A 144,179-nucleotide genomic window follows, 5' to 3' on the forward strand; every position below is an offset into this window, starting at 1 on the left:
CTTGAGAGCTCACTGCTGTGGTTCATAATGCTGTTTTCCCATCCCCCTACCCCCCAGTCTGCCTCGAGTAAGCAGTCCATAGCCAGGGTACTTAAGAATCTCATCTTTTGGTTATGTAGGTAAGGAAGAAAAAAATAGAAAAGGCACCAATGTCCATGCCCCTGCTTCAGCCCCTTCCCTTCTCCTGAACCTCTGGTGGAACCCGTCCATGGGAGCAGGCAGCATAGGTCTCTTCCAGCTGATGGGGCTTACTGCAAATAGATGGTATTGGCTCTTCCAGGACCAAAGATCATCAGCTTGGGACTCTCTCATTTCTGGGGAGAGCAAAAGGAGAGGTTGGGATCTCGAGACTATTAACTCAGGAATCAAACCTCCTAGGCCCAAATCCCAGCCCAGCCACTTGCTGGTTATACACCTTCAACAAGTTACCTGCCTCATTGTACCTCATTTTTCTGGTCTGCAAATTGGGGATAAATAGAGCATCTAAGTCACAGGGTTTTAAGCATTCAATGAGTAAATATATTTGAAGGGTGTAGAACAGTGCCTGGCTCCGAGTTTTAAAGTCTCAATATCGTCCTAATGGGCAGGGAGGAGCAGGAGAAATACCACAAATCTCAGCAGTCCTGTGCTCAGAACGTTCATTGTGCCTCTCCTAATTTCTGCTCATTAGAGCAGAGCTTGCTTCTCACTGATTCTTTTCCCCTAAGGCAATTACATCAGAAGCATGGTGCTTCTCTCTCTGGTGGTTTTTTTCTAAGACCCAAGCAGAAGAGAGGAATCAAATGACTATTCATTCAACTGCTTTATCTTCCTCAGGGTAAAAAGTTTAATAAATTAGAACATTCTTCTAGCTGGTTCCTGTGGAGAGTACAAAGTTACCTTTCGAATTATGATATATTTGGAACTAAGTATTTCTGTTAAATGCTGAACATTTCCATAGCCTAGTGTCTTCCTTTGGTTGTTTGCTATCTTGTTTTTATAATGGAGCAAAAACCATTTGTAGAAAATAATTCTCTTATATGGATAGAAACTGTTTCATTATTTTAATCCCGACCTCAAATTCAGCTAAGCACAAACAAAACTTCATGACACAGACTCCACAGTGCCTAGAAACATGTGCATGAATGTTCTGGGCCAGCAACTCAATAAGGGTCATTCATCTCACTTCCCTAACTTGGATTTTATGCTCACCAAGCAGCCTTCTGATTATAATTTGGCTTACAGTAATTTGTCTTCAGACAGAGAAAGTATTGAGCAGTGAACTTAAGTCTTTGGAAGAACTTAGTAGTTTTATTTCTCACTGTAAATTAATGAACTGACATGTTGGTTGTACATCAGTCCCTTGTGAGTTAAATGTATACAAAACAGCCCCTAAAAGACTGGTTAGCACTGATGGTCCCTGTAAAGTAGAGTTCCTCATTCTCTGAAGCCTCTAGAATGCTGTGGCCACCCTCAATTTTGATTGCCGTTTTGTAAGCACTCATGGGAACCGTCCTGGTTTACCTTTATAACATCTTCAGTCAGTCCTTTTCCTGCAGCAACTACTTAGCTGCATCTCCTACTAGGACCTCTCTCTGTCTCTGCCCAGCGCGCCCTAACTGAATCCCATAGGCATTTCAGGGTCAGCATTTCTAAGACATAATGTATAGTCCTGCCCTGCAAGCCCGTTCTTCCTACTCTAAGGGTGTTGGGAGATCATGGAAGAGCTTTAAGCAGAGAAGTGACATGATTCGGTTTACATTTCTATAAAAGTTCTCTACCTGGTGTAGAGAGTATGTTGTTAGAGGGCAGGCGTGGGTACAGGAGTGCCAGTCAGGAGGCTGTTGCTGTCACCTACATTAACAACCATGCTGGGCTGGACTGAGTTCTTCCTATTGGAGATGAAAAGACGGGGACAATTCAAGAGACACTTACAAGGTGTACTCATGATAATCAGATGTGAAATGTGGGACAGATGGCGGAACCAAAGAGAACTCCCTGGTTTCTGGTAGACAGTGGGATCATATACTAAGAAATATGGAGGAAAAACAGCAGGTGTGGGGAAAAAGATCATAATTTTTGTTTTGGACGTGTTGCATTTGACACATCTCTGAGACATCCAAAAAAGAATACCATGGAGGGAATTGAACTTAAGGTTGGAGCTCAGCTGGGAGAAACGGGTCAAAGATGCAAGTTTAAAAGTCATCATCATACTGATAGTGCTTGTGTTGGTGAGCATGCCATAGGATCAAGGAAATGAGTGGAGAATGAGAAGAGAGAGCGACATTAGAAGAGAGTTGTACTCTTCCAATTGTATTCTAATTGTATTCTTCCAAAAGAGGAAGTCAGACTGATCTGTAGGACTTGGCAAAGGAGTGTGAGAAGCAACATCAAGAGATTTGGGAAGAGAACCAACAGGGGTGATACAAGCAAAGGGAGTGCTCTAGGGAGGAGGGCGTGGCTGTCTGTGTGGGCTGCGGCTCAGAGGCCAAATGGAAGTTTCTACAATCTTTCTGTTGGGAAAAATTCTATCATAGAATTGGAAAACACTTATTAAAAAAAAAAAAACACCTCTCTGGATAGCCATATATAATGTTTGGAAATGCAATGTAAATCCTAGTTACATATAATAAAGCGACTTTTCAAAAATGATGTATGCAGCACCAAAATAAGGAATTAAAAAGAAAATCCACATAATTGTTCATCCAGAAAGTTTATCATTGCAATGTTAGGCATTTCAATGTTTCCAAATATCTCAGTGTTTGGCATCATATAAACCAAATGGGCAGATGTTTGACAGTCTTTTTTTTTCTCATGAATCATCTTGATATTTAGCATCATGGGTAAAACAACCTAAAACTTTCCACAGCACACTGACCCACATTTCCTTCTTTTTTAAAAAATATTTTTTTTTCTTTTGAGAGAAGGAGAGAGAGAGCACAGCAGGGGGGGAAAGCAGAGGGAGAGGGAGAAGCAGACTCCCCACTGAGCTGGGAGCCAATGTGGGGCTTGATCCCAGGACCCGGAGATCATGACCTGAGCAGGAGGCAGATGCTTAACCATCTGAGCCACCCAGGCGCCCCACATTCCCTTCTTCTTAGCATAAAACCAAGGGTTCCACCTTGATCCTTTTGGTTTGTGCACTATTGGTTTCTTAAATCACTTAGAACACCATTTGTCAGTGTTCCCAGACTCACAGATAAAATATCACATGTGTTTCTTCCCACCATGAAGCCAAATCCAGATAAATTTGGAGTCAGTAGCATAAGCCCTCTAAGATCGCCATCTCAGGCCCTGCGTGTTTCCAAGGTGATAAAGCTGTGCAGCTAGTTACTATTCCAAAGCGCACAGCTAGATTCCCATCACTATGATATATTCCGTTTTCTATTCAATTTCATCCCCTGGAGAAAACTCAGGGGTTATATGGAATTGTACATTTAGACTTGCCCTTCTGTCAAACATTAATAGGATCATGGAATCAGAATGCAGAGGGAGACCTGGGGAACTCATGGGATCAATCCACTCCCCTTCAGCAGGAGAACATTTAACCTAACCCCGAGGAACTAAGGAATCCTCGTATTTAAAAGAGCTCCTTTCCTTCCAGAAGAGAAGATTCCTCAACCTCTGGCAAACAGGTCTCAGTGCTTAGCAACCTCTACCCTGTGAGAATCCTGGGTGACATGTCAAACTGTCACAGTAAAAGATTGCTAGTCAAAGATAGAATGGGAAGAGAACGACCTAATTTACCTTGTGATGACTCGATATAATACTTTGAATTCTGGAAAATATTATGGAAAAGTGAAAGCATCAAAGCATAGCCAGTTCATAATGTAATGTTTTCCACATTGTATTACTCACGCCTGGAAGAGTCCAGAGGTCACTTGGGTCAACTCTTGAGAGGTTGTGAGAATTAACCAGTGTCACTCATTATACCCTTTTCCCCTGCTTCTTCCAGTAAGTAAATCTCCCAGTGGGATAAAACTTAATTATTTGAACCATGTCTGCTCTGTTACATATTCTGCCTTGCCCATGATGAATGCTTTAATAAGACCGTAAGTCTTTTTTTTTTTTTAAGGTGAACATCTTTGAGAATTTTCTGGTTTCCTCCAAGAGCTTAGAACATTCACAGCCCATGCGTTTAGTCACCCTTTCAGCAACATTTGCAGAATGCCTACTATGTGCCAGACTCAGGATTAGATGCTGGGCATAGAAGTGTCTGTTGTAATAACACTCACCACGTGTAAACCCTATGTTAAACACTGAAGGTACAGTGGTGAGCAGAACAGTCTTGTCTTCACGGAGCTTATAATTTACAGATGGAAAAAAGGAACAATCAAAGAACCATACAAACAAATATAAGATGACCTCTTTGTTAAGAGCTTCTAAATACTTAAATAGGGGGATCCATCTAGTCAGGGAGGAAATAATTATTGAGAGATGATCTGATGACCAAGTAGATTCAGATGGGCCAGGAAGAGTATTCCAGATAAAGAAACCAGCATAAGCAAATGCTCTATGCTTGGAGATGAAGCACAGTGATCATTTGAGGAGCTGAAGAAGGCCAGTGTAGTCGAAGCACAGAGAATGCAGAGAGAATGGGGTGGGGGAGGGGCTGTGATGACACATGGCTAGAGATTTGGTACAGTTCTGGTCTCTGTCCTAAGAGCAATGGAAAACTATCACAATCCTTTAGGCTGTGGAGATGACACAGACTTGTCTTTTGGAGGGTATGGTGTCTGGATGGGAGAGGTGGGAGAGGATGTGCAGAGCCATTTGGAGACTAGCACAACAGGCTAGCTTAGAGAGGGGGGAAGAGTGGACTAACATGATGGCAGTGAAGTTGGAGACAAGACAAAGATTTCGGGGCACGGCTAGCAAGCAGAAGTGACAGGACTTGGTGATGCATCGGTAAGTGGTTAAGGGAGAGACAGTGTTCAAGGATGACACCTGGATCTCTGGCTTGCGACTAGGACACATGATGGTAACATTCACTCAGAGGAGGGTTGGGAGAGGAGAATTATGGCAGGGGTGAAGGTGGGAGGGTGGAAAGGGTGGGGGTGGTGATCATGAGCTCAGTTTGATATAACTTTAATTGGAAGTGCCTTTGAAACATCCCAAGAAAGATGCCAAAGAGATAGTAGAGTGGACAGGCCCGAGGCACAGAGCTGGAGATTCGTGTTGGGAGTCCTGTGTGCAGCAGCCAAAATCATAGGCCAAGGGAGAGAATGCAAAGAAAGAGGAGGAGGGGGCCTAGGGACAGCCTTGAGGACTCTTGTCCATGAAGACCATAGGGGAAGCTACATGGGAGACAGAGCAGATGTGAACAGAGAGGTGGCAAGAAAACCCGGGCGTGTGATACCATGGAAGCGAAAGGAAGAGCCTGTGCCGAGAAGAAGGGAGAAGTTACCAGTGTGAAGGACAACAGAAACCTCCCTGGAATGGAAAGGAGACAGGGATTACAAACACAGACAATACTTTCAGAAAATGTGCTGTGTGAAGGAGTGGCAGATACTGATAAAGAACATACGGTTAAAAAGGTGGCTTTTTTTTTTCTTTTTTTTTTTTTTTAAGATTTTATTTATTTATTCGACAGAGATAGAGACAGCCAGCGAGAGAGGGAACACAAGCAGGGGGAGTGGGAGAGGAAGAAGCAGGCTCATAGTGGAGGAGCCTGACGTGGGGCTCGATCCCAGAACGCCGGGATCACGCCCTGAGCCGAAGGCAGACGCTTAACCGCTGTGCCACCCAGGTGCCCCAAAAGGTGGCTTTTTTTCATTTTCAACATGAGAGAGATGAGTGTATTTCAATGTCAATGGGGAGACCTGTGAGAGGTTGAAGATGCAGCAGATGGAAGGGGCAAGCAATAGGGGAAAAGTCCTGAGAAGGCTGGAGGGGATAGGAGCCTTAGGTGGAGAGGTTTTATTTTTGAAGGTAGTCATTGTGCGTGTTGACAAGGTCAGGTTCTTAAACTATAAAAAACCAACAACCACATTACCAGAGCAAGTATCCCAAAGACATTGTCGCTGGTTCTTCCCATAGCCATCCTGACAGCTGGTCTAGTCAGGGCGCCACCTACTGGTCCACCTGAGGCTTTGCTCGACACCCCCAGCCTGCCCTCCCAATAGGGCAACTTTCTTGTTCCGTGGCTCATGATACTGGTAAACCTACTTCACAGAAAGAAGTCTCCAGAAGCCCAGACATAGTTTTGGAAAAAAAAAACAAAAACAGATGTTAACATAAAAGGTCCGGGAGTTTACAGAGGTAAGGAGAACCCCCTCCACCTGACTTTGGGTTTGAGAAAAGTTACCACCAGTTTCCAAACTCTAGGTACTTTCTGACTCTGGGATCCAGCTGGCAGCTGCTTATTAAAGGCAGGGATTACACCTGATGTGTGTCCACAGCGCCCAGTGCTGTCCCCGATCCCGAGCAGTTGATGGACCAGGAAGGACCCATCACAGAGAGTAGAAAGAAGGGAGAGAGAGAAATGAGGCTGGAAAGCTAAGTGCTGTGTGGAGGTGTTTGCCTGAATTCTGCGAGTAGGTGGTAGTGATGAAAGTCCGTAAGCTGGACGGCCGGGCAATAGCAACAGACCTATCCCGACACACTTTAGGGTGGCTCCACTCGAAGATTGGGTCACTGAAGGAAAGTGTCAGAATATGAAAAGGACAGAGAGCTCACCTGTCCAAGTCTAGACCATCAGTGTGATGACAAGTGGGTAACCCGGACACAATTCTCAGAAGGCTCGGCTATCATCAGTGTCCTGAGTCTAAGGTTTCATTGTATTCTTAAATTTCCACAGCACTTTTCCAGAGGTCTTTCCTATTCCCCTCTCGCTTTTCGCCACCCCAGCTGTTGGAGGGGTAACCGTGGGCATACCGTGGGGTGTCTGGTCTTGGACTCCAGATCTCACGCCAGGAACCATAGGCTCAGAGTCTTGGGAAGCCTTCCAGCCAGGACCACTATCCCTGCTTCCCCTTATCCAAGCCAAGTCATTCATACTTTAATGAGATTATTTTCCAACTCAACCATTTATCTTTAGTTTCATTTATCCCTTTGCCATCTGGTCCCCTTATGCTTGCATGTAAGGCTAGTGGCTTTCTTTGTCTAAGTAGATTTGTCAATAGTTTATAATTTTTCTTGTCATGATCATAATATTTATTTTTCACACCAAACAAACTCTTCTGGAGACTTGGAAGAAAGAGACTCCCCCCCTTCCCTGCCCCCTTATCTCTCTTTAACCTGAATTTTTGTTTCTGGGACACATGGTTTTTAAAATAAAGTTTTAAAAGTGAATGAGCAAAACTTCCCAAACGAACATATCTTCCCATTCTATTTGCTTCTGCATACCCTAAACTAGTATTTCATTTAAAGAGCTATCTTAGATTGGACTGGCCTCACAGCAAATGGTCCAGAAGGTCTGCACTCACGCAAGGTGTGGCCCAGCTTCCCTCCAAACTGAATCTCAAACCCGGGCCAATCCCGTGCCCAGGAGATTTTAACTTCTATCTTTCTCAATCTCCAGTGCTTCAAGTTCTTAGTCTTCAAGCTACTTATCTTCTAGTTGTTCAAAACCCTCAGCTGCTCCCAAGTACTTATGACCTTCTTAATGACTAATCTAGCTCTTTCATCAGTAAAATTGATGCTCTTTACTTACCATCACATTATTTTGAGGTTTTTCTTTTCTTTTTCTTTCCTTTAGTAAAGGACTCTGCTATTCCAGTCCTATTCTAATGGACCACAGCACACTGTGCACCTGTCAGGAGCTTTGAGGAGCCGTCGAAGGAAGCCAAGGCTTGGCGGGAAAGCCAGCCCTGCCCTTGGGGCCTGGAACATGATAAACTGTCCTCTCCTGACCTCAACAGCTCCATCAGGCCAGCCACTGCCTCTGGCTCGTTCCCCATTGTGTCCCTGGCACCCAGCCACTTCCTGGCACACAGTGAGTGCTCAATAAGTAAGTGGATGAATGACCTTATTTTCTAATACACCGACACATGCAACAACAGCAACGGAGACTGGAACAGGCACGATAGGTGAAACACAACACGAGAATGTTCAGTGCGTCTGAGGAAAAGTGATTAAAGAATCAGTGACATCTTGTGTTGGTAAGCTTCCTAGTTTCTGGAGGGCTTCAAGTCTCCTGTGAGATTTGTATCAACAAGCCTATTTTAAGGACAAAGGAAGCCTCACCAGGTTTCGGTGAGGTTTCAAGAGATCATGTGTGTAAAGCTGCTACCACAATGCCCGAAAGGCAGGAAGAGCTTTAGAAACAGTTGAGAGGCACCCGTCTTTGCTACTGCCATGACGGATTCAGGTCCAGAACCCAGGGTGTGCATTTCCTGGCCTATGACTGCATCCTCAGTGTTCTTCCCATGCTGTCCTCAGACTGATGGGAACATCTTGAAGGCAACAGGCACGGCACCTTAAGACCACTGATACTCCTCTGCCCCCATCTTGCAGGGGAAAGGGAGGGGGGGCATTGCACCCCGTGATTACGGTGATCAGCGCTAAATAGCTGGAAGTCAAGCCTGGAACCATGCAAACGTTATGGGCAATGTATCTTCTGGGGGTTGCCGCGAGGTCCTCATGCTGCTTACCTGCTGGCAGCTCTTTCACCAAAGAAATAACAAATAAAGTGAGGTTCCTAAGCTCCAAGGACTGAAGCGGGAGCCCTTGTATAACCGAGATCCGTTGCTCGGAGGGACCATGTTTACCGTTCAAACTTCTCTTCCCAATAACAAATGCATCGCTGAGTTGCCATCAGACGTTGCGCCGGTGATAAATATAATACTCGTGCCCCCTGTGGTTGAGGGGGCCTGAATCCATGCATCATTTTGAGGTGCGGTCCAGGGTTTTTTGTCTGGCCTAATCTTTTTCGGGATTTTTGAGAAAAACTGAAATAAATTAAGTAGCATCCATTTTCCCTGGCCCTCCCTCCAAGGGCCGTACTTAGTTGACCGTTTTTTCTCTGCCCTTTTTCTTGTGCCGTCCTCGTGAGGATGTGACTGGCCCAACATTAGCCTCCCAGTAGGTGAGAGAGATTCCACGCACGCTAAATGGGCCTCCGGGCTCCTCGGCTGGGGCAAGGCGCTTGGACTCACTGAGGTTCAGTTACCTCCACTGTAAAATGAAAAGGTAAACCTAGTTCACCGACCTTTCCTGAGGACTCAGTGAGGTGACAAATATGATCATCCCTACCCAGAACTGACAGAGTAGGTTTCCTCATGGCGGTAAGGACACTAACATGGCAGAATGTTTGTTACGCTTTATCAGTTTCTTCCATCTGGTTGCACCGACATTATTTGTCCTTTTACTCTCCAAATAGGCTCTAGCGGTCGATTCATTTCCCAGAGATGTCACGTTTATGTAGAAATGCCTTGCTATCTTGGCCATTTTGTGTTCTTCTCATGACCCAGCCTTCTTCCGCTCCAGCTGAATGCTTAGTGCCCTATCCTGCCTCACGTTCCCTGGTCTCTCTACCTGGAAAGCTCTCTGCACCCCTGCCTCCACCCTGGGGCTGCTTCCCTTTCATTCATAAACACACACTCATTGCTCCAGGTGTTGGGGATATCGCAGTGAACCAAACAGTCCCTGCTGTCAGGGAGCTGGCGTTCTACAGGTAGGCATGGGGAGGGAAGAGCAGGTAATGAGTAAATAAATCTCTCATATGCCAGGGGCTGGTAGAGGTACAACAAAGAGTAGAGCAGGGTAAGGGGACACTGGGATTTAGGTTTAGTTGGGAAGGGTTGTCTGAGGAAAGGACTGTCTGAACATAGTCCTGAAGGACATGTGGCAGGAATCTCACAGGAAGTCTGGGAGAAAGTATTACGGGAAGAAGGGACAGCACATGCAAAGGCCCTGAGGCAGAGTAAGGGCTAAAATATCCCTTCCCGAGAGAGCATTCCTTGACACCCCAATTTAAATTATGTTGTCTTTCTCAGGGCACACCATTCTTTTTGGAGTGTTTAATCTCCATTTATGTTTTATATATTAATGTATGTAATTTAATTACTCTCCCCCTCTGGATTATAAGCTCCATCAAGGCAGGCATCCTATCTGTTCCCATTTTCCCTTATTTGTGTATCCAGAATTCACCTTCCTGTCTGGTATTTAAATAGTTATGGAATGAATCAATCAATTTTAAATGGTCATTAATGGCAATGTGCAGTAATTTTGCCTCATGTGAGAATTTTCTTTTACAAATCAGTACATAGGGTGGGGTGAGGGGAGTCTCCCCTAAAGAACTGACACACTTCTTTCTTTCAGCTAATGAGCACAAATTGAGTATAATACATCCATTTCTGTTTTGCATGCAAGGAATTTTATGCTCAGTAAGGATAATTCAGTTAAGATTTGGGGTCAGAACATTCACCAACATTCACCTGTTTTTTTCTTAATGACGAGATTGTGCTTGTATTCTTCTTTTATTAATTGGATTTCTCTTTTTGTGTAATTTAATTAAGATATGAATAAAGTAGTGATAATTAGGTAGGTAAAGAAGGAAGAATAGAAGAAGGGGGAGAAGGAGAGAGAAAAGAAAATATATTCCTCTTAAAGATATAGCTTGTCACTACTTTGCAAGTCGAAATTGGAAACATAACTAGCTCAGGCTTTAATGTTATGACAGCTGCCTGTGACTAGTACTTGACATTATCAGGACCCATGCTAAGTATTTTTACTTGCGTGTTCTCATTAAATTCACAACAGGCTATAGAGTAGATATCAATAGCCCCATCTTACAGATAAGTAAATTAAGGCTCATAGAAGTTAAATAACTTGGCCTGAGAACAGAAGAAAGTAGAACTGAGTGCCTTCCAATGGCTTGGACAGGGCTGTCAGAATTAAATGCGAATTGTTTTGATTGATCCCGCCTCCCCTCCAGCTCCCATTCAGCCTCACCCTACTAAGGAGAGGTGCCCCCCTCCAACAGTGATCATAACCTCAAAGGCGCTGACGGGGGGTGGGGTGGGGGTCCTTTACAAACATCCGTTATCCCCTTACTGCAACAACACCTGAATGCTGGTACATCAAATGCTCCTTATTTCTAAAGGCATTTTTTTTTTAATAGCAAAGGAATGCATGACACCGATTGTAAACTGGCAAGTTGGGTGCTGGGAAGCCACTCAGACCTGCGCTAAGAAAGGTGATAACGAATTCGGTGTTGCCAATTCCGAGGGAACTCTAAGAAAACACCTAGTGGTTCCAATTGGTCCCAGTAGTGAACCAGAACCCTCCTTGCTTTCGCGATGCAGTCACGTATTTCTCGGTGCCGCTCCCAGCTCTGAGGCTCAGGAACCCCTCGGGGCAATCCCTGGGACGCAGAATTCTGGCGCTGCGGGCCCAGGGGAGAGGGGCGGCTCCTATGCACACACACGTTCACTCACGCACCACACGTGGTCACAAAGCACAGACGGGCACAGACGCTCAGCACCCACACAGAAGCGCGCACCTACAAACATCCACCTACCGTCCACCTACATCACCACCACAACACAGGCGCACGCGACCTCGCGCACCTCGCCCACTCGTGCACTCAAACCACACACCGGCGCGCTACACACGAGCTAGCACATGCTCGCGCACAGCTCACTCCCCTCGCATACACACCCTCTTGCGCGCCACCATGCCCCTGCTCACCGGCACGCGCGCGCGCGCACCCGCTCACGCCCCGTGCACACACCCTCTTGCGCGCGCCCATGCCCCTGCTCACAGGCACACGCGCGCGCGCACACGCCCTGGCTCACGGGCGCACCCCGCGCGCACACGCACACGCACACGCTCACACCGCCGAGCGGCGAGGGGCGGGGCGGGGCGGGAGCGGCAGCCAGTGCCCGGCCGGGCGCGGCCAGGAGAGGGCGCGGCGCGGCGCGGGGGTGCGCGGCCGGCGCCCGGGCAGCGAGACGCTCCGAGGGAGCCCAGCCAGCTCGGGAGGGGCTGGGCTGGGCGGGGCGGCCCTGAGGGAGCACGCCCCGGGTCACGCCAGCGCCCGCGAACTGAGCGCGGCAGGGAGCGCACCATGGACCCCAAAAAGGGCGGTGGCGAGGAGGATGACTGCGTGGACTCGGGCGCAGAGACCGGAGGGTGAGCCGCGGCGGGCCGGGCCGTGGGCGGGGGGCGCTCTCGGAGTTGCGCTGCGGCTGCTCCCCGGCCGGGACCTTCCTGGACCCCGCGGCGGAGCCGGAGCCGCTGTGGCCGGATGGGGCCGCGGGGGCTCCCCCTCCTGCCGGGTACCCGGTGGAGGCAGAGGGGCTGTGGCGGACCGGCTCCCTCCTGGGCCGGCCCCGAGGGCAGAGCAGCGTGGCCCGTAGCTGCCCCGGGTGGGGCGGGCCCCATCCCGGGGGGGAGGAAAGTGGAAGGACTCAAGGTTCGGAGTAAACCCCGCACACCACCACACACCCCTTCTTACCACCCCCCCCCCGTTATCACTGAGATGATGTGGAGTACCAGGTGAATGCAGTGTCCCCCTGAGGTCATCGCTAGAGAGACAAGAGATGCTCTTGCACTTGTTTCAACCTTACGCGAGGACTTTGTTCTTCTAGCCCCGCGGCTCCCTGGAGTCCCGGATGAGGGGTTGGGGATGAGAAGAGGATAGGACACCTGGCACCTAAAAGTCTTTCAGAAATCAGATAAGAGGATGACATTTTTTCATTTCATGCCTTTATTGTGCTTACTGAGACCCCCTCCTCAACTCCTATTTCTCCACCAAACTTCTCTGCGCACCTGTCCTTGGGTACAGGTGGGATGAAGTTGGTGCTATGATCTAGCCCAGCTGAAAGAAATGTCCTCATCGCTTCAACGGACTCAAACAATTAGCCCAAACCTTTACCCCTGGAGACTAATTAGCCTTCTCCCAGCGACACCATTTTCCTGAGTGGGACAAAAAATGGAGTATCTTGTAGAAGATGAATGTCATTGTAAATGCTTCCACCCAACTCCTATCTCTAGAGGATTTTCCTGTGCAGAGTCAGCACACGTTCAGGATGCGGGTACTGATTCAGGAGGAAAGGGTGTCCTTTCCTCTCTGGAGAACCCTGGGGAGAGTCTGGAGCTTCCGAGATTACAGAAAGCCTCATTCCTGGAAAGTTGGGGAGATTTAGACTAATCTCTTGGCAGCCTTGTGAGGACAGGATGGGCGTCCAAGGCCAGAATGGGTGCACGGGTCTGCCCTGGAGGAAAGCTCCCTACACAGTCACTTCTGCCCTCCCAACCCCACCCTTCCTTGCAGCCTCCACGCATTCCTAGCCCGAATCTTGGACTTTACACCCTACGGCATGTTCTCTGCAATGGGCTTTCCCTGTTTTCCAAACTTGTGATCATTTATGGTTCACTGTAGAACCCAGTTACGTTCTGGAGAGGTAGCCTGATTTCCAAATACAGAACTCTTGTTTTTTTCCCCACACTTGGTGTACGTGGCATTTATCAACTGTAATTGAAGATCCTTGACTTTTTTTTTCCTGACTCTTGTTAGCTAGGCCATGAATAGAAGAAACAAAGCAAAATTAACCAGCTCATTTCAGCTGCAGTAAATAAGGCACCGACTGGTCCATTCATTTTCAATTTGCAGAGCTCACCTAAAACAGGTATTTTTTTCCAAGGGTTCTGTCTTGGAGAAGTGGAGGGGAAGCCCTGACCAAGGAGCGATAGTACCCTGGGATCCCAACAAAAAGCATGACAGCTGCCAGCGTTGCTGGTAAGGGCTTGCTGAACACTCTGACACCAGAGCCGCTATTCACCGCCTTTGTCACTAAAGTGTGTAGTTGTGACAGAATAGAATTGTTTAAAGAATTCTTAGTGCCTCAGTAGCATCCTTAAGCTAAAGATGAAGGTAAAATGGCATGCACTTAAAGAGTTTCAGTGTATAGTTACTAATCTCGTATTTACCACATAGTCTCCTGAAGTTTGGTTTGGTTATCAAAAAGCTGTGCATAGTTTACTTGCTTTTCCAGAACTCACCCCCGGCTTCCATATAGCTATCTGTGGAGACTTAATACGTGTTTGCTATCATTATTATTTTTAAAATATAAATCTGATCATGTCTGTCTCCCAAACATTTAGTGGTTCTGTCATCACTAACATACGAAGAGCTTGGAGTGGCCTACAAGTCCCAGTGTTCTAAGGTCCCCTCTGTCTCTCTGCCTTTGTTTCTCAGCACGTCCACCCTTGCACCCTGCATCAGGCCACATCAGCAAGGTGTTTCCGATTCTTCGCCTTTGTCGAGCTGCCCTTTTCGCCAGCTCTGCCCTTCTCCACCTGGCATGCCTGTCCACCAGGTGAAACTCTATCTTCTTTCAAGATTCATCTCAGGTGACACGTGCTAGGGCAAGGAGCCTCAGTTTGAGGTCCATGAATGGCTTGAAGTCATCTGCAAAATGACGTTCTTTGTGAATTTTTGTCAGAAGAGACTTATTTTTCATCAGATTCTTGAAGTAGCCTGTGATTCCCCTCCCAAGCAAGTCTGGGCAGGGTAGGAGAAGTTTCGTTTTCAACATGTTGTGTCCGAAGTATTGGGAGACAGCCAAGGAAGGATGAGGAGCCAGCGGTTGAGTCTGTCTGTCTAGAGGGAAGGTCAGAGAGGAGGTCGGCGTGATGACACTGCATTTGGGAACGGTCAGCCTAAAAATGGCAGTTGCAGCCCTAGGAGTAGATTAAATCAACCAAAGGCGATAAATAGCAAACACCTAGCATTTTACTCTGTGCCAGGACTGCCCTGAGCCTTTATGTATTTCGTTAACTCATTTCATCCTTCAGCTGTGAAGCAGGTACTGTTTAAGACCAGGCTTGAGAAATGACAACACTTAAATGCCAGGTGAAGGCGGAGGAGCTGATTAAGGGGCCTGAGGAAAATGAAACACGGCTACCAAGAGGAGGAATGTGGTGTTCCAGAAGCCAAGGCGAAGAAGGGAAAGGCACAGGCTCACCACTGGGAAACTCACTAAGATGAAGGAATGTGAAGTGCCCTTTTTTTCAAGTGGAGATAATGAAGGAAAGGGGGAGCTGTGGGCAGTGGCGGGGTGGAGGCAGAAGCCAGGTCCCCGTGGCTCCAGGAGGGAGTGGACGGTGTGGAAGAGGAGGTAGCTAGAGCCCTTTGTCTGAGAAAGAGAGGGGTGAGGGGAGGCAATAGCTGGAGGGGAAAGGGGGTGCAGGAAGGAGTCCCAAAACCTAGGCGATAATTAGGCTCCTATAAAGAGGTGCTTATAGAAGAGACTCTATAAAAAGGGAAAGGATAAACTGATGGTTTGTAATGTCCGCTTTCTGAGAAGGCGGAGGCAGATGGACTTCAGACCTCACAGTTCGATGGGCTTTGGATAGAAGGAGGGACATCTCTCTTCTTACACCTTAGCAGGGAAGATGGGTTTCGGTTCTGGGCAAATGCAGCCCCCTCCCCCAGGAAAATGGAGATTTGAAGTAGTTGCTTGGGCCATGTTGAGTGAGGATCCAACTGAGATTAGTGATTGTAAATGTACGAAGGTCCCAGTCTAGCTGGCTAGCTGTTTTCCTGCAGCAGTCCTCAGCGACCTTAGGGGCAGGCAGAGGGAGATGGCGAGGTGAGTGGTTGAGACCACCAGGGTTTGGGGGAGAGGGACTATTGCCAGGCAGGTGTGAACAAAATGTAGGAGCAAGGGATTTGTGGGTATGGGTGGAGCTATGATCCTTTCTCGGCAGTGTGATCAAAGAGAAGGTTCCAAGAACTTTTGGGTCCCACTGCCAGTGGGCAGATGGTGCTGATCGCTTTGAAAGTGACAGTCAGGAGAGTCAGGCTGTGGGGTTCACTCTGTGCCCTGACTTTTCTGTAACATGGGATGCCAATCATAGTACCCACCTCACAGGGTGGTTGTGAGAATTAGTCTATACATTGAAAGCCTCTAGAATAGTGCCTGGCATAAGTGAACCCTCAGTACATTATTTCTCATCATACTATTAATATTGTTATGAAGAACACTCAAAATGATAAACTTAGAGTTTTGTGTAATAAAAATGTATATTTCCAGTTGCACTCAAGATCCTGTGTTCCTTATACTCATCATAGTAGATGCTCTGATGTTTTTAAATGCCCTAAGCAATTTGATCATCTTTCAGAACATCTGCGAGACGATAGGACTCGCCTCAATATTATTATTCTACAGATGAGGACATGGAAGTTCAGAGGTTGTACGACTAGTTAGTGGCCTAAATTGAAGCCTGAGCCTCCAGGGTCTTCCCGCCTAGCAAAGTTGCCTCTCAAAGAGCCATTAATTGGCAATTAATTCTTGATTCCTGCTCAAACATTTTCTTTTGCTTGAAGCGCCATCTTTGCTGTCTGACCCACCCAGTACAGGCCAAGCCAAAGCAAACTAGTATTCTTCTGTGGCAACCGATGTCATTTTGAAGCTCCCCTTTTCCAAATGCACTTGAAGGCAAGCTTCGTGCTTCTGCGTATTTTTCATTAGAAAAAAACTGGCAAGCCAGCTACTGACCATGGTAAACTATCTTAAACAGAATTCCTTAACAGAGGGACAGGCAGTGTTTTTGCAAACTAAAATAAAATGAATGCTTTTTAATGGGTGTTTCATTAGTGTTGTTTCCTAGATATGGCGTCTGAGCCGCTCTTTCAAATATGACCGTATCTGATGCATTATTTTAATTCAAAAGTTTGGCACTAATGAACCTCCACCCCCCTGTCAGCTGTCACTGAGCTTCTGAAAACAGTCATACCAGACCCTTTGGGTGACCTCCAATTGATACTTCACTGTGATTTAGAGATAGCAAACAATTCACAGGGCTAGAGTTTATAAGCAGGTGAGTGGGAAAGAATGGGAATAAATTTGAAGATGGGACAGGTTTAGAGAACAGTAGAAGGGGAAATCTTGCAGAGAAGACAGGGTGGTCTGTTAGGTACTCTATTATCTTTGGGTTCAAGGTGGAGCTAGTTAGCTCTAAATTACCTGGCATCTAATTCAATGGACTGAGAGTTAACAGATGAGGTCCATGATGCATTGAGCTGATGTTTTACAGAAACGTCAAGATCAATATTACCGAAATGCCAAGATCAATTCTTATGCCAAGATTTTCCCGGAAAAGAGAATTTAAGAAGGTATCCTATGTTTATATACAGGCAAGTAGGCTGCTGACAGTGATAAACTGTCTTAAGTGCAGACCCCTTTACACTTAACCCCTGTATGTATAATTGTAATTAAAATACAGTCAAGGGACTGCATCTTTCTGGTCATTATTGGAAGAGATACCAAATACATGTAATATTTGTAAATGTGTCTGCTATATGTGTCAGGTGTGTGAAAATACATAATCCTTGCATCATTCTGCTTCTCTGTATCATGTGCCCATACATTTTTCTTCCTAAAATTCATGGATTCACCTCTCATGCTTCATTCTCGCAGAGTTGAATGTCTTGTTCAGAGCTAGGTGGGTAGATTCTTAGGATGTAAGACGAATAAACAGGATTTACAAGACAGGCACCCCATTGCTGTTGCCTCCTATCCTAAAAAAGCTGGGGATAATGTACCCCTCCAGAGAACTATAGTCAATATCTGAAATCGTTTGAACCTGTTTAAGTACAAAATTGTTTTAAGCTTTACAGTTTGTCTTTCGCCAGTAATATTTCCAGTAAATAATCTTTTGGAGTTATTTAGAATGTATCTTATGGGCTATAAAAGTGTTTGTACCTGACTCAGTTCCTGTTTCCCCTCATGATCATTTTTCTAAGGAAAAGAAAGTAAATATCAAGCCAGATATATATATATATATATATATATATATATATATATATATATATATATATATATATATATATCATCACTGTGTGGTTTGCAAAAGAGAAGAATCAGAAACAATCATATAGCAAACAAAAGGCAAATGGTTGAATAAATTGTAGTACTTCCCTTTATCTAAAATTATAATTTCAGGAACTATGTAGCAGCATGTTGTGATGGTGTGTAGTGAAAAGAGTAGCTTAAAATTGTATCTCCATCATTATGGCAACTGTTACAAATTACATAAACAGGATCAGAGGCTGGAAAGCAATGTGAGGTTTTAGGAAACTTTTCTTCCTATTTGATTTCTGTTTTGTTGGTGGACAGGGATGGAAGTTGGGGTGATGGATGAGACTGCAGAGACCATCATTCACGAAAAGAGGGGTTTATGTCGTGCTTGAACTTCATCCAGAGAGTGACATGATCAGATCTGTGCTTTGCAAAGATTGGCTGTTGTTTGGGGAAGGAACTGGAGTGGAGCAAGAGTGACAGTCAGGAGACTGACCAGCTGGCAGGCTTGACCCAGGCAGTGCCTTTAGTCACAAGAAATACATATGCAGAGATGCATGGCAGGGACATTCGCTTTGCTAGCACCTGTCCTAAAATACTACCGTTATACCTTAAGATTCTCAAAATAGGTTTCATGTGTAAATTTCATTCTACATTCATCTCCATCTGTATGCAGATCTTTAAAATATATGCGTTTGTGAAACCCATCTGCCTCATCGTAGCTGAAAATACTGACGGATTTCTAATAAAATGAATAGGGGCACCTGGGTGGCTCAGTCGGTTAAGCGTCTGCCTTTGGCTCAGGTCATGATCTCAGGGTCCTGGGATCGAGCCCCACATTGGGCTCCCTGCTCAGCAGAGAGTCTGCTTCTCCCTCACCCTCTCCCTGCCTCTCCCCCTCCCTGCCTGCCCCCTGCTTGTGCTTGCTCGCTCTCTGTCAAATAACTAAAATCTTTTTTTAAAAAAATGAATACTCCAATCACACATTCCCAGCGAACATTTTATTTGAATTGTCATGAAATTTCTTTAAAGCCTGACCATCTTAAGATGATCGTATTGGAATGGGGTTGTTTTGTCATTGTTTCTACCACAGTGGGTGTTCGTTGAGCATTTGTTGCATTCACACACAGTTACATTTCTAAGTTTCTTCCTAAAGTTAATTTACATCCTTCCTGGTTCCAGAGAGAATCGAATGCACCAACGCTGGGGGTGACTGATCCTGGCCATCCTCTCTTGCGTCTTCCTTAGCCAGCATGTCGCCATGCTCTAGGCAGTTCTCCCCTCCAGCTCCAGCCTTGCCATCACCCTGCACTCCTACTTCAGGTCCACTGTTCACCTCCTGGGCTCCTCACCAATAGTTTCCCTTTAGTTTCCTAACCAATACCATGAAAAAGCAGATTAGATATAGGCGGATGCAGTTTGTAATACATAAAGGGATATGCAAATGTTAATAGTTACTATTCTCTCCAGCCTTAAGATTCAGTGATTCTGTAACTACTAAAGCGTTTCATTTGAAAAGAGAAAACTGCATGCTGTTTTTCTTCCATTTTGTTCCCCTGCCAATAAATCAGCGCATCATTTTGCGGGAGCGATGTAGGTTATTTTAACTAGTCAGAGGTGTGCTTTTTATGATTTTTTTTTTGAAGTTTTGTATATACTTTTTTGGTGTGGTAACAAAGTCAATGGAGTGAAAATTGGGTGATTTAAGGAAGGCAACATGAGGCTAAGTAAATAAGAGGAGTGTATATGTGGGAAATTAAACATAATTAACTACTTTCTTTGCGTAACCGTGTCCCCTGACTACCACCTTGCAGAATAAATCCCTACCTGCCTGAGAGATGACTTCCCTACTGAGAATGACTTTGGGACAGTGCGGGGAGAAAACCAAGAGCTTCTATAACCAAATATGTTGCCAGAGACGGGAGGCTTCCCAGCCACACAAGTAGAGCAGAAACTTAGAAGACATTAAGCAGGCAGATCCTTGGCCAGGTGCCCATTCTCACAGGGGCTGCATGCCAGCAGCTGGTTTTTCAGCCTAGAAACTGATGGGTAATTTCACCCTGGCCCTAACCCTGCCTTTTCCCTTTCCCTATCACAGCCCACATCCTGTTACTGTAATGTGCAGCAGGATTTCTTCTCAGCTGGAACTGAAATCAGTCAAACAACATTGTGCCTTTGTGTTTCCTGATGGCCAGGCAGACCCCGCATGTGGAGGCAAGCCCTCACAAGCCAGGGTCCCCTCACACTGCCACCAAGGTCCATCAGCACTCTGCTTATGTCAGCAAAGAGACATTTGCCCACGATGCAGTGCTAACTCGAAGGGTGCTCATTTGCAGTGATTTCACCTTTGGGGGATATCATGAACCCCTTTGAGAATCTGTTGAAAACTTCAAGCCTTCTCCCCAGAAGAATTAGCTTCCATTCAAGAATTTGCCAATGAATTTAGGTGGTTCGGGACCCAGCTGGTTTCCCATCTTGGAGATTCACAGAGCCCATGTGAAGGACCCCCGATTTCTAAAGTGCCTTGAACGTGTTGCCTTCAGATTCAGACGTAACTTTATTTTGCACAAAAGCCCTCAGCACAACGGTTTTTAATTTGTGGCATGTCCTTACCATGTAAATGCTACTTACCGCTGTTTTTAAGATTTTAGCTTGAAGAACTCATTTGGATACAGAAAAATAGTGTCTAATCCTACTAATACTAAGGTTTTGTGTTTCAGGTCTGACTACAGCCACATGTCCTCCACCAGCAGTAAGTATGGTTTAAATGTCCTTCAGCCCTGGCTGCTCAGTCCCGTCTATGCGTAGAGCCCCTGCTTTAACGGAAGAATCACCCAAGGGATACTTGCCAAAGTGTGTGATACAGGATCCTCTGACCCTGAAAGTTGGGGCTTTTCCTGGAGAATTTAACTGTCCTTTGATTTCAGAACTAGCTATGCCACTACTTTCCCTTTGGAAATTGAACCTAGAGGATCTAGCCCGGGCTTTGTTAGGACAGAGGCTTCTAAAGCAGCTTCTCCAAATAATCGGAGGCAACTCATTCATTCACCAAACATTTATCAAATACCTGCTGCCCGAAGTCTGACAGCTCAGAGCACATTCCTTAGACCCCCGGGAGGCTCCGATTCATCTGTTGGGCCAATGTCCTCCCTTGTATTTCTGCATCGGTAGGCAGATATCACAGGCGATTATCAGATACAGTTAAAAAAAGGTGATCAGGAATATGTTTATATACATACTGTAAGCACAGAAAAAGATGTCTGTATTAAAAACTAATTGACAAGTAAATCTGTGCATGGGAAATTAGGCCTTATATCTCGAAACAATGCAGCGATTAAGATCGCTAGGTAGATGACCAAAGCCATTCAGGTTAAACACCTATTTTAAAATAACAAGTTGTCTTACAATGAAAGCGCTGATTATGTGAATAAGCAAATACTGAATTGTTGTTTCTATCTTCCCGGTTAAACTGTCAATTCTAAATAGTACCCAAACGGAAAGACACTTAATTGGATTATTCTATTTATTGATGTTCTGGTTTAGTTTTCCTCTGCAGTAAGAGACTATGCAGAAAGCTGTATTTCTGGAATTGTAATTTAGTGTCGAATTATATGCAGTTATTAGTGTAACTGCAACGAGTAATCTCTGATCATTTCAGCCACCTGGAGACCCAACATTGCCCCTTAGTTATTAAGAACCATTAGTAATAATGAGAATAATGCTCCAGTGATTTGCATTCCCTCCCTGAAGCTTCTGCATTCCTAAAAATCAGGGAAAGCTCTCTTGAACTCTCTCTCTATGCTGCCATTTTCATCCTACTCAGTTTTGCCCAGAAGCTATATTTCTTTAAGAATGATTTTTATGAAATACTTGCCCAAAGCCTTTGCTCAATTTGTAGCTCTCAAATCAGTCCTCTGGGTCACAACAAAGCACCTCTCTTGTCAGCGAAACTGGTAATTTGGTTTGGGAGGCTTTCCTCTCCATTATTTTAATTGCGATCTCAGAGTTGGTATTTCTCTTAGTGCAACTGGGATCAATAGCCTTTTATTGCTCTTCCTTTTTAAATATTTTGTGATTCCTGCATCAGTCTTCAGTGTTGGGACCTCTTGGTGAGGATGCATATGTGTTTCATATTTGAGTTAGGAAATGTATTTGGCTGTAAATAATAGAGGAAAAAATAATGATTTAAGTTGGCGTTTGTTTTCCTCTAACATTAAAAAAAAAAAAAAAACTCAGAGAAGGCCATGCACGTCTGATGTGGAAGCTCCTTTCATCTTCTGCTTGGCTTTTGGCTTCTGTCCTTAGAGTTGCCTCAGAGTTACAAAATGGCTGCCTCGACCACAGGCATCACGTCCTTGTTCTGGGCGGGGGGAAGGGGTGAGTGGGTACTGCTGGGCCCCTGGCTGTCTTTGCCTAGTGTTTACCTGGCCTGCCTCTCCTCCCAACCAGGAGCATAAACCCTGACCACACCCAGATGCAGGAGAAGGCCCCTGTAGCAGTCAGTAAAGGTAACAGAGTGGACCCTTTCTGAAAAAGAAAAAAAAAAAAAAACTTAAGTCTGAAGTCTTAAACCTATCCTTTAAAACAAAGGTTTGACAGTGCTACAGTCATAAAAAGTATTTTCCCAGTAGATTTTAGAAACAGCATTTCCCCACAAACTAGACAATCATACTCAGAGGAGTAAGTAGAGAGAAGGTTAATAAGCTTACGATCCATCCTGAATGATGCAGTTCCAGGGTCACTCTCCTTGTCACGTCCAGCTGTGCCAGCTCCCTCTGTGTGACCAGCAGGCCCCACAGAGCTGACTGGTCCCAGTTGCCCCTTGTGGGTCATCCCCTGCCCTTGGGCAGCTGCCCTGAATGGCTTGTTCCTGAATGCTTCCTGGATGGGATCTGAGCACTGGTTCTAACCACTTGCTGTCAGGAAATGGATTTTTCTGCCTATTAGTGGTTCCTGTTCAGCATTCCCATGATGCTCTTTTACCTGTTTGTGCCTGAGTTCACTGGGACATAAGCACATCCTTGGGTTGAGCTGGGGTTGGAGTCTGTCCACGGCTGGAGTTTGTCACTGCTAGAGCAGGCAGGAAAGCTTCCTCCCCAAGCAAGAGTTGCTATTTAGGTGTCTTTTCCCTCAGAATGCAGGGGCTGCTTCCTCATGCTGCCTGCCCCTGTTGGGAGAAGGGAGGTCATCACCAAGAGAAAGTACAAGAGCAGCGGTGTGGGGATTAGGTCTCCTAGGTCCTAGTCCTGGTATGGAGTCCAGGACGGCATGGCGGTCCTTGGGCATTCTGGTTTTCCTTGACCTCCTGGGTCCCAGAATCACATTCCCAATGATTGTGTTTGATATCACTTTCAATTCCGGGGGAGGTGGCTGAGGGGGCTTCTTTAATGGATGGTTGTGTTCTATAAATTGGGTAAAATGTAAATTTGGGTAAATTTTTTTTTTTCTACTTGCCCTGAGTCTGTTTGCCTTTTTGAGATCGACAGGGCTGACAAGCTTTTCCCTTATTTTTTCTGCAAACCTCAATACACTGTCAACATTCAGTCTCAATAAATCATAATACTTCCCAAGAAATATGAATTTAATTTATACTCTCAGAATTTTAGGTGGTTTTTCCAGAAACCTGCATAGAAGATTATCAAGGCACTATGTACAATTTGCATTCTTAAGTGATTTAAATAAAAAGGAGAAATCTTATAAACAGGATAAAAGAAAAACAATAATTATGCCAGGGGGAAGAAAATCAATTGTGCCACGTAATGATAATGAAATTCCCGTCATGTATGATTGAATATTTTCATTCAAATAGAGATTATAATCATACTTGGAGAATTTCTCTTGGAAGATGCTGAGAGCTTAAAAATGACATTTTTAGGACAGTGTCACATTTCTTGAGGGTCTCTAGCCCCAGGATAATGCCAGTAGGAGGGGTCAGAGAATTAACTAGTTCTCTTTATTGGAGACTGTTCCTCTATTTGCCCTCCTAATTTGTGCCTTGAAACCGCGCCTTCTTGAAGCTCAGGTACAATCGTTAACTCTTTACCTGGCCCTTACAGACAGCCAGTGGCAGCAGGAATGCCTCGCAGTTTTGTGCCCTTCGTACTTTTCAAAATGCAAATGGTCAAAGATGAGTCAAAGTGATACAGGACCCTTGGCAACGCCCTGAGGAATTCCCCGTATCTGAAATTACAGAGAAATGGCCATGAGCAGTGTGTTCTGCTGATTCAAGCCCAGGACCGTGTACCAAGCTATGCAAAAAAGGGACACCTCCTGGGTGGGCAGGGTCATGGAATCTGTTCTTTCACCCACCCAGGCCTCAGATTCCTGCCCTCCTCTTGTTTCCCTGGCCTTCTTTTCCTCACTTTGTGCTCTGTCCTTCCAGTGATTCTGGTAGCTTCCCGGTGTCCTGCCTGCATTCTCCTTGCTGGCCCCAAGCTCCCCCCAGGCTGTAAGGCCACTGGAGTTCTATCCCCTCAGCTTTCCTGGGGCCGCCATGTCTGTGACCTGCCCTTGAGGGCAGCCCCGAACAGGCCCAGCTGATGCTATGGGCCCCTGGACACCTCTCTTCTTGAGAGAAAGGGGTCAAGTGGATTGCAGGTGTTTTTCAAATAGGAAAACAGGTGTCTTAGTTCATTGCAAGGCCTTGTGGCTGGTCTCGAGCCACCACAGGAGCTTCGGGTCCTGCCTCACTGCTGTGTGGGAGGACCTCTCATCCCTCCCCAGGGCTGCCTCGTCTCAGCGGTGTACCCTTCCACATAAATGCCGTCGTCTCCCCTTCCATTTCTCCACAGTCTCATCATTTCCTTGAAGTTTTAGGATATTGAAGCATCATACGCTTTTAATTTTGTCTTTGGCCACCTCTGTGCCTCCCCTCCGTGTGGAGGGAAAGGTAAGCTCCTTGTGGTTTAGTTAATAAACAATGGTGAGGAGCTCTGAAAGCAACACATTGAGAAGACATGACCGCGCTCTGTAGAACTCGTCGCTGATGGGGAATGTTTAAATAAAAATGACCTGTGTCTCCGTATCCAAGAGCTAAATTCAGACAGGATAAAGAAATATTCATTATTTTCTCTCTGTTTTCGTGAGACGAGATAACTTATTGACAGATTGACGTTTTAAGGCCAATTGTCCAAATAAGGAAGGTCGATATCTTGGAAGAGGTGGTAGTAGCCAATTTAACTTTGATCTGTTCATAAATTTCATAGTTTTCATCTTTTTTTTCTTCGGTGTACAATACTTTCTTCATTATGATATTTGGAGTAAGTGTTCTTTTACGGCCTTATTTCATAAGATCTAGGCAAAACCCAGATCTATTCATTAACCCTTATGAAGAACAATTTTAACCATTGCATGTGTATAATTCTGTGACCAGTATGTAGTTGGCAGTGTACACAGGTTTGCAAAGAAAACCAAAACACCCACCTATCCATCCCCAGCTTCACACTCCTATTGCAGTTAAAGCATCACAAGAAAAGTCACCAGTTTTCTCTAAATTAGAATACAGCCTTTTAGGCAAAGTTAGCTATGGATGGTAATATGGTTTGTGAGGCTGATCGAACAAATCTTAAGGAGCTCCGGTCAGGCCTGTCACTACTAACACCCATTTCCTACTTCCTTAGTTTCCAGAGGGCTCATTAGTGATACTAAGGATGTTTGATATCCTTTCGTAAACCCAGCAGTTGACATAAAACAAATCAAAGCATGGGGAGACACTAATTTCCAAGTGGAGGAAGATCAGGGTTTCGAATTTCCGCTTGGTCACTGCATGAGCCAGGAACACTACATTTTGCAGCATCTAGCAAATGAAGCCCAAATAAGAACGACTTCCACTTTTAGTATGTTTAAGAGCATGTTCTGGCACAGCAGTCATGTTCATGTGTAGACCTGCCCTCAAAGGAGACTCAGGGTGACCTGTTGCACAGCTAGAATGAATCTGCAGCCCTAGGCAAGCTCTCCATGAGTGGCTCGTGTTGGACCACGTGCCCCTGATAACGCAGCCCTCCTCGATATGTGGTCATGGCTGCAGAGAGCAGCCAGAAATCATTGAGATGTTTTGCATGTGGAAAGATCAGTCTGATTTCATTGTCCATTCTGTCCTCCTTTTTGGCTCTGCCTTCCATAGTGACTGTAGGATTACAGCTTCGACTCAGAAGTCCCTATCATAGTCCCTGGAAATAGGCATCTGGTATACCTACTCCCTGGTACAGCCGCTGCTCCCATCGCTATGTGGGAAATAACCCTCAAGGCTTGTTCCCTCTTCCTTGGAATGCACTGGCCTCATGCCAGCTTGCCCTGACTATTAGAGAGAGGGCCTTGGTGCTGGTGGCTCTTCCCATGCCCCCAAGCATTGAGGCTTTCTGTGGCTAGTATGGCTTCAGGTCTGAGATAGTCATTATGTTCCTGGACTTTCCACTTAGAGCTGCAGCCACTTCGCATGTAACTTGTAGGTAACTCTAATAAAAGGCCACGGTTGGGGGTGTGTCATTTTTTGGCAAGTCTGGGTCTTGAAGCCACTCAGGTAGAGGCTTAGCCACGGCCTGAGAGCCACAGAATGCCAGCCGGTGCAGCTTGGGGTCCACTTACTCTGCATTTTGGCAGCTGCCCAGGGAAGGTATTCTGGGCCTGGCAGAGCACATAAATCACCAAACTAGAAAACTTGCTGCTCAGAGTATGGTCCACAGACCACTGTATCAGCATCACTGATACTTGTTAGAAATGCAGAATTCCAGGCCCCACCCAGACCTCCTGAGTCATGTGAGCTGTTGCACTGAAGTTTTGAGGAGCACTAATCTAGCTCATCTCCCCCATCAGCAAAATTGCTCTTAAATCCCTAGTAGATATGTTCTATCCAAATTTCTTTTAGATTCTAATTTTTAAGGGCATAATCTGTAGGCCCTAGGGTTTGCATAATGTCTAGATGAGAAAAAAACTTCACTTGACAAATATTTAAATTATGAATTATTGATCATTTAAAAGAAGAAAACTGTGTTCCTCTACTGAATGGTTTATTTGAAAACACAGAATTTGTCCTTTATCAGGCAAGCTAGAGGTGTGTTTGGGGTTTTTTTGAGAAGCAGGCAGCAGCCTTATCTGTAAGATCACAGAGTAGTGAATGAAGTCTGAGATTAATGAGCTGAAAGCTAGTGTACTTAGACAGTTATTTGACAGTGTGGGTTCTGTATGGCCAGAATCCTCTGCACAGGAACCTGAAAGGGTGAGCGGTATTGGTATTTGGCAGTTGATAAGAAAAAAGCAATAACCAAGGATACACATCAGGAAATCAAAGGGTGAAGACATACCATACAGACAACTCCTTTGATGCTGTTACACTGGCATCCGTTCCCCAAAAAATATGGTGTAGTCCTACTGGTTCCAAAGATAAGTTTTAATTGTGTGATTTCAACTACATAGAGAGTGTCAATTTCTGTCCAGGATCCCAAAGAAAAATGAAGGCGGACTTCTCACAACCACATTTTCCCTGAGAAGCTGATGTGACACTTCAGGGACAGCTGGTCTACCAAGGTCGTTGGGACACCTCCCACCACCACCACCACCACAACCACCAAAGGAAGAAACACAAGTGAATAGCTTCCATCCCACATTCCTGATGTGCTTGGTGCTTTTCCCAATTTTAAAATAATTATTATTACTCAAATAATATATAGTCATTGTAGAAAAATCAGAAAATACAGATTAGCAAAAAGAAGAAAACTCTGATTCCTGCCATCTAGAAACAGTCAGTAGTCATAATTTGTTTTCTGCCTTTGTAGATTTTTTCTGAGCATCTATATTACTGTAGATATATATTATTAGCAAAAATAGTATTGTATAGCTTTATAGTCTCATTTTCTAATTAAGCATATGTGAACTTCTTCAATATCAGTAAACTTACTTCTATAATAGTTTGAATCTACAGTATTCCGTTATATTCTGTATGTTCCCCAGTGCCCTGTTGTTGGTACTATTGGTTATATTCACTTTTTTACTAATATAAACATTGCCAGGATTATTTTTATACCAAGTCCTTGTGTGTATATCTTTCATTATTTCCTTAGGATAAATTCCTTCAAGTGGAATTGGTACAGTAAAACAGGTTGTTTACTTTTTAAAGTTTCCGGTGCTTGCTGCCAGGTCATTCTCTAGAGGTACCATTTCACTCTCCCACTGGCATGGATGAGAGCACCAGCGTCTCATAAAAATGGTGATTTTTGTGAACGGAAAACAGTATGGATGGATATGCACACACACACACACACAATAACAGTGGGCAAAAGTGCTCTGAAAAGTAGGTGATAGACAGGGAGACTCTCAGGTTTTGGAGACCCACAACTTGAAGTTTTGTCTGTGTTTCTCATTAAAAGTGTGGTATTGGTTATACTCCTACTGTGACCTTAGGCAGCGGTACTCTGCACAGGCTTTATGGAAAGTATTTCCCACTCCGGTGGACATTCTCTATCTTTATTCAACCTCAGTACTGTTGCCATTAACTTCTGATGAGGTAACAAGTTGGAACTATTTGGGGAATAATCTGCAAAAAGCCAGGTCGTACCCCCTAAACGTTACAATATTCAGAATTAATTAGAAAAGCAAAGAGGATCCCACCAGTCTTCCTTCCATCCTTCCTTCCTTGTAATCTTCTCTCCTTCCTCCGTGTCAATCAAACTTCTGCTTTGTACAACACACTGGTTATGGAAGAGAAGGAATATTCCGCCCGCCCGCACTCCCCCCTGTGTTTTTATGTCACCTGGCATCTTCTGACGTTACTGTTAGCGTTGTTAGTGCCGCCAAGCTATGCAGCCTGTGCCCAGAAGGCTCCTCTGTCCTTTGTAACAAGAGCAGTTGTGAGAAGTCTTCCCTTTGTCCATTATGGAGAGAGCTGGGCCTCCTCTGTGATTCATTTTTACTGTTTTACAGCCTCGAGCTGGAGCCCAGTGAGGCTAAAATGTGTGTGGGTCACAGATAAGCTGGACTCAGAAGTTGGACGCGTCTTTCTATGAGCTGGCATGCTTACGGAGTCTAACACTCTCTACTATCTCTGGAGAACTCTGTGGGAACCTCCTATTATAGTAGGAATTTTCCCAGTCGCATGCTCAGGCCTAACAGTAGAACTGCTGTATTTATGATCAAGCCGAACATCACTCCTGAGCTGCCCTCACGCCCAGCGAGTGAAGGCCCAGGTGTGTTCTGCTCCGGGACCCCCGTCGCTGCGGCGCTCAGCCCAGGACTGTTGGAACATGATCCTTTCTTGGGAACCTTCTGGCACTCAGACTTTGGTCAGGTCCCTTCTAGTCTTCTTCCTTCCACCAGAAGCCCAAGCTTGGCATCTTCCGAGCTGGAAAGGCCATCCCGCAGCATCACACGTTCTTCTGTACTGTGATTCATGGGGCAAGCCCTCTGCTTTAAGTTTTTAGCTTTTCTTAGCTCAGAAAGCCTTTTCTGTCTCCAAAACCCCAGCCCTTGCAATGGAGAGCCTTGTCCTTCAAGACTCTTTTCTCTGCTGTGATCTGAAAAATATATATGAATTCAGAAACTTGATTAGTGGATCTGTCTGTCCCCACCCTCCCTGAAGCAGTGAACAGCCCAGACTGCAGGTGAAGGGCCGCAAGGCAGTAAGAAAATTGTGGGAACGGGGAACTTTGGCTGTCCTCTCTGAAATTCATCTGCTATGTCATTTAGTACATATCTCCCACTTCATGTTTTTCTTCTATCTGTCATGTGTGAACACCTTGCTACCTCAGTTAGGTTGTGAGCTCTGGAAGGGACCATGTCTCCTGCTTTGCAGTCCTCGGGGCTGTTAGCAAGAGGAGGCACGTCAGAGGTAAGGGAGAGCCCCAAATGGGGCATTTGGGAGATGTTTGTTCTCGTTCTAGATCTGCCATTGAGTCGCAGGTTGACTAGGGCAAGTCGCCGGACCTCATCTGTGACATGAGGAGGCTGGGCTAAATGCCTCAGCCATCTCTAATTTTCTAGTCATGTCCACTAAGCTTGCTCTTCAAAGGGCTATAAGGTACATAATTTCTAAGGAAACAGAAACAAGGACCAGGAATGTGTCAGTGTCCTATTCAGATTGGTCAAGCATTTGAATATCTTATTGACTTTAAGCCAAAAAAGAGTCCATAGGCTCCATTTCCTGCATTGCTAGTTTGATCATGAGCAAAACCAGCGCCAGATCTCATCATTGGCTTTTCCACTGTGGCATTCAGGATATATTTAATAAGCACATATGTAGTGCTTTTTCCTAGAACGGTTGTTAATAGCTAGTTGCTGTTTGATTTCTCAACATCCTGCCAGAATAAATCCCTTTGTAAAATAAGTGTTAATTACTATAATTGGGAGGAGTCCTCCCACCAGCTCCAGTGGTGTCAGAGGTCGGGGGTTCATGGATGAACACATCCTTGGGATAGCTTTTGGTTACCATCCTCCTCTTTTGTCTGTTTTGTTTTGATCGATATATTTTATGTCTCACAACAAGATGAATATTCTAATCCTGTTGTTTGCAAGCCCTGCTGCCTCATCTCCAAATCTGTAGAATTTTATTGAAGTCCTGGCATGGCTTTGCTACTGGTGAAAATGACAAGATATGTATGAAGTGGTTGAGAAAGCATGGAAATTACTGAGTAGAAGAAAGGATTTTGTGTGAAATGCTAGCATCTCTTCTGCCATTTTGAGCCCTTTAACTTTATAAAAGTTGTTATTCTTACATACTTAAGCATTGGCCTTTGGTGTTCATCAGCCCTATGTTACCTTCTCATAAACTTCCAAAATCATTACAGTCCTAAGGACTTTGATAACTATGCTAGATATGTTAAGCCTTTCTAGCTGCTTTTATACCTTCTAATTACATATCAACCTTCTGGTCCCCTTCCAGAATTTATGTCAAGCTGTGTCCTTCCTCTCCAGCTAGTGGCTGGCCTTGCCTTCCCCCTCCTCTTCCCACCTGGAGGTTGTTTCAGAATGAAACTTAGAAAGACATACAAAATAAAATGAATGTCGCATTTTCAAGTGGAAATAAAAATGCAGGCTATCTCAAGAATCTGCCTTCCTTTCTCTATTATTTCTTTCTCAATAGTGTCCTGGTTTCAAATGAGCTCAAGAGTATGTATCACACATCCAGATCCCCGACAGTGTCTCTGCCACAGATGGTGAGAATGGAGCGAGCAGTCGAACAACTATAGTTAGAGCTGTAAAAGGCCTAAGGATCAGAAAGAGTCCGCACTGTTTTCCTCTGCCAAATGAAAATAGAGGTTTTGGCTTAACCGCGTCAGCCTGTATTCCGTTCTTCAATTATAAGAAAGTACTGTGGATTCGGGCCGAGAGAGGAGAAGCTTTTTATTTATATTATGAACGCAGTTTGGATCCCCTGCGTTAAAACTCCACCTGTCACCCGTGTTGCCATCAGAGTGTCACTACGCCCACCCCACATCTACTTTTGGCTTTAGCTGGGGCTGGCGCTGGGACCAGCCTTGCCACTTCACAGCCCAGAGCAGCAGGTCAGCCGAAAGCCTTGTCAAAATCATAAAATCACCAAGAACTGAGAAAGTCTGAGATCTTGGGTGTGGGCAGGGGCAAAGGGAGTTGCTTCAATTTGCTCATCAGTTCAGAGGTTCGAGGAACTAACTTTAAAAAAAAAAAACTGTTAAAAAAAAAAAGAGACAGATGAAGGCAGGTTATTCATTACATTCTGGGTGAATAGACTCTGGAGAAGGAATTTGGAAGCCCCTGTCTGAGAGCATTTACTTCAGGCATTCTGGGAAGACCGGCAGCTTAATGGCGGTTGTTGGCCCTTTTGTGGCACTTCACAATGCTGTGGGGTTTGTGTTCACAACTCTGGAGCCTCTTTTCCTCCTGCTTGCTGCCCTAATTTTTCTTCACAGCGGCAGCCTGTGCCTGGCACGTCTGTGTGGCATACCCGACCCACCACCTTACCTGGCTGTTCTGCCACTTGGTCACGAGGGCCGCTTGATCAGACCTAGTATGCAAGTTCCTGAATTGCTCCATGCCAGACTGCGGGGCTTTAGAAATGCAAATAAGGAGTCTATTCAGCCTCGTGCATGTGCAGTTAGAGAATCTCAAGCCAAGCTCCAGGGCCAAGTTCCCTACACCAAGCGCCTACCGCAGCCGGGGGTGCCCTTGGTCTGACTCCCTTAGCCTCCCGGGGGCTGATGGGGGCACTGGGGCTGGCAGCGCTCACTGCTCTGGAGTGGTGCCTGGCAGTTTATCTGATGGTCAATGGTTATGGCTGCCGCCTTGGAAATCTGTTATCTACCACATTCAATACGGGTTTGGTCAGTGAGGTGTCTTGCACTACCTGACTTTCTTATATATTTGCCTATCCTCTGACTCCCCCACTAGATTATAAGTTCTAGGAAGGCAGAGATTCTTTTATTCTGCACTGTATCCTACAGTGCCCAACACAGAGTAGGTGTTCAATAAACACTGCTTGATCGAGTAAATGATTGCATTTGAATTACAGATTGTCTGTGATACATTGTGAATAAAATGGCAGAGACGTCAGCCATTGCCCAGAACTTCTAGAAAGAGGTCTCAGAACTTGTGGTATCCTAAGAGGTGGCCCGGCATTCCATTTGAAATGAGAGATCCAGACTTTCAAGAGGACATACCTGCTGCTGGGGAGCAAGTGTTCTGGAGACACGCACTAGTTTGCCAGTTCTGGGAGGGCCAGCCTGGCAGGCACCGGGCAGTGGGAGACCGCACAGGAAGGCTGGTGTGAAGCCTGGGGGTGCAGAGAGCGGCGGTGAGGAGTCCCGGCTCAGGCAGCTTTGAGACAGCCAGTGGGAGGTCTGGCAACCGGATGTCTGTCCACGGGCAGAAGCACCTCAGTCCCCACCCACACCTTTACCAGATGGAAGCTTCGATGTCCCTGCAGATCAGGGATTGCCAGAAGCTGCCCCAGCATATTGGTCATCCACTCACAGGAGACGCTCCTGCCCACATGGGCTGAAGGAGCTGAGCCACAGTGTCAGAGCCCGGCCACGCAAACCAAGGATGGCGGGCTAGAGAGCAGGAAGGCGGACTGTGGAGACCCCACTCTCCTCTAGCTCCTTGGCCCTTGTCAGATCCGCTAATATTTCCCCTGCCACATGGGGCGAATACACCTTTATCACAGTGTTGTTTAAAATTAAACGAGGTAATATCTGTTGAGCTTTTAGGACAGTGTCTGGCAAATAATAACTGCTTAACACATGATTATTAGTGTCTAAATTGTTTTCTTTTAAACTTAAGAGACCAAAAGAGGGCTATACAGGAGAGGCAACACTGGGGAGAAATGTAACAAATATTCAGGTTCACGGTACACCTGTCTCAGAAAGGCCTGACTCATGCACTGCTTTACTCGAAGCTGGTTTTTGTTTTACATTATCAAAGGAAAAATCTAGTTGTCTCTAATCCCATGGGAAAGAATCTTCCTTCTCAGGAAGCACAAAGTAATCTTGAGAGCTTTGTTAATCCTCGTAAATTTGTGAACAGCTCCCCTCTTCTAACCAGCCCTGGGGAAGTCTGTCTGTTGCCCGGTTCGTTTTTGGTCTGTGTCTTGCCCTAAGGGAACAGGTGCTCTCTGAGGTCCTTCGAGAAGGCGTGTAATAGATATGATAAAGGCAGAGCACATCCCACAGTCACGGCGTCTCTGCTTCTCCGGGGAGACAGAGAGGCTTTCCATGACAATTAATTATTCACATTTTCTCTCCTTCCCGTCAAATACTTGGTTTCCTAGCTAGCTCCAGGAGGCACATTTTCTTTGGGGTGTGTATAAGCCTAGCACCCAGTGATGGCTTGGAGCTGCACGCTGGGGTTCTTTGAGCCTGTTGATTTTAGGGCCTCGTGCGGTGGGCACATGCCGGCGATGGCTGGAGCATATTAATGCCACCACTCATTCTCCTTATTCTTCTCAGTGTCGGATTTTAGCCACTTTGATCGCCCCGGTTCAAGCGGTGCAAACAGAGCTTAGGGGTCGAGTCTTCCTCTTCCTTCCTTGCTTGCTCTTGGCTGCATCCCAAGCTGCCCGGGTGAGCTGTGCTTGGTCAGACGTCTTTCTCCGTGTCCACCCCCTGCGCGGAGGCTGGGCATCTTGCCTGTCTGCAAAGCTGTACACGTTCACTCATCCACACAGGCTTCAGCCTGGCCTTTGTTACTGCTCTCTGGGAAACCTTTGTGTGGCTGATAGAGGTGTCCTGACACCAAGCACCCTGACGACTCTGTCTTAGAGACTCAGAAGCTACCTCGCCTGGGACCTCTCCGCACCAGGTCTCTCACGCTTGTCGGTGAGCATGAGAGGGCAGCGCTCCCATAGAAAGGCCTGGGCATGTGCCGTCGGGGAGGCGGTTTCCGGGTTATTCTTCCTCAGATGCCCAGGGCCAGGCCAAAGAGATGTAAAAGGGTGTCCAAGACAGGGAGCTATGGGCTGGTGGCTGAGAAGCTAGACGGGAGGAGGCAGGAGAGCAGCAGCGAGCGGTGAGGTAGTAGCAGCCTGGCCAGAAATGATGGGCTGGGGCAGCTGCTCGTTCCGCCCAGAAATAACTAGAGACGAGGGGGTTTGCACACTTCTCTGCAGAACCATGGTGATTGTGCACACAGACCTCAGAGGCCATGTGACCTTGGCAGATTACTTCCCCTTTTTGTGCCTCGATTTTCTGCTCTCTAAAATGGGAACAATCATAGCGCCCCTTCCCCAGGGTGGTTCTAAGGATTCAATGAGTTCTTACATGTAGAACATGGAGAAAGTGCCAGGCCACAGAGAACATCGTGCACGTGTTAGCTGATGTCTCTCCTTGTACATGGCCACACGCACACCCCGAGAGCAGGTGCAGGGTCTTAACGGACTGCCTCGCTGCTCTGACAATGTCTTTTCCCAAACATTCTTTTGACTCTGTATGTCCTTTTTTCCTCTCACAGAAATCATCTATAATTTTCTCAAGTAAATTTCTTCATCCCCCAAATCCTTCAAAGCCTTTCTACCTCTTTCCATTTGTACTGAACTTTCCTTAATGTTTAGTAAAGTCACACGTCCCAACTGTTGGAAGATCAGGCCATCATGAAAGAGTGAAATACGCATTTTATTTGATTGTGGTACTTTCTCCTACCTCTCCTGGAGTTACTGACTGGTGGAAAAACTGCATTGGTTTGCCTTGTCGCTATTTTTCTTTCAACTGCACTTCTGCTGATAATGGGGCTAATGTTCAATGAAACAGAAAGTAGTAAGGTGAGCAGAAGAGCAAACAAAGGACCACAAGCGTCTGTGAATTCCGATTGTTTATTTAAGCCATCGTGATGAATTTTCCCTGATTCGAATTGTGTGGGTGCACACATGTATTAGATAACCACGTAAAAGCAAGGATACAGTCTAAAGGTAATGATCCATCCTTAAATTCAGCTCATGAGCTCAGCAGGGCACAGGTCCCATTGCTAACAGGACATCCCTCCTGGAAGTCATTCCGGCATGTCACGCCAACATGGCCAAAGTGGAACTCCTTATCTTTACCCACAAATCTGCCCTTCTCCCTCTATTCCGTATCTCTTACTTAAGCATCGGTATCTGACCAGAAACATCAAGGTACCCTCTTCTCCTGCTTTTCCTGCTCCCCACCCCAGGCCGGTGGGCTCCAAGGCCAGTCGCCGGTGGCTCCTACATAGCTGGTGAATCTGTGCCTTTTCTATATGTCCCCTAACTCCTCCTGCACCCGTACGTATTGCTGTGTAACAACCACGCCCAAACAGTGGCTTTAAACAACAGCCATTTCTTATTTCTCACATGTCTTGGGTCAGCTGATCTAGACCAGGCAGAGCCCAGTGGCCCGTACCGTGTTTCTGTGGGTGTCTGAGATCGGCTGATACAGGCTGGGCTCAGCCCGGGCGGCCGTGATCCATGCAGCTCTCCTCCTGCTTCCTGGCACCAATGGCCTAGCTTCTCAGGGACACATCAGGAGCACAAGAAGGCAGAGGCCCAAACACGCGTCACCACTGTGTCTCTCTGTTGGCCACAGCTAGCCGTGTGGTCAGATCTGAAGTCCGAGGGTGGGGAAATGCACTTCGGCCATTCTGTGGAAGAAACTATAAAGTCCCATGGAGAGAGCAAGGAGACAGGACAAGGGAAAGAACGAGGGCCGATAATGCAGTCTCCTGCCGTGCCCAGTCCTCGGAATCTCTCGTCTGGACTGTTCACTCATCCTCTGACTTCCTACTTTGCCTCCCCGACTAGCTCCGCACATCCCTCTATGAAAACTTGCCACTGCCCCTCATCACTACCAAATCGAGCTGAAGCCCCGTGTAACCTGGCGCTAGGCCATTTTTCCCACTGCATCTGTTGCCATGTTTCAGAATGACTCACCGCCCCCTTCCAAATGTGCTTGTTTTTTGGCACAGTGCTGTGCCTTCACAAACCATCTCCCTTCTCCCTGCTGTGATCTCACCCACGTTTGAGGTGATTATGAGTGAAAGGTTGTTTACCCTTCAACGCCCCGTTCACATGGCGCCTCCTCCAGAAGGCCTCCCCAGAAGCACTCTGGAGGAAACGTTGCTCCTTCCTTTGTCCAATTTGTAGTAAATTGGAATTACATCATGCTCATCTTTCACTCGTGTAAATTCAAGACTACGTGCTCAGCCAGAGAGGGCAGGGGGCTGAACAATGCCACCCACCATTCTAGTCCACGATCCTGGAAGTACTGAGACTTGCCTTTGCCCTTACCTTGGTCATCCTTACGTTTCAGAAGCCTCTTGCAGGGTGAAAGGCCCAGCCTGCTGCGGGGGGTCTGGTGCTTACTGATACAAGACTATTCTTTTATAACACAAGGCCTGCAGCAAGCCTGCTGTTTCGTCTGCTGTTCAGCCAGAGGAACACCTATCTTGCTGCGTTGTCTTGCTGCGAGTAGGACCGTCAGTAGTACTATATTGGAAATTCAAGGGACTTTCAGTGGTAACATTGTCTCTAGGTAATTTTTACCTCGGGGTGACTTTAGAATCTAAGCCCTGCCTAAAATGCTACTCTACTGTATTTCCTATAGGCACATATCAGATGGAATTTTAATTTTTTATGACTGTGTTTATGAAGTTATTTGTGGCTTATGGTTCTTGAGAGGGCTACTGCTGTGGGTGTGTAGGTTGTACACTGCACAATTCTAAGGGAGCAGCACTATTCACACCAGAGTCTATGTAAACAGACTCCCATAATACTCGATGATACCAGCTTCCTTAGATCTCCAGTGCCTGATACATATTGATTGCTCAACAAATGTGTAAATAAATGAGTAAATAAGAAAGGCAACAACAAACTGAATTAACTATTTCCGAGTGAAATAATTCAACAGAGTTGGGTTGAAAATTCAGACAGGTTTTGATCCAACAAAATTGAAACAATGTTATCGCAGATGAATGTGATGAAATATACCTGCAAGCCTATTTGGCATGTCTTGCAAAGCTAGAAAAATAATTATTTTTCATTCTGTAAATTGATTGAGGTTATTGTTCCTAAAAGCACATCGCACTTCTCAAACGCTATTGACTGCGAGATTGACTTCTACCTAATGCCCTAGTGGACATTGCGAGGCATGTGTGTGATGACAGATCTACATTCTAGATGAATCTAGCCCCCCAAGTCACAGTAGACTTAAAGATTTCTTGGTTTCCCGTGCCTGAGTCATAAAATATTGCAAACAGGGCCATCCTTTAAAAGAGCAAGTCTTTTACCAGGTTATCTGAGAAAATACGCTGAATATTTCTGAATTAGAAATACACCAGTGTGGCCAGCAAGCCGTTCCCTGTGGGATAGTGTTGCCAACTTAAATGGTCAACTTCACCCTCGGAATTCAGTGCTTCCAGATGCTCTTTCTGCCAGAGACATTGGCAGGGTAAACGACCCATTCAGGGTGTGTGGGCTTCTGAGTGGACGTGGCTTGAGGAGAAGCCCAAAGACAGCATTACCACAGGCAGCAGTGGTCCCACCGTGCTCCCCCAGCCCTAGCCACAGCCCCAGCAGGCAGCCTCAGCTAGAACGCTGTGCTTCCTGCCTCCCCCACCACCATGTTCCTCCCTATCATTCTTTCCAGCAGCAAGGTGGTCATGACCAGGCCACCCCAGCGTCAGTCCAGTGCCCATCCATATGCCTTCCCAGCCAGGCCTTTATCTGTCAGCTGGAGAGTGCCTGGCACAGCACCTAGCATGAAACATGAAGAAAGGATTCCATAAATGTTTGTTAAGTGAATGAACAAGATGAACCAATGAAATAAGCAAATCTGAGGAATGTAGTGGAAGAGGGACCATTTGTAGTGTTAGGCACTGCAGTTGCTTCGGGAAATATTAAGTGGTCTACACTGAACCCGACAGCATCTTTTCTGATGGCCGTGTTATCCCTTCCAGATCAGTGGAGATTTGACTTTCCGCTGTGTACTAGGAAGTACACTTGACCTGATGCAGTGCGGGGTTCTCCTAGCCCTGCCCAGTTCGGGGGCTATTCCTAGCAATACTTCCCTAGTGTTTGGGCTGCCAGGGTTTTGTGGGCGAACTTGGGAATGGGAAAATCCTAATGATCACAGAGCCAGTTCAGTTAACCCTCAGCTTCTCTTCCTGTCACGGCTTTGCCTGTCATCACAGGACACTTTCAATGACGTAGTCACCGTTTTTTGGTTTCGTTTTGTTTTTCGTGCTGTGCCCCCAGGTGAGCTCTCCGTGGAGGAGGCGCAGGACCCCTTCCTGGTTAGCATCCACATCATCGCGGACCCGGGGGAATCGCAGCCGCTGCAGGAGGCCATCGACAAGGTCTTGGCTTGGATCCACCCAGACCTGCAGCTGTTCCGGGTGTCGGAGAGGAGGGCGTCCCGGCGGCGGCGGAAGCCCTGGAAGGTGGCGCAGCCGGCGCTGGCCGTCGTGCTCTTCCTGCAGGAGGAGTACGGCGAGGAGCAGATCCTGCGGCTGCACCGCACGCTGCAGCGGCCGCCCTGGCGCCACCACCACACGGAGCGCGTGCCGGGCAGGTTCCTGCCCTACCTGCCGTGCAGCCAGGACTTCTTCACGCTGGCCCCTGGGACGCCGCTGTGGGCCATCCGGCCCGTGCACTACGGCAAGGAGATCGTGCGCTTCACCATCTACTGTCGCCACGACAACTACGCCGACATCCTCAAGTTCTACGAGCTGATCCTCAGGCGCAGCCCCAGTCAGAGGAAGACGGACTTCTGCATCTTCCCCATCTTCTCCAATCTGGATGTGGACATCCAGTTCTCCCTGAAAAGACTGCCCTGCGACCAGACCCCCGTCCCCACCGACTCCTCGGTGCTGGAGTTCCGGGTCAAGGACATCGGTGAGCTCGTGCCTCTCTTGCCCAACCCCTGCAGCCCCATCAGTGAGGGGCGCTGGCAGACGGAGGACCTCGACGGGAACAAGATCCTTCTGCAGGTACCCGGGGGTGGAGGGCAGTCTGTCTGTCTGTGTCTACCTCCCTGTCCGTTGGAGGGAACAGAGAAACAAGTGGGTTGGCTCTGCCAGAAACCCCAGTTACCCCAGTACCTGGTCAAGAGCAATGAGTTAAGAAAAAGGAGGGATCAGTGGCCCCCTGTCTGGCTCTTAGACAAAGTCAAGGTGTCCCTTCGCTGCCTAAACAGGAGAGGAGGCATCGAGGGCTCTCTGTATTGGCTGTTTTCTCTTGGCTACCTTGGCTGTGTGCATCAGCAAGCAGCTGCCAGTTCCTCTGCGCGCCTCTTCGCCTGCTGTTTGAGCCTCCGCTAAATGTTAGTGGCTCCTGGGGAGTTCAGATCAGCTTCTATCCCAGGGACCTTGTTACTGATGATTCCTGAATCTACTCCCTCACACTTACGGAGTTTTTGCCAGTGTATTCTTCACTTCCGCAAAGGACCTTCAGGAAAGCCCAGCTCTTAGAAAACTGTAAAATCTATTGACATTGCAAAGAGAAGATAGCTGTCTCCTCTTTCCCTCTCAGGCCTCCCCACCGTCCACGCATGCACCCTTCCACTAGGCAGTGAGTGGGTTGTTAAAAATCCAGTGATCACTTAAAAAATTACTTTCTCATAAATATTTTAAGAAGTAAGCGATGCCTTTGAAGTTTTGGGTTTCAGCAAGCTTGGGAAGAGGTGAGCGGATACATTTTAAGGGAATGGATGCAGTAGGCTGTCCTCTTCCTCTGTAGTTAATCCTTCACTCAGTTCCCAGACCCCTTTTTCCTCCCATCCTTCCAGTGGTTGCTTGACACTCTTTTAGGATCATTAATTATTATTTTCGAGAATTCAAAATTCAGCACGTAGACTTAATACCCTACACCTGGCCCAACCTGATAAATGCTTTCTAAACCCAGGCTTTCTGGAATTAACATGTAAATCAGTTCCAAGCATATAGGACCTTGTTTTTCAGAAAAACCTCTGGCTTGAGCATCTCCATTTTCCCCTTTGGCTACCTGAAAGGAGAAGGCTGAGAGTGCATTAGTGGCCATTATCTTGATAGGTGCAGATCGTAGTTACTCGAATCACAGGCGAATCTCCATGGTTTTTCTTAATTTTGACATCAAACATCAGAATTGTAATCCATGTATCACAAAGCAAAGTGAGAATTGGGCACATGTCAGAAAACTGGTTAAAACTACAGCTGGGCCACTTGGCTCAAGTCAGAAAGGTCACCTCTGAGACATTTACTGTTTATAGGACACAGATAATTTTCTGATTTTCCTTTGAACTATACAAATAAGAAACTAAATATCGCTTTATTATTCAGTGAACTGAATGCTGGCTAGCATTTGCTCTGGAGTCTCTTTCGAAATGTGAGAACAGAATTGTTCTGTGTTTGAAGACTGCCAATGCCGGATGCAAAATATAATGCAGTTGAATAAGAAAACGTAAATGGAAGGATCTTGTTTACACTAAAAGACCAAAATGAGTGTGATTGTTTTGAAGGGACTTCTTCCTTTTTTGCAGTAATTAGAATACTTCTTCTCTCGATGCCTGTAATAACGTAAGTGAGAGAACAAAGTATAAAAGGTTGGCCCGGACCATGCTCAAAGGAACCATTGAAAGAATATTTCAAAGAAGATTCACACATTTAAATGGTTATAAAATCGGTACAGGTGCAGGCTTTTGAAGTTAGAGCCTCAAAGTGTGAAAAGAGTAAGAAAAAAGATTTGTATCTTGGGTCTCAGGAATGCAGGCCTTTGTTCAATATAGTACTATGTCGAGGCAGCAAATTAATGTGGACAGAAATGACTAAGAGTCCCCTCATAATGCTTGATGATGGCCATTTGTACAGGTTGCTGGGACGGAATCACTGCAGAGAGCAACCTTCTGCTCTAGCATGAACTATGCACCTGCCTGGCTCTTCACTTACTTTTAAGTAAAAATTTATGTCTCAGTCTTTAGCAAAATTACGATATGAAGTCATGGAGAGGGACCCCGTTGAGCGAATGCCTTTTATATACACATCGTCCTCAGCAGTGTATGTTTTCCAAGTTATAGTTTCAATTATAAGTTTTAATATAAATGCTTTTGTTCAGTTGGGTGGAGTTACATGCTGGAACAAATCTTGATTGAATACTTTGTAGTTGCTTGCTTAAAATATAGATTGAATTTTATTTCCTCATCCTGCCCCATTAACATTCCATATTCCAGAGATCTCCTCCTCTGATGTAATTCCTCTGGAAGACAAAAGCTGAAAGGTTTTTCTCTAGGGACTACCCAGGCTTTTGTAAGAATTTGGAATGTTTTTGGCTAAGATCTGATAAGATCGAAAGAAGGACTTCCTCCTCCTGAAACTTACCTCCCCTTCTTTCTTTGCACTGCTGGATCCAGGGGGGAAAGGGCAGGGAAGGGGAGGGCGGGGAGTTGCCAGCATCGGAAGTTGCCCAAGATCCCTCTGGAAAAATGCATCCTAGAAATTTGCATTAAAGCTCAATGATGCCAAAGTGCAGCTTTCTGGTGTCATGGTCCATGTTCTGTGAATCTTTCCATATCCCTAGAGCTAAACTAACATGGTACTTTGGACACAACGGGTTCTCTTTATATGTTTCCCTTCACTTTTTGTTGAAGAATTGTATGATATATGCCAAAGCGCATATATCCTAAGTACACAGCTCGGTGAATTTTTACAAATTGAACATTTGTGTAAGCAGCACCCAGCTGAAGAAACAGGACAGGAAAACAGAAGAGAAGGCCTCTCCCCAGCTCCTGTTGGGGATGCCCTTCCCGTAAATGAGCATAGTAATTACTCTATTTCGCACAAAAGGGGGAAGAAGTACCTAGTCAAAGAAATTGGGAATTTGTATGTTATCTTTTTTTTGTACTTATCAGTAGATCTCACATTTTAAAAAGATTTAAGATAGCTGGCAAGAAGATTAATAACAATAATTAGACAGCAAAGGGACTTGAAATAGTTGGAATATATTGATAAGAAAGATAAACCAATGGTGACATCCAAAACACGTGCATCTCCCATACGGCGTCTAGAGCTAACTGGTAGCCATGAGCCACGTGTGGCCATTTAAATTTAATATTTGAAACATATTGCATGGTGCACAGGGTGTTATATGCAAATAATGAATCACGGAACACTACATCAAAAACTAAGGATACTCTGGTGACTAACATAACATAATAAAAAATTATTTTAAAAAAATAAAATAAAATTTGAATCAGTTAGAATGTAAAATTCAGTTTCTCTGTTGTACTAAATCCATTTTTCTGTCTTACTAAATACAAAAGACATTTTCTCTGTCTTACTGAACCACATGTGGCTAGTGGCTACCATATTGGATCGCACAGATATAGAAAATTTCCATCATCACATTCTTCCAGAAGTAGTCCTCATATTTGACTTAAAATTCTCTAGCAGCAGAAACAAAGTGTGAAATCATTTGTGACGGGATTTAGATTCCATGAGGTGAAAATACACCGTGTTTAAGATGCACGAGTACTCCTGGTTCTGAGTCCTGGGAGCAGTGCCCCCCACCTTCTTGTGTCCACAGTGGAGTCAACAGCCCACCTTCAACTGTACCGCTAGAATAACTGCACCAAAGCCTTACAAACCTCTTTCTTACATGGCTCCTGCAGAGTGGGCCTGGGTGCCTGGCCAAGCAGAGTGCAGAAAAACCACTGCACAGAGGAAGGGTGGGCAAAACAAAGTGGTCCCCACCACTTCTGGACACTTGGCTTAATCCCAGAGGGAGGGATAATGCTTCAGATAATCTCCCCAAATTTGTTTCTCTTAGGCAGGTTTTTGGTAAACAGTGACTAACAGTGAGCTTGGCTTTCTTATTCCCAGCCAATTGCCTATAGTATCCCTGCACCATGTAGCTGGTCAAGCACAGGGTCATAGGTCCTGCCCCTCAGCCAATCTGAGCTGTGTGCTGACGTCTTCTTAGAGAGCTCCCAGGAACCTGATAAGGGCACAGGCCTTGATGGAAGGCTACCTGCCTCCTTTGGAGACCTGCCGTGGGAATGCCATGGGTAGGGCCAAAGCTCTCCTTAAGAAATTGTTTGGAGCCCCCCCCCCAAATACACAGACAAAAGCCCAGCGGAGGGCCCAACACTCAGTTCCACCAAGAGAATGTGACTGTAGCATTAGGCTGGGCGGTGTCGAAGGCAGGTGTCTCTGCATTGTCAAAGAAGCAAGGTAATTTAACAATGGCGTCTAAGTCTTTGGAAGTCTCTTTCCATAGAGGATGGTCTTTGTGTCTGCGTAAGGCAAAAGAGGAAATCAGTTTAAAACCAAAGGATTGAAGTGAGATTTAAAAGGCAAGAAATCTGACAGAGAATTGTGAAGAGTTGCCGGGCTCAGCCCCTGGGGCTTTCTTTGCTGGGGAGCTTCTACGGTCTCGTCATGGGCCGGCTACTTTGTTGTCTTCACATAACGAGGGGATTGCCTAGACAATCCGTCTTGGGATGCCGGGGACACCGGTGCTGTGGAGGGTGGGGAGACAGGTGCTGATGAGGATGCAATTGAGGGAATGAGTGGGCTCCAGAGACTTCGTAAAAATGTTTCATTGTGGTATAATACACGTAACAATAAAACTTAGCATCGTAGCCATTTTCAAATGTACAGTGAAGTACATTCACACCGTTGTGCCAACGTCACCGCCACCATTTCCAGGCTCCTGTACTCTTCCCATCTCGCGAAACTGAAACTCTACCCGTTAAACAACCCCCACTGGCAACCAGCACTCCACTTGCTGTCTCAGTGAAAATTCCACTACTCTGGGTAGCTCACATAAGTGGGATCATACAGTATTTGTCTTTTCATAACTGGCTTGTTTCACTTAGCATAACGTCTTCAAGGGCCTTCCATGTTGTAGCCCGCGTCAGGATTTCCTTCCTTCCTAAGTCTAATAGTCCATTAAGAACATGCCGTGTTTTGTTTATCCACTCATCCGTTGATGGACACTGGAGCTGCTTCCCCCTTTGGGCTGTTGTGAACAATGCTGCTGTGAACATGGGTGTACAAATATCTGTTGGAGTTCCTACTTTTACTTCTTTCGGGCGTATACCCGGAAGTACAGCTGCCGGGTCCTGTGGTAATTTCATGTTTAATTTTTTGTGGGGAGGGACCACCATACTGCTTTCCGTAGTGACTATAGTATTTTCTATTTCCACCAACAATGCACAGGGTGAGACTTATTTTTTAAGAAAGCAGAAAAAGACTTGCTCTGTGGGAGGCCACAGCAGATCATTTTTCTACTCGAGGAGGTTGGAAAGAATAGAGCAGACATTGAAGTGAGGCTTGCTTTATCGTGATTCACCCCATGCACTCCAGAACTAGACTCTACAGCAGGAATTCTGAACCTGCCGTCCTTGGACCCAAGCACAGTTTGTGTGCGTGTGTTTCTGTGCGTCATTGGAAAAGGTGCATCGGGTCTGTCTCTTTCAAGATTAAGACTCTCCAGAGGCTTCTCGTGGCCCTTGCAGTCCCTTCCAGATCTTCACCAAGGCCTTCACCTTTACATCAGCTGGTTACTACTTACCTCGCAAGCCTTGTCTCCCACGTTTCTCCCCCCTTGCTCCCTTAGGCCGTCCACATTGGCCTGCTTTCTGTTCCTCAGATGTAGCAAGCTCCTGCCTCACGACCTTTGCACCTAGTGTTCTGTCCACCTGGAACGATCTCCTCCAAGATGTTCACATGGCAGGTTGCTTCTCATCATTCATGTTTCAGAGACGCCTTCCCTGCCTGCCCCACGTAAAGTAGCTCCCTTTCTCTGGCCCCAGCACTCTCTATTATATTTTTTTTACGGTTACTACTATCTAAAATTATTTTGTATATCTGTTTTCTTGTATATTATCTGTCTCTACTACTAGATTGTCAAATGAATGAATGACTCTGAGGTTGGGGAAGAGGGCCTAGAGCAATGCATCTCAAATGGGTGTGTGACCACCCAATAGCCTCTTACGTCTGGGTTGTGATCCCATGTTGAAGGAAGGAACCTTGGCCGACATTTATTGGACAACCCCTCTGTACCAACACTGTCCCTCTCTGCTCCCTTCAGTAGCTCACCCTCCAGTGGAAGCAGCAGTCATGCAAACCAAAATATCCAGCAGAATGTTCCAGGTGCTGTGGTTTAAAATACTCCTACAGGGCAGCGTATGGCATAGGCTTTGTGGTCAGATGTATTGGGGTTGGACCCTAACTCGTTTACTTACTAGCGGAGTGACGCCAGACATGTGACGTGACATTGCTAAGACTCCGTTTTCTAATCTGAACATTTAGGATACTAATTCTTACCTTGCAGAGTTACTCAGACACTTAGAAAGAGTGCCTTTGAGGTGCCACTCAGCACCCATGGACCCGTGAACAGTAGCTGTCGTTACACAAAGTGTGGGTTGGTTGATGCTAGCCAGGGGTCAGAGGGTCACGAGAGGCTTCTTAGCAGAACCGATGCCTGAGCCGAGCTGAGCTGAGGGTGGCCGAGGGTCCAGGGTATCCAGGGGAGCCCCAGGGCAGCAACAGGCACAAAGGCCCAGGGAGGGCTGCTGGACCCGGGGGCAGTGGTCAGGGTCCTGAGCTGCCATCAGAGGGCAGGTGGCATTTCGGGAGAAACCAGCACAAGAAAAGGCAAACCATTCTTCAGATGCTCAGGACAGAAATGCCAGAGTCATTTTGAGGTTTTCCCTTTCAGGGGTCCCTGTTTATTCCACTTGCAGAATACACGCTGAATCTGCCTGCTTCTCAGCTCCGCCATCGGCCTTGCCCCAGGAGCCCCTGAGTGGCTCTTTATTTCTGCAGCCCATTCTCCACTGCACAGCCAGAGGGCCCTTCAAAACATAAGCGAGACCCACGACTCCTCTGCTTAGAGCCCCCAGGGGCTGCCCATTCTGTCCCACGTGGAATACAAGCCCCTTCCCCCAAGGGCCCAGCAGGCCCGATGCTGCCCCCCCTTCCACTGTTCTCACCTCTCTCGCCTCACTCTGTCCAGCCACCTGCCTCAGGGTCCACCCTTCAGAACAGCTTGGGCCTCTCTGTCCCCTCTGCCTGGAGCCACCACCGCCCTCCCCGCCAACCCCAGTGGCCGTGTGGCTGCTCCCTCAGCCCCCTTGGGTCTCCACTCCATGTGCCCGCGTGAGCAAGGCCTGCCCGGCCACCTGATGGAAAACCTTCCCTGCCCCCTGTGCCTCACACACACACACTCCAGCAGGCCTGCTCCCGGCCCTGCTGGCTTTCCCTCCTTTTAACACGCTCTGTGTTGGCTCAACATAAGCACCTTGAGGCAGCGACTTTGTCTGATTTGCCCACTGGTGTATCCCTCGTGCCCCAAGTAGTATCTGGCACAGATTCCACGCTCGGTGTTCAAATGAACAAGAGAAGGAAAGACAGACGGGAGGAGAAGTGGGAGACTTGGGGCTGTTTCGGGCCTGCTGGTGAAGGCAGACTGAGCGGTGGAAAACCTGGGCACAGCTATTTGGAGGAGACGGGGGACAAGGGGGGGACGCAGAGTGACGAGGGCCCAGAGGAGGAGGCTGGGCTGGGAGGCACAGAGGGGAGCCCTCGCTGGTTCGTGGTGTGTGCCAGCCGACTCCAGTGGGACACGAGCCACGGAACACCGGACAGAGGGCAAAGAGGAAGTGTGGGTGGCCTCACCTGGCCTCTCCCTGCCCTTCATGTCAGGACCCGCTTCTCTTCCACGCAGAGAACAGTGGCCATGCTGACAGGAGCCCTTCTGCCCCACTGCCCCTCCATCAGGCCAGGGGGAGCCTGGAAGAGGAAGGGAGGGCCCAGCCAGCATCTCTGGGAAAGTCAAAAGTAGTCCAGCCTCCTAGCTGCCAGAAACAGTGGCAGACCACCTGCGGTTGGTCAGCTTTTTGCCTGGGTACGAGCTGACGCAGGGAAGAATTTAGCCAAGAAGTAGTCATGATGTGATCATGAATATTAATTGCTTGCTTAGAAGGTCCTGCGCTTTGGGGGCTAACTGTACTCCAGTGCCTTACTTTACCCTCTCGGTATTTCTACCCACAGGGGCCATTCGTACCCCGACCCTGCAGATGCACACCCTGAGATTTAGGTCCGGTAACTGCTGCTCCCAGTTGTTACCAACAGCAGATGGGGGTGGGGGCAGGGGCTGGCAATTGTCCTAGGCACATCTGACTCATGAGCCCACGTTGGTTGTGCTGTTCCTGTCCTTTTCCGAGGGACCCAATAGGGGCCTGGACGTTCCCTCTGCCAGTGCTTCTCAAACTCAGCAGGCATGAAAATCACAGGTTCCTGGGGCCTGCCTGCGGAGACGCTGGTCCAGGAGGTGCAGGGCGGGGCCTGAGAGCCTGCCTTTCCCGCCAGCTCCCGGGTGCTGCTGTGGGTAGCACTCCCTCTGCACGGTCACCAGGCACAGGGTATCCTCAGGCGGGACTGCCCAGTTGTTGCTTCACCTTTGATTACTGCTGCTCAGGGCATGTTCACCTTTTAAAGTGTATTTATAATTATACTTAAGAGCAGGTTTGAGATAGAACACCAAGAGCACAAGCTGCAAGTTGGTGGTGATCCTTTCCCAATACACACGCAGTGAATCATTCATTATGTCGTACAACTGAAATTAACATATGTCAGCTATATAGCAATTTTTTTTTAAAGGGGGAAAAAAGCCAAGTCACAAGAAGAGTCTGGAAGGTGAGCAGAGCTTCCTAAAACTGTTTTCATTCTGTTTTGTGTTCATCAGAATGGAATTGCTATCCTACTTTTTTTCTCTTTAAAAAAAATTATTTTTTTCCTCCCCCCAGTGACTAGAAACTCATTGGAGCCCATTTGTTTGTTGAAGGTATTTCCTTTTTAATTTTTTTTATTTTATTGAAGTGTAGTTGATGTATTAGTTTCAGGTGTACAACATAATGATTCAACATTCATACACATTATGAAGTGATCCCCAGGATAAATCTAGCTACCATCTATCACCACACAGAGCTGTTATAATATTATTAACTATATTCCCTGTGCATGCCCGTGTTTTATTTATTTTATAATTGGAAGCTTGTACCTTTTAATCCTCTTCCGCGATTTCAACCAATCCCTACTTCCCTTCCCTCTGACGACCACCAGATTGTTTTCTGTATCTGTGAGTCCATTTCTGTTTTGTTTTGCTTTTTAGATTCCATATCTAAGTGAAATCATACAGCATTTGTCTTTCTTTATCTGATTTATTTACCATAATACCCTCTAGGCCCATCCGTGTTGTTGCAAATGGCAAGATTGCATTCTTTCTCTATGGCTGAGTAATATTTGAGTGTGTGTGTGTGTGTGTGTACGTATGTATACACATTTATATCCATTCATCTATTGACGCACACTTGGGCTGTTTCCATATCTTGGCTACTGTGAAAACTGTTGGCAGTAAACATAGGGGTGAATACATCTTTTGGAATTAGTGTTTTTGCTTTCTTCAGATGAACACCTAGAAGTGTAATTGCTGGATCATAGGGTAGCTCTATTTTTAATTATTTGAGGAACCTTCATACTGTTTTCCACAGTGGCTACACCAGTTTGCATTCCCACCAACAGTGGGTTTCCTTTTCTCTACATCCTCATTAGCACTTATTATTTCTTGTCTTTTTGAAAATAGCCATTCTGACAGGTGTGAGGTGGTGTCTCACTGTGGTTCTCATTTGCATTTCCCTGATGATGAGTGATGTTGAGCATCTTTTCACGTGTCTGTTGGCCATCGGGATGTCTTCTTAGGAGAAATGTTCATTCAGTCCTTTGCCCATTTTTTAAATTGGATTGTTGTTTTGATGCCGAGTTGTACGAGTTATTTATATATTTGGGGTATTAATCCTTTGTCAGACATATGATTTGAAAGGTCATCCCCCATTTAGTAGGTTGCCTTTTTGTTTTGTGGTTGGTCTCCTCCCCTGTGCAAAACCTAAAACTTTTTATCCTGTTCTGAGCGCTAAGCCTGATGTCCAGTACACGGCAGCTACTCAGTAGACTAGTTTGTCCCTCCTCCCCCTTGGTCTCTAATATTCTCAGGGTAAGAGTGCAGTGACCCAAGGGGCGGGGCATCCGCTCACAGAAGCAGGAAGACACCATGTAAACAGGAGGCCATTGGGCATGCCAGTTTGCTCTACCTGCAAGGTTTGTGGCTCCCAGTCCAGGCTCTGAAGAAAATCTCTGTTTTCAGTCAACCACAGTGCCTATACTGGATTATTTTATTTGCACAGACTATGCAGAGTGGTGGAAAGTCTCCCCCAGAAAATCCTCTCCCAGAGCATCGTCTGGGTTTGGCAGTCCTGAAGAATGTGTAAGTGATATCATAGCTCTTTCAGGCCTGGAAGGAAGAGTAAATTTGGCGGGGGGGGGGGGGGGGGGGGGGAGAAGAAGCGAACTGTGATTATAGGTCCTGGCAAGACTTGGAATCAGATCTTTGAGGCAGAGGAAGGAAAATGAGGCATCTTAAGCATGTCTTCTGCTCTTAATCTCGGAGCAGCTTTCCCCTTGGCCTCCCTATCTCAATTTATGTAGTGGTCTGCCCACAGCTCTGCTACCAAAGGAGTCGGATTTGGTGGTAGATCTGCAAGGAAGTGCTCCTGTACCCGCATGTGACAAGGGGCTCCCAGTAGGCAGGGCTGGTCCCCTGCAGGTCAACTACATTGTGTCTGGAAGTAAACTGCAACAGAAGTGGACAGTCCCGCACTCTCGGGAGCTGAGTCAGTGAACGCTTTGAATGTCTCCTCTCAACTACATATGGTACTGGAAATGGACAAGATGACCAGGGGAGTCCCTGTGCACCAAGTCCACCAGCTGGTCCAGACCATTCTATGGAGTGTGACATGTGCAGGCATGGTGCAGCCAAGTGGGGTGTGGCAGGCGTGCTCCAGAGCAGCACCTCCCTCCGGTCCGGGGCAGGGACAGCAGGACCATAGCCAGTGCCTTCGGGGAGCCAGCAGCTAGGCATCTGAGCTGTAGATCTCACAGATCTAGACCAAATCCTGTCTGCCTGGTGATCTGACAGCTCTATCAGATTGGCCTAACCTTGAAACACCTACTTTAGTCTCCAGTGAATTTTCCTCCTGTACTAATATATTTTTTGATATCTTCCAATTAGCCATTCTTTGATGTTTTCACATTTTCTAATTTTTTTTTGCATGCAAAGAGGAGGATTTGCTCCTTGTTTTTTATTTTATTTTTTAATTTTTTTATAGTAATTTTTTTATTATATTATTAGTCACCATACAGTACATCCCTGGTTTTTGATGTGAAGTTCGATGATTCATTAGTTGCGTATAACACCCAGTGCACCATGCAATATGTGCCCTCCTTACTACCCATCACTAGCCTGTCCCATTCCCCCCCCCCCAAGCCCTCAGTTTGTTTAGAAAGTAATGAAACCAAATCACCCAAATTTTGCTTTGGAAATTAGAATTTTTAATTTAAATTTTAGTTATTGAGCATAGAGGGCAATATTGGTTTCTGGAGTAGAATTCAGTGATTCGTCACTTACATACAACACCCAGTGCTCATCACAACAAATGTCCTCCTTAATACCCATCACCCATCTAGCCCATCCCCCACCCCCCCATCAACCGTCAGTTTGTTCTCTATCGTTAAGAGTCTCTTACGGCTTGTTTCCCTCTCTTTTTTTCTTTTTCCCCTTCCTGTATGTTCATCTGTTTTCTTTCTTAAATTCCACATATGAGTGTGATCTTAATGGTGTTTGTCTTTCTCTGACTTAGTTCACTTCGCATAATACACTTTAGTTCCATCCACGTCATTGCAAATGGCAAGATTTCATTCTTTTTGATGGCTGAGTAATATTCCATTGTGCATATGTAGCACATCGTTATCCATTCATCAGTCATTGGGCATTTGGGCTCTTGCCATAGTTTGCCTGTTGTTGGTAATGCTGCTATAAACATCGGGGTGCATGTGCCCCTTCACATCTGTACTTTTGTATTCTTTGGGTGAACTAGTGTACTAGTGCAATTGCTGGATCATAGAGAAGTTCTGTTTTAACTTTTTGGGGAATCTCCATACTGTTTTCCAGAGTGGCTGCACCAATTTGCATTCCCACCAACAGTGTAAGAGGGTTCCCCTTTCTCCGCATCCTCGCCAACACCTGTTATTTCTTGTGCTGTTAATTTTAACCATTCTCACAGGCGTGAGGTAATATCTCACTGTGGTTTTGATTTGCATTTCCCTGATGCTGAGTGATGTTGAGCATTTTTCCATGGGTCTGTTAGCCATCTGGTTGTCTTCTTTGGAAAAGTGTCCATTCATGTCTTCTGCCTGTTTCTTAACTGGATTATTTGTTTTTTGAGTGTTGAGTTTGATATGTTCTTTATAGATTTTGGATATGGAAATTAGAATTTTTTTAATGACCCTGTTACTGCTACCATAACAGAGCATTTTAGTACATTTGCTTTCAGTTTTTGGTTTTTGGTTTTTGTTTTGTTTTGTTCTTTGGTCATGTAAGCGGTATATGTCAGTTTTCTTTAAAAACATGTTCTGTTTACTTTTTCTTTCTCATCTGTCCCCAAAAAATGTCAGAAAAGAACCTTTTGCTAAAAGGCTTCAGACCTTTTGGCTAGTTTTCTCTTTCTCACCTCCAACCTTTTATCCAACAAGATGGAAATTCAAACATTACTTTGAGTTTAAGGAACTTTCTCCCTGATTCTTGGCTTCATGCCAAGAGAATGAGCCCCTGGACCCTCCAAAACTTTATGCTAAGGGAATTTCTGTCCCCTTCTCTGTACTCATGTGCTGCTTTGCCACCCAAGATGCCTTGGTTCCACTAGCTTGGGTTTTTGTCACCTCAGAGGAGTCCCTTTCTTCCTGGGGTGGTCTGGAAGGGGATTCTATGAGGATCCAGTTAATACATACTGGTATAGCTGTCATAGAACCCACTTACAGCAGGCTCTCGGTCAACACCTGCTTTCAAAAAATAGTCCCACATCACCAGCACCACCTGGCCTGAAGTTTAGAATCACCCGCCCAGGCCACGGGAAAGTAGAAAGGGCTCCTGGACCCACCACAGCCCTTGCTGTTGTCAGTGGGAGCCCGAAAGCTGCGGCCCTCAGGCGAGAGCCCTCACCTTCCCCACAGAATGACTTCTCCCTCTGCTATGTGAACAAGGTGGGGGGCAGGGTCAACAGTAGGCCATGAAGGGAGGCAGGAAGGAGCAGAGGGTTTCAGTTGTGGGGAGGGGCAGTGGCAGTGGGAGGCACAGAGCCTGGACCACCTCCAGTCCTGGCCCGTGGGGCTCTCTGTCCATCTGCTGCTGAAAGCTGTTGGCCTGTGTGCCTCAGTGCCAGCCCTGCTCCCAGGACACCGAGTGTGACTCCGTATCAGGTGGAGTGCTTTCTGTGTGGGTGCTCTGCAGCGCAGGAAGGGAATGCCTGGATTTGACAGTCCTACTCTGCCCAAACAGGATCTGAATATTTCCCGGCCTCTCTGCCCACTCCCTGCCCTCTGGATCTCGGTGTATCCCTGAAGAGGCCCCTTCACCAAGCCCTTGCCCTGCCAAATATGAGGGCATCGTGCACACCCTGGCTGAAGAATCACTGTGATTAACGAGTGAGAGAGCCACATCGCCACAGGGTCTCACAGTATAAGGCTCTTGCTCAGCCAAGTGAGCCTTTTCTAAATGGGCTTCAGACTCAATGACTTGTAAGTCCTTGTAGGTCGGGGGGAACCTGGTTAATACCAGCGCAGCATTCCACCTGGGCACACAGATCTCTCCAATGCACTGTGGGAAGGAGGCAAGTCAACAGTATCCCTCATTTCACTTCTACTTACTGAGAATGTTGTATAATGCTGTTTAGTTTTATTCTCTTATTTCTTCAGTACTGCTTAATGTCTGTATTTGGCATTTATAAATTATGTACTGCCTTACTTCTAGAAATAGTTTAAGTAAATATATATCTATATATGTATTTGTGTGTGTATAAAATTGCAGAATAGTTGTCCTGAGTAAAAGATCAGAAAGCATATTGATAGAGAAGGACAGACTAAAAGGACTTGGGGATTAAGTGTTGAGCTCCCTGGAACTGAAAGTAGAAAGAGAAACACAATTTTTATTGTTAGGTTTAAAAAATAATCTAGATCCAAGACCACGAATGGTCCTGGGTGCTAAATCTTAGTAGGTTCCTTTTATAAGAATCACTCCAGGTAACAGTGGATGGCCTTCAACTATGACTTTTGGAAGATGCAGAAATGTTTTTTGTGTGGCCATGGATAAAGTCAGGGGTGACTGATGACTTCAATAGCTATGACCACTCATGTCTTTAGGTGAGAGATTCTGTCCTGTTTGCTCTGGAACAGTAGTCTAATGCCTGTGATTATTTGTCAAAGACTCAGGAAGAGGAAATAAATTAGAAATGGCATAAATAAAACCTTATGGTGGCAGGAGGGGAGCAACCACTCGGGGGACCCACGAAGCACCTTCTCTCCCTGCCAGTTGTCCTCACTCCTGATCTCATAGGGTCCCTCAAGAGCCAAGCCGATGTCTGCTGCTGCATCCTTTGGTACTCAGTCTGCACTCCTACCCAGAACCCAGCACACCCAGCTCCTGCATATCAGTCCCTCTGTGTCGCTGGGCTTAGTGGCTCATGCTTTGAGATGTCTCTCGACTGCAACTGAATAGACTTTTAGAATTACATATACCATGTCATCTTCCATGGCAATCGCTTCCACTTCTTAAGCACATATCTGTGTCTCTCATGGTCCATTTAATTTATTTATTTATATGTGATATACTGCACATTACATATGATATCTATGATTTATATATGATTTATATATGATATGTGTGCGTGTGTATGTATATATCATCACCTTTAATCCCCAAAAGCTAAAAATCCTTTTTTACCATTTTGCATATTACAAAAATGATGATCACAAGTTTGGCCTCTGAGCCAGCGTTTGCATTTGTATCCCATCTCTTCCAGATACTTAGCTCTATGACAACCCTGGGCAAGTTATGCTCCCTCTCTGTGCCTCAGTTTCTGTATCTGTCAAAGGAGGGTAATAAAAATAAGTACTTCATAGGACTGCTGTATCAGCCAGGGCTCACGCGGGCTTATGCGTGATCTAGAGTAAGGACTGTACACCATCATGGGAGCGGGCAGAGAAGGCTGTGCCCCCAGTGTGGGACCTGAGACCTCCCCAGATCTGATCAACAGTTAGGAGGAAAAGCCGATGGGAAGTCGAGGAGATCAAGGATGTGCTGGGATGAACCTAAGATGCACTTGACCAGTCCCAGCAGCGGCTGAAAATGGAGGAGCAGTGGGAGCTGGAGGCTGCGGGCCTGTGAGCAGCTGCATGCCCACCAGGGGAGCCAGCAGCTGGGCGCTGCACGTACATGCTGCCACGGAACCTGGCACCCTGCTCCAACCTGCAGAGCATGAGAACTGGCCACTGCTTCCTTTCCACTTCACATCCTAAGCACATTTCTCCTGTGACCAACCTTAAACAGAATCATATAGAAAAGGGAATTCTGGGAAATGTAGTTTCAGTGTAGTTGACACAGTGTGAAGCCCTGATGGCTGGTTATGGGATGAAGTCAATAAAATCTAGGGAAAGGATTTATTTTTAAGTTTTTTCTAGTTTTATTGAGATATAATTAACAGACAATACTGTAGAACTTTAAGGTGTACAGCATAATTATTTGACCTGCATATATCCTGAAATGATTGCCACAGGAATTTAGTGACCACCAGTCATTTCATATAGTTACCAAAACTAAAAGAAGTTTTTTCCTTGTAGTGAGGATTCTTTGGACTTAACACTTCACGACTTTCAAACATACCATGTAGCCATGTTAACTATAGTCATCATGTTGTATGTTACATCCTTTGGACTTACACTTCACGACTTTCAAACATACCATGTAGCCATGGTAACTATAGTCATCATGTTTTATGTTACATCCTTAGTACTTATTTATCTTATAACTGCAAGTTAGCGCTTTTTGACCAGTTTCATCCAATTCCCACAGCTCCCATCCAACCTCTGGTAACCACAAATCTGATTTTTTTTTCTATGAGCTTGCTTTTTTCCTTAGGTTCCACATATAGGTGAGATCACATGGTATTTGTCTCTCTCTGATTTACTTCAGGTAGCATAATGCCCTCGGGATTTACCAAATCCAATGTTGTTGCAAATGGCAGGACTGCCTTCTTTTTAATGGCTCAGTAATATTCCATTGTGTATATACCACAGCTTCTTTACTCAAACACTGGTGGACACTTAGGTTGTTTCCATGTCTCAGCTATTGCAAATAATACAGCTATGAACATGGGGGTTCGCATATCTCCTTAACATAGTGATTTTTTTGTTTCTTTATATACCCAGAAGTGGAGTTGGTAGATCATATGGCAATTCTATTTTTAATTTTTTGAGGAGCTGCCACACTATTTTCCATAGTTGCTGCGCCAATTCACAATCCCACCAACAGTGCATAAGGGTTTCCTTTTCTCCACATCCGTACCAGCATTTGTTATCTCTTGTCTTTTTGATGATGGGCATTCTCACAGGTGTGAAGCGATACCTCATTGTAGTTTTGATTTGCATTTCCCTGATGATTAGTGATGTTGAACACCTTTTCATGTACCTGTTAGCCATTTGTATACCTTCTTGGAAAAATTACTATTCAGATCCTTTACCCACTTTTTAAAAGATTTTTTAAAGAATTTATGTATTTATCTATTTGAGAGAGCAGGAGCACAAGCAGGGGGAGGATTGGAGGGAGAGAGACCAGCAGACTCTTCACTGAGCACAGAGCCCCACATGGGATCCTGAGATCATGACCTGAGCTGAAATCAAGAGTAGGATGCTTAGGGGCGCCTGGGTGGCTCAGTCGTTAAGCGTCTGCCTTCGGCTCAGGGCATGATCCCAGCGTTCTGGGATCGAGCCCCACATCAGGCTCCTCCACTGGGAGCCTGCTTCTTCCTCTCCCACTCCCCCTGCTTGTGTTCCCTCTCTCGCTGGCTGTCTCTCTCTCTGTCAAATGAATAAATAAAATCTTAAAAAAAAATTTTTTTTTTAAAGAGTAGGATGCTTAACTGTCTGAGCCACCCGGGTGCCCCCTTCACCTGTTTTTAAATTGGATTATTTGGTTTTTTGCTATTTTGTAATGAGGTCTTTATGTATCTATGTAATATTTTTATGTAATGTGTAAACATTTTATATTTTATATAAAAACAGTACACATAATATATAAGTCATCTGCTACGTGGTTTTCAATTTTTTCCCATTCCATAGGTGTTCTTTTCATTTTGTTGATTTTTTTTCCTGCAAAAAAGCTTTTTAGTTTGATATAATCCCACTTGCTTATTTTTTATTTTGTTGCTCATGCTTTAGGGAATCATATCCAAAAGTTTAGTGCCAAACCCCTTGTCAAGGAGGTTTTTTTCCTATGCTTTCATCTAGGAATTTTATGGTTTCTAATTTTACATTTAAGTCTTTGGTCCATTTTGAGTTACTTTTGTAAGTGGTAAAATAAGGGTCTAATTTCTTTCTTTTACAAGTGAATATCCAATTTCTCAAGCAGCATTAATTAAAGAAATGTCTTTTCTCCATTGGCGTATTCTTAGCCCCCTTGTCAAATACTCATTGACCACATATGGGTTTATTTCTGATCTCTCAGGTGTGTTCTGTTGGTGTATGTATCTATTTTATGCCAGTACCATACTGTTTTGATTATTATAGCTTTATAAAATAGCTTCAGATCTAGAAGTGCGATGCCTGTAACTTCATTCCTCTTTTTCAAGATTGCTTTGGAAATTCAGGGTTTTTTGTGGTTCGATGTAAACTTAAGGATTGTTTTTTCTACTTCTATAATAAATGCCATCAGAATCTTGACAGGGGATTGCATTGAATCTACACAAGTCTTGAGGTGGTATGGACATTTTAGTATTCTTCTATCCATGCACATTGAACCCCTTTTTATTTGTGTCTTCATCAGTTTCTTTCATCATTGTCTTATAGTTTTCAGTGTAGAGAACTTTAACTTCTTTGGTTAAATTTATTCCTAATTATTTTATTGGTTTTGATGTTATTGTAAAATGGCATCATTTACTTTATTTCTTTTTCAGATAATTTGCCATTATGGAAATGATACAGATTTTTGTATATTAATTTCATATCCTGCAACTTTACTGAATTCATTGATTAGGTCTAACAGTTTTTTGGTGGTGTTTTGGGATTTTCTATATGTAAAATCATGTCATCTGAGAATAGAGACCATTTTATTTCTTCCTTTCCAGTGCTGATGCTTTTTATCTTTTTAAAAATTTTTTTAAAATTATTTATTTTTATTTATTTTTTTTTTTGCCTGATTATTCTGGCTCAAACTTCCAGTACAAAGTTGAATAGGAGTGATGAGAGTGGGCACCATGGTCTTGTTCCTATTTTATAGGAAAAGCTTTCAGTTTTTCACCATTGAATGTGATGTTCACTGTGGGCTTGTCACAGAAGGCCTTTATCATGTTGAGATATGGTCCCTCTATACCTCATTTGTTAAGAATTTTTATCATGAAAGGATGTTGAGTTTTGTCAAATGCTTCTGCATCTATTGAGATGATCATATGATTTTTCTTTCATTCTATTAATGTATCACATTTATTGATTTGCATATGTTGAAACATCTTGCATCCCAAGGATAAATCTCACTTGATCACGGCAAATAATCCTTTTAATGTGCCACTGAATTCGGTTTGCTACTATTTTATTGAGAATTTTTGCATCTGTATTTATCAGGGATGGATCTGTAGTTTTCTCATAGTGTCCTTTTCTGGCTTTGTATCAGGATAATACTTGCCTTGTAAAATGAGTTTGGGAGTGTTCCTTTCTCTTCGATGTTTTGGAAGCATTAAGGAATTCATGTTAATTCTTCTGTAAATGTTTGGTAAAATTCATCCATGAAGCCGTATGGTGCTAGGGTTTTCTTTGTGGGGAGATTTTTGATTAGTGATTCAGTATCCTTACTAGTAATTGGTCTTTTTAGATTTTCTAATTCTTAATAATCCAGTCTTAGTAGGTTGTATGTTTCTAAGGTTTTTTTCATTTCTTCTAGATTGTCCAATTTGTAGTGTTCATAGTAGCTTATGATCTTTTAAATTTCTGTAATATCAGTTGTAATATAACCTCTTTCATTTATAATTTTGTTTATTTGGATCCTTTCTCTTTTTTCCTTGGTGTGTCTAGCTCAAGTTTTGACTATTTTGTTTATCTTTTTAAAGAACCACGACTAATTTTTAAAATTTTCCTATTGCTTTCCTTCTATTTCATATATTTCTGTTCTAGCCTTTACTATTGCCTTCCTTCAACTGAAGGGCTTAGTTTGCTCTTCTTTGAGGCATAGAGTTAAGTTTTCTTGATATCTTTCTTGTTGTTTAGGTATTTATTGCTATGAACTTCCCTCTTATAACTGCTTTGGTTGCATCCCATAAGTTTTGGTATGTTGTATTTTCATTTGGCTAAAGATACTTATAAATTTCTTCTTTTATTTATTCTTTGATCCATTGGTTGTTCAAGACAGCATTGTTTGATTTCCATGTATTAGTGAGTTTTGTAATTTTCTTCATTATTTTTTAGTTTCATACCATTGTGTTCAGTGAAGATATTGGTATGATTTCAGTCTTCTGGAATTTGCTAAGACTTGTTTAGTGACCTAACATATGGTCTATCCTAGAAAATGTTTCATGTGTGCTTGAGAAGAGTATGTATTCTGCTTTATTGGCTAGGTTGTTCTGTACATGTCTGTTAGGTCCATTTTATCTATAATATTGCTCAAAACTGCTGTTTCCTTGTTGATTCTCTATCTAGATGATCAATCCATTGTTGAGAGTGTTTTACAAAGACCCTAACTATTATTTATTGGTGTTTATTTCTGTTAGGTTTTGCTTTATATATTTAGGTGGACCAATGATGGGAGTATAAATATTCAAAACGTTCTATTTTCTTGAAGGATTGACCCCTTTATCATTACATACTGGCCATTTTTGTATCTTCTTTCCATTATTTGTTTAATGTCTGTTTTGTCTGATATAAATATAGGTGTCCTTGCTTTTTTTTTATTAACATTGCTTGATTATCTTTTTTCATTCTTTTGCTCTCAGTCTACATGTATGTTTAAGGTTAAAGTCAGTCTCTTGTAGGCAACATATCATTAGATCTTGGTGTTTTTCGGGGCGCCTGGGTGGCACAGCGGTTAAGCGTCTGCCTTCGGCTCAGGGCGTGATCCTGGTGTTATGGGATCGAGCCCCACATCAGGCTCCTCTGCTGGGAGCCTGCTTCTTCCTCTCCCACTCCCCCTGCTTGTGTTCCCTCTCTCGCTGGCTGTCTCTATCTCTGTCAAATAAATAAATAAAATCTTAAAAAAAAAAAAAAAGATCTTGGTGTTTTTCTTAATCCATTCAGTCATTCTCTATCTTTTGATTAAAAAATTTATTTACATTTACAATAATTATTGATAAGTACTTAATATTGGCATTTTGTTCATTGTTTTCTGGCTGCTTGGTAGAGCCATCATTCCTTGCTTCTTATGCTTTTATATATATTTTATGTATGTATTATATATTTTTATGTTCATTATTTTATATATTTTTATATGTATATATACATATGTATTTATATTGATGTCTTTCAGGATCAATATGCCTTGACTTCTGTATCATGTTCTTTTGTGTAATTAATACAGGTCTTTCCCTTATGGTTACCATGAGGCATTCATAAAATATCTGAAAATTATAACACCTTATTTTTTTTTAAGTAATCTCTACCCCTATCCTGGGGCTCAAACACACAACCCTGAGATCAAGAGTCACATGTTCCACCTACTGAGCCAACCAGGCACCCCATAACACCCTATTTTAAACTGATAACTTCCATAGCATTCCTAAACTTTACACTTTTACTTCTCCTCCCACTCACATTTTAGACTCTTGATGTTACATTTTACATATTTTTATACTTTGTATCCCATAACAGATTATTGCAGTTGTGGTTATTAATTTACTATGCTTGTTTTTTGAACTTTTAAACTAAATTGTAAATGAATTACACACCATCATTACCATATTATAGACTCTAAGTTTGACTATATATTTACCATACTAGTGAATTTCACACTATCTTCTTACGTTTTTATGATGTTAAATAGTGTTCTTTAACTTCCACTCAAACAACTTCTTTAGCTTCTTGTAGAACAGGTCTAGCAGTGATGAACTCCCTAGGCTTTTCTTTGTTTGTGAAACCCTATCTCTCCATTTCTGAAAGGCAGCTTTGCTAGGTATACAATTCTTGGTTGAGAGTTTTTCTTTTAAATATTTTGTATATATCGTCCCATTCACTCCTGGCCTGAAAAGTTTCTGTTGAGAAACCTGCCGATAGTGTGCCGGGAGTGACCTTGCATGGAACTTGTCTCTTCTCTCTTGCTGCTTTCAGAATTCTTTGTCTTCAACTTTTGAAATTTTAATTAAAATGTGTGGTGATATAGTCCTATTTAGGTTCATCCTATCTGGAGTCCTTTGGGCTTCATGTTTCTGGATGTTCATTTCTCTCCACAAGTTTAGGAAGTTTTCAACTATTACTGCTTTAAATCTACTTTCTGTCCTTTTCTCTTTCTCTTCTGGAATTCCCATAATGTGGATATTGTTTCTTTTTTTGTGTCACATACATCCTGTAGGCTTTCTTCACTTTTTTCATTCTTTTTTCTTTTTGCTCCTCTGACTGGATAATTTCCAGTGTCCTATCTGCTAGATCATTCGTTCTTTCTTCTGCATGGTCAAGTCTGCTTTTGAAGCTCTCTATTGAGTTCTCCAGTTCAGTCATTGTATTTTTTAGCTTTAGGATTTCTTTTCATTTTGTTGATTTTTTTTTGATGACTTCCATTTCTTTATTGAATTCATTTTGCTCATGAGTTGTTTTCCTAATTTCATTTAGTTGTCTGTGTGTTGTAGTTCATTAAACATCTTTATGAGGATTATTCTCAATTATTTGTCTGACAGTTCATAGATTTCATATATCTCCATTTCTTTAAGTCAATTATTGGAGCGTTATTAATTTCCTTTGGGTGTCATTTTTACCCAGTTTTTCATGATCCTTGATTCCTTACATTAGTATGGATTCCTTACATTGAGTCAGCTATTTCCTTTTCCAGACTTTGTACGTTCACTTTGGCAGGCAGTCCTTCACCAGTCTGCTCAGCTTGGGGTTTAGGACATGTCAGCTGATGATATACTTGAGCAGGCAGAGCTTGCTACCAGGGTCTGTTTTTGGATGAGGCCACTGACCAGGCTCTGAGGTCATGACAGGCATCTGGGAGGGCTGCTGATAACACTCGATAGGACTGTTTTTGGTTCCCTGTTCATGCAAGGTTGTAGGATGGGTTCTATGGCTGCCTGAGTTCTCTGGTCAGGCTTCCCAGGCTTTGGAACTGGGTACTATACTCTGTAATAGGCAGGGCTGTGAATTAGCTTCCCTGTCCTGGTGGGGTAGCAGAATAGGCTTTAAGGCCTGCACTGCTCATTATTTGAGGACTGAATCAGGATAGACTTTGCACTGAATATCCTGGTCAGACAGGGCTACCAGTTTTGCTCTGCAGATGGGGAAAGCTCTGTGCTTTGCTCTCCATTCATGTGCCACTGTAAGCAGGGTTGTAGGGTGAACTATACAGCTTCTCATGTGCTCTGTTTAGGTCCCCTAGCCAGGTGGGCTGAAAACTGTATTCAACAGCAGATGGGGCTATGAATTAGTTTCTCTACCCAGGCAGGGCCCCATATAGGACCCACGGCTGGCAAGGCTCTTGTTTGGGGATCAAATTAGTCAGAATGAACTATGCACCAAGTTCCCTGGCCTGACGGCACTATCCTAGCTCTCTAGATGGGTGGGCCACTGACTGGGTTCTCCATTCAGTGCTTCCATAATAGGAGTTGCAAAACGGGCCATACAGATTCCTGGGAGCTCTGGTTAGGTTTCCAGGTCAGGCGAGGCTGGAGATTCTTTTCTGCTTTGGGTGTGGCAATAAATTACCTTCCCTGCATGGTTGGGGCTGGAGAACAGTCCCCAGGTCTGGCAAGGCTTTTTGGGAATCAAATCACACAGACCTACATGCTAAGCTCCTTGGACACATAGGGTCACCATCTTGACTCTGTGGATGCAGAGCCACTAGTTGAACTTTCTGTTCTAATATCACAGTAATCAGGGCTGTGGGGTGAGCTGCTGAGATTACCGGGAGCGCTGGTTAGGTTTCCTTGTGAGCATGGTTGGAGGCTGTATTCAGCACTGGGTAGGGCTACAGGTTAGCTTCCCTGTCCCAGAGGGGTAACAGGGTTGGGTGCACACACCCCAAGGCTGATAAGACTCTTGTTTGGGGAGCTAATCAGGCAAACTTGTGTACCCACCTGTGTCTAGACTGGGTCACCAGGTTGCCTCTGAAAACAGGCAGAGCTACTGGCTGGGGTTTCTGCTCTAGTGCTACTGAGCCAAACTATTACCGGGTGCTCAGGCTGGGCTTCCCTGTCAGGCAGGGCCCAAAGCTACCCTCAGCAGTGAGTAAAGCTATGAACTAGCTCCCCCTTCCAGACAGAGCAGGAGAGATAACTTCATATAACTTACCAGGTGTTCTGGAAGGCTCTCTGGCTGGGTGGGGCTGAGAGCTATACTCACCAGTGGATGGAACTATGAATTAACTCCCTTGCCTGGGTGGAACAGAGAACTGGCTCCAAGCCTGGCAAGGCTCTTTGTGGTCTTGACTCAAGTCAACTCACACCTCAAGTACCCTGGCTAAATGGTGCCACTGGTTTTGTTCTGCTTTTTAAACTCCACTCAGGTGTTGCCGGGCTATGCAGTTTTCAGGTGTTCCAGCCTGGCTTCCTGGTTAGGCAGGGCCAGGAGCTATACTTGGTAGTGGGCAGAACTATGACTCAGCTCCTTGCCTGGATGAGGGGACAGACCAGACTCCAGGGCTGTGAAGGCTTTTCATTTGAAGTCCTGACTCAGGAAGACCTGTGTTCTAGTGCCCTGGTCAGATTGTGCCACCGTCGTGGCTCCGTAGATGAGCAGAGTTGGTTAGGACTACTACTTGGGTGCTGCAAGTAGAAACTCAGTGTGCCAAGATCCAAGTGCTGGTTGTTGCAAGCCCCTCCCACTTTCTCCATCACCATCAGATTTCCAGTCAAGCTTTACAGGTTCCTTCATGATCCTCATAGGGTGAAACAGGAGATGGGGGCTCCCCACAAGCAAGCCTCAATGCTGGGGGAGCTGGATGTCTATCTGAGGCTCTCTTTTCCCACCAGAGACTCCAGGGAGACCTCTCTGCATGGTGCTCTGCTGCCCTGGGGGAGGGGCAATGTGGTCAAGGTATAGTTGCTTCTCTTACCCTTCTAATGAATCTGTCTTGGTTTCTGTAGTACGGGGGGTGCTTCAGCCTTACCCCCCAGTTCTAGGATTTTCTCAGTGGTGTGTTGTTCATGAATAGTTGTCAGTTCTTGTGAAGAGGAGCAAAGGCAGGAATAACCTCTGTCACCATCTTGGTGACGTCCCTCCTAGGAAAAAGATCTAGAATAGTGAGTCCTGGCCCATGGTAAAGTCTAGTAAGTGTTTGCTGGGCTACTATTATCATTATCACCACCAGCGCTATCGTCATCAGAGCTAGTAAGCCACTTGCCCCAAGCCACAGAGCTAATTAGTGGCCCACTCACTAAGGGTTCACATGCACGGAGGGGGGGGGCTCTGCCATTAGCTGAATTGGTGGCTTCCAGGACCTCCCAACTTCGGGGGCCTCTCTCCTGACTATAACAAAGCACCTTTCTGCCTGAGACAAGAATTCAAGATGCTTGATTGGTACATATGAACATGTGCTCATCTCATCCACGTACATGGGATGTGCCTAAGTTATTCTTAGGAGATGTAGGCTGAAATATGTAGGAGTAAAGTGTTACGAGAGCCACAAATTGCTTTCAGGGGGTTCAGCAAAAAGCTAGATATAGATTCTACTGCATATACATATTCTCATAAATATGTACATATAGACAAATTGAAGGATAAAATACAGACGTATGAGATACATCCGTACACATGTGATAAAATAAGACAAAATAACTGTTGTACTAGGGTGTCCCTTGTACTATCCCTTCACCATTTTTTGTATATTTGGAAATAAGTAATAAACATTGGAGAAAAATACACATATGTTCAGCCATTTTTAGGGGAAAGTTTGGGGGGCCTTTCATTCGAGCCCACTGCATAGACATTGCAGGATTTGTATTTAGAATATATAAAAGCTATAAGGTATTGGGTAAAAATAAATAAATCCAGTGCTTCTTTACTCTTGAATTAGATATCTAAAGCAGCATTTTAATGTGCATTAGTACCAGGAAGCGTCTTGTCTGACCCCAAAGCCAGTTGAGCTAGTGGGGCTCAGTAACACTTAGTAAGCACCTGCAGTTTGCTTACGGCAGAACTTGGCAACTTAGCTAGAAAGAGGGCAATGAGGCCCATTATGGGCGACATAGATTAATGATTTACAATTGTGCGGTGATAGCCTTTATAAAAATGTCTATAAGGAATGGAAGTAGCAAAGGCAGCAACTTGAGTACCATCACACTAAAAGACAAGGCCACCGACCTAGGACGAGTATGGCCTGCTGCCTGTGTGGCCATGTTCCTTGATCTCTGCTCACACGTGGCCCTCTGGCTTCCACCGTGCGCTGCTGCTCTCATACTGGCACTTGGGAATCAGAAGCAGTCCTGCAACAGCATCTGCTACCATAATTAACCCTTACGGCAGTCTTTGGCATCAACACAGACCTGTAATCTTTAGGTCATGGGGAACTTACATCGTGCCTAAATTTAACCAATTGTTTGTTCAATTTATGTAATTTATAGAGTACCTTCTCTGTGCCAGGCACTGTGAGCTCAGAATACAGCAGTAAACAACGCAGAAATCCCTGTCCTTGTGAAATGTACATACTCGCAGGAAGAGACAGATAATAAACGTAACAAAAATTAGGGGTGCCTGGGTGGCTCAGTTGCTTAAGCGTATGACTTTGGCTCTGGTCATGAAATTGAGGTCCTGGGATCAAGCCCCGTGTCTCGCTCCCCACTGAATGGGGAGTCTGCTTGTCCCTCTCCCTTTTCTCTTCCCCCTACTTCTGCACTTTCTCTCTCTCTCTCTCAAATAAATAAATAAAATCTTTAAAAAAATAAAAATGTAACAAAAATTATGTAGTATGTTAGGAGGTACTTTGTGGGGAGAAATGGATTCATGCTTTGTAAAACCTGTGACACAGGGCTGATTCTGTTTATCCAAACACTGTTTTATTAAACCTTCAAAGCCTAAGAATTTTTAATTACTTTAGTCAAGCAATACTTGTTCTCGTACATGCTAAGTTTCATTGGAACACAGACCAAAAACTACTAGAAACATGTAGATAAACTTCCTCTGAAGAAATGCCCATATTAGCTTTCAAATTCCCTTTTCTGCTTTATATATATACAATATATATTATATAAAATATATAGAGAAGTTATTTTTCTAAAGCACCTGCATCGAAGTCACCTAGAGTGTTTGATAAAATGCATGTACCCCAGACTGGCTGAGGCTAGTGAATCTGTGCCAAGATGTTTTATTCTGTTCTGTACTTCAGGAACTTTGGGGTTTTTTTAAAGATTTTATTTATTCAAGAGAGAGAGCATGTGAAAGAGAAAGCGAGCATGGGCACATGAGCAGGGGGAGGGGCAGAAGGAGAGGGAGAAGCAGCCTCCCTGCTGAGTGGGGAGCCCAACACAGGGCTTGATCCCGGGACCCCCAAGATCATGACCTGAGCCAGAGTGAGACACTTAACTGACTGAGCCCCCCAAATATGCAATGGAGGATTGCGTAGCTGTAGTCACCATGCTGTACGGTATATCCCCATGACTTACTTATTTTCTGACTGTAAGTTTATACCTTTTGACCAGTTTCACCCATTTCTCCACCCCCCAACCTCCCACCACTGGCAGTTACCAGTGTGATCTCTGCATCCATTAGATTCCACATAGAAGAGAGGTCATATAGCATTTGTCTTTCCCTGTCTGACTTAATTTCACTTAGCATAATGCCCTCAAGGCCCATCCATGTTGTTCCAATTTATTTTCGTATTTTCTTTTCTTTTACAGCTGAGTAATGTGCCTGTGTGCGTGTGACTTTATCCGCTCATCCATCAGTGGACACTTGGGTTGTGTGCATGTCTCGGCTATTATAAATAACGCTGCAAAGAACATGGGAGTGCAGGGTTGTTTGGTTTTTTTTTTTTTTTTTTGAGTTAATATTTTTGTTTCCTTCAGATAAATACCCGAAGGAATTGCTGGACGGTAGGGTAGTTCTATTGTTAACTTTTTGAGGAAGCTCCATACTGTTTTCCATAGTGGCTGTACCAATCTACCTTCCCACCAACAGTGCAAAAGGGTTTCCTCTTCTCCATGTCCTCGCTCACCAACACTTGCTATTTCTTGTCTTTTTGACAATAGCCGTCTGACTGGTGTGAGGTGATAGCTCATTGTGGGTTTGGTTTGCATTTCCGTGACAACGGGTGATGTTGAGTATCTTGTGTCTGTTGGCACACCTGTATCTCTTTGGGAAAAAATGTCTATTTAGATCTCTGCTCACTTTTAAATCAGATTGGGTTTTTTGCTGTTGAGTTGTAAAGTTCTTTATATATTTTGGATATTTTATCAGATAAATGATTTACAAATATTTTCTCCCATGCAGTAGGTTGCCTTTTTATTTTGTTGGTGGTTTCCTTTGCTGTGCAGAAGGTTTTTAGTTTGAGTAAGCCCTACTTGTTTATTTCTGCCTTTGTCGCTTTTGTATTTATTGTCAAATCCAAAAAGTCATCACCAAGACTGATGTCAAGAGCTTACCACCTATGTTTTCTTCCAGGAGTTTTAAGTTTCGGCTCCTACATTCTAGTCTTTACTCTATTCTGAGTTAATTTTTATGTATGCCTGTTTGTTAATCTTAGCTTTTGTTGCCTGTACTTTTGGTGACTGTCCAAGAGATTATCACTAAAACAATGTCAAAGATCTTTTTCCCTGTGTTTTCTTCTAGGAGTTTTATGGTTTCAAATCTTACATCTAAATCTTTGCTCTGTTTCAGGTTAATTTTTGTGAATGGTATAAGATAGTGGTCCACTTTCATTCTTTTGCATGTAGCCGTCCTGTTTTTTCAACATCATTTATTAAAGAGACTGTCTTCCCATTCTTTTTTGTTCCTTTGTCATAAATTAATTGACCATATATGCATGTGTTTATTCCTGGGCACTCTATTCTGTTTCAATTGATCCATGTGTCTGTTTTATGCCAATACCACTGTTTTGATTACTATAGCTTTGTAATATAGTTTGAAATCAGGAAGTGTGGTGCCTCCAGCTTTATTCTTCTTTTTTCAAGATTGCTTTAGCTATTTGGGGTCTTTTGTGGTTCCATACAAATTTTGGGACCATTTGTTCTATTTCCATGAAAAATACCTTTGGGATTTTGATAGGGATTGCACTGAATCCAAGATTGCCTTGGATAGTATGGACATTTTAACAATATTAATTCTTCCAATCCATTAGCATGGAATACTTTTCCATTTATGTCATCTTCAATTTCTTTCATCAGTGTCTCATAATTTTCAGTGTACAAGTCTGTCATCTCCTTGCTTAAATTTCATCCTATTTTACTTTTTTGATGCAATTGTAAATGGGATTTTCTTAATTTCTCTTTCTGTTAGCTATTTGTGTATGTAAATGCAACAAATGTTTATATATTGATTTTGTATCTTGCAGCTTTACTGAATTTAGTTATTCTAACTGTTTTTTTTTGGTGAAGTCTTCAGGGTTTTCTATATATGATATCATGTCATCTGCAAATAGGGGACAGTTTTACTTCTTCCTTTTTATTTGGATGCTTTTTATCTCTTTTTCTTGTCTAATGACTCTGACTAGGACTTCCAATACTATGTTGAATTAAAGTAGTGAGAGAGGCCATTCTTGTCGTGTTCCTGATCTTAGAGGAAAAGCTTGAGGTTTTTCACTATTGGGTAAGATGTTAGCTGTTGCCTTGTCACGTATGGCCTTTATTGTGCTGAGGTACATTCCCTCAATACCTAGTATGTTGAGAGTTTTTATCCTCATTTTGTTGACATGGTGTATTGCATTGATTAATGTTTAACCATTATAATCCTGGAATAAATCCCACTTGAACATGGTGTATGATCTTTTTAATATCTTGTGAATTCAGTTTGCTAATATATTGTTGAGCATTTTTGTATCTGTGTTCATCAGGGCTATTAGCCTGTAATTTCTTTTTCTTGTGGCACCCTTGTCTGGTTCTGGTATCAGGACAATGCTGAACTCATAAAATGTTTGGAAGTGTTCCCTCTCCTTCTATTTTTTAGAAGAGTTTAAGAAGGAATTGGCATAAATTCTTTACATGTTTGGTAGATTTCACCAGTGAAGCCATCTGGTCCTGGACTTTTTGTTGATTGGGAGGTTTTGATTATTAATTCAGTCTTCTTCCTAGTACCTGATCTGTTCAGATTTTCTTTCTCATGATTTAGTCTTGGTAGGTTGTATGTTTCTAGGAATTTATCCATTTTTTCTAGGCTGTTCAATTTATTGCCATATCATTGTTCATCCTAGTATCTTGATCCTTTGTATTTCTATGGTATCAGTTGTAACATTCATTTCTGATTTTGAGTCCTCTCTTTTTGGGTCTCTCTCTAAGGTTGTCAATTTTGTTTCTTCCTCAAAAAACCATCTCTTAATTGTTAAATTGCTATATTGTACACTCTAAGTGAATATAACATTGTATATTAACTACACTGATATTAAAATTAAAAAAGAATAACACCTTAGTTTCATAGATCTTCTTTATTTTCTTTTTAGTCTCTATTTCATATATTTCTGCTCTGATCTTTGTTATTTTCTTCCTCTACTAACTTTGGGTTTTGTTTGTTGTTTTTCTACTTCACTGAGGTGTAAAATGAGGCTATTTGAGATCTTTCTTATTTCTTGATATAGGGATTTATTGTTATGAAATTCTTAGAATGGCTTTTGCTACATCCCATAAGTTTGGTATGTTGTATTTACATTTGCATTTTTCTCAAGGTAATTTTTCAATTCTCTTTTGATTTCTTACTTCACCCTTCGGTTGTTCAATACCATGTTGTTTAATCTCCACGTATGTGTGAATTTTCCAATTTTCTTCTTGTAAGTAATTTTTAGTTTCATATCATTGTGGTCAGAAACATCGTTGATATGATTTCAAACTTCTTAAATTTATTAAGACTTGTGGCTTAACATATGATCTCTCCTGGAGAATCTTCCATGTGTACTTGACAATATATGTATATGACTTTGAAAATTCCAAAATGTATGTCATTTTGATCTGATCCCAACGTATTTCTTATCTGTAATATTTGTTGTTAGAAACTGCAAAAAGACTTTTCTCCCTTGGACCTCAAAAGAGGAGGACATCTTCCTAAAAATGAGATGTAAAGAAAATACCTAATATTGCATGGCTGAAATCACAGCCAAATCATTAGGTTATTGACTACCTGTTCACTCTCTAGAAATTTCCAGGAAATTAGGTTTTGCAGTTTGTCACCTAACTTTAATATAAACAACCTAACTTTAAATGTTCTCCCTTTCTGATTCAAAAGACATTCAAACAATATAAATGAGAAATGTAATTTATTTAAGAGAAAGCCTAATGTTGAACCATCTAATGATAAGAAATATAAGGGGTTAAGATGTCCTTCTATTAATGTTTAGCACTGGTCATCTCCATATCGTGGCCAAGTAAGGTATTCCCTCCCTAGTACTCCACTGTTGAGAGCCTCCTCCCCCGTTCACACAGGTACATCCAAAGCCCCATGTTAGGATCACCAAATCCTGCCTCCCAGCTATAGTTGATGTATTTAGACTATCTGTGCACTGATGTCATTCTGGCATTGGGGAACTTGTATTTGTTGGGAAAGAAAAGTTAGTCTCCCTCCAGGGGGCTGAAGCTCTAACATGTAAAGCTTGGGAGCAGTTAGCAGCTGTTTTCCACTACAAAGAGAAAGCCACAAGGCCATGAGAGAAAAGAATGGTACTGACCTACAAGAAGAGGCCAGAAAAAAGAATGGTCCTTACTGTGTGTGAATCCTAAACTCCACTTATTCCTGTGACTCACTGCACTTCTGCAGCTGTGAGTATCTCCAGTATTCTTAGATTTTTCTTTGTTAAAAAGTGTGAGGTGCGTTTCTGTCCTTGACAAGTGAAAAAGTAATACATTCAGTCTTATAGGACAAAATTCAATTTTGATCACCCTCTTTTGAAAGGGCTGTGGAAAGGATCGATGAAAACTGTTAAAGAAATAGTAAACAGGATCGCGGAAGAAGCTTCCAGAGCTTGGTCATTGTTAAGTAAAGAAACAATTTTATAACCTTCTCTAATGCTATAAAAAGAAGGTCTTTAATCTCCTTTTCACCAGACTAAATGGGATGAGGTCGAAACTAATAGTTTTTCTGTAAGACATAACTTCAGACTCCTGCTATGCCATTGGTGTGACCATCCTAGGCTGTGCGTCTTTGTTCAGAAGTGAAATCAGTTGCTCAACCCAGTGTTTTGCTTCCTTTCCCTTAGGTCAGGTGTTCACTCTTGGCTCTGCCACCAAGGTGGGGGGAGCAGGATCATGTGGTATGAACATGCCGCAGTGGGGCCTCGGGAGGAGGCAGTCTCTAGAAGCCTGTGGGCCCACAAATGGCCACAAGAGGATGCCATGTTTTAGGGCCCTGGAAGCCAGTGCATCCCATTGTTTTCCATGATTCCCTTAAGTTTTTATGGTGTTGGTAGTTGAGTTATGAGCAGCTTAGCATCTTTCTTTTCTGACCTTACCTCTCTCTTCAGGTCCCAGCTGCTCTGGGGTCATCCCTTTAACACCAGATTCACACGGGACATTTCAGATAGCTGGGCCTTCCAGGCTCAACTAGCTCTTCTACTCCACGAACCCGAGAACATTTGGCTATCAGAGGATGGTAGAGGCAGCAAAGCCTTGAGAAATGTAGAATTCAGTGGGATAACATGTAAATATTTTCAGAGAAACAGAGACATGCAGCCCTAAGGAAGCAGTGATAGAAGTTAGCCACAATATGAGAGAAGGTTGCAGAAGTCTGTTAGTGGAGAGGATTTACATAATGATTTGACTTAGCCTGGGAGATGGGCCCTTTCAGTCCTAGAATCCCTGTTATAGCAACCATAAAAGAGGGTCCTAATTGTCCGTCCTTGTTGGGACAACTCCTGGCCATGTAGCTCTCCATGTGTAACCTCAGTCAGCTAGAAAAGCTAACCCAAATTGTTTGGACTAACATAGTTATCCTTTTAGTGGGTATTTATGTTTTAATCCCAGAAAAAAATTAGAATTAAGTACAGAAATAATAAAACCTATAATGTTAAACTTTCTATTTTAGGTTCAGAAACAATTTCATGTTTGCTATTTTAAGAATTTGTTGTGTTTTAGAGAATTTGGTCTATTAATAAGAGATCAACTTTGTGATTCCATTTTAAAATGTAGTTTAAGATTTTATTTATTCATTTGAGAGAGAGAGAGAGAGACAGCCAGTGAGAGAGGGAACACAAGCAGGGGGAGTGGGAGAGGAAGAAGCAGGCTCCCAGCAGAGGAGCCCGATGCGGGGCTCGATCCCAGAACACCGGGATCACGCCCTGAGCCGAAGGCAGACGCTTAACCGCTGAGCCACCCAGGTGCCCCTTAAAATGTAGTTTAGAGGGGCACATGAGTGGCTCAGTTGGTTAAGCATCTGAGTCTTGATTTCGGCTCAGGTCATGATCTCAGGGTCTTGAGATCAAGCCCAGAGTCAGGCTCTGTGCTCAGCAGGGAGTCTGCTTGGGATTCTCTCTCTCCTTCCCCCTCTGCCTCTCCCCCTCACCATGCTCACATGCCCATGAACACTTTCTCTAAAATAAATCGATCTCTACAAAATAAAATAAAATGTAGTTTAGAACTGATTTGTATTTGCAGTTATAAGTGTTGAGGGGTATAGGGTGAAGTTTTAGTAAATTTATAAAATTGAAACAAGAGATTTAATATTCACTATGTTTGTTTAATTGATCAGATTTACAAGAATTTTTCAAGTTTTTAAAGGTTTTGGTAACCAAATCAGCAGTCACTGAACGACTTATAAAATCATTACATTAAATGTATAAATGCAGTTTAAGATGTTAAAGGAAATTAGTTAATTAAGCTGCAAGAGCCCTTTTAAAAATAAGTGTTAATTGTTAACATTTGATGGATTAGAATAATAAGATTTGGGAGTTGAACTCAAATCAGTAAGTTAAAAAATTAGGCTTGAAATTGGTAACTTTAATTGGATATTAATTTTTCAAAAGTAGTTTTTGGTTTTTCTGTACACAGAAGCAGATAAAACCTACAGTGAAATTTCAGAATTTTAAGTGAATAACTAATGGAAAATTAGTTTAATCCCAGCCAGAACTAGTCTATATACAGCTGGGATTGATCCCCAAGACTGTAGAAAGTCCAAGGACCCAACTACTGAACTGGGTGAGTTTAGGACCAATGACACAGTTCTGGGAACCACTCTCACTCATGGCATTCTGGGAGTGGTTCTGTTTACTTAGGGCTCTCCCAGATCCCATGGAAATTGGGATCTGGCCCATCCCCTTGGTGATCCTCTGCAACTGCAGGGTGGGCCCAACCTGGAGCAATGACCCCAGACCAATATTCGTCCTCCAGCCCTGATATTTCAGCAGGTTAAAGTGGCTGGTACTTCTTCAAGCAAACAGCCAACTGAATACGTGTCAGGCTGTTGCCATATCTGAAAATACAAGCCTGAAATGACTCATCGTTTACAACATATGAAGATACTTGTATCCCATCTTATCTTCAGTAAAAATGGTTATTTAATTGACGTATTTGTTGCATATCTATCAAGTTGTTCCATCTTTAGGTCCTTCTGTTTCTGCATCTGTGCAGAATAGTAAGCTCTTCAAAGACAGGATTTTTTTTAAGTTAATATTTTTGCTTGCTTTTCATCACCCAGGAAAGCCCACACACCATTCTAGCCAGGGGAGTACCTAAGGACATAATGAGTACTGCTGCTTTTCAAATAATAGTGAGTTCTTGACATATGACTAACCCATGAAACTTGAAGGTACTGTCCTAAATTCTGTTTGCTGAGTGGAGGCATTGTTATTACAAGAGTAATCTCGACAATCAACATTTGTCCCCAGTGAGGCAGATTTATGGAAAAGATTAGATCCATCTTTGCTCTTTAGAATGTACGATGACAATGACGTCTGTGTGTTCTGGGGAAGGCTTGATGGAGCTTTTGTGCAGCCTCGGTCTTTGTTCTGTGAGGCCCTTAGCTCAGCTCTTCTGATGTAGGCAGCCTTGTGTTTCTGGCGTAAGCATTCCAGGTGCATTCAACAGTTCTGTCTGTTTTAAGTGAGTTAACAGATAATACTGCAAGAAGAAACTTAGGTGAGTCGCAGCAATGATTGGAACTGATGAGGATTCAAGGCTAAAAAGCACATTTTGTTATTAAAACAGATTTTCAGATAACAAAGTAAAAAATTATTGAGAGGGAAACAGGGTAGTGGAAAGTTATTCTTCAGGATTTCCATTAGTCATATCATTTTCCAGACAAAGGTTAATTGAGAGGACACATTCAGTATACTTTAGCCAAAATAATTGTATAAAATGAGGAAAAAGTGAATGCTATTCTGATTATTAATATGGGAGGGGATAAAGCAAAGAGAAAAGAATATTCCTTTGTGCTAATTCTGCCTCTCCCACTAGCTTTCTCAGTGCAGATTCTATAAGGCCCAATTTGCTGGGTCTTGGTTACCATGCCTTTTTAGAATCATAGATTTGGGCGGGCGGGGGGGAGGTGGTGCTGGAAGGTTGTAAGAGTTTATTTCACAGAAAGTATGAAGGAGAGTTTTGGGGTTTTTTAAAATTCTGGTATAGTTAACATACGCTGTTATGTTAGTTTCAGGTTTACAATATAATGATTCAACAATTCTACACATTCCTCAGTGCTCATCACAATGAATGTTCTCTTAATCCCCTTCACCTATTTTACCCACCTCCCCTCTGGTAACTATCAGTTTGTTCTCTATAGTTAAGAGTCTGTTTTTTGGATTGTCTGTTTCCTTTGTTTGTTTCCTTTGTTATGTTTCTTAAATTCCACATATGAGCAAAATCATATGGTATTTGTTTACTCTGATTGACTTATTTCTCCTAGCCTTACAACATCTAGATCCATCACTGTTGTTACAAATGGCAAGATTTCATTCTTTGTTATGGCTGAATAATCTTCCATTGTAGGTATATGCTACCTCTTCTTGTCCATTTTTCTGTTGATGGATACTTGAGATGCTTCCATCATATGGCTATTCTAAATAATGCTGTAATAAACATAGGGTGCATATGCCCCTTTGAATTAGTCTTTTCATAGTCTTTAGGTAAATACCCAGAAGTGTGATTACTGAATCATACAGTTGTACTATTTTTAACTTTTTGAGGAAACTCCATATTATTTTCCAAGGTGGTGTACCAGTTTGCATTCCCACCAGCAGTGCAAGAAGGTTCCTTTATCCCTACATCCTTGCCAACACTTGTTGTTTCTTGTGTTGTTGATTTTAGCCATTCTGATAGGTGTGATGTGATATCTGATTGTGGTTCTGATTTGCATTTCCCTGATGATGAGTGATGTTGAGCATATTTTCATGTGTCTGTTGGCCATCTGGATGTCTTCTTTCAAGAAATGTCTGTTCATTTCTTCTGCCCACTTTTAAATTGGATTATTTGGGTTTTTTGGTGTTAAGTTGCATAAGTTCTTCATATATTTTGAGTGCTAACCCTTTATCAGATATGTCATTTGCAAATATCTTTTCCCACTTAGTAGGTTGTCTTTGAGTTTTGTTGATAGTTTCCTTCACTGTGCAGAAACTTTTTATTTTATGTAATCCCAATAGTTTATTTTTGCTTTTGTGTCCCTTGCCTCAGGAGACATACCTAGAAAGAAGTCGCTTCAGCCAATGTCAAAGAAGTTCCTGCCTGTGTTCTCTTCTAGGATTTTTATGGTTTCAGGTGTCACATTTAGGTCCTTAATCCATTTTGAGTTTCTTTTTGGTGTATTGTGTAAGAAAGTGGTCCTGTTTCATTCTTTTGCAGGTAGCTGTCCAATATTCCCAACATCATTTGTTGAAGAGACTTTTTCCCATTGCATATTCTTGCCTCCTTTGTCAAAGATTAATTGACCAAATAATCATGGGGCTATATCTGGGCTTTCTATTCTGCTCCATTGATCTATGTTTCTATTTTTGTGCCAGTACCACACTGTTTTGATTACTACAGCTTTATAGTATCTTCAGATTGGAAATTGTGATACCTCCAGCTTTGTTTTTCTTTTTCAAGACTGATTTGGCTCTTCAGGGTCTTCCGTGATTCCATACAAATTTTAGGATTGTTTATTCTAGTTCTGTGAAAAATGCTGTTGGTATTTTGATAGGGATTGCATTAAAGCTGTAAATTGCTTTGGGTAGTATGGACATTTTAACAATATTTATTCTTTGAATCCATAAACATGGAATATCTTTCCATTTGTGTCATCTTCAATTTCTTTCATCAGTGTTTTATAGTTTTCAGAGTGCAGGTGTTTCAGCTCCTTGGTTAAGTTTATTCCTAGGTATTTGGGGGGGGGGGACTGCAATTGTAAATGGGATTGTTTTCTTAATTTCTCTTTCTGCTGCTTCATTATTAGTGTACAGAAATGCAACAGATTTCTGTACATTGATTTTGTATTCTGTGACCTTACTGACTTAATTCATCAGGTTGAGCAACTTTTTGGTAGAGCCCTTTGGGTTTTATATGTATAGTATCATCTCTTCCGAAAATAGTGTAAGTTTTACTCCTTCCTTACTAATTTGGATGCCTTTTATTCCCGCTTCTTGTCTGACTGCTGTGCCTAGGACTTCCAGTAGTATGTTTAATAAAAGTGGTGAGAGTGAACATCCTGTCTTGTTCCTGACCTTAGGGGAAAAGTTCTCAGTTTTCCACCATTGACTATAATGTTCTACATATAATGGGTTTTTCAAAAATGGCCTTTATTATGTTGAGGTATGTTCCCTCTAAATCTACTTTGTTGAGGGTTTTTATCATGAGTGGATATCATACTTTGTCAAATGCTTTTTCTGTGTCTGTTGAAATGATCATACAGTTTTTACTTTTTCTCTTATCGATGTGATGTATCACATTGATTTGCAAATATTGAACCACCTTGCAACCTGGGAATAAATCCCTCTTGATTCTTGCGAATGATTCTCTTCATGTATTGTTGGATTCAGTTTGCGGATATTTGGTTGAGGATTTTTGCGTTTATGTTCATCAGGGATATTGGCCTGTAGTTCTCCTTCTTTGTCTTGTATTTATCTGGCTTTGATATCAGGGTAATGCTGGCCTCATACAATGAACTTGGTAGTTTTCCTTTTATATTTTTTGGAATAGTTTGAGCTCTTCTTTAAATGTTTTGGTAGAATTTGCCTGTGAATCCATCTGGTCCTGGACTTTTGTTGGTTGGGAGTTTTTCGATTATGGATTCAATCTCCTTGATGGTAATCAATCAGTTCAAATTTTGTCTTTTTTCCTGATTCAGCTTTAGGAGGTTCTATGTTTTTAGGAATTTATCCATTTTTTTCTAGGTTGTCCAATTTGTTGGCATATAGTTTTTACAATCCTTTGTATTTCTGTGGTGTTTGTTGTTATTTCTTGTCTTTCATTTCTGATTTTGCTTGAGCATGTTCTCTCCCCCCCCTTCTGATAAGTCTGGCTAAAAGTTTATCAATTTTGTTGATCTTTTCAAATAACCAGTTCCTGATTTCATTGATCTGTTCTATTGTTTTTTTAGTTTCTATTCCATTTATTTCTGCTCTAATTTTATTTTTAAAAAATTTTATATTTAAATTCAGTTGACATATAGTGTATCATTAGTTTCAGAGGTAGAGTTCAGTTATTCATCTGTTGCATATAACACCCAGTGCTCATTGCATCATGTGCCCTCCTTAATGCCCATCACCCAGTTGCCCCATCCCACCCACCCACCACCCTCCAGCAACCCTCAGTGTTTCCTGTAGTTAAGAGTCTCTTATGGTTTGTCTTCCTCTCTGATTTCATCATACTTTATTTTTCCTTTCTGTTTTAATTTCCACATGTGAGTGAAATCATATGATAATTGTCTTTCTCTGATTGACTTATTTCACCTAGCATAATACCGTCTTGTTCCATCCACGTCATTGCAAATGGTAAGATTTCATTTTTTTGATGGGTAATATTCCATTGTATATATACCACATCTTTATCTGTTCATCTGTCAATGGACATCAGGGTTCTTTGTTTGGGCTATTGTGGACATTGCTGCTATAAACATTAGGGTGCAGTTGCCCCTTCAGATCACTATGTTTGTATCCTGTGGGTAAATACCTGGTAGTGCAATTACTGGGTCATAGAGTAGCTCTATTTTTAACTGTTTGAGGAACCTCCATACAGTTTTCCGGAGTAGCTGTACTTGCTTGCATTTCCACCAACAGTGTAAGAGGGCTCCCTTTTCTCCACATCCTCACCAACATTTGTTGTTTCCTGACTTGTTAATTTTCACCATTCTGACTGGTGTGAGGTGGTATCTCATTGTGGTTTTGATTTGTATTTCCCTGATGCCAAGTGATGTTGAGCATTTTTTCATGTGTCTGTTTTGTGTGTCTTCTTTGGAGAAATGTCTGTTCATGTCTTCTGCCCATTTCTTGACTAGATTATTTGTTTTTTGGGTATTGAGTTTGATAAGTTCTTCATAGATTTTGGATACTAGCCCTTTATCTGATAAGACATTTGCAAATATATTCCCCATTCTGTGGGTAGTCTTTTGGTTTTGTCAGTTGTTTCCTTTGCTGTGCAAAATCTTTTTATCTTGATGAAGTCCTAATAGTTCATTTTTGCTTTTGTTTCCTTTGCCTTTGGAGACGTGTCTAGCAAGAAGTAGCTGTCACCAAGGTCAAAGAGGCTGCTGCCTATGTTCTCTAGGATTTTGATGGATTTCTGTTTCACATTTAGGTCTTTCATCCATTTTGAGTTTATTTCTATGTATGGTGTAAGAAAATTGTCCCATTTCATTCTTTTACATGTGGCTGTCCAATTTTCCCAACACCATTTGTTGAGGAGACTTTTTTACATTGGATATTCTTTCCTGCTTTGTCAAAGATTAGGTGACCATAGAATTGAGGGTCCATTTCTGGGTCTCTATTCTGTTCCATTGATCTATGTTTCTGGTTATTTGTGCCAGTACCATACTGGCTTGATGTACAGATCCTTTACCCCTTTGGTTAGGTTTATTCCTAGGTATTTTATGGTTTTGGGTGCAGTTGTAACTGGGATCAATTCCTTAATTTCTCTTTCTTCTGTTTCGTTGTTAGTGTATAGAAATGCAGTTTATTTCTGTGCATTGATTTTATGTCCTGCCACTTTGCTGAATTCCTATATGAATTCTAGCAATTTTGGGGTGGAGTCTTTCGGGTTTACCATATAGAGTATCATGTCATCTGCAAAGAGTGAGAGGTAAGAGTTTGACTTCTTTGCCAATTTGGATGCCTTTTATTTCTTTTTGTTGTCTGATTGCTGAGGCTAGGAATTTTAGTAGTATTTGAACAACAGTGGTGAGAGTGGACATCCCTGTGTTTTCCTAAATTCATATATTTCAATAGTTACTCTGAATATAAATGGACTAAATGCTCCAATCAAAAGACACAGGGTATCAGATTGGATAGTAAAACAAGACCCATTGATATGCTGTCTACAGGAGACTCATTTTAGACTCCAAGACACCTCCAGATTGAAAGTGAGGGGGTGGAAAACATTTCAAAAGAAAGCTGGGGTAGCAATCCTTATATCACACAAATTAGATTTTAAACCAAAGACTGTAATAAGAGATGAAGAGGGACACTATATCATAATTAAAGGGTCTATCCAACAAGAAGATCTCACAATTGTAAATATTTATGCCCCTAGCTTGGGAGCAGCCAATTATATAAACAAAGTAATAACAAAATTAAAGAAACACATTGATAATAACACAATAAGAGTAGGGACTTTAACACCCCACTCACAGTGATGGACAAATCATCTAAGCAGAAGATCAACAAGGACAAGGGCTTTGAATGACACACCGGACCAGATGGACTTCACAGATATATTCAGAGTATTTCATCCTAAAGCAACAGAATGAACCTTCTTCTCAAGTGTACATGGAACATTCTCCAGAACAGATCACGTATTGGGTCACAAACCAGGCCTCAACTGGTATCTAATATTTTTATTTCCTTTCTACTGGTTTTGGGTTTTGATTGTTCTTTTTCTAATTCCTTTAGGTATAAGTTGGTTATTTATTTGAGATTTTTCTTGCTTCTTGAAGTAGGCTTGTACTGCTATAAACTTCCCTCTTAGAATAACTTTTGCTGCATCCCAAAGATTTTGGACCATTGTGTTTTCCTTTGGTTCCATGTATTTTTTTAAATTTCTTCCTTGAGTACTTGGTTGACCCATTCATTGTTTAACAGCATGTCATTTAACTTCCATGTATTTGTGCTCCTTCCAGATTTATTCTTGTGGTTGATTTCTAGATTCATAGCATTACGGTCAGAGAAGATACATGATATGACTTCGATCTTTTTTTAATTTGTTGAGACTTATTTGTGGCCTAATATGTGATCTGTTCTGGAGAATGTTCCATACACACTTTTAAAGAATGTGTATTCTGTTTTAGGAAGGAATGTTCTGAATGTATCTGTTAGATTCATCTGGTCCAAGTTGTCATTCAAAGCCACTGTTTGTTGATTTTATATTTGGATGATCTGTACATTGATGTAAGGGGGGTGTTAAAGTCCACTCCTGTTATTGTGGATTACTACCATTGATTACTTCCTTTATGTTTTTTATTAACTGCTTTATGTATGTGGGCTCCCATGTTGGGTGCATAAATATTTACAATTGTTATATCTTCTTGTTGGAACATCCACTTTATGATAATATCCTTCTTTGTCTCTTGTTACAGTCTTTGTTTCACAGTCTGTTTTGTCCAATATAAGTATTGCTACCCTGGCTTTCTTTTCACATCCATTCACAAGATAAATGTTTCTCCATCCCCTCACTTTCAATCTGCAGAAGTCTTTAGATTTGAACAGGCAGCATACAGATGAGTCTCGTGTTTTGTTTTGTTTTTTTAATCCATTCCATTACCCTGTGTCTTTTGATTAGTGTTTAGTCCATTTGCATTCAAAGTAATTATTGATAGGTATGTATTTATTACCATTTTGTTACTTGTTTTATGGTTGATTTTGTAGTTCTTTGTTCCTTTTTTCCCTGTCTCTCCTCTCTCATGATTAGTTGGCGTTTTGGGGGACATATTTGGATTCCTTTCTCTTTATTTTTTGCATATCTATTACTGGTTTTTTTATTTGTGGTTACCATTAGGTTTGTATATAACATCTGTATATAGCAGAAGTTGACAGTTGCTTAAATTTCAACCCATTTTTTCTCTCTCTCTCCCACCCCAACATTTTAGGTATATGGTATCAGACTTCACATCTTTTTATTTAGTGAGTCCCTTGACTGATTTTTACAGATATACTTATGTTCACTGCTTGTGTGCTTCCTACTTTTCTTACTGTTATTTATGGTCTTTCCTTTCTACTCAAAGAGTCCCCTTTAACATTTTTTGTAGGACTGGTTTAGTGGTCATGAATTCCTTTCACTTTTGTTTGTCTGGGAAACTATCGCTCCTCTTATAGCCTTGCTGAATGGAGTATTCTTGGCTGCAGATTTTTTCCTTCTAGCACTTTGGTTATATCACGCCACTCTCTTCTGGCCTGCAAAGGTTCTTCTGAAAACTCCAATGGTAGCCTTATGGGGTTTCCCTTGTGTGTAACTGTCTTCTTTTCTCTTGCTTCTTTTAAATTCTTTCTTTATCACAAATTTTTGCTGTTTTAATTACTGGGTATCTTGGTGTGGATCTGCATGGGTTGATTTTGTTGGAGGAGCTCTGTGCCTTCTGGATCTGGGTTTTTGTTTCCTTCCCCAGATTCAGGAAGTGTTCAGCTATGATTTCTTCAAGTAAATTTTCTGCCCCTTTCATCTCTCTCCTCCTTCTGAAATCCCTATAACGTGAATGTTATTACACTTGGTGGTGTAACTGAGTTCCGGAAATCTATTCTCAGTTTGCCTGTTTTTTTTCTTTCATCTGCTCAGCTTCGTGACTTTCAGATACTTGTCCTCCAGGTCACTAATCCATTCTCCTGCTTCCTTTAGTCTATCCCATCTAGTGTGTTTTTTATTTCATTTATTGTGTTCTTCCATCTCTGATTGGTTCTTTTTTTATGTCTTTTAAGGGTCTCACTGATGTCCTCCACTTTTCTCAAGTCCAGTGAGTATCATTACTTTAAATTCTCTGTCAGGCATATTACTTATCTGCATTTTGTTTAGCTGTCTTGCTGTGATTTTGTTTTCTTTCATTTGGGACGTATTTCTGTGTCTCCTTATTTGTCTAACTCTCTGTGTCTGTTTCTGTGTGTTAGGAAAGTCAGCTACGTCTCCTGCTCTTGAAAGTAGTGGCCTTCTGAAGAAGTCCTGTAGTGCCCTGCAGTGCAGTGTCCTCTGTTCCCCAGAACCTGGTGCTTCAGGGGTGTCTCCTCTGTGTGTTGCTTGTGCCCTGCTCTTGTGGCTGAGCCACTTTAGCCATCTGTCCAATCATCTGTAATGGCTCTCTTTGCCTTGTTGTGGGCAGGGTTTGGTGTCTGTGTTGTTAGCGGGCCAGTCTGGGGCCACCTTTGGCTTGAGTTGAGTCAGACCAGGCATTTGTCAGAGATGCAGTAACACCAAACTTCAGGGCACTTTCCTTGGGTTGTCCCTTGAGAAACTTTGGTTGGTGAGTGGGGCCTGCAGTCAGACCAGCTGTCTGCCCTCCACCCACTGCTGGGGCCACAGTCTGACTGGTGTGTGTGATAATCTTTCCCTCTCCCTGGGGTAAGAGTCACTTGGGAGCGGTGCTAGCCTCTATCGGGGCTGCTTGCACACTGCTAAGCTTGTGGCATTGCTTTGGATGGGCTCCAACTAGGAGTCTATGGGAGAGGACAGATCCCCAACGTGTGCGAGGGCAGGATACACAGTGGTAGCAAGGTTTGCACTGGTCTTCTGGGGCAGGGGAACCTGCAGCACTAGGACTGAAGCAGGCCTGGCTAGAGGGGGCGGATGCACTGAAGCATAGGGAGTAAAGTAGGATGTGTGGTGTTAGCAAGTCAGGTAGCAAGTGTCAGTGCCACACTGGTTCCTGGAGGCGGCCATTTGTTTATGCTGGGGGGCTGAGGAGGAAAACGGCACCTGCCAGCTCCTTCGTTCTTGGAGGAGTCTCCCAGTGATCTCTGGCCCTCCAGGACAGGCTCTGAAATTAGTAAACTACTTCCCCTCTCATATGCCCCAGGTGTTCTTCAAACTGCCGCTTCTATGCTGTATCTCCACAGGCTGGTTTTTGTGCTGTTTCCTCTTGCCTTACCAGTTCTCCCAGAGCTGAGCCTGCTGATTTTTAAAAATTCCAGTTTTTAATTCTAAGAACTCCTTAATTCAGCCCTTCTGGTGTTCAGAGCCAAATGTTATGGGTATTCATCCTCCTGGCACAGGCTCCCTGGTGAGATAGTTTCTCTCTCCAATTAGAGTCCATGGGTCCCTCCCTCCCGTAGCACTGTAGTTCATTTCGCTCCCCAGTGCGTCTCCCACCCTCCCTACCTCTTCAGTGTGGCCTCTTCTCTACATTTCGTTGAGGACTTAGTTCTGCCAGTCTTCAGGTCACTTTCCGGGTTACTTACACCGATGTGGGTGCTAATTGTGTACGTGGACAAGACGAGCTTGGGGTCCTCCAACTGTCCAGCAACAGAAAAAGGGTTTTTAAAGTTTTGAAAAGTACAGAATCCTGAAAATGTAGACTTTCAGTAGCCATAAAAATAAGTCTGGGTACCGGGCATAAGAAACGTAAAGCTAGGCCTAGGAGTAAATCAGAAAGTTGGCCGAAAACAGTGTTGCCTGTTCTGGGTTCACACTAAAATCACCTAGGAAGTTTTCAACTGATACCCACCCGAGAGGTTGTTTCAATTGCTCCGGAGTGGGATTTTTTTTTTAAAAGCTTCCCGGGTAATTCTTTTGTGCAGCCAGGATTATAAACTGCCCTTTGTAATACAGTAAATTCCGCTTTCATTTCTGCTGCTCGCAGCATGATTTCAAGACAGCCTGGGTTTTGAGGACTCTGTTCTGGCAACCTTTCTGGCAAATAAGTGTATTAAAAAATCTGTGCTGGAAAACACATGTATTCAGTGATCCTGATGGTGGTGGTTGGGGCGAGGGCAGGGAGTTGTGCAAAGTTGAGACTGGCCAGGAGGGGACCATCATGACCAGCAATAATGTATACTGGCCAAATCCACTGGAAGGTTTTGAAGATGGTTTGTAGACATGACTCCATGTTGCCTTATTTTAGGTGTGGTTCCTTGTCAGACACGGGCAGCTAACTCAGACTTGAAAATACCACTGCCTTTGAGTTTTGATAATTCATTCTTATTTATGTTAGACATTGGTGAGGAGCCCACAGTTATCCATGAATTAGTGATTGGAGTCCAGGCCAAAAACAAAGGTGATAAGTACCCCAAACTTTAAGTTCAGAGAAACTTCAACTGTGAGACCAGCCATTTCCCTCTTTTAAAAAGGCTGGGTGGCCCAGTTCAGCAGAACTAGAATTCCTTCCACCCCCATCTCCATATAGGAGCACTGGGGGCATGTCAGGTCAATAGGGGACAACACATCCCCTCTGTTCCCTACCAGATCAAGGGTCCCCAAACCATACTCCCTACCTGCCTAGTGGACTATTCAGAGTCTCTTGTCTTTATCATTCTGAGCCACTGAATGGCCAAGACTTGATGTTTCAGGCCCAGTGTTGCCAGGACCCTGAGGAAGGAGGCAGGAGGAGGATGACCAAGAGAGATGGGCCCGAGTGTTTGCAGTGTTTCTGGCCTTGGTGACGGGGTGGTAAAATTGGGTAATTGGTTTAAAAGTTTGTATGAAACACTTTTTTTTTTACTTTTAGCATATTTTTTAATGTTTTCTTATTATGTTAGTCACCATACAGTACATCCCCGGTTTCCGATGTAAAGTTCGATGATTCATTAGTTGCATATAACACCCAGTGCACCATGCAACACGTGCCCTCCTTACTACCCATCACCGGTCTATCACATTCCCCCACCCCCCCTCCCCTCTGAGGCCCTCAGTTTGTTTCTCAGAGTCCATAGTCTCTCATGTTTCATTCCCCCTTCTGATTACCCCCTCTTTCTTTATCCCTTTCTTCCCCTACCGATCTTCCTAGTTCTTATGTTCCATAGATGAGAGAAATCATATGATAATTGTCTTTCTCTGCTTGACTTATTTCACTTAGCATTATCTCTTCCAGTGCCATCCATGTTGCAGCAAATGTTGAGAATTCGTTCTTTCTGATAGCTGAGTAATATTCCATTGTATATATGGACCACAGCTTCTTAATCCAGTCATCTGTTGAAGGGCATCTTGGTTCCTTCCATGCTTTGGCTATTGTGGACAATGCTGCTATGAACATTGGGATGCATATGGCCCTTCTCTTCACTGCATCTGTATCTTTGGGATGAAACACTTTGTTGATAGGACTCAACAAAACCGAACCATAGGCCAAATCTGGCGTGCTGCCTATTTTTGTAAATAAAGTTTTATTTCCACACACACAGCATTTGAACCCCAAATCAGCCGCCTCTTCTTCATTCCATCAGAATATTGAAGTTTATTCTCTGGAAAGTTGGACCAGCAAACCTTGATGTGAGGATAACAAACATAGTTGAGGGTAGGAGTGCTACACTGAACCCAGAAAAAAGAAGTGGAATTCTGTATTCCTGACAGCAATACCATCAGCCCAACACTCTCCCTGACTGGCTTCAGGAATATGGGTTACTGGGTTTCTAGCACCCTTTATCAGATATATGATTTACAAATATTTACAAATATCTTCTCTCATTTCATAGGTCACCTTTTATTTATTTTGTTGTTAAATATATTTTGCTGTGTAGAAGCCTTGTGGTTTGATGTGTTCTCATTTATTTTTGCTTTTGTTGTCTCTGCTTTTGATGTCAAATTAAAAGATTATCACCAGGACTGATATTAGGGAGCTTACCTCCTGTGTTTTCTCTAGGAGTCTTGAACCCATTTTGAGCTTATTTTTGTGTATGGATGATATAAGGTAATGGTCCAGTTTAATTCTCTGCATGTGGCTATCCAGTTTGCCAGCACTATTTATTGAAGAGACTGTCCTTTCCGCATTGTATATTCTTGGCTGTTTTGTCATAAGTTGACCTTATATGCATGGGTCTATTTCTGGACTATCCCATTGATCTTCATGTCTTTATGCCATGCCACACTGTTTTGGTTACTGTAGCTTTGTAATGTAATTTGAAATCAGGAAGCATATCCTTCCAACTTTGTTCTTCCTCAAGTATTCAGGGTCTTCTATGATTCCATACTAATTTTAGAATTAGTCCATTTTGGTGGAAAAGTGCCATTGGAGGTTTGATGGGGATTGCATTGAATCCGTAGATTGCTCTGCATAGTATGAACATTTGAAGAATATTCTTCCAATCCATGAGCACAGAATATCTTTGTTATGCATGTCTTTATCAATCCCTTCAATCAATGTCTTATAGCTTTTATTATACAGATCTTTCATCTCCTTGGCTAATTTATTCCTAGGTATTCTTTTTGATGTACTTACAAATGGGATTGTTTTCTTAATTTTTCTGATAGGTTATTATTCAGATGAAACAATTTTTATATCTTGCAACTTTACTAAATTTGTTTTTTGGTGGAGTCTTTAGGGTTTTTATTATATCTGCATAGTGTGACAAATTTGCTTCTTCCTTTCTGATTTGGATGCCCTTTATTTCTTTTTCTTGCCTAACTTCGCTGGCTAGGACCATGCTGAGTAGAAGTGGGCAAAGTAGATACTTTTGTCCCCAGTCTTAGAGGAAATGTGTTCAGCTTTTAACCATGGAGTATAATGTTAGCTGTGGTCTTTTCATATGTGGCCTTTATTATGTCAAGTTATTATTGCGAATAGATGTTGTATTTTGTTAAATGTTTTTTGCATCTAATGAGATGATTGTATATTCTCATTTTGTTAATGTGGTGTGTCATATTGACTGGTGAATGTCGAACCAGCCTTGCTATTCTGTAATAAATCCCATTCGATTGTGGTATATGAATCTTTCAATGTACTGTTGGATTCAGTTTTGAGGAATATCCCATCCATGTTCATTAGGGATGCTGCTTTCTAATTTTCTTTTAGTGCCCTTATCTGGTTTGGTAGCAGGATAATGCTGGCCTCATAAAATGGAAGTGTTCCCACATCTCCTCTTTTCTGAAAGAGTTTGATATTAAATCTTCCTTAAATATTTTGTAGAATTTACTAGTGAAGCCATCTGGTCCTGAACTTTTTGTTTGAATCAGTAATCAGTCTTTTCAGATTTTATTTCTTCATGATTCAGTCTTGGTAGATTGGATATTTCTAGGAACATACCATTTTTTCTAAGTTGTCCAGTTTGTTGTATAATTGTTCATAGTGGTCTCCTATGTTACTCTCTACTTCTCTGGTATCAACATCTCTCGTTGAGTCCTTTCTGTGGTGAGTCTAGCCAAAGGTTTGTCAATTTTGTGTATCTTACAAAAAGTACTCTTGGTTTCTTTGATCTTTCCTATTAACTTTTCAGTCACTAACTTTGGTGTTAGCTTGTTGTTTTTCCAGTTCTTGAGGTTAAAGGAAGATTGGTTGAGATTTTTGTTTCTTGGTGTAGGTATTTATTGCTCTGAACTTTCAGTACTGCTTTTGCTGCATTCCATAAGTTTTGATATGTTGTAGTTCCATATATTTTTACTTCTCTTTTGATTTCTTCTTTGACCAATTGGTTTTTCATGAGTATGTTAATCTCCACAATTGTGAGTTTTCCATCTTCCCTATTACTGTTTTCTAGTTTTATACCATTATGGTCAGAAAAGATACTTGGTATCATTCACTCTTAAATTTACTAAGACATTTTTTGTGACCTGTCATGTGATCTGTTCTAAATGTTTTGTGTGCACTTGAGAAGAATGTGTATTCTGCTGCTGTTGGGTGGAATGTTCTGTATATATCTATTGTGTCTGGGTGATCTGTCCATTGTTGAAAGTGGCATATTGAAGCCCTCTACTATTATTGCATTGCTATTTCTCCCTTCAGATCTGTTATTTTTTAGGTGCTCGCATATTGGGTGCATATGTATTTAGAATTGTTATATCTTCCTGATGAATTGACCCCTTTACCATAATGACATTGTTACAATTTTTGACTTAATGTTTGTCTTGTATAACTACCTCTGCTCTCTTTTGGTTTCCATTTGTTTAAAATATCTTTTTCCATCCCTTTACATTCAGCCTGTGAGTGTCCTTACTGCTTGAGTCCTATGTAGACGGCAGCATACAGATGGGTCTTGGTTTCAGTGAAACCATTCAGCCAGTCTGTGTTAATTTAAAGTAATTATCAATAAATAAGGATGTACTATAGCCATTTTGTTAATTGCTTTCCGGTTGTCTTACAGTTCCTTTCTTGTGGTCATTTTTTGTAGTGCTTTGCTTTAATTCTCTCTCAGTTGTGTATCTATTATAGGCTTTTGCTCTATAGTTGCCATAAGCTTTCATAATATGTTATAACCATCTATTTTAGCATGAAAAAGTTCTACCCATTTACTTGTCCCTCCCCCCAATTTATGTTGATGTCCCAGTCTACTTTTTATATTGTGTCCATTAACACAATAATGTAGCTGTGGTTATTTTCAGCACTTCTGTCTCTAACCAATATGCTAGATTTCAAAGGGATTTTCATACCACCATTGCGTTATTAGAGTATTTGAATTTTAATATACACCTTTACCAGTAAATTTTATACTTTAATATATTTTCATGTTACTAATTAGCCTCCTTTTGTTCCAGTTTGAAGACTCATTTAGCATTACTTGTAGGGCAGGTCTGGTGGTGATAAATCCCCTCAGCTTTTGTTTAAGAATGTCTTTATCTCTCCATTATTTCTGAATGACAGCTTTGCTGGGTAAAGTATTCTTGGATGAGTTTTTTTTCTTTGAGCACTTTGAATGTATCACCCCACTCTCACCTCACCTGTAAGGTTTCTGCTGAAAGCCTTGTTGGTATTTCTTTGTATGTAATGGTTCTTTTTCTTCTTGCTGGTTTCAAGTTTGTCTTTGAGCCTCCTGTGCCTGGATGACCATCTCTCTCCCCAGATTTGGGGAGTTCCAGCCATCAAGTTTTCTATTCCTTTCTCCCTCTCAGCATTATTTTGGAAGCCCCAGAAAGAGATTGGTTTTTTGGTTTTGTTTATCATGCTCTGCAGTTCAAGTAGGATTTCTTTACCCTTTTTCATTCTAATTTTGGAAATGGGGTTTTTGCTTGTTACTAATCAATCATTTCGGCCAGCTACTTCTAAGATCTGTTCAGTCTACCCTTTTATTTTATAGCCAATGGTAGAGTAATACATAAGTCATACCGAAAAACAATCAGGGAAAAATACAGAACTTGGGGAAAAATTTACATTTGGGCATGATATGCTCCTTTCATGAATTGTTCCGATTTACAGATTCTGTCATTAAATTTATCAGCCTCAGCTCCCAGTCCTCAGATCTATGACTTTGATTTTCTCTGCTGTTCCTCAAATGGAGAGCTTTTTAATATACACCAGATAAATCAGAACAGTTCCATGTGCTCATAGCCCCTTTTTATTTAGCATCTTCTGTGATACTCGTCACACTTTCCCAAGAGCTGCTGCTATTAAAGTTGTTCCCTAAGGCACTTCTTAACTTGAAAAATCACTTTTTACCATAGCTCGTGTTGCCGTTTTCTCATACCAGAGTCCTTGTGATTTTTTCCTATAAAAACCATTTGTGATTTATAGAGATTTGTACATCCTTAAAATTCCCTTGATAATAAGCACTTTTAGAAGATATTTACGTATTGCTTCATTCAGTAGGAATTTACTGAGTGTATGAACATTTGTGCAGGTATTAGAAGTCATTCAGCTGGGGTGCTGGAAGCCTTACAGCAGCAAGTAAAGATTTTTACAGTTAATCCAATTCCTCTATTTAATGTTCATTTCTGCAAAATGTCTGTTTTGGTGATCTGTGAGGTCAGGGTCATGAAAGGACACATAGCGGCTTTATTAGATACATGCTTATTTCTCTCTCTCATATATGGCAGCCCTCAGTGTTCTAAGCTTTTTTCTGTTTGGTCCCCCACCCTGTGATTTAAAATAGCTGCTAGATAGGTAGCAATAATTTAATACATAGCACAGTACCAGCCTTAAAAGATGAATGATGGTATTTACATCTGAAAAGAGAATTGAATCCAGAATATATGTAAAGAACAGGCACTTCACTAAAGAGGATATCCAAATAAGAAGATACATCATCAGTCATCTGGGAAATGCGAAATCATATCAGGATGAAATACCATCACCCACCAGAATGGCAAAAACTTTAACACCAAATGTTGGTGGGGATGTGAAGCAACTGAAACACAGATACTTCCAGTACCTTCTAAAGCTTAAAAAAAAAAAAAAACCTACCTTGTGCCCCAGCAATTCCACTCTTAGACATGTGCACATTGTTCACAAAAGAAGGGAGATGCCCAGATGAGGCTTCACAGCATCACCCTGAGTCTGGTCTCTGAAGATAGGCAGGTATTCTCTAAGCAGACAAGCATTTAGAAGAACATGAAGTCACGGAGGTGTAAGCCTGATGTGTTGAGGAACAATGTCTGTTCCACACAGCTGCAACACATAGACTACAGGGCTGAAGGAGGAGGGTGTTGTAGCACTTGCCAGGGAGTCTGTTCTGCCCAGGGACATGGTCAGATTCGTACTCACCAGGATCACTCACATCAGTGTGTTGGAGTGAAGTTAGGGAGGCTGTGTAACTGTTGGTCAGATGGTTGGTTATCACTTTGCTGCCATTTTGCCAATTCTGGAGAATAAGTACTTTTCTTATATTCTGTATTCTGTGTGTCATTCGATAAGAAATGAATGGTTAAGCAAATCTTTGCTAGATGTGGTATGAGCCTGGGGTATTCCAGGTTTGCAAAGATTTGCTTAAACCATTCTGACAATTTTCAAGTGTCCTTTCTAGAAATGTCACTGATTTCACCAAGTGTATACAGGTTTTTACTTTTACAGTGAAACTTGCATTTTTCCTCTAAATCTTCATTTCTAATATGACCAAAAAAAAAAAAAGTTTGACATAAGAGGATCCCAAATTCACTTCCTTCCATGGACACACTGCATCTATGGCTACATATAAAAAAATAATTTCTTCTGAAGGAAACCCAAAAACTAGTTAAGCAAATCCTACAAATCAGGCAAATGAGAAAAACACCCACATCAAAGTGTGGTGGGGTCTGACCCAAGACGGCAATGTAGGAAGACCCTGAACTCCCCCTCCTCCATGGGCCCACCGAATCTGCACACATTTCTAGAGCAATTCCTCCTGAACAACTGAGGACTGGATGAACAGCTTCTATACAACAGAAGACAGAGAACATCAGGTGAGTTGGAGGCAGGAAACCCCCAGCTTTGATACTGTCCTACCTCTCCCACTGGAGTTCACAAAGAGGCTGGGAGCAGATTCTTCTGTCCTGGGGCACAGGAAGAAGACGACTACAGATTAACAGAGCAACTGGAATATAAAGGAACTAGCCCTAGAACCCAGCCAGATTCCAGGGGAGCTGCTGGAACTCTCCCTGCGTCCAAGGAGCAGACAAGCTCTATGGTTTAAGTTCCCTACCCCCAAGCTTGACAGTGTGGATGGAAACGGGTCAGGTGCCCTACCCAGCCTCCCTCCTCAGGAACCTCCTGGTTGCTAGCCCACACCCAGCGGTCCCACCGAGGTGGCCTCAGCACAGTGCTGCTCACACCAGGACACCCCTGCTCAGCACCCACTACACCTCCAGTCATTGCAGGAAGGTGGCACAAGCAACCTGGAATACCCCAGACTCCTACCACTTCAGCTTCTGATGGCTTGCTAAGGTACCCCCAGCACAGGGTGCTCTGGAACCGCTCCTGCTTGCCTCAGTTCTAGCCACACTGCCAGAGCACCCCGTGTGTGGAGCAGCCCAGGACCCCCCGGCCTGTACGATGCCTCAGATCCAGAGCAGGTGCCCCACCACGGTGCCGTCCATGTGGAGAGCCTCAGGACACCCTGGCTTGCACCCACTTCACCTTCAACCATTCCACCAGGGCAGCGCCATCACAGAGTACCCTGGGAACCCAGCCCACACAAACCACAGCTCCAGCCAGCCAAAGTTACCGGGCCCACATCATCTACACAGGGGATGACTATACACAAGACCATTCCTTTGAGTTTCAAAGTAGCTGTCCTACCTCATTCATGGAAACCAATGCAGGAAGTCAAGCAATATGAGGAGACAGAAGAATAGGCTTCAAATTAAAAAAAAAAAAAAAGCAAAATCTCAGAAAAAGAACCAAATGAACTGGAGGTAAGCAATATGCCTCATAGTTTAAAGTAATGATACATGAAGAGACTCCCTGGACTGGAAAGAAAAGTGGAAGAAGTCAATGAGAATTTCAACAAAGAGATAGAACCTGTCAGAGTGAAAGAATACAATAAATGAAATGAAAAATACACTGGAGGGAATCAATAGCAGCTGCAGAAGAATGGGAATGGATCAGTGATCTGGAAGGGTAATGGAAAACACCCAAGCTGAACAGCAAAAAGGTTAAGAGATTTCTTAGACATCAAGCAAACATTCGATTTATAGGGGGTCCCAGAAGATTGAGAGAAAGGTGTAGAAAACTTATCTGAAGAAATCATTGAAATAAACAACACAGAGATGAACCCAAAGCATTCCACACCATGACACACAATAAAGTGCCAAAGGTTAAAGATGGAGAATTTTAAAAGTAGCAAGAAAGAAGCAAAAAGTTACATAAAAGGGAGACCCCATAAGACCATTAGCTGATTTTTTGAGCAGAAACTGAATAGATCATGTTATTCCCTTCTGGCTTGCAAAGTGCTGAAAGAAAAAACTTACAACCAAAAATATTCTACCTGGCATAGTCATCATTCAGAATTGAAGGGGAAATCATGGGTTTCCCAGATTAACAAAAGTTAAAGGAGTTTATCATCACTAAACTAGCCTTAAAACATTAAAGGGGCTTCTTTAAGTGGAAAAGAAAAGGCCATAATTAGAAGAAAATTATAAAATATGACAACATATACATAAAATGTGGAGGGGGGAGTAAAGTTATTTTAGAATGCGTTCAAACTTAAGGGACCACCCACTTGACATAGACTACTGTCTACTTAGAATGATATCTATGAAGCTCACAGTAACAATAAACCAAAAACCTGTAATACACACAAAAAAAACAAAAAAGAGAGGGGCGCCTGGGTGGCTCAGTCATTAAGCATCTGCCTTCGGCTCAGGGCGTGATCCCGGTGTTCTGGGATCGAGCCCCACATCAGGCTCCTCTGCTGGGAGCCTGCTTCTTCCACTCCCACTCCCCCTGCCTGTGTTCCCTCTCTGTCGAATGAATAAATAAAATCTTTAAAAAAAAAAAAAAAAGAAAGCCAATCATAACACTGCAGAAAGTCATCAATCACAAGGAAAGAGACCAAAAGAAGGGAACAGAGAAGAACTACAAAAACAACCAGAAAACAATTAGCAAAATGGTAATAAGAACATATGTATCAATAATTACCTTAAATGTAAATAGCCTAAATGCTCCAATCAAAAAACATAGCATGAAAGAATAAATTTGAAAAATAAAAGACCCATCTATAGGCTACCTATGAGAGACTCTCCTCAGATCTACAGCCACCTAAAGACTAAAAGTGAAAGGATGGAAAAAGATTCCATTCCAATAGCAGCAAAGAAACCAGGGTAGCAATGCTTATATCAGACAAAACATATTTTAAAACAAACACTGTAACAAAAGATAAAGAAGAGCATTACATAATTATAAAGGGGCCAATCCAACAAGAGGATATAACAACTGTGAATATCTATGTACCCAACACTGGAGCACCTAAATACATTAAGCATCTATTAACAGACGTGAAGAGAAGAACTGACACAAATACAATAGTACAGGACTTTACCACTCCACATACATCAATGGATCGACCATGCAGGCAGAAAATAGGGAAACAGTGTCTTTGAATGACACATTAGACCAAATGATCTTAATAGATATATACAGAACACTACGTCTAAAAACAATAGAGTAACATTCTTTTCAAGTGCACGTGGAACATTCTCCAGGATAGATCATATTATAAGCCACAAAACAAGTTTCAATAAATCAATGAAAAGATGCTGCCAAGCATCTTTTTCAGCCATAAAGTAGAAATCAATCACAAGGAAAAAAAAAAAAAACTGGAGGGGCACCTGCGTGGCTCAGTCAGTTAAGTTCTGTCTTCGGCTCAGGTCATGATCTCAGGGTCCTGGGATCGAGTCCTGCATCAGGCTCCCTGCTCAGCAGGAATTCTGCTTCTTCCTCCCTCTCTCCCAATCTCTCTCTCCAAATCTTAGGAAAAAAACACAAACTTGGAAGTTAAACTACTAAACAACCAATGAATGGGTCAATGAAGAAGTAAAGAGGAAGTCAAAAAATACGTGGAAACAAATGAAAACACAATGATACAAAATCTTTGGGACATGGCGATGGCACTTCTATGAGAGGATTTTATAGTGATACAGGTCTACCTCAAAAAAAAAATCTCATCAAAAACGAATTATGTACTATATGTCGGCTAATTGAACATAATTTAAAAAATTCTCAAACTATCGAACCTTACAACTAAGGCAACAAGAAAAAGAACAAAGCCCAAGGTTAGTAGAAAGAAGGAAATAATAAAGACCAGAGCAGAAATAAATGAAATAGGAACTGAAAACAATTGAAAAGATCAATGAAACCAAGAGCTGGTTCCTTAAAATATAAATAAAATTGATAAGCTTTTAGCCAGACTCAAGAAAAAGTGAGATATCCCAAATAGAAACAAAAGAGAAGTAAAAATCAACACCACAGAAATACAAAAGGTTATACGAGACTCCCACAAAAAAATTATATGTGAACAAATTGGACAACCCCCAGAGAAATGGATAAATTTCTGGAAACATACTATCTTCCAAAACTGAATTAGGAAAATCAGAAAATCTGAAGAGACCAATTTATAGTAACAAAATTGAATTGGTGATGAAAAAACGCTCAACAAAAAAAGTCTAGTACCAGATGGATTCACAGGTGAATCCACCAAACAAAGAAGAGTTAATACCTATTCTCAAGCTATTCCAAAAATAGAAGAGGAAGGCAAATTTCCAAATATGCTCTACAAGGTCAGTACCAAAACCAGACAAAGACACTACAAAAAACAAAAAAAAACTACACGCCAATATCCATGATAAGCACAGATGTAAAAATCCTCGACAAAATACCAGCACACTGCATTCAGTAGTACATTAAAAAGGATCATTCACCTCAATCAAGTAGGATTCATTCCCGGATGCATGGGTGGTTTGCCAGTCACATATCAAACAACATGGTACACCACATTAACAAAACTAAGGATAAACATCATATGATCATCTCAATAGATGCAGAAAAGGCCTTTGACAAAAGTCAACATTCATTCATTATAAAAGCTCAATGAAGTGGGTTTAGAGCAAACATACCTCAGACAATACTGGCCATTTATGACAAACCCACAGCTAACATCATGCTCAGTGGTGAAAACCTGAGAGCTTCTCCTCTGAGATTGGTGGTGGAGAAGACAAGGATGTCCACTCTTGGCACTCTTATTTATCATAGTACTAGAAGTCCTAGCCACAGCAATAAGAAATAAAGGGCATCCAAACTGGTAAGGAAGAAGTTAAACTGTCACTATTTGCAGATGACATGATACTATGCCTAGAAAACCCTAAAGACTCCACCAAAAAAAACTATTAGAAGTAATAAATGAATTCAGTGAAGTTGTAAAATGCAAAATAGACAGAAACTGGTTGTGTTTCTATACACTAATAACAAAGTAAGAAAGAGAAATTAAGAAAACAGTTTTATTTATAACTTCACCAAAAAAAAGTATACCTAGAAACAAACTTATCCAAGGAGGTGAAAGTCCTATACTCTGAAAACTATAAAACATTGATGAAAGAAGTTGAAGATGACATGAACAAATGGCAAGACATTCCATGCTGCTGGATTGGAAGAATGTTGTTAAAATGTCTGTACTACCCAAAGCAACCTACAGATTCAATGCAATGCCTACGCGAACACCAATAGCATTTTTCACAAAACCAGAAGAAATGACCCTAAAATTTGTATGCAATCACAAAAGACCTCAATAGCCAAAGCGATCTTGAGAAAGAACAAAGCTATAGTGATCAAAACAGGATGGTACTGGCAAGAAAAATAGAACACACAGATCAATGGAACAGAATAGAAATCCCAGAAATAAGCCCATGCATATATGGTCAATTAATCTCAACAAGAAAGGCAAGAATATACAACAGGGGAAAGACAGTCTCTTCAACAAATGGTTCTGGGAAGACTGGACAGCTGCATGTAAGAGAATAAAACTGGACCACTTTTTTACACCATACACAAAAACTAACTCAAAATGGATTATGAAGCTAAATATGAGGGGGCACCTGGGTGGCTCAGTTGGTTGAGCAGGTGACTCTTGATTTTGGTCCAGGTCATGATCTGAGGGTAGTGGGATTAGCCCCATGTTGGGTTCCATGCTCAGCAGGGAGTCTGCTTGAGATTCTCTCTCTCCCTCCCCTTCTGCCCCTCCCCATGCTCATGCTCATTCTCTCTCTCTCTCTCTCCCCCCACCTCCAACTTTAAAAACTAAATTTTTTTTTAAAGGAGCCTAACTGTGTGAGACCTGAAACCATAAAACTTCTAGAAGAAAACATAGGCAGTAATCTCTTGAACATGGGCCTTAGCAACATTTTTCCAGATATGTCTCCTAAGACAAGGGCAACAAAAGCAAAAATAAACTATTGGGACTACACCAAAAAATAAAAGCTTTTGCACAGCAAATGAAACTATCGACAAAACAAAAAGGCAAACTACTGAATGAGAGAAGATATTTGCAAATGGTATATCTGATAAGGAGTTAATATCCAAAATACATCAAGAACTTTCAACACCAAAAAAAACAAATTAAGTTAAAAAATGGGCAGAGGGGGGCGCCTGGGTGGTGCAGTCGTCAAGTATCTGCCTTCGGCTCAGGGCATGATCCCGGCATTCTGGGATCGAGCCCCACATCAGGCTCCTCCGCTGGGAGCCTGCTTCTTCCTCTCCCGCTCCCCCTGCTTGTGTTCCCTCTCTCGCTGGCTGTCTCTGTCAAATAAATAAATAAAATCTTTAAAAAAAAAAAAAAAAGGGCAGAGGATCTGAATAGACATTTCTCCAAAGAAAACATGAAGATGGCCAATAGACACACGAAAAGATGCTCAACATCACCCATCATCAGGGAAATGTAAGTCAAAACCACAAGGAGGTACCAACACCTATCGGAATGGCTAGTATCAAAAAGATAAACAAGTGTTGGCAAGAATATAGAGAAAAAAGAACCCTTGTGGACTATTGTTGGGAATGTAAATTGGTACAGACACTGTGGAAAACAGTATGGAAGTGCCTCAAAAAATTAAAAACAAATACCATATGATCCAGTAATTCCAGTACTAGGTATTTAGCCAAAGAAAACAAAAACACAAATTCAAAAAGATATTATAATGTTTAGTGTAGCATTAGCCAAGATATGGAAGCGTATCTTGAGATTCATTCATATCTTGAGAGATGAATGGATAAAGGTGTGTGTACACACACACATACACGTACACAATGGAATATTAGCCATAAGAAAGGATAAGATATTGCCATTTGCAACAACATGGATAGATCTAGAGGGTATTATGATAAGTGAAATAAAAGGAAGACAAACCAGAAACAAACACATTAATACAGAGAACAAACTGATGATTGCTAGAGGGAAAGGGAGTGGGAGAAACAGGCTTCCTGTTATGGAGTAAGTCATGTGGGTGAAAGTACAGCATAGGGAATCTAGTTGATGTTGTTGTAATAGTGTTGGATGGTGACAGATGGGAGCTACATTTGTGGCGAGCATAGCATAACATTTAGACTTGTTGAATCACTATGTTGTACACCTATAATTAATGAAACATTGTGTATCAACTCTACTTCAATTTAAAAAAAAAAATTGGTAGGAGAGGCTGAGACACAGTCTCACAATGAATCCCAGCCCTGGCAAAGTAACCCACCATCAGGAGGAGTAAAGGGTTTGAACTCCTCTTGTTGTACTGCAACTGGTTAAGGCCTGTACCTGAGAGAGAAGTCCCCAGAACATCTAGCTTTGAAAACCCGTGGGGCTCATGTCCAAGAGCCCAAAAGGCTATCAGAATCTGAGTAGTAGTTCTTAAAGGGCTATCCAGAATTACTCACCCTCAGGGCCCATCACAGAGAGAGCCAACTAAAAAGCACCAAGTCTTCCTGTGGAAAAACAACAACAAAACAAAACAAAAACCCTGTTTGCCCATCTTAAAGCTTCACCTGAGGGGCAGGCATCTAATTTAACACACATCCGGGGACCTACTGAAATACTTTACAAAACAGATGCAGGTGGGTGCTATTTTTGTGCTCTCCCCTCTGCCTTATTCCAGGTCACCAGTATCTCCCAGAAAGGAGTTTGTGCATTTGTCTTGTGCCCTATTTTTGCAGTTGCCATCCAGGGGAGGCTGCTTGGCTCTGGTGGCCAGCAGGCCTTAACTTTTGCAGGCTCCACAGGACTATAACAAACAGAAAGAGTTCTTATCCAACTATCCCACAGGGCACAGCAAAGAGGCATCAGACTGAAATACCCTCTCTATATATAAATAGAGAGAGCTTATTAATGTATCTTTATAGCTGTGGCCTATGGGGCATGCTTTTATTTGAATACTTGTATAGGGGCTGACTATAATCCTCTGCAGAGACTGGGAAGGCTGGTGGACACCATCCTGATGCTCTCCATCTTCACGCTTTTCCTCTTCCTAGCCCCAGGTTGCCAGTGTCTCCAAGAAAAGAGGTGCTTATATACTTTTTTGGTGTCCCACCTTTTGTGTCTGCCACCCTGAGAAAACACTCCTTGATAGCTTGACCCTGGTGTCCAGCAGGGCTTGTGTTCACAGATTCAGTGGGATGGTAGCAAACAAAGAAATGGTTCTTAATTGGCCGTCGTCCCAGGGCTCAGTGCGGAGGGAGCAGACAACACCTGTCTCCCAGTTTTCCCCTGGAAGAGGTACTTTAAACTCTGCGGCCTGAGGTTCTTGCTTTCAGTCAGCCTGAATCTAGGTGCTGATTGAGATCCTCCCTTTGACACTCACAGGTCTTAGAGCAGCCTCAAGTATTTGGTGCCACTAGGAATAAAATAGGCTGTTTGGACAAACACAAAGTTCTGAGATACAATGAAGAGTGAGAGCAAGATTGAATAATAGTTTCATCTCCTTCATGGTCCCACTCCTTCAGGCTGGGAGATGTGGCTGTTTTCTCTAGCACATAGCAACCAACACAGAGAATGAAAGAAAATGGAGTAACAAAGGAACATGTTCCAAATGAAAGAACAAGATAAAATCTCAGAAAAAGACCTTAATGAAACAGAGGTAAGTAATTTACCTGATAAAGATGCTCACTAAGCTCAGGAGAAAATGGATGAACAAAAAGAAAATATAAGCACCACATAAGAAGTCATAGAGCTGAAGAAACAACAATTGAACTGAAAAATGCACTGGAGGTGTTCAACAACAGACTAGACGAAGCAGAAGAAAGGATCAGGAAACTCCAAGACAAGGCATCAGAACTCCTCCAATTAGACCAGCAAAAAGAAAAAAGAACAAGAGTGAAGATAGCTCAGGAACTCATGGGACAACACCAAGCAGACGAACATTCACATTATGAGGGTCCCCAGAAGGAGGAGAGAGAGAAAGGAGTAGAAAATTTGACAAAATAATGGATGAAAACACTCCTAACCTGGGGAAGGGAACAGACATGCAGATCTAAGAAGTCCAGAGAGTTTCAAAAGGATGATACACCATGATCAAGTGGGATTTATTCCAGGGATGCAAGGATGGTTCAACAGCCACATATCAGTGTTACACACATTATCAAAGGAAGGATAAAAATTGTATGATCATCTAAATAGATGCAAAAAAAGCATTTGACAAAATTCAATATTTACAATAAAAACTCTGGATAGGTTGGGTATAGAAGAAACACACCTCAACATAATAAAGGGCATATATAACAGACCCACAGCTTACATCATACACAATTGTGAAAAAGCAGAAAACTTTTTCTTTAAGACCAGAAATAAGACCAAGATTCCCACCCTCACCACTTTTATTCAACATAATACTGCAAATCTTAGAGCAATTAGACAAGAAAAAGAATTTGAAAGGAAGAAGTAAAACTGTCACTATTTGCAGATGATATGACACTACATATAGAAAACCCTTAAACCTATACTAAAACAAAACAAAAAAACTGTCAGAACTAATAAACGAATTCAGTAATGTTGCAGGATATGATATCAATATATAAAAATTTGTTGCATTTCTATACAGTAATAACCATAAGAGAAATTAAGAAAACAGTCCCATTTATAATTTTATCAAAAGAATAAAATACCTAAGAATGAATTAACCAAGGTGAAAGGCCTGTACATTGAAAACTGTAAGACACTGATGAAGGAAACCCAAGAAGATACAAATAATGGAAAGGCATTTCATGCTGATGGATTGGAAGGATCAATATTGTAAAAGTGTCCATACAATCTAAAGCAATCTACATATTCAGTGCAATCCTTATCAAAAATCTCAATGGTATTTTTTTAAAGACCTAGAACAAATAATCCTAAAATTGGTATGCAACCACAAAAGATTCTGAATAGCCAAAGCAATCTTAATTAAGAAAGAACAAAGCTGGAGGCATCACACTTCCTGATTTTAAACTAAAGCTCTAAAGCTTTCAACAAAGCTCTAGCCATATAATATGATATTGGCATAAAAACAGACACATAGACCCATGGAACAGAATAGAGAGCCCAGAAATAAACTCACACGTGTATGATTGGTTAATTTACAACAGTGGAGCCAAGAACATACAATGTGGAAAGGACAGTTTCTTTAGTAAATGGTATTGGGGAAACTGGATGGCCACATACAAAAGAATGAAACTGGACCACTGTTTCGTACCATAAACAAAAACAAACTCAAAGTGGATTAAACACTTGAACATAAGAACTGAAACGATGAAATCCCTAGAAGAAAACAGGTAAGCTGCATGACATCAGTCTTGATGATGATTCTTTTTTTTTTTATTTGACACCAAAGGAAAAGCAGCAAAAGCAAAAATAAGTAGTGGGTCTGCATCAAACTAGAAGGCTTCTGCACAGCAAAGGAAACCATCAACAAAATGAAAAGGCTATCTACTGAGTGGGAGAAAATATTTGCTAATATTTATCTGATAAGGGGTTAATATCCAACTATATAAAGAATTCACATAACTCAGTAACAAAAAATCTGATTAAAAAGATGGGCAGAGAATCTGAATAGAGATTTTTCTGTAGATGACATTCAGATGGCCAGCAGGTACATAAAATGGTGCCCAACATCACTAATCATCAGGGAAATGCAAATCTAAACCACCCATCGGAGTGGCTAGTATCAAACAGACAAGAAACACCACATTGTCAGCGATGTGCAGTAAAGGCTGTTGGTGGGAATGGAAATTGCTGCAGCCACTGTGAAAAACATTACGGAGATTCCTCAAAAACGAAGAACAGAATTCCCATATGATCCAGCAATTCCACTTCTGAGTATTCATCCAAAGAAAACGAAAACACTAACCCAAAAAGATATTTGCAACCCGCATGGACACTGCTGCACTATTTACAAGAGCCAAGATCTGGAAGCCACCTGCGTGCCCATCAGTGGATGAATGTATAAAGAAAAATATATTTTTTCAGCCATAAAAAAGGAAATCCCACCATTTGCAACAACATAGATAGACTTCAAAGGCAGTATGCTAAGCAAAACAAGTCAGAGAAAGGCACCATATAATCTTACTTATATGTGTAATTAAAACAAACTCACAGATACAGAGAACAGATTGGTGGTTGCCAGCATTGGGGGATGGGAGTGAAGCTGTTCAAAAGGTGTGCTTCCAGTTATAAAAGAAATAAGCACAGCGTAATGGCTGGTTAACAATCCTGGCTTGTATATTGAAAGCTGCTAAGAGAGCAGATTAAGAGTTCACATTACAAGAAAAAAAATTTTTTAGCTTAAAACCAGGAACAGCTGGCAGAGGACGGACACCTGGTGGCTTTGCAGAGATTTTCACCACTGGGCTTGTTTAATGGAAACCTACCTGTGCTCTCTTATTTTGACTCCATCATGAAGGTAAGAGTTCAGATAAACACTAAATTATGCTGCTTTGAAGAGAGGAGGCGCCTGGGGTTGGTCACGGCCGGGCAGGGGGGCGGGGGGCAGGTACACCGTGGAAGTGCCAGCCGGGCAGCTGGGGTTCCAGCTGGACCAGCGCTGGCTGGTGGTAATGCCAGGGCCCCAGGGGTCGGGAGTTGCAGGAAGGTGGCCGCGAACCTCCACCCTCCAGCCCCCACGTCGAACACATGGGGGATGTGTAGTGATTAACTAGGTTTATTATGGTGATCATTTCACAATATATAATATTAGTACAACATAACGATTCTATTTTTTACGTATCAACTACATTTCAATAAGAATTACTTTAAATAATTTTTAGGGACACCTGGGTGGCCCTAGTCTGTTAAGCATCTGCCTTCAGCTCAGGGCATGATCTCAGGGGCCTGGGATCCAGCCCCACATCGGGCTCCCTGCTCAGCAGGGAGTCTGCTTCTCCCTCTCCCTCTGCCCCTTCCCACCCCACCCCCCGGCTCATGCCCTAATAAAATCTTTAAGAGTAATAATTTTTATATTTTAAAAATAATTTCAAAGACAACATAGGCTATATGAAAACTTCCCAGAAGACAGTGAAAGGAGCAGCAAGGTGTGTTTTCCGTTAGAAGAAAAATCTGATTTCTCATGTGAACCCACTGCCCAATTTCCTTGAGTTGCCCCTAATTTTTTATTAGTCCCTGGATTAAAAGTTCTATTGCTGTCTCATTACGCAGCAGACAGTGCTACGCGGGTTGTGTTTGTGCCGAGGACATGAGAGGAAATGGCCCTTCTCAGAAACGGATGTGTGAGGAGGAGAGAGAACGCCAGTGTGACACCACCCGGAATTACTGGGTCAGGGGCAGAGTCCCTTCACCAGGGATTCTACCCATGGGCCAGGAATGAGCCTCCTGACACCAAGATCCTTGAAAAAGATGCTGCAGCTCAGACTTCTTTACATCCCTGACTGCAAGGTGCCTGTGCTTAAAGTTGCAGGAGAAGCTTCTGGGTGATCGCCGCATTTCACTGTTTTGGTGATTTCAGAGACACACCCAGATCTCCCTGGCTAGTTGCCTTAAGCAGATTCATTTATCTAGTGCTGTTCTGTTCCATAAATAGCAAAGCGGGGAACCACTGGCTTCCAGTGAGTCAGCGAGCCTGCACCGCTTCAGAGAGGAAGGGGACTCCAAGGTACGTGGCCGCTGTCCCAGAAGGCGGCCCCGAGAGCCCAAGCCGGGTGGAGAAGCACTTCCATGGAAGGAGGGCCCACAGGGCGAGGTTTTACTCTGGAAAGGTCACCTCGGGAAGAGATCCAGAAAACACCCACAATGATTCATTCTCAGCCTGTAGTGTTCCTGGTCAAGTCAGACAGGCAGACAAGCGAGGCCAGAAACAGCGCCACCGCCAGGAGAGGGCACAGAAAGAAGCTCTATCCATTGTCTACACAAGTTGTCTTTATTTTTTTTAATAGTTAAAAATTTTTTTAATGTTTTATTATGTTAGTCACCATACAGTACATCCCCGGTTTCCGATGTAAGGCTCGATGATTCATTAGTTGCATATAACACCCAGTGCACCATGCAATACGTGCCCTCCTTACTACCCATCACCAGTCTATCCCATTCCCCCACCCCCCTCCCCTCTGAAGCCCTCAGTTTGTTTCTCAGAGTCCATAGTCTCTCATGCTTCATTCCCCCGTCTGATTACCCCCCTTTCTTTATCACTTTCTTCCCCTACCGATCTTCCTAGTTCTTATGTTCCACAGATGAGAGAAATCATATGATAATTGTCTTTCTCTGCTTGACTTATTTCACTTAGCATTATCTCACAGGACCAGACCCTCCTTTTTGAATTTTTTTTTTTTAATTTTTTAATTTTTTTTTTTATTTATTCGACAGGATAGAGACAGCCAGCGAGAGAGGGAACACAAGCAGGGGGAGTGGGAGAGGAAGAAACAGGCTCATAGCAGAGGAGCCTGATGTGGGGCTCGATCCCATAACGCCGGGATCACGCCCTGAGCCGAAGGCAGACGCTTAACCTCTGTGCCACCCAGGCGCCCCCAGACCCTCCTTTTTGAAGCTGACTTTTCTGCGTCTATGCAGAGCTGGAGAACACCACCAGATCTGCTGCAAACGCATCCCCCGTGCGCCCAACATGACCACCTTCCTGCAACTCCAGACCCCCGGGCCCTGGCATTACCACCAGCCAGCGCTGGTCCAGCTGGAACCCCAGCTGCCCGGCTGGCACTTCCACAGTGCACCTGCCCCCCCACCCGGCCGTGACCAACCCCAGGCGCCTCCTCTCTTCAAAGCAGCATAATTTAGGGTTTATCTGAACTCTTGCCTTCACGAGGGAGTCAAAATAAGAGAGCACAGGTAGGTTTCCATTAAACAAGCCCAGTGGTGAAAATCTCTGCAAAGCCACCAGGTGTCCGTCCTCTGCCAGCCGTTCCTGGTTTTAAGTCAAATGTAACACCGCTCTGCCCCTGACAGTGGGAAGATTTAGATGTCCCCCTAGCAGTTTCTTTCATGGCAGCCTTGGCCTTTTGCTTCTCACGAAGCAATACTCACCAGAGGCTTCCTTTTTTGGGCAGATTCAGAATTCAAACATGCGCACCAAGAGCGTGCTCCTTACATAAGGCTCCCAAGAAGGAAGTTAGAGGCTGATGTGCACTGATCAAGTAAGAAAATACACTGGGGCGCCCAGGGGAGTAGGCCCTCGGGGAACATCCTAGATAGGCCTCTTGATTAATAAACATTGCCTCTCCCCTCCCGAAGCATCCTCCATACCCAAGGACTTCCTTCTCTCAGGAGCTTCATGATTTATTTTTTCTTGTTTGGCCTAACTCAAATGATTGAGACCACCGGTTTGTCTCTCCAACAGCCAGCTAGCTATGACACCTCTTGGGCATAGCTGTGCCTTCGGAGGCTGCTCCTCACCCCACCCCAAAGGTAGGACTCCTCCTGCTTACGCGCCTCGTACGTGTCAGGCACTGGACATGGCAGGTGCTGAGCGGGATCGCCCTCACGGAGCAGGGAGCCTTGCAGAGAAAATAAACCACGTACTGGAGCAGTACAGCGGGGTCAGAGGGCTGGGCTGGGCATCGAGGCGTTGCTGCAGCACCGAGCGGCAAGGCCCGAGGAGTGGATCAACCCCAGCAGGAGCCAGCTCGGCCCGGAGGCTTCCCTACCATGTTCAGCCAGGTCCCTCGTGCACATAAGAGCAGGGGCTGCTCCACACCGAAGCGCCACTGTGAGAATGGCCTTGTGCGGTGTTATCTTTAGAAGAAACCATACCGTACCCACTTACAGCCTGTACCAAAAGCATTTTGCATCATGCTCTGCAAGTGTCTATAACTCGGACCATCAGAAATCCCCTTAATTGCTTTCACCTTCAGCTCCTTAAGCCACCCTTGGCAGAACGACGCGGGAATTTGAAGAGCTATACAGAGTCCTGAAAGGGCAAGACTAGAATCAGCAGGTCATGGGGACACGCACCACCGAATGCAGAGGCTGAGAAGTAAGGAGAGGATCCGGAAGGTTGCACAGATAATCCGTACAAAGTCCTGAATATCCAAATTGATGTTGGAGAAGAAACTCACGCAAGCAACTGAGAACGTAGCTTGTCACGAGTCTTACGAAGTGAAAGACTACAGCAGCATTTTCTAAAATGCTTTCTACCACCGTCTTCCTCTGTCCAGTCCTTTCTCCTTAACCCCGCTGCCGCAGACTTCGCCTTGTCACCATCTTGCTTCAAGGCTTCAGGTTTTGAAGCACAGGGGCCTTATGTGGACATGTGATTTGGGGCCCGCCCTGACGAGGCTCCCTCTCACCTCCTCAGGGCTCACCTCCTGCTTTGGTTCATGCCTCCAGCCTCTGATCGGGCTGCTCCGTGCCTGAGGGTGCTTCCATGCCACACCTGTTGCTCTCCAGTTGGCAAACCCCTCTTGCACCTCCGAGATCTTGTCCAAGTAGGACTGCCAAGGCAAGCTTTTTCTACCCTGTCCCCATGCTGCCTCACCTCTCTGCAAATCAACCTCTCCCTCCTTTGTGCCCTGACATGGCCCACATATTGCCACTCGCTTTCTCATCACGCTCAGTTTATTACACCTGACGCTGTATTGTTCGTTGTTAGGAGCTAAGATTATGTCTTATTCAAAATTATCTGTGCCTGCCCTCCAGACCTTTTTCACATCAAAGAGCGCATAGAAAATGGTAATTAGAATATTTATGTGGTGCAAGAGGCCGCAAGCAAAAGAGATCAATATCTTGGCGCCCCCTTAATAACCTATTCAAAACTTAAACACTCCCGTGGAGAAGCTCTGCCTAAAAGACCCTCAGTTAGTGTTGGTTGAAAGAATGAGTCAATCAGACTGTTCATAAGATTAGGAGAGATCTGCAATTAGGCAAAGACCTTAGAAATCAATGAAAGGAATGGTCATACAGAAAAAAACAGAATGAAGACTCCAACATAAGGATGAGTATGGAGATTTCTCACCTAGTCAAGGTCTCCTTGGCCACAATGGCACTAGACTCCATTCCCAACGTGAACTTCATCACTGCTCTTCCTCATGCACCTTGACTCTAATCAAGCCAACTGCGCGCCCCGCACGTTCTTTGCTTACCTGCCAACGGTCAGCCTCTGTTTGGGTTGGCCTCTCTCCAGCACAGCCTCGTCTCCACCCCTGCCGTCCAGCGGGAGGACAGCTGCCCATCTCAAAGGCTCGCCTGTAGGGCCACCTCCACTGGAGATCCCTCTGCTCCCACCAGGCAGGCATGTGTGGTCTCTCCTCCACAGCCCTGCTGTTGTGCCTCTTGTCAGGCTCTCGTCCGAGCGATTTCTGTCTCCTATCCTTTCAATGAAATGTAAGTTTCATGTGGTCAAAGACTGAGTCTCGTTGTAGTTTCCGCTCCTTCACCTGTAATAGATACACGATAAATGTATCTTCCATTCACCTAGATCTCCCAAGCGCCTGTGGGAAAACCTGGTTCCTGTTTAATAAGGAAGCAAGAGTGTCTGTTGTATAGGGAAGGGCCTGCTGGGTGCCAGGAAAGATCCCTGATAGTAAACCAGGGATCAGAACCCTTATTTCAAGGATTCATAAATTAGATGATCCTATGCTAAATAGAGCCAGACCCACTGTCCCCAAATCCATCATTTAATGGAAACTTTGCATAGTAAGTTTGGCTGTAGGCTTGGGCATTGAGCTAGCCCAGAGGGAGACGCTAAGAGCAGCAGCCCTAGGGGGGACCGTGAGTCGTATAGGGGTCCCCAGTTCCATACAACGGAAGCAGTTTCCCAGTGCGCCACAGGGAGGGTGGGGGGCATAGTTGAACAGGGTGAGGTCTTAGAGGGAGACACTGCTTGCCCAAGCCCTAAGGGGCATCTGTGGGGCCCAGGAGTAGTCAGCAGCCCCCCTTCCTGTCCAGTCCCTGAAGGGTAGAGTGTATGGAGGAGTCAGTGGCTCCAGATAGCAAGTAAATTAGATGCTAATTTCCTGATAGGCCCTCACTCATCAAAGATTTACCGCCCTGAGCCATGGGCCACCGCAGCCCTAGGATATGTCCTGGCAATCACACACATACTGGGATCGAGTCCGTGTTGATCTGATCGGAGACTGTGATATGCCACGCTGATCACCCCCATCTTCCCATCAGTTACATCGAACAGTGGTGCTCTGGTTGGACAGAAACACACCCTTCAAGTGTCTTTTTTGCATTTACTGGTAATCCTTATCTCCCTTGTCATGCTCAGCCAGGCCCTCATTCTTGTGGGAATCCATAGGGCAAGTACCCCTCCCTACGTCCTTGAAATAGTGGAAGTTTCTATGGCGACCAGGGGCTGCATCTCCTAGGTTCAGAGAGGTCTCCTCAGGCTGAGAAGTCCGATCCACACTCCCCCCCCCCCCAAGCTCTGCTACCTCTTTGCTTTAGAGTTTGGAGAATGAAATGTCTGGCAATGTTTTCTTGCCACGACACTGCTGGAAGTTTCGAGTTATCAGTGTGTTTCGTGGTGTATGTAACGTCCTCCTCCCCCGATGCCCCCAGTCCCACGCTAACGAGATGTGCCCTCCTCCCCACAGGCGCAAAGGGTGCACAGGAGGCTCCCTAAGGCCGGCAGAAGCCACCGCCCGTCAGAGCAGAGACCTCCTTCCATGCCTTCCCCGAGCACCACCACAATGAGCTGGGCGCTAGGCAGCAGGCAGCAGCCCCTCCTGGACGGGTCACACCCGGGGCCCCAGCAGGAATCGTCCAGACGAGCCAGCAGCCCTCCCAGCCTCCCCTGGTCCTTCCAGAGAAGCAAGTCTTTGTTTTGTTTGCCTACAGGAGACCCCTCTCCGGACTCCTCCGCTCTCCCACAGTGGTTTTCAAACACAGACACCCCAGGGCACAGGGCGTCGGAGTGGAGGCACGGCCACCTCCTCTCCATCGATGACTTGGAGGGGGCCCAGGAGACTGACGTGGACACGGGCCTCCGGCTGTCCTCCTCGGACCTCTCTGTGGTCTCTGCCTATTCGGCGCCCAGCAGGTTCTGCAGCACCGTGGAAACAACCCTCCCCCCTGAAAGCTGCCGCAGCCACTGGTCGAAGCCCAAGGGTTTCAGAGAAGGGCCGCTGCCCACTGGGAGCGGGGTGAGCACGGGGTCCGCCTGGGCTTCCCTCCCTTTCTTCACCAAAGGGTCTTCCAGCTCCTCAGCCACAGCTGCTGCCGCTCCCCCCGCTCCTGGCACCTCCTCCCTGGGAGAGTCCTCCCCAGAGCCTCCCCGTGAGGCTCCCAGCGCAGAGGAGACCGCGGTCAGGGACACCCCGCCACCCCCAGTGCCAGCCGGACCTGTGGACAATGACATGGAGGAATTCTACATCTGAACACCCTCTCCTCCTGTGTTTCAGACGCACAGGCTCAGGTCCCTACGGCCCCTCTGGGCTCTGACCACCACCCGTGCTCTCAGCCGGCTCCCGGGTCTGCCGGGAATCTGTCCGTCTCACCGGTTCGTTCGCACATCTGCCACACCACCCATTCTTAGAGGTGGCATAGTTTAGAGACTTGCTGGAAAAATCCTCGCATCTTTATACAAATAAATTCTCAAGCTTAAGTTGTAAAAATTTTTTTGAATACCCAATTCCTTTTGAGATACGGTTTTAGTGCACTTGATACAATTTAAATGCCTCATGTAATTATTTGAAATGAAAAGAAAACCTAGTCAGCCAGAGCTGATTTGGCAATTTTTCATGCTGTGAAGGAAAAACAAAGCCAAAATGTTGAGTGTGGGAAAGATACTAAGTGACCTGTATGAGAGATCGGTGCACAATAGCGTCACGTACGGCTTACTGGATTCTGCATACATATTTGCATTACCAGGCAACGGTGGCCCCAAGAATTTCCAGGGAGTGCTTACAGTGAAAGAAGTCAGCTCGATGAACGGTAAACATATATCAGGCTACAGTAATGCCTCGCTGGCATGCCACGCCCACCTGAAAATCCCGATTTATGCCAAGGTAGCTAATGTACTTTATAAGGATTTATCCTGAGTAACAGACTCTGGGTGGAATCAAAATATGATTTGAGTTCCAAAAACCAGATGTGCATCCACGTTTCAGCAACACCTTCACTGTAACAAGCGGAGACTACAGAAGACCACTCTGCTCCCGGGATTTATTTGGATCGCGGAAGAACCTCCCATTGGAGTTACAGGATAAGAGGATATTGGTCATGGGGGGGGGGGTAGGCAGTCTTAAGATTCTTCCATTTTAAAAACCACCATCTAAGGGCTATGTATATATGTACCCATATAAATGACAGGAGTCACACTTCATACCACTTTCTCCAGGAAACATGCATTGTCACACACCCTGATCTCACTTTCAGATAATTTGTAACCGTTTTAAGTGGCACTTGGATGGCACAGATTAATAAATGCCCCCATCTTCTCCAACTGGGAAGCTTTTTACAAAACGCCGTCCGGGACAAACACTGTTTCATCGGCAGCCTTCCCCGAGTGCACAGAAGCCTTAATTAAAGCTGGAGCTCTAGCCCAACCTTAACCTTTTCTGCCTGTTGTCTGCTTCTGTCGAAGCGTGAATGATATTTAAATAGCACCTCTCTCCCACTGGGAAAGGGTGTGTTTACAGTTCCAACCTCAGCAGTGCCAAGTGCCGGCCCGGGGGGCGATGCCGAGACGCGCCTGGCTGCTAGTTACCTTGGCAAAGAGCAGCGCGGACTCACTGGCCTTGCTCATTGCCTAGTCTGGTGCTCCTTGCCTCCACCACTCCTGGCCCAGCTTCCACCTCTCTGGAAGCGTCCACACCAGTCCGGACACAGCTCAGGATCCTTCTCAACACTGTCCTCCAGGCAGCCGTGAAGCCTTTGCCATCCCTGTAATGCCATCCCTTAGGTCCTGCCCCAAACATCCAAATTATAATATTCGCCATGTTAGGTAAATAAAAACATGCTCTCTTAAAATTCTAGGGCCAGGAGGGAGCAAACTTTTTCTAGAAAGGGCTAGATAATAAATATGGTAGTTTTGCCAGCCATTTGGTTTCTGTGGCGACTGCTCCGCTCTGTCATCACAGCGCGAAAACAGCCAAGGGAAGGTGTGTAAGTGCATGGGAGCAGCCGAGTTCCAATAAAACTTTATTTACAAGAACAGGCCTAACCCTTGTGCTAGACGGAGGTTGAGTTAGGACCCTGGGCACAGTCGACAATAAAGAATCTAAGTCTGCAGCCCTCAGCTGCCACAGGGTCCTCTTGTCCTACCGGTGACCGCAGAAGCCCGGGGCTCAGAGCCGTGGGGGACTGCTCTCTGCAGAGATGGTCCCCAGCAAGCCACTAGCTGTCCACCTCCTCTCGGGAAACGTGACTCACGGCAGCGGAGGATGGACAACGACAGGTTAACGTGAGGAAGGAGAAAAATAACTCAGAGGTGTTGACGCAAGCTCGTGAGTAGCAAAGGTCAAAGAGGCATAAACAAGCGGACCAACTGTCAAGTGATGGCTCCTCCTGGCTTCGCCCCATCAGTACCCTTAGTTTAGGTTCATATGCTTGCATGCACCCCTAGGACTGCTTTGGAGCCCTAACCCTGACACTCTCCGGTCCCACTCCTTCTTAGGAACCCACCCTCCGCACAGTCCAGTCTACCCAACTGAGGGACCCCCAAAGGATGTCAGCAACACCATTCAAAAGCTGGAAATGCGAGATGCCCCTGTAACATGAGGGGAGAATGAAGGGAAGTCCACCACAGACCACATTCAGGCAATCCCCCCTCCTTCCTCCCAAAGCTGTGGTCGGAAGTGGCAGTACCCTCCGTGCAGAAGAATGTCATGGAGACACATTAACAAAGGCCTACTTCCACTGCTGGCCATGCACTAGCGTTTTCCTCATCCAGCAAGGCTCCTGACACCCACTGGGGGATCCTGACTCTTGGATTACTGTGGCGGTGATAGAGGCTGGCATACTGGAAGTGCTCAATAAATCTGTTCAATTACAAAAACATGAGGCTGTCTCAAATTATTTCTCTCCTGGATTAGGCCCTGAGGTACAGGAAATCTAGATTTTAGCCCTGGTTTTTTGTCATTTAATGGAACCCACTCTCTTGTCTTCCTGACGTTCTACTTCCCCCCAGCACTGCCCAAGGTAGGGGGAGGGGTGCTAAGTGTCCTACTCTAGCTCACCACCCACCCCTTACTTGTCTCTTTTCCAAAAAGACTCCCCAAATTACTGTTCACAGTCCCACCATGGCACCTAACCACCACCTAGGACACACTATAAAGATCAAATGTTTCTTAGACAGTTCCTAACTGACCTGCCAAGCCCTACAGAAATCATCTTGGGTCAGCCATGGGGGTGGAGTGGTGAGCTACCCAAGATACTTCTGTGCTGGGAGAGCTGACAGGTGGTTGTACAAAATGGGTTATAGTACTGGGTGTTCCTTGAGCCCTGTGGCCCGAGGACAGGGAAATAGTCACATGGAAGTCAGTTAGACTCACTGTCTCATATGTTCCCCATGAGACCAAATGTTTACTTTTCTTGGGAAGACCTTTGAACACATGGCTGATATGTTCAGCCCCATGTGGATCAGGAGAAATCTATCCTTCTCCCGGGCTTTCTGTAGATGAATGAATTTTCCAGTGCATCAGGTAAACACCTAAATAGACTCAGAATTCCTGGAAGAGATTTTTAAGGGCAAATATAACTGTGGGGAGCTTCTCCCTCCCAAACCCCTAGAATGTTATCAATGAGCAGTTATGGTCAATGATCTCATGTCTGCATTTCAGGAGAACAGTGGGAATAGCCTTCTTTCCCTCCCTGCCCACCACATCACTCCATGTTCCTGGTCTGAACATCAATGTCTCTTAGGATTTATAGGATTCTGTTTCTCTTTAATTCTCTGGAAATACAATTGATCATATACAGCAGAGGTTTGAGAAAATAACATGAGAAATTGACATATTATAAAAATGGATTCATGAGGGATAAAGAACCTGAATTTAAAGATTTTTATATAGTCATGCTCTGCCAACTCTTACTGAAGGTTTTTTCTCTAAGCTTTGGGAACAGAAGTCTAAACACAAAATGTTTTTAAATTCCATAATTTGAATAACGGAAGCAAACATTAATGGTAATGTCGGCACACTTGGGTCTTTTTAACAACTTCTATTTTAGAAATGTGATAACCATTATCCAATTGTATGCCCAAAATTAAGATCAATATATCCATTTAAGACAAAAATCACCAGAATATTTGGTGAAGCTGAAAAGGCCCCCTTTCTGTGCCCCTCTGACATGCTCCCTAAACTCTCCACTTGTGACGGGGGTCCCACCTATAGTTGCCTAAGATGGTACAGAAAAAATGTTTCCACGGATGCGGCACTGCCCCCAACTGGCCTGGTCTGCTTGAGAATCGCTGTAACCACCCCATTGGACACATTTGTCTTATAAGCTGAACGTCTGAAAGCAGCCAGCCAGTCTCCCTTAGATCAGCCCTGCCCAATCTCTAGAACAAAACCCAGAGCCCTTTGGACAGAAGCAACTCCACATGTTTGCGGCACAGTCCAAAAAAGGGCCTGATGAACAGAAATACTTTCAGGCCAAGTCACCTCTCTGGCTGGCTGCGGGAAAGCTTTGGCGCCACCTGGTGGCCATCCTATCCACGAGGGTCAGCAGCACCCTTTTCACGGAAGACGGCTCCACCCAGATGAAGAAGGAAGCACTTCTCTTCCATTTATTACTCTGCTTTTAATTATTCTATTTCTACAAGGTATTGAGGCAACTGAAATCACAAGGACTTAAGACAATGCAGATAGAAGTAGAAAATCGGGGCTAAGGAAAAAAAGAGTCCGTAAATAGGCCAACCATACAGGAAAACGTTTCACTGCTCTGGATGGCTCTCCCAGAAGCCAAAGCAAAAAGGGAAACATGACTAGCTTCGTTCTCATGCGGGATTTGCAAATCTAGTGACATGGCCTTATCTTCATTAATTTACACTGTCTCAAGTTTATTCCTCCATGGGAACCAAGTTTTTCTTAGCACAGATTTCGAAAATCACTTTCTCAGAAGGGGATTTCCATGAAGGATTTTTTTTTCTTTTTTTATTTCAATGACTTCATTTATTTTTTTAATAATTATTTATTATGTTATGTTAGTCACCATACAGTACATCCTTAGTTTTTGATGTTGTGTTCCATGATTCATTATTTGCATATAACACCCAGTGCTCCATGCAATACATGCCCTCCTTAATACCCATCACCAGCCTATCTCAATAAGGGAAGAATGAAGGGGGGGTAAACAGAAGGGGGAATGAACCATGAGAGACTGTGGACTCTGGGAAACAAACTGAGGGCTCCATGAGGGATTTTGTCTCAAGGTTACTAAGTTTGGTCCAAGCTGGTAGCTTTCTTGACTGAAGGGCAGAATTTACAAGACCTAGAGGAGTAGACATGGCCACAGGCCTCAGGTGAGCCTCCCCAGACCTCTCCGGCCACACTGCGGGGGGAGGGAAATTTGGCCCTCGCCAGAAAGTCTAAAAGCCTGGCTTCCTCCAGGCTCTTGAGACTCAATCTATAGTTTGGCAAGCAGAGGGGAGGGGATGAGGCTGAGATCCTCCTGAGAAACCACAGGGTCCCACCCACGGTGACAGCCTGCGTGCAGTCTCCACATCTACTGGAGGGCCCACCGCAACCACGCCCTCGACCCGTCGTTCCAAGTCCTCTCCGTTCTCTACCCTCTCCCTGTGAGCAGAGGCTTCTGGCGCTGAGAAGCCCTTCCGGGTAAGTTATAAACCCCCTCAGCACCCCTCCCTGAGCTTCCTGAGAATCGATAGGGATCCAGGTCCCTTTCTCTTTCTTCATTGCTCTGCGTGGATTCACTTATTCATTCAACAAGCATTTACCGAGTTCCACTAGGTGTCAGGCTGGGTGCTAGGGACCTAGGACTGACTGGGTCCACTTGCTCTGTGAACCGATGGCAAGTTATTTCACTTTCCTGAGCTCCCATTTGACCACGTGTAAAACACGGACAAGAATGCCTACCTTGGAGGATAACGAGACTTAAATTGTGTCGTTTGCACGAAAGGCCCTGTGTTGCCTACAACACAGCCGGTATCGAACGAAGGCTGAGGTTCTCTTCCTTCCCTCGGGCTGCAGACTGGCACCTGCTCCACCCGCCAGGCTCCAGGCTGCCCGCTCCTCGGCGCACGGGAGAACAGACAAGGGCTGGCTTCCAGGTGCTTCTCACAAGTTCTACTTGTGTCTCTGGACAGAACTCCACCCGACAGGAAAGCGTCTTTCCATCATCGCACGCTCCGCCTCCTGGCTCTTTTTCCTCCATCTCAAGCCGCTGCCGGCAAGGCCAGACCTTGTGCTCTTACCAACCTACTCCCTTCCCTAGCCCCCCACCCCTTAAGCCTGTGACACCCATTCTCCCTTCCTGCCTCCTCTCTCCGTCGGTTCCAGACCCACCCACCCGGGCTGGCCCACAGCCAACCGCTGCACCCCGGGCCTGTGTGGCGTCTACACGCTCCCCTGCCCCGTCACGTGCAGTCCTAGCCACCCCGCGGTAGCTCCCTCCCATCCCCTTGCTGCCGGACTGCTCTGCGGTGGCTCACCCCCTCCACTCCACCATCCTCGCTGCTTGGCCAACCTCCACGCAACTTACAGGCTCCAACAGTCCCCACCTGCTCGGACTCCCCACATGCCCTAACCTGCCCAGGTCTGGCCTGCTCTCAGCAGCTAGCCCACCCCCCATCCAGCCAGGACCAGAACTGACCGCCACCCCTCAGCCCCCCTCCTCACCACGTAAGATGTGTCCAACTCCAAGGAGGGAAGACACAAGACGACAGTAACGGGTAGAATGGATCGATGGCCAGGTCCTCCACCATTGGAAGTTGTCTGAGGACTGGCAGTGCAACCCGGCACAACAGAGGAAGCCGATCTGTGCAGCAGGGAGAGCCCTCATCCTATTCCACTCCACGAGTTATGTTCTGCTTCCTGCAAAATGAGCCTCCTGTGCCCAATACAAGTGAATCACCCCATGCCAGTGGCTCTGGAATTCTCCTTGGCCATAAAGCTCAGCAACGATCTGGGCCCTAGGATTACCACCTGAGCTGGCTGTGCAGACCTGCAGGGACCCCTTTGCTCCTTTGGGCAGTGTCTGAGAGCGCGGCCCTGCCCCGGACTGCGCAGGAGTGAATCCCTGCCCAGCTTTGCCTTTGTGCCTTCGCCGGATGCAGTGAACTGGCTGTAGCTACGGAGGCAGGCACTTGGGGCGCCTGGCAGCAAGCTCCGGATTGTGACCCAACCCCCTGTGATCACCCCCAGGAACCCTGCCTGGTCACAGTGCTGCTTGCCAAACCTTGCCTCTCTCGCTCATTCAGACACACGCTTTCCTACGGGCCAGACCTGAACCTTCAGCTGCCTGCTACATACCCGCCGTGCAGGCGTCAGGTTCCCAAATCAACGTGACCCACAGCAAACGAGCACCACCCTGACCCACTGGGCAAGACCAGCTCCTTCCGCCCCGGGCTGCTTCCCTCTCCTCATCACTCACATTCAAAATCCCAGATTTGAATGTCATCCCTGAGACTTACTGGCCGTGTGACCCTCATCACAATACTTCATTTCTTGGCTGTGCAGAAGTTTTTATCTTGATGAAGTCCCACAAGTGCATTTTTTCTTTTGTTTCTCTTGCCTTTGGAGATGTGTCATGAAAGAAGTTGCTGTGGCCGATGTTGTAGAGGTTGCAGCCTATGTTCTCCTCTACGATTTTGACGGATTCCTGTCTCACATCGAGGCCTTTCAACCATTTGGAGTTTATCTTTGTGTATGGTCTGAGAGAGTGGAATAAAAAGCTTCTGCACAGCCAAGGAAACAGTCAAAAAAACTAAGAGGCAGCTCACGGAATGGGAGAAGATATTTGCAAATGACCCGACAGATAAAAGGCTGGTATCCAAGATCTACAAAGAACTTCTCAAACTCAATACACGAGAAACAAATAAATCAAAAAATGGGCAGAAGATATGAACAGACACTTTTCCAATGAAGACACACAAATGGCTAACAGACACATGAAAAAATGTTCAAAATCATTAGCCATCAGGGAAATTCAAATCAAAACCACACTGAGATACCACCTTATGCCAATTAGAATGGCAAAAATTGATAATACAAGAAACAACAAAATTGGAGAGGATGTAGAGAAAGGGGATGCCTCTTACACTGTTGGTGGGAATGCAAGTTGGTACAGCCACTCTGGAAAACCGTGTGGAGGTCCCTTAAAAAGTTAAAAATTGAGCTACCCTATGATCCAGCAATTGCACTACTGGGTATTTACCCCAAAGATACAGACGTAGTGAAGAGAAGGGCCATATGCACCCCAATGTTCATAGCAGCATTGTCCACAATAGCTAAATCGTGGAAGGAGCCGAGATGCCCTTCAACAGATGACTGGATTAAGAAGATGTGGTCCATATATACAATGGAATATTACTCAGCCATCAGAAAGAACGATTACCCAACATTTGCTTCAACATGGACGGGACTGGAGGAGATAATGCTAAGTGAAATAAGTCAAGCAGAGAAAGCCAATTATCATATGGTTTCACTCATTTATGGAACATAAGAAATAGCAGGGAGATCAGTAGGAGAAGGAAGGGAAGAATGAAGGGGGGTAAACAGAAGCGGGAATGAACCAGGAGAGACTATGGACTCTGAGAAACAAACTGAGGGCTTCAAAGGGGAGGAGGGTGGGGGAATGGGATAGACTGGTGATGGGTAGTAAGGAGGGCACGTATTGCATGGTGCACTGGGTGTTATACGCAACTAATGAATCATCGAACTTTACATCAAAAACTAAGGATGCACTGTATGGAGACTAACATAACATAATAAATAATTATTATTAAAAAAATACTTCATTTCTCACCCTGGGTTTCTTCATTGGCAAAGTAGAGCAAATCAGAGCTGGGTGCAGGGCCATTGCCTCAGGGGCAAAATTTAAGAGGATACGGAAATAGTCAGCAAGGTTAATAATATTTTAAGAAAAGAGGCCTTCTTCATAGGGTCATTCTAAGGAACAAATGACATCAAGAGGCAAAGTCTGGCACGGTGAGAGGTCATTTCCACCTTTCAAGTTAGCAAAAGTCCTTAAAATAATATTCAATTTATGTTATACATGGCTCTTAGCAGTCATTGGCCCAACCTTTTTAGAGAGAAGTGCGGCAATAGAATTATCAGATACTTATTCCTTGTAATTCAACTTCCAGGACTCTATCGCTGGATAGATGAGGAAATTACCCAAAACACAGGGAAAGCCTCATGTGTCTGCTTGTCGCAGTGTAATTTAGGATAGTAAGCCACTAGCAAACACCCAGAATATGTGTATAGATTGCCCTTGACCACATAAAACAGCGCAGAGAAAAACAGACTGCAAAGGAGCAGGTCAAAATATAACAGCTTCTGCTTCCAGGTAGAATAATCATGGGTGGTATTTTTTTTCTGTTTCATTTTCCTTTTTGCACTTGACATATTTTCTATGATAAGCATTTATTAGTTATATAATTAAAAATAAGGATAATAAAACTAGAAAAACCCAGCCACCTTTGAGTGTTCTCAATGTTCACATCAAATCTGTCCCCATTCCTGCTTACTCATCCTCTCCAGGTTTGATGGACTTCTGTTCCGTTCCTTTCCCTCCAACCCTAGCTACACAGGTGGTAGACTAATGATTAGAACAAGGGTCTTCTAATCCTGGCTCCTTCCTTACTAGCCGTGAAACCTTGGACAAGTGCTATGATCTTCTGTGACTCTGTTTCCTCATCTGTAAAGTGAGGGCGTTCAGATACTTCACCTCTCAGGAAATCTGTCTGTACGATACAGAAATCGGCTTCATGGACCAGCCCCCCACGGGGTCAGTAGGGACGGCAAGAGACCAGAGGACCTTCCCCATTTCACCTACCAGACGGCAAGACAGCAGTAGGACCACAAGAGACCAGAGCCCTTCCCCATTTCACCTACCATATAATCCTCCTAGACTCTAATAGGTCCCCATTCGGGGGAGGGCAGCCCTCAATTATAACTATAGGGGAACTTCCCTAGGACATACAGGATGATGGCTGTAAGTCAGAATTAGTTTGATTTAAAGAAAAAGTAGTATTTCTACATCCCCAATTTTGTTGCCTGAGAGCCATGCCCACTATCCAGTGTCTTTATAAACTGTGTTATCACTGTCCTAGGCAACGGCCATAGACTCCCAATTGGCTCCTGTGGCTCCAACATCGGCCCACTCTTGCCAATTTTTTTTTTTTAAGTGCTTTGCACACTCTCCTGCTCAAAACCCTGCCATGGCTCCCTCTTGCCCACCAAGCAGAAGTACCCTCTCCCTCAAGACTTTCACCACTCGGCTCCCATCACCTTTTCCATATCAGCACTTACTATTCTATGCGCCAAACAGGCTCTTGACTCTCCACTAAATATAGCCCGTGCTTTCCCACCCACAGGCCAAAGCTCAGGTTATTCCTCCGACTCTGCCCATCTAAATCCTACCATCCACCAAAGCCCAGTGCACACGGCGCCTCCTTCAGGAACCTGTCTGGATCTCACTGCCAGAGCACGCTGCCAGGTCCTAAGTTGTGCAATTGCTCAGTTGTCCCTAACTCAGGACAAATCACAGGGTGCTCAGTCTTGCAGCTGTTAGGCACAAAGCGGATTACCCAGGCAAATTATGTACGAGTCCTTGGTCCAACGCAGTACCTCGGTAAGTAAGATTCAAAGGAGTGAGCAGGTGAGAGCGGTATTCACTTTGGGCACAGGCCTGCAGAGGGCCCGGCTGGAGCTCCTTCCATCATAAATCCCCATGCTCGCATTCCCAAGTCAAGGCCCCTGACCCTGATCGTGACTATTCCACCCAAGTGTCCTGCAGGGTGGAGAGGGAGAAATTATATGCAGCGAGGAAACTCCTGAGGCCATGCTGAGCAAATCCAGATCTACCCAAACCTCCGCCATTTACTTTGGTTTTTGTTTCCAATCCCATCTGCCCCCAGACTAAAAACTCCTGACTTTTCTATCTGTTGTATGGAATTCTCTCTCTTCCCCCCCCGCAACCTTTTTCAATTTTAATTATTCTTTTTCTGAGCCCTTCCTTCTCCCCATTACGTATTTCTGAGTCACTCTATCTACACCCACGTTTGGATCCAGACACACCCTGGTTTGGACCAAGAGTAAGAGTTGTTCGTCTGACCTCTAAAATGTTTCTTGTCTTTACAAACATCGAGGGCTAAACACTGAGGGCACTTGCTCAGAGAACCTTTTTCCAACCTAGAATTTATCCACATTTCCCTACAGACGTCCTATGTGTACACAGTTATTTTTAAACTTTACACCCACAAAACTCTTGGCAAAAACACAAACTGAACGGATTTCAAACCCAACTGGCTTAAACCCACATGTTTGAAGAACAACACAGAAGTGGCATGAACGCACTTACGCTCTCTTTAATGTTTGTCAGGTTAGAACTGGAGCCTTTCAGGGGAAGGCCAGGGGTTTAGGTATTTGAGCTGTTTCTTTGCCTCAGGCTGAGAATCATTTCCACGGTCACCTTCCCAGATTTCCCGCAGGGTAGACCAGCGCAAGCCCTTGGAGGCTTTGTACCCTCAAAGCCGCACATGTAACATACAACAGCCCATGGGGTCCCCTTGGATGGAGCGGTGCATCGAGGACCTCGCTCAGAGCCACAGCCGCTCCCTGGAGCTGGGGGTCCCGTTTGCTCTGCATCGTCACCATGCCGCATACTTACCGAGCAATTATTCAATTATTTCTAAAATCCAGGGGACAAGGAGCAGACTCTCCAACACTAGCTTACTGGGCAAAGTGGTCAAGAACCCAGCAGCGTGAGGCAAACCATGACTGTGGAAAAGGGAGCCACCAATCTCTTTCAAGGGGTGTGGCTCGGAGCTGTGGTCTTCCACGCAGCGCTCAACAGCCTGGAGGCCACCTTCCTCGGAAATGGGTCAGACCTCAGGAGGACCGGCACGTCCCAATCGATCCTGGGAGAAGAGGCGGCAGAAGACCGCCTAAGAGCCTGTGGCCAAGGACCTCCCGGCATAAGACACTGTGGATGCCTTCACAGCCCAGGAGAAAAACTCAGAGGAGAGAGTGATGGAATCTGTGTGCTGGACCACAGCACTGTCCTGTTTCAAGTCCTCCGTGGCCGCTCATTGCCTTTGGACTAAACATCCAAGTGGCTGTCCCCGGGCCACAAAGGCCTTCACGCTCTCATCTCGCAACCTTCCCTCCCATCCCCTCCCTCCCTGCCTGGCTCGCTCTGCCGATCCGACCCACTTCGTGCAGTTCCCCACGCTCCATACGATGCTCACGGGAAGCGCCCTCTGCCCGGGATGCTCGTCTCCCGCCGCTTTGCTCCTGGATTGCCTTATTCTTTCAGGCTCAGTTTAAATGCCATCTCTTCTAAAAGGCCTTCCTTGACCATTTGTCTCCGTCTACCCGCCCCCTCGTGATGTACACACACATGCATTCCCTTCCCTCCGTTCCTTTTACTCTCCAGCCAGCCTCTGGCCTGTTTTTCTCACAGCTATCACAATGTTTAAGCATCTTTTTCTGTATATTGCATCATTTTTCATTTGGCGCCCTGACTAGGAGACCCTCTAGGATGGCGAAGGCCAAAGGATAAACGAATGAACGCCTGCACGAATGAGGAGCACCTGCCAGGTGTTTGCATGATTTTAGTCCACGAGCCTAGAGGACATGATCTATCAGATTCCTTTGTTTCTATAGATCAAACGTTCTCTTATGAAGCACTGAGCTACTATCCCCATGTCACCATAGGAAATTCGATCCTTGCCCTCACTGGGGCTCCCATCCCGTCCAGGAATGACATAATAATGTGGGCTTGTCCAGTGCTGGGAAATCAGGGGAGGGGCTGGGGCTGGTCCATGGCAGTGGCCGTCATGACCATTGAAGTAGTACTCTGGTCACAAGTATGACAGGCGTTTTGCCCCAGGCAGGCTCAAAGAAGACCTCATAACTGTCCATCTCACTGTCCCCAAACCTTTCTGTTACAATGTAGAGACAGAAACAAACCCATATTGTTTAGGGGTTCATAGTCTACCAGTAGAAACAAGCCTTTAAACATACACTTGCCCTACAATAAGATAATAGTGAAATCAGAACCATTCTGTTGCCCAGAGAGAGGACAAATATCTCTTCCTGGGGAACAAGGAAAGCTTCCTGGAGGAGGTGAATGTTTGTGTTTGGCCTGGGAAAATGAGTGAAAGCTCATGATGCCAGAGGAAAGGGGTGCAGAGTAGCTTTGGTGTAATTGGGAAAGTTGGAGAACATGAAGGAAAGAAATGCTGGATCTAGCTCTTTGAAAAAAGAATCTCTTGTGAAAGAAACAGCCTCAGCCTCGTTGTGCAGAGATATTGGCCAAACCTGCGCTGGCTGTCGATCTGACAGTCACAGACTGCAAAGGTCTCTGCTTCCTATAGGAGAATGAATGCAGAGAGAAATAAAGTGTTAATTTAACCTTCCTTGGAGAGTCCTGTTAAAAGAGCAGGGCTGCTCAAAATACCACCAAAGGCACGCTGTGTCACGGGGAGACCAGCGTAAAACAGGCGCTCGCTTAATAATGGACATGATTATCCCGGCTGTAGATCACATTTATGATGAGACTGAGTTGTATTTTTATGTGCTGAATGTATGCTTGAGAGTACATTGGGCCCTTCTGGAAACCTGCCCATTACCGTACAGAGAACTCGGAGCATCATCTTACCAGTTGAGATTACTCTGGCTTTATCACTGTTACTTGGCTTTTATGAGATCCTGTTGATCGTATCTATCCGTCATTTACCACGAAGCCCTTGGTCAGCAAAGAAACCATCTTATCTCAAGGTACCCACTGAAGAATACATCCCATATTAATAGTGATAAAACAGTTGACATGTATTGAGAATTCAGTGTGCCACGCCTTGTGCTGAGGACTTTATACACAGGATCTCATTTACTTTTAGATGGATACGGTTGTACTTTTCACCATTTTACTCATGAGGAAACAAGCGCAGAGATGACAGGAAATTGCCTTTGATCACACATCTAGCAAATAATCCATTCTCATCACTCCCTCACTCGTTCATTCTGTTAAATAGACACACTGAGTGTTGACTAGTTGCTTCCGCACACGTAAAGCTGTACGTAACATGAACTCTGCCCTGGGGAGCTCACCGTATAGCAGGTGAAGCGAAACAACGCAGACAACCCAGAAGGAAGAGTGGGGTGCCTGGCAAGGGATGGGAGCATTCCGTCCTCGTGAAGAAGTGAGGAATCACTACTGTGAGAGCGAGTAACCACTACTGTGAGAGCGAGTAACAACTCTGCTGGGTCTTGAAGAAGGGTAAAATTTTAAGAATAAAACGTGAGAAAGTCCTTCGAAGCAGAAACAGGTCTTAAGGTGAGATTCCCCAAAACAGGAATAATTAAACCAGCAACACCCAGTATAGCATATATTATTTTGTCATTATTTTGTTAACAAAATATTAATGCATTTCATTTGCTTATTTGCATATTTCACTGCAAGCAGAACTCACAGTACGGTTCTTCGCAGAGAAGACACGTGACGGTGAAAACCTGGTAGGAGCAGCACCGAGTTGTCTGAGGCTAAATTCAGGTTTCAAAAGTTCCAAGCAGATTCTATTAAAATTCTATCCCTAGGACTTAATTATGGTCATTAGTAAGATTAACTGTAGAGAAAACTGTCTCCTTTTAAATAGGAAGGCCCTGCTTGTATCGGAGAGAAGTAGAGTACGCCTGGTTAAGAGTCTGCCCCTGCCCACGGAAAGTCATCAGGAATACCCAGGTATAACACATGAAAGATATGGTTCAATGAAAGTCAAATATACAAAATTTCAAGCCCACCCGTAGTCAGTCAGTGCACTGAGGACCACACAGTCCCATTTGAACTGTCTGCCACATTTGTGATTTGACAGGAAGACCAGCTTTTCCCTCTGCAACCACGGGGGCCTAAGGAGGAAGACGAGTCTCTGCCTTCCCTCCACCCCCCAAGCAAAGCCAAATTCTTCCCACCACTTAGATGCTTGGAGCAGAAGAGAAGGGAAGTAACTAGAGGGTAAGAAGAGCAAGAAGGATGGAAAATATGAAAGCTCCCACAGAGTTCCTCACTGCTGTGGTCTTGGGGGTCAAGGGAGGTGGGGAGGCCTTACAGGGTACCCACGTGTTCCCGGGAGGTCCTGACTCAACCGTGTACATCAGCACGATTAAAGCACTCTGCACCCTCTTCCCTTCAAAGGGTGTGGAGCGAGAATTTGCATCTCTACGGTGCCCTGCGGTGGCCCTGGAAGGCAGGTGTTCTAAAACTCTAATCACAAATAAGGCCCATCAGGCACAGAAAGGCATAATAATGTATGCGCGATCACATAGTTTATACAAGTCAGATCTGTGACATTTTCACTTAGGTCAATAGAGGTCACGAAATTTTCAAAACAAAATTCATATTCATTCGCTCTATTTGGGAAGTTGTGATGTCCCTTCTGGAATTAGGAGTGGAGCAGGGAGGGCTGGGAGGATGTAGTCGAGCCCAGGGGTCATCAGAACAAATGAAGCAGCGAGGAGGCAGCGTCTGAAACATGCAGGCAAACGAGTCCCGTGGTCCCACACACGGATCTCATTCTTCAGTGAGGGCCATTTGCACAGTCAAAGCCTGTCACCGAGTTCCCTCAAATCATCAGAGTTCATCCAGCTTTTCCCCAGCTAAGTATAATCCATTCGGGAATGTATCTGATTTTCATATAACAAATATGGGGGCTTCAAAGCCTGTCTGAAATTTTTGTCTGTTCATTTAATTACACTGTCTAAAATTCCTGCAGCAGAAAGATGGCACCGTAGTTAAGACCATTCTGCTGAATTGCAAATGTCTTCCATTGCATCTGGCAGCTCCCTCCCTACCACATATCCTTAGCAAGGCGCCATAAATCAGCATGTTCTAAACAGCTGAACCAGAAAGAACCGAAGAGGATGTTTGGACCAAATGGACAGGGAGGCCAGGATGAAAGATTTTTAACACTAAGGAAAAATGCATGATGAAGGAACAAAGAGATAGGAATTAAGCAGAAGCTGTTTTTATAGTCCATGAATAAAACGATATCTTTGCAAAAAGCTTGATGAAGTCATGACTGATGCTAATTTGTTTGTTCTCCCCTCCTCTGACTCATCCAAATTACTATCCTCGGGGTCACTGTAGCATTAGCCTAATTAGAGCCAGTGACAAAACTGATGTGTAGTGTAGAAAGACCAAACCGCATTCTAGAGACAGAGTGCCTGATCCCACTGCTGGCTTCCAGAGGACTCTAAATGTCCCATGGAACAGAACAGGTGGGAAAATTGCCTCTACAGGGGGCAAAATGAAGAGCTGTTACTTCCAGCCGTTTCCAACCTTTCGCTTTTCGTTGTTATGACTGAAAAATTCTAGAATAATCTGATGGGTTAAAAGAGAAAATACATGCATAGCTCACTGGAAGAGCTCCCCCTTCCTTCACCGAGCATCAACTACATGCCAGGCACTGGGCTAAAAGCTATTATAAGCATTCTGCTTTACTCCTCAGAACAACCCAGTGGGATACGTTTTATTTTAGCTGTGAGAGGACAGGGACTCAGCGGGATTTAGTGAGCTGTCCAGTGGCATACAGCTAGTTAACAGCTGGGTCAATATCAGACCCAGGTCTGTCTGATTCCAAAGACCGGGCTCTTCATCACGACACGTACTGCCTCCCCACCACTTGGTGAAAGTGATTCTTAGCTGTAAACAACAGAATCCAGTCTCCTAGTTGAATCTAGAAAGAAATTTCTTCAAGGATGCTGGGCAGATCACAGAGTCTCTGGAAGGGGCAGAGACCCAGGCTTGAGTGCCACACGGCCAGGAATAATGTAGCCAGGAATGACGCTGCCCTGCTCTGTGGAATTCTTCCAGCAGAAACGCCACTGCTGCTCGGACCCATGACTGGCACAGACCGTACCTGGGAATGGACATCAGATTCTCAACTGAAACTGCCCCAGAAGAGCCAGAGGCCTCTGCCACCAAGCTGGCCAGCAGCTCAGACTCCCTATGTTGCCTGCCATTACTCACTTTCCATTCTAATTAGGGGACTTTGAATCACCTGGCCACACCTGGTGGAAAAAGGGAATCTGGGAGCTGTAGTCTGGGGGTGCTCTTCTTGGGAAGGTGAGACTCACAGTATGGAAACCATGAAAATAAGGAGAACGTAAACAAAAAGATTTAGGTCCACTAAAAATAGCACTAAATAAGCAGTTACTGAGGGCCTACTATGTGCAGAACAGGACACTAGACTCGAGGCTTTCAAGTATGAAGAAATATGGTCCGAAATGCGGTCCTTAGAGGAATGGAATCTGATCAGTTACCCTAAGTGACTGACCACCCAAGGCGGCCACCCATGAAAGAGCCAACTGGGCGGAGCTGTGTGCAATTTCTGTGAGCTGGGGCATCAAGACGCAACAGGTGAAAAGATACCTCCAGAGGATTTTAACTTGAAAGTCATAGATGTCATCCACAAAGAGGAGAAATGGGTAAAGATATTGGCCCTCTCCTCCATGCTAGCCTCAAGGTGTGTGGGGCAGGGAAGAATGACCACGGCCCCTGTCCAGGGCAGGGGATCTAAGATCTCACTTCAGCTAGACAGTGGTGGATCCAAGATGCAGGAACTTACTTATCGTGGAGTATTTCTTTAGGGATCACCGAGCAGGGTAGCGAGGGAAGAAGGAGGCCACCAATGGGCAGAGAAAACAACACTGATCATGCCGGCATGGAAGACAACCAAGGTCCAAAGGGTCCTGCATTTGGGACAGTCGCTTAAGGATGGCAGGTTGTAAGACTGCCCAGGCAGGGTAGTGAATGACAAACAATAGTGCCCACTCCGGCTCGTGTACATAGCCAGGATTTGTGCAGGAAGTTAGTCTGCTCACTGTCTCTGGGAGCACGAAACGATCAGGTTGGAGGTTATGCAGCCGGGAACCGAGCCCAGACTCCAACCTGAGACAGTTTCTGCAAAGACCCTCCGTTGCTGTTGCTGAGAGACAACCTCACAGCCCCCTCCATGTTTACAGCGCTGCCTCCACAGCCAGACTGCTTTCTTTCCAGAAACTGGATTCCACGAATGCCATCTTCCTCACAAGCTCGGATTGAGGAACATCTCTCTGTCGGTGCCTTTTTCACACGCTACGCCCTTGTTTCTAGGCTGGGGCAATGAGTTCTGCCTTCTCCCTTGGGGAAGAATATTGTTCAAGGATATGGGAGGCCACATTCATAACAAATGTCCGTGACAAAGGCACAGTGGGAGCTGGCCTCTTGTGTCCGCGGAGGGCACAGCAACACTAGACTTGGCTTTGTCTCTCCTGACCAGGAGGCAGCATCTCCTCCAGCCACAGACAGAGTTCAAGGGTCTTGGACTCCAACTGTGGTACTTCTGGGCAATCAGACTTTGGGGAAAACTAAAAACCTGTAATAAGTTTGCTCACCCTGAAATATCAATGTCCAAGAATGCTTATTTGCTACCTTCCCAAAGACTCTGCTTTTTTAATAGAAAATACTACTTTAGGGGCGCCTGGGTGGCACAGCGGTTAAGTGTCTGCCTTTGGCTCAGGGCGTGATACCGGCATTCTGGGATCGAGCCCCACATCAGGCTCCTCCGCTAGGAGCCTGCTTCTTCCTCTCCCACTCCCCCTGCTTGTGTTCCCTCTCTTGCTGGCTGTCTCTATCTCTGTTGAATAAATAAATAAAATCTTTAAAAAAAAAGAAAAAAGAAAATACTACTTTAAGTAAAAAGGACAATACACTAATAGGCCAATTTTTGTTAGCAGGCAGCCAGTGAGTGGGGCAAATATTTCCTAGTTGGCGAGAGGGGAGGCTGCGGCAAACACCTGCACTAGGTGACTGGATATTGGATAGGCAATCCAACACCCAGCTCTCATTTTTTTCTTAACAGTATTGCAGTTTTGGTGGGAGAAGGGGCTCTTTAAACCTAGTCACCACCACCAACAAATTATCTAAAAAGGAAATCAATAAAACAATCCCACTGACAATAGGATCAAAAATAATAAAGTGCTTAGGGATGAATTTGACCAAGTAGTTGAAAGATCTCTATACTGAAAACTACTAGATATTGACGAAAAAAATTGAAGACACAAATAAATGGAAAGATATCCCATTTTCATGAATTGAAAGACATAATATTGTTAAAATGTCCATATTTCCCAAAGCCATCTATAGATTCAATGCAATCCCTAGCAAGATTCCAATGGCATTTTTACAGAAGTAGATTAAAAAACAAAACAAAACAAAAACACAAAATAACTTGAATAGCCAAAGAAATTCTGAAAAAGTACAAATGGAGGCATCATAACTTCTGATTGCAAAGGATAAATCCATAGTAATCAAAATAGTATGTTACTGACATAAAAACATACCAATTGAATAGACTCAAGAGCCCCTTAAAAGTTAAAAATTGAGCTACCCTGGAGCACTGCTAAGAAAAAAAAGCTTCAATTAAGACCACACTTTCTGGAGGAGAAGGAGTTAAGATGGCGGAGGAGTAGGGGACCCCTTTTTCAGCCGGTCCCCCGAGTCGAGCTGGATAGGTACCAGACCAGCCTAAACAACCATGGAACCAGCCTGAGACGCAGGAAGACGCATCTGGATCTCTACAAATGAACATCTCCAGCGCTGAGTATTGAGGTACGAAGCGGGGAGCCGTGAAGCCGCGCACAGATATCGGAAGATAAACGGAAGGGGGAGGGAGCCGCCGCGTTCAGGTGCCGGGAAGCAGCAGCCACCTGCACGGGAGAGCGGGCGGACTCGTGGACCTGCACCCGCGAGAGAGCGGACTGAGACCGTGAGCCGGGAGCGCGCGCCACCAGGCATCTCGCGGAACACCGGGCCCGGTGCGCTCACTGGATCCAGACTGAGACCGGGAGATCCGGGAGCGCACGCGGGGCGGCTGGCAGCGTTAGAAACACAAAGGACAGAGACGCGCCGGCCCTGGAAGTGAGGGCTGGGACGCCGGGTGTGGGGAGCACATCCCGGGACGCTGCAGGGTTGAGCAGCACCAACAGTAACAGAGTTAAAGTGGCCAGAACATCAGTGGAGAACGGTCCACGATCCCTCTGTTCTGAGACAGAGGCTGAGATTCGGTCCCTGCTGCTCTGACTCTCAGAAGAGGCACAGCAAACCTCCAGGGAAAGCCGCCAGAGAACAAAAGCCTGGAAATACCGGCTCAGAGAGTGCCCATCCCCATTCCCCCCTCGCAGGGGACACGGAGACTCTACCCAAACAGGGTTGCCTGAGTATCGGTGCGGCAGGCGCCTCCCCCAGAAGGCAGACTGAAAAATCAAGAAGCCACATCCCTAAGATCCCTATAAAACAAGGGCACACGGCCTGGGTCCCGGCCAATAATTTGGGCTCTGGACAACCCTGCAACCTCTCATCAGAATGACAAGAAGGAGAAATCCCCCCCAGCAAAGACAAGACAATGAGTCTGTGGCCTCTGCCATAGATCTAATGGATATGGATATAACCAAATTATCAGAAATGAAATTCAGAGTAACAATGGTCAAGATGATGTGTAGACTTGAAAAAAGTATTAATGAAAATGTTAATGAGATTATAGAATCTCTAAGGGCAGAAATGAAAGTGAATCTGGCAGAAATTAAAAATTCTATGAGCCAAATGCAGTCAAAACTAGAGGCTCTGATGGCTAGGGTGAATGAGGCAGAAGAACGTATCAGCAAATTGGAGGATGGATTAGTAGAAGAGAAAGCTAAAATAGAATCTGGACTCAAAAAAATCCATGCTCAGGAATGTAGGTTATGGGAGATTACTGACTCAATGAAATGTTCCAATGTCAGAATCATTGACATCCCCGAGGGGGTGGAGAAAAACAGAGGACTAGAAGAGATATTTGAACAAATTGTAGCTGAAAACTTCCCTAATCTAGCAAGGGAAACAAACATTCGTGTCCAAGAGGCAGAGAGGACCCCTCCCAAGCTCAACCATGACAAACCTACACCACGTCATGTCACAGTGCAATTCACAAATATTAGATCCAAGGATACAGTATTGAAAGCGGCCAGGGCAAAGAAATTTCTCACGTACCAAAGCAAAGGTATCAGAATTACGTCAGACCTGTCTACACAGACCTGGAATGAGAGAAAGGGTTGTGGGGGGGCATTTTTAAAGCTCTTTCAGAGAAAAACATGCAGCCAAGGATCCTTTATCCAGCAAGGCTGTCATTCAGAATTGATGGAGAAATAAACACCTTCCAGAATCGCCAGTCATTGACCAATTTCGTAACCACGAAACCAGCCCTACAGGAGATATTAAGGGGGGTTCTATAAAAGTAAAAAGGCCCTAAGAGTGATACAGAACAAAGTCACAGCCAATACAAACAAAGACTTTACTGGCAAGATGGCATCATTAAAATCATATCTCTCAATAATCAGTCTCAATGTAAATGGCCTAAATGCTCCCATAAAATGACACAGGGTTACAAATTGGATAAAAAGACATGACCCATCCATTTGCTGTCTACAAGAGACTCATTTTGAACCTAAAGAAACATTCAGACTGAAAGTAAAGGGATGGAATACCATCTTTCACACCAATGGATCTCAAAAGAAAGCTGGGGTAGCAATTCTCATATCAGACAGATTGGATTTTAAACTAAAGACTATAGTTAGAGACACAGAAGGGCACTATATTACTCTTAAAGGATGTATCCAACAAGTGGATATGACAATTATAAATATATATGCCCCCAGCAGGGGAGCAGCAAGATACACAAGCCAACTCTTAACCACAATAAAGAGACATATAGATAAAAATACGTTAATAGTAGGGGACCTCAACACTCCACTATCAGAAATAGACAGAACACCCATGCAGAAAATTGACAAAGAAACAAGGGCTTTGAATGCCATACTCAACAAGTTGGACCTCATAGATATATATAGAACACTACACCCCAGAACCAAAGAATACTCATTCTATTCTAATGCCCATGGAACATTCTCAAGAATAGACCCTGTTCTGGGACACAAAACAGGTCTCAGCCGATACCAAAAGATTGAAATTATCCCCTGCATATTCTCAGACCACAATGCTTTGAAATTGGAATTCAACCACAAGGAAAAATTTGGAAGAAACTCAAACACTTGGAGACTAAGAACCATCCTGCTCAGGAATGATTCGATAAACCAGGAAATCAAAAATCAACTTAAACAATTTATGGAGACCAATGAGAATGAAAACACAACGGTCCAAAACCTATGGGATACTGCAAAGGCAGTCCTAAGGGGGAAAGACATAGCCATCCAAGCCTCACTCAAAAGAATAGAAAAATCTAAAATGCAGTTTTTATATTCTCACCTCAAGAAGCTGGAACAGCAACAGAGGGACAGGTCTAATCCATGCATGAGCAAGCAGTTGACCAAGATTAGAGGAGAAATCAATGAATTAGAAACCAGAAGTACAGTAGAGCAGATCAACAGAACTAGAAGCTGGTTCTTTGAGAGAATCAATAAAATTGACAGACCACTGGCAAGACTTATCCAAAAGGAAAGAGAAAGGACCCAAATCAATAAAATTATGAATGAAAAGGGAGAGGTCACGACCAACACCAATGAAATTTGAAGGATTATTAGAAACTTTTATCAATAGCTTTATGCCAATAAATTAAGCAATCTGGAAGAGATGGTGGACTTCCCAGAAACCTATAAACTACCAAGACTGAAAAAGGAAGAAATTGATTTCTTAAACAGGCCAATTCATTATGAAGAGATTGAGTCAGTGATAAACAACCTTCCAAATAACAAAACTCCAGGCCCGGACGGTTTTCCTGGGGAAGTCTACCAAACATTCAAAGAAGAAATAATACCTATTCTACTAAAGCTATTTCAAAAAATAGAAACAGAAGGAAAGCTACCAAACTCATTCTATGAGGCCAATATTACCTTGATCCCCAAACCAGGCAAAGACCCCATCAAAAAGGAGAATTACAGACCAATTTCCCTAATGAATATGGACACCAAAATCCTCAACAAGATCCTGGCTAATAGAATCCAACAGTACATTAAAAGGATTATCCATCATGACCAAGTGGGATTCATACCTGGGATGCAAGGGTGGTTCAACATTCACAAATCAATCAGTGTCATAGATTTTATCCAGAAGGAAAAATTCAAAAATCATATGATTCTCTCAATAGATGCAGAAAAAGCATTTGACAAAATACAGCATCCTTTCCTGATTAAAACCCTTCAGAGTGTAGGAATAGAGGGTACATTTCTCAATCTCATAAAAGCCATCTATGAAAAGCCTACAGCAAATATTATTCTCAATGGGGAAAAGCTAGAAGCCTTTCCCTTAAGATCAGGAACACGATAAGGATGCCCACTCTCGCCACTATTATTCAACATAGTACTAGAAGTCCTTGCAACAGCAATCAGACAACAAAAAGGGATAAAAGGCAGCCAAATCAGCAAGGAAGAAGTCAAAATGTCTCTCTTCGCAGATGACATGATACTCTATGTGGAAAACCCAAAAGAATCCACTCCCGAACTATTAGAAGTTATAGAGCAATTCAGTAATGTGGCGGGATACAAAATCAATGCTCAGAAATCAGTTGCATTTCTATACACGAATAATAAGACTGAAGAAAGAGAAATTAGGGAATCCATCCCATTTACAATAGCACCAAAAACCATACGTTACCTTGGAATTAACTTAACCAGAGACGCAAAGGATCTATATTCTAGAAACTATAAATCACTCTTGAAAGACATTGAGGAAGACATAAAAAGAAGGAAAAATATTCCATGCTCATGGATCGGAAGAATTAACATAGCTAAAATGTCCATGCTACCCAGAGCAATCTACACTTTCAATGCTATCCCGATCAAAATACCAAGGACATTTTTTAAAGAACTGGGACAAATAGTCCTTAAATTTGTATGGAACTAGAAAAGGCCCCAAATTGCCAAGGAACTGTTGAAAAGGAAAAACAAAGCTGGGGGCATCACAATGCCGGATTTCGGGCTGCACTACAAAGCTGTGATCACAAAGACAGCATGGTACTGGCACAAAAACAGACACAGACCAATGGAACAGAATAGAGAACCCAGAAATGGACCCTCGGCTCTTTGGGCAACTAATCTTTGATAAAGCAGGAAAAAACATCCGGTGGAAAAAGGACAGTCTCTTCAAAATGGTGCTGGGAAAATTGGACAGCTATATACAAAAGAATGAAACTTGACCAAACTCTCACACCATACACAAAAATAAACTCCAAATGGATGGAAGACCTCGATGTGAGACAGGAATCCGTCAAAATTCTAGAGGAGAACATAGGCAGCAACCTCTACGACATCGGCCAAAGCAACATTTTTCATGACACATCCCCAAAGGCAAGAGAAACAAAAGATAAAATGAACTTATGGGACTTCATCAAGATAAAAAGCTTCTGCACAGCCAAGGAAACTGTCAAGAAAACTAAGAGGCAGCCCACAGAATGGGAGAATATATTTGCAAATGACACTACAGATAAAAGACTGGTATCCAAGATCTACAAAGAACTTCTCAAACTCAATACATGAGAAGCAAATAAATAAAAAAATGGGCAGAAGATATGAACAGATACTTTTCCAATGAAGACATACAAATGGCTAACAGACACATGAAAAAATGTTCAAAATCATTAGCCATCAGGGAAATTCAAATCAAAACTGAGATACCACACTGAGATACCACCTTACGCCAGTTAGAAAGGCAAAAATAGACAACGCAAGAAACAACAATTGTTGGAGAGGATGTGGAGAAAGGGGATCCCTCCTACATTGTTGGTGGGAATGCAAGTTGGTACAGCCACTCTGGAAAACAGTGTGGAGGTCCCTTAAAAAGTTAAAAATGGAGCTACCCTATGACCCAGCCATTGCACTACTGGGTATTTACCCCAAATACAGACATAGTGAAGAGAAGGGCCATATGCACCACAATGTTCATAGCAGCATTGTCCACAATAGCTAAATCGTGGAAGGAGCTGGGATGCCCTTCAACAGATGACTGGATTAAGAAGTTGTGGTCCATATATACAATGGAATATTACTCAGCTATCAGAAAGAACGAATTCTCAACATTTGCTGCAACATGGACGGCACTGGAGGAGATAATGCTAAGTGAAGTAAGTCAAGCAGAGAAAAACAAATATCATATGATTTCTCTCATCTATGGAACATAAGAACTAGGATGATCGGTAGGGGAAGAAAGCGATAAAGAAAGGGGGGGGTAATCAGAAGTGGGAATGAAACATGAAAGACTATGGACTCTGAGAAACAAACTGAGGGCCTCAGAGGGGAGGGAGGGGAGGGAATGGGATAGACCGGTGATGGGTAGTAAGGAGGGCACATATTGCATGGTGCACTGGGTGTTATATGCAACTAATGAGTCATCGAACTTTATATCGGAAACCGGGGATGTACTGTATGGTGACTAACATAATATAATAAAAAATCATTAAAAAAAGAAATCCTAGAAGAGAACATAGGCAGCAACCTCTACGACATCGGCCAAAGCAACCTTTTTCATGACACATCTCCAAAGGCAAGAGAAACAAAAGATAAAATGAACTTGTGGGACTTCATCAAGATAAAAAGCTTCTGTGCAGCCAAGGAAACAGTCAAAAAAAATGAAGAGGCAGCCAACGGAATGGGAGAAGATATTTGCAAATGATGCTACAGATAAAAGACTGGTATCCAAGATCTACAAAGAACTTCTCAAACTCAATAAGCAAGAAACAAACAAATCATAAAATGGGCGGAAGATATGAACAGATACTTTTCCAATGATGACATACAAATGGCTAACAGACACATGAAAAAATGTTCAAAATCATTAGCCATCAGGGAAATTCAAATCAAAACCACACTAAGATACCACCTTATGCTAGTTAGAATGGCAAAAACTGACAAGGCAAGAAACAACAACTGCTGGAGAGGATGTGGAGAAAGGGGATCCCTCCTATATTGTTGGTGGGAATGCAAGTTGGTACAGCCACTCTGGAAAACAGTGTGGAGGTCCCTTAAAAAGTTAAAAATGGAGCTACCCTATGACCAGCCATTGCACTACTGGGTATTTACCCCAAAGATACAGACGTAGTGAAGAGAAGGGCCATATGCACCACAATGTTCATAGCAGCATTGTCCACAATAGCTAAATTGTGGAAGGAACCAAGATGCCCTTCAACAGATGACTGGATTAAGAAGTTGTGGTCCATATATACAATGGAATATTACTCAGCTATCAGAAAGAACGAGTTCTCAACATTTGCTGCAACATGGACGGCACTGGAGGAGATAATGCTAAGTGAAATAAGTCAAGCAGAGAAAGAATTATCATAAGATTTCTCTCATCTATGGAACATAAGAACTAGGGAGATCAGTAGGGGGAGAAAGGGATAAAGAAGGGGGGGGTAATCAGAAGGGGGAATGAAGCATGAAAGACTATGGACTCTGAGAAACAAACTGAGGGCTTCAGAGGGGAAGAGGGTGGGCGAATGGGATAGGCTGGTGATGGGTAGTAAGGAGGGCACGTATTGCATGGTGCACTGGGTGTTATACGCAACTAATGAATCATCGAACTTTACATCAAAAACCAGGGATGTACTGTATGGTGACTAACATAATATAATAAAAAAAACATTAAAAAAAAAACCACACTTTCTGGAATCAAAAAATAATAATAATAATTGAGCTACCCTATGGTCCAGCCATTGCACTACTGGGTATTTACCCCAAAGATACAGACGTAGTGAAGGGAAGGGCCAAATGCACCCCAATGTTCATAGCAGCATTGTCCACAATAGCTAAATTGTGGATGGAGCTGAGATGTCCTTCAACAGATGACTGGATTAAGAAGATGTGGTCCATATATATAATGGAATATTACTCAGCTATCAAAAAGAACTATTTCTCAACAATTGCAGCAACACGGATGGTACCAGAGGAGATAATGCTAAGCGAAATAAGTCAAGCAGAGAAAGACAATTATCCTATGGTTTCACACATTTATGGAACATAAGTAGTAGGAAGATTGGTAGGAGAAGAAAGAGAAGAAGAAAAGGGGGGTAAACAGAAAGGGGAATGAACCATGAGAGACTGTGGACTCTGGGAAACAAACGGAGGGCTTCAGAGGGGAGGGGGCGGGGGAATGGGATAGGCCGGTGATGGGTAGTAAGGAGGGCACATATTGCATGGTGCACTGGGTGTTATAGGCAAGTTATGAATCATGGAACTTTACATCAAAAACTAGTGATGTACTCTATGGTGACTAACATACTATAATAAATTATTATATTAAAAAAAAGAGCCCAGAAATAAATCCATGCATATATGGTCAACTAATATTTGATAAGGGAGCCATGGATATACAATGGAAAAAAATACAGTCTCTTCAATAAATGGTGCTGGGGGAAAATTGGTTATTCAAATGTAAAAGTTTAATAAAGCTAGACCTAGACCCCTGTTTTAAACCACTCACAAAACTAACTTGAAATGAATTAAAGATTTAAATATAAGACCTAAAACCATAAAACTCCTAGAAGAAAACATAGGGGGAAAGGCTTCTTGACATGAATTTTGGCAATGATTTTTTTGGCTATGACACCTAAATCATACGCAACAAAATCAAAAATAAACAAGTGGGAAGACATCAAACTAAAAAGCTTCTGCACAGCAAAAGAAATGACAAAATGAAAAGACAACCTACAGAATGAAAAAAAATATTTGCTAATCATACCTGGTAAGGGGTTAATATCTAACAAAGAACTTCTATAACTCAATAGCAAAAAAAAATGAAACAACTCAATTTAAAGATGGGCAAAAGACCTAAAAAGACATTTTTCAAAAGAAGACATTCAAATGTCCAACAGGTGCATGAAAAGGTGCTCAACTTTGCTAATCAAGGAAATGCAAGTCAAAATCAGTGAGATATCACCTCCTAGCTGTTAGAATGACTATTACTGAAGAGATAAGAAACAAAAAGTGCTGGTAAGGATGTAGAGAAAAGGAACTGTTGTACCCTATTAATGGGAATGTAAATCAGTCCAGCCACTATGGAAACCAGTATGGAGGTTCCTCAAAAGTTAAAAATGAAACTACCATATGATCTAGCAATTCCACTTCTGGGTATATATCCAAAGGAAATGAAATCCCTATGCCAAAGAGATACCTGCATCCCCATGTTTACATAGCCAAGTCATGGAAACAACCAAAGTGTCCATCAACTGATGAATGGATAAAGTGATATATACATAGGAATACTTGTCAACCATAGAAAAGGAAGGAAATTCTGCCATCAGCCATAACATGGGTGTACCTCAAGGGTATTATGCTAAGTGAAATAAGTGAGAGAAAGAAGTACTGTACGGTCTCACTTACATGTGAAATCTTAAGAACAAAAAGAAAAGAAACTCAGAAAAAGAGGTCAGATTTGTGATTACCAGAGGCAGGAGGGTGGGGGTGGGGGAGTTGGATAAAGGTGGTCCAAGGGTACGAACTTCCAGTAAATACGTACTGGGAATATAATATGCAACATGATGACTGTAACACTGCTGTATGGCATGTGTGAAAGTCGCTAAGAGTGTAAATACCAAAGGTTCTCAACACTAGGAAAAAAAATTTTTGTAACCACATGAGGAGATGGGTGTTAACTGACCATAATACGGTAATCATTTATAATATATTCGTATTGAGTCATTACGCAGTACACCTTAAACCTATACAGAGTTGTATGTCGATTAGATCTCAAAACTGGAAGGGGGAAAAAGTGCATTAATCGATTAATTCTAGAATAGTCACTCCCTTGCAACCTGGGATAGTCATGCGACCCAGTCTGGGCCAATGAGATACAAACAGAAGTCTACCGTGTGGGGTTTCTAGAGAAATTATTACTTTGTTGATGAAAAGGGACAGACTCAACTGGCCCATTCTTTTCTTTTTTTTAAGAAGATTTTATTTTTAGAGCTATTTTAGGTTCACAGCAAATTGAGCAGAAAGTACAGCTGTCGGGGCGCCTGGGTAGCGCAGTCGTTAAAGCGTCTGCCTTCAGCTCAGGGTGTGATCCCAGCGTTCTGGGATGGAGCCCCACATCAGGCTCCTCTGCTAGGAGCCTGCTTCTTCCTCTCCCACTCCCCCTGCTGTGTTCCCTCTCTTGCTGGCTGTCTCTCTGTCACATAAATGAATAAAATCTTTAAAAAAAGAAAAAAAGAAAAAGAAAAAAGAAAGTACAGCTGTCATTTACCCCCTGCCCTCACTCACGAACAGGTGCCCCAGAGTGGTACATTTGTTACAACTGATGAAGGGTCATGGATACCTTGTTACCATCTGAAGTCTATAGTTTACGTTAGGGTTCATCGCGATGTACACCCTATGGATTTCGGCAAATGTATAATAACGTGTATTCACCATTATCGTATCACACAGCATAGTTTCACTGCCCTGAAAATCTTACACTCTGCCTATTCATCCTTCCCGCCCCTCTATCCACCGGAAACCACTGCCCTTTGTACTGTCTCCATAGTTTTGCCTCTTCCAGAATATCATATAGCGGAGTCATACAGTATAAGCAGCCTTCTCAAATTGGCATCTTTCACTCGCTAATATGCATTTAAAGTTCCTCCATGTCTTTCCACGGCTTGTTAGCTCCCTTCTTTCCGTCGTCTGGAGGTACCGCAATCTGTTTACCCATTCACCTGCTGAAGGGCATCTTGGTTGCTTCCAATGGCAACGATGAATAAAGCTGCCATAAAAATTCGGATGCCTGTTTTTGTGTGAATATAGGTTTTTTAATTGAGTAAGAGCAAGAAGCATAAAACCTGGACCGTGAGCCATCACTTTTGAACTTTGCCTGTTGCCCTTCTTCCCATCTGCAACCCGAGGGCAGTGCCCAGAGGAAGGGCAGCCATTGCTACACACACGCCAAGCACAGGCGGTCCACGCTAAAGGAGCTGGAAGCTAGACAGACCTGGGTGCACAGGAGCTTTGTTGAGTAGCTACATCAGACCTGGAATGTCTACACCATACGTTTCGTTACATGAGAAAAACAGATCCCCTTTGGTTATGCTACCGTGTCGGCCAAGCTCAGTCCTCACTAGTGCAGAAGGCTTCCCAATGTTCCTGAAATCACCTGGAATTGGCGGCCTATGGACAACAGGCTTGGTTCTTAAAATATTGTCAGCCGGGAAACAACTATGCAGCTTCCCTCCCCACCCCGCCTTGATTTAAATTCCATCTCAATCCTGAATCTTTTACCTTTGTTTGAAATAGATTTTTCTCCTTTCAGGGACTCTCCAAGAACAGAGCAAGTGCCTTGCCGGTGTTCGTGGCAGGGAGAGGGGAACAAAGCTAGACCCTTTTCCTTCTTCATTAAATACCCAGTTGGGAATGTAAACACGCCATCTGGAATTCAGCCCCTGCCGGGCAGAAGATGGGCATTCTGAGCAGAGGATCCATTTGCTTTTATGAGAAAGGTTTCTTCTTCTCCTGTGAAAGTCCTATTATCAAAACGCTTAGTCTCGTTCAAGGATTCTGTTCTGCCGAAGAACTAATTCTCTGCACAGCTGCTCACCCTTAGAAACGGCCTGGCCTCCGTACGGAGGGAGGCCGCCCCCGCCAGAGTCCGGCCGAGGCCTCTCGCCCCATCAGGGCTGCTTCGTGGTCAAGAGGCCGCAGCAGCTAAACCTAAGGGGAGCAAAAGACTTGAGGCCAACTAGGTCATGTTGGGGAACAATTGTTTAAGACCTTAACCCTGTATCATGTTCAGCGGCTCTTGATTTAAATAGGTCCTCCTGAGTACCCGTCGTTGTGTGGGACCTACAGCTCGACTGGGGAGCTTCGATTTATGAAATAGAGACATGACACAGATTATTTTTCTAATAGACCCTTCTTCTTTGCCAAAATCTATTCTTCTGCTGGGTACTAGTCTGTCTGGGGACCTTTTAGTCCCAGTAACAGCTTTTCAATCACTTTCTATCATTAAAATAGTCTCATTTGGGTCACTCAGCCTTGTCCATTTTTAAATCAGAATTTCATGTTTGACTTACATTCTTCCCTGCCACCCCATGCGAGGTTTCTGGTCCCAGAGACTTGGAGTCAGTGATGTGCTGCTGCTAGATATTAGATACCCTAACACAACACCCATCTCAACTTGGAAGAAAGGGGAGAAGCACTGACTTACAGCTTTTGCTGCTCTGATGCTGTAAATAGTCCCACCAGGTAGATTTGAAGCTACCAAGGTGAGGTCGCTGAATGTGGAGTCCTTACAAGTTGAGCAGCGCCGAGTGGAGTTCACAGAGGGACTTGTGTGGCCTGCATTCCCATCCCCTTTGCTGAGCCTGCTTTCTTGGTGTTGGAGTAGGAAGGAGGGTAAGAGGACCAAAGGACATTTCCAACCTTAGCAATGGCTGGTGGTAGGACTGAGGTCACTCTCCACCTTTTACTGGTCATTATCACCAATCTAATTGGTGGTCGCCAACCCCTGCTGGCAGAAGACATACCCCCACACAGCTCCCCGCAGCAATTCACAGCAACGTGACCCTGTGGCCTGGTCGCCCCTAGTTGGCGACTTCACACCATCAGGTGAGCCCCTTTGTGCCACTCTGCAGCCTGGCAAACTTATAGACCCATTTTGTCTGGCCTCCGGGTCAGAGCACCTGGACAGGTTACATCTTCTATATGCCCTAGAATGGGGACATCAAGAGGGTACCAGTGGCTCCCTCCAAGCTTCCTCCCTGTCACATAGACCAGACCTAATCAGCAGACACCATGGAAGAGCAGATATCCAGCCAGAGAACAAGGAGACACCTTCTCCCATGCACCTTCCCCGCCCTCCCCCATGGGCTCCAACCACACTCAGCACCCCCAGAAAAGGTGATCTCTCACTCCCTTCTTCCAACCTTCTTCTATCCTGGGGGTTGCTGGGGGTGGTTCTTAGCAATCCCAGTGGGGGAGCTGGCTTGCCTGATAGTGGGCGGCTTTCAAGACTTAGAACATGAAGTACTCGGAGCCTTTTCTCTTTTGTGGGCTGTAGCCACAATTTTGGAATAACAAAGCATGCAACAGGGAATATATTATTATTCATGTCACTTGTAACACGCTCTACAGCACACAAAAGGCTCTCATGTGCATTATCTCACTTGATCTTCACCATCAGTGGTCTTTAAACCAGAGTACACGTATCACTGGGAGGTCTCCAAAGACTTTCCAAGAAGAACACTGAGCACAGATGGTTTTAAGAGAATCAATTTTTAGCTCTCAACTTCCCCTGCCCTCTTCCAATAACTGATCTGCTGATAACTGATCTTTGGTGGAGTGATTAGGAGGGTCCCCTTTCTACCCGCCTTTCTCCTGCATGCCTCACACCCACCTGGAACCTTGGATTTCGTTTTTGTTATAGATCACCAAGTGGATTTTAGCAAAGAACTCGGAAGTTTCCAAAGAACCATTTGAACTTGCAGTTATAAAATGCTTTCCATTTCCATCGACTCATTTAATGAGCAAGGTTACTCAACACCTAAATCCAAACATGAAAATTAGAATGCAGTTGAATCTAAACTCTATCCCATTCCAGAAATAAAGGATCCTCTTCTGCTGTGCGTGTTTTAATAGCATTAAGAAATACACTGCTAATAAAATCAAATCTATTTGTTTTATCTCATTATTTATCAAAATAAAAACTATACAAAACTATATGTTGTTCTGGTCAGTTGTATTCTGGCCAGTAAATCCTAACAATTCAAAAGAATGTTTGTAACCAGCCTTATGTCACAGGATATAAATTTTTTATATTTCGACTTACAGGGATATTTTTGCTTCAGGAGAGTACATGAGGCTCTGAGTAAACATTCAACTGCCTGCCCTCCAGTCATGCCTGCTCCCCCTTATGTATCATAAATAGTTTCTCTTCCACGACAGAGTCTCATGTTCCCAGGCAACTTTCAGCTAAGGCATAGGCATGTAATTCAGTCTGGCCAAGGAGACCTGAGGAAGGTCTGCCAGGGGGTTCTAGGAAAGATTTTCCTCCTAAGTTTTAAACAACAACAACAAAAACAAAAAGACCAAGAGAACTAAAGGGCAAGCCAGAGTCCTGACATCACTGAACTGCTAAACTAACACCAGAAACACCTTCCTCCAGATTTCCTTTTATGAGAGAAGACTAAAGCCCTAAATTTATTTTTTTTTAATTTTTAAAGTCTTTTAAATTACTTTTAATCGGTAATTCTATTTTCAGCCAAAACAAATACTGATATAGCTTCTTTTTTTAGTTTGTATTTATTTTTTTAATAATATTTTTTATTATATTATGTTAGTCACCATACAGTACATCCCTAGTTTTTGATGTAAAGTTCCAGGATTCATTACTTGCGTATAACACCCAGTGCGCCATGCAATACGTGCCCTCCTTACTACCCATCACCAGCCTATCCTTCTACCCTATGCTAAGGGTTTGGGATTTTAGGTATCTGGGAGCTGGCAGAAGATTTTAAGGTTTTAAACAACAGAGGGGCCTTTCCCTGACAGCCATATGCAGAATGGATTGGTAAAAGGAGAGAATGAAGGCAAGAGACCAGTTACAATCACTAGTCACTATAATTTCTACCTCCACATAGAGACCTTTCACGGAAATTTAGCGTATTCTGTGATAAGGGTGCTCATTTTTAACATTTTTTATTAAAGAACAGCCCAAGCTGCTAGACCAAACAAAGACTACAGTCCACTGGTGAGTGGTCTGGGGGAACTGGAACGGGGCGTATAGGGTAGCTTCACCGCCCTGGGCATATGGCTTTCAAGGGTGCTCCTGTCTCTGCCTTTTCCCAGGTGGCAGGAAGAAGAAAGAGAAGCCAGAGCAGACATTTGTAAGGAGAAACCCGGAAGTGGCATACATTATTCCCACACAGATCCTATTGACCCAAACTCAGTCACATGGCCATGCACAACTGCAAAAGAGGCAATTACAGTTTAGAGCTGGAGGCCATCTCGTGTAGGACTGGAGCCAAAATTCACCTAGCTCCATTACTAAAAGAAGGCAGCAAAACGGATATCAAAGGACATTTTAAGACCATCCACAGGTATAATGTACGGTGTCTCTTGAGATTGGGCATCAGATTTCCTTAAAGTTAGTCTTCTAAGAAGAACGGATGATGTAAGGCTTTAAATACTTATTTGAAGTAATTCTCACTTCATTGAATAATTACTATTATCACTAATTCAACAACATAGATTGAATTGACCTCTGAATGTAAAGCAGGTGTCGCGAATAGAAAAAAAAAAAAAAGTGTGGTTCAGGGTCAGCACCCAAAATAAGGGACAAGAAATGCGAGAAGCCCCAGTGTCTGATGGTGTTTCAATCTCTACTAAACCATGATTTAAAAAAAAAAAAAAAAAAAAGCCAGAAAAAAGATGCAACTTAACCCTAAGGAAAACCGCGTTCCCCAAATACAATGGAATTCAGAAATGGTGCGTGCGTGTGGAAGTCAACTGTCCTATGGCAGGCACATCCCTCCACCGGCATCTGACTCACCCTGTGCTCATTTGCATCTGAAATGAAAGGTCACTTACCTGAAGCTTAAAAATGAAAAAAGAGTAAGAAATTTGGGCAGGAAATCCCAAAGGCAGAGAAAGGACAGCTTGTGAAAGAGCTATCCCTTTAAGCTCTATTCTTCTAGCTGTGAGAAATCATGAGCCTATCGTGGGGAAACTCTGGAAGAGCTGATGAGTTGTCTTATATTAGCAAAATAATGCTGTGCTTCCCAGCACAAATCAGTGGTCCTCAGTGAAGCTAAAAGTGTGCTGGTGTCCAGGTTTTAAGTAAAGGATCCAATTTAACAGAGGAAGCAATCCTGGTGCTATTAAACCCAATTTAATATTTATTTATACCCCAAGGGAGCAGGAGCACTAAGTAGTTTCCTTTCCTTGAGAGGATATATTTGTAAGAGTGTTTTGTAAATTATAAATCATTCAAATGCTATAGAGATGTATGCACACATACATATTAATAGGTATTAATACTCCCCAGGAGCACTGAGCGGTTTCCTCTACTTGAAGGGTCTCTTGGAGATATTATATATAATGGTGCTTTGTAAATGCTAAAGCCCGACACACACGTAACAAACTGGTAGTGTTTTTTTTTTTTTTTAAGATTTTATTTATTTATTTGACAGAGATAGAGACAGCCAGCGAGAGAGGGAACACAGTAGGGGTAGTGGGAGAGGAAGAAGCAGGCTCATAGCGGAGGAGCCTGATGTGGGGCTCGATCCCATAACGCCGGGATCACGCCCTGAGCCGAAGGCAGATGCTCAACCGCTGTGCCACCCAGGCGCCCCAAACTGGTAGTGTTCTATTTGATTTTTTTTTTTAATCAAGAAAGGCAGTATATCCTACATCAGGCCTCTGCACCCAGATCTGCCCATCAGAGGCCCCATGCAAGAAAGGGGCAGAGATGTACCAATGGAAGCCAATGCCCACACACCAAGGACTCTGAGATCCTGATGAAAACCAGGGTCTTTTGCTCTTTGGGTAAATAAGTCTTTTAAATATAACTTAAGAAGCTGTGCGGGGCGCCTGGATGGCTCAGTCGTTAAGCGTCTGCCTTCGGCTCAGGGCGTGATCCCAGAGTCCTGGGATTGAGCCCCACATCAGGCTCCTCCACTGGGAGCCTGCTTCTTCCTCTCTCAC

The 144,179-nt window shown here is 43.8% G+C and overlaps 1 protein-coding gene across 1 annotated transcript; it reads left to right on the plus strand.

The window, feature by feature from the left end:
* Positions 1-11,846: 11,846 nt before the first annotated feature.
* Positions 11,847-108,964, plus strand: FAM124A (family with sequence similarity 124 member A). Its single transcript, XM_045796872.2, has 4 exons — positions 11,847-12,057; positions 20,453-20,484; positions 38,395-39,128; positions 107,955-108,964. Exons 1-4 carry the CDS (start codon positions 11,993-11,995, stop codon positions 108,735-108,737), a joined length of 1,614 nt encoding a protein of 537 aa, XP_045652828.2. The 5' UTR covers positions 11,847-11,992; the 3' UTR covers positions 108,738-108,964.
* The last annotated feature ends 35,215 nt before the right edge of the window (positions 108,965-144,179 follow it).

The sequence above is a fragment of the Ursus americanus genome, chromosome 10 (assembly GCF_024610735.1).
Source record: "Ursus americanus isolate L20-20 chromosome 10, mUrsAme1.1.p, whole genome shotgun sequence".
Classification (NCBI taxonomy): Eukaryota; Metazoa; Chordata; class Mammalia; order Carnivora; family Ursidae; genus Ursus; species Ursus americanus.

Bases quoted from the DNA above. Each gene is read 5' to 3' on its own strand.
- FAM124A (XM_045796872.2), top strand. From the start codon at position 11,993: ATGGACCCCAAAAAGGGCGGTGGCGAGGAGGATGACTGCGTGGACTCG. The intron at 20,485-38,394 runs GTAAGTATGGTT...CTGTGCCCCCAG, and splicing joins CCACATGTCCTCCACCAGCA to GTGAGCTCTCCGTGGAGGAG. The intron at 39,129-107,954 runs GTACCCGGGGGT...TCCTCCCCACAG, and splicing joins GGAACAAGATCCTTCTGCAG to GCGCAAAGGGTGCACAGGAG.